The following is a 111,817-nucleotide window of genomic DNA, read 5'->3' as shown; positions in this document are numbered from 1 at the left end:
AGTGGGAGAACTTGCACAATTGGTGGCTGACTAAATACTTTTTTGCCCCACTGTATATAAAGGATGAGGCAATTGAGTGGCAATGTGGACTTAAGAGTCTACATTGGAAAGTTGAAATCCCCTGCATGTTAGCCAGCTGGAAAACCCCCATTTGGATCTTTACATGTTTAATTTTTGGGTTTAGTATAGTTCGAGTTCAGATCGTTTGTTTATGCTCGGTGAGATCAACACATGGAAAAAGGTACCACCCCACTTTTACAGTAGGATTCAGTCAGGATATTTAATGGTCAATGTGCAATGGCAGGTAACAGACTGCGTGTATGTACATGGAACATTAGAGGGAGTCATAACCCCATTAAAAGGAAGAAGGTACTGTCTTTTTTGAAAAAATAAAATATTGATATTGCCCTGTTGCAAGAAACGAATTTGGATGAGGAGCATCTGAAATTACAACAAGTGGGATTTGGTCAAGTGTTTTTTTTCTTCATCATTTGCATCCAGAAGTAGAGGTGAAGCAATTTTTGTGAAAAAGAACTTACCACTTAAGGTCTTTGCGTGAAAGATACATTTGGTCGCTTTGTTATAATTAATGGTACTTTACAAGGGCAGAACATTTCCATAATGAATATTTACTTCCCCCCCTGCCCACCCCCCTGATTTCCTCACTAAGGTATTTCTAGACTTTTCAGAATTCAACTCAGACACTGCAGTGGTTGGAGGAGATTTTAATTGTTTGTTGAACCCCCTTATTGATAGGTTTCCCAGCGGTATAACTTCACTCTCTCCTCAAGCTAAGTCACTTAAAGCTATTTGTGATGATCTGGGGTATGTGGATGTTGGAAGAACTTTTCATCCCTCCAACAGAGTTTACTTTTTTTCTGCACCTCATGGATGTCAGACTAGAATAGATTACTTTTTTTATGCCCAGGACGTCTTTGCAGTCTGTTTTATCCTCTAGGATAAGAAGCATAGTCATATCTGATCATGGGGTGGTGATCCTGCACATAAAACTCAACGGAGCATTCAATCTGTCAAGACATTGGAGGTTGAATACAACCATTCCTAAAGATCATACATTCACATCATATTTTATTACAGAGTTTAAAGCATTTTTCTCTAACTCTCAATCAACCAATAACCCCTCGCTCCTTTGGGAAACCTGTAAAGCGTATGCCAGGGGTCTGATTATGTCATACACAGCCACTAAGAGACCTGTAAAGCGTATGCCAGGGGTCTGATTATGTCATACACAGCCATTAAGAGACCTGTAAAGCATACGCCAGGGGTCTGATTATGTCATACACAGCCACTAAGAGACCTGTAAAGCGTATGCCAGGGGTCTGATTATGTCATACACAGCCACTAAGAGACCTGTAAAGCGTATGCCAGGGGTCTGATTATGTCATACACAGCCACTAAGAGACCTGTAAAGCGTACGCCAGGGGTCTGATTATGTCATACACAGCCACTAAGAGGCGGGAAAAGCAAAAGATGTTAGAGGGTGAATTAGGAACTAAAGAGAAGGACTACATTAAAACTCCCACCCCCTATTAAAGGAAATATCAGTCCTTAGATCAACGTTGGACTCTCTCCTAACACAGGACGCTGAAAAGAAAATTAGATTTGTCAGGCAAAAGCTATATGAACATGGCGATAAGTCAGGAAAGTACTTGGCGTACCGAGCTAAAAAGAGAGCTGACTCACAGTCAATTGCTACTATTACTGATTCTGATGGCAATCATTTATATGAAAATAAATTGATAAATCTCATTTAAGAAATTGTGTGCAAATCTTTATGCCTCAGAACTGCCAAATGATGCACCCAAATTAATGGAGAACTTATTTTCTAAGATTGAGCTCCCTACTATCTCCGAAGAACGGAGGTCTCTCCTTAATGCCCCTATTACCGAGGAAGAGATAATGTTCACGATTAAGAATCTGCAAAATGGTAAGGCCCCAGGACCAGACGGGTTTTGTAGTGAGTTCTATAAAGGTCCTAATCCAGGCACTTGTCATCTCCCGTCTGGATTACTGCAACTCGCTGTTGGCTGGGCTCCCTGCCTGTGCCATTAAACCCCTACAACTCATCCAGAACGCCGCAGCCCGTCTGGTGTTCAACCTTCCCAAGTTCTCTCACGTCACCCCGCTCCTCCGCTCTCTCCACTGGCTTCCAGTTGAAGCTCGCATCCGCTTCAAGACCATGGTGCTTGCCTACGGAGCTGTGAGGGGAACGGCACCGCTGTACCTCCAGGCTCTGATCAGGCCCTACACCCAAACAAGGGCACTGCGTTCATCCACCTCTGGCCTGCTCGCCTCCCTACCACTGAGGAAGTACAGTTCCCGCTCAGCCCAGTCAAAACTGTTCGCTGCTCTGGCCCCCCAATGGTGGAACAAACTCCCTCACGACGCCAGGACAGCGGAGTCAATCACCACCTTCCGGAGACACCTGAAACCCCACCTCTTCAAGGAATACCTAGGATAGGATAAAGCAATCCTTCTCACCCCCCCCTTAAATTATTTAGATGCACTATTGTAAAGTGGCTGTTCCACTGATGTCAGAAGGTGAATTCACCAATTTGTAAGTCGCTCTGGATAAGAGCGTCTGCTAAATGACTTAAATGTAAATGATAAAGAGTTCCATGGCCTGATCCTTGAGCCATTGCGTGATATGTTTAACTCCTCATTTTCAAATGACCAGCTCCCTCAAACGCAGAGAGAAGCCAACATATCACTTATTCTCAAAAAGGGAAAATGTCCAGCGTCTTGTTCCTCGTACAGACCAATTTCCCTTTTGAAAGTGGATAGAAAATTGCTTTCTAAAATTCTAGCCACAAGATTAGAGGACTCACTGCCACTAATTGTGAAAGGAGACCAAACTGGCTTCATTTAGGGCCGTAAGTCAGCAACAGTGTCAGGCGGCTTCTTAATGTAATTCAAACCTACCAGCAAAGTGCTATGGATGGTCTTGTGCTCTCCCTAGATGCTGAGAAAGCATTTGATCGTGTGGAGTGGTCTTAACTATTCTTTGCTCTAAATAAATTTGGTCTAGGGGACAACTTTATAAAATGGGTGAAAGTTTTATATGATGATCCTCAGACTGCTGTCCTTACTAATGGGCTAAGGTCAAAAAGCTTCTCTATGTACAGAGGTACCAGACACGGCTGTCCTTTGTCCCCTCTCCTATTTGCACTCGTTATGGAACCACTGGCCGAGGCCATCCAGGGTAACGCCTGCTATACAGGGGCTGCTCATTGGTGATGATCACCATAATATAAGCTTGTATGCTGATGATGTCCTGATATTCATGTCCTGATAGTCCCGAGACTTCAATTACATCTCTTACTAATATTATTGAATTATTCAGCAAATTCTCAGGCTATAAGATTCACTTAACTAAATCAGAGGCTATGTCACTTGGTAACCTTCACTCTGTACCTAATACTTCTCCCCCTTCCCTTTTAAATGGTCTCCCTCAGGTTTTACGTATCTGGGTATATTTGTAACTCCTAAATTCCAACAAATGTACAAAGCCAATTTTGTTCCCTTGTTTGATACAATAAGACAGGATCTGGAGCGCTGGAACTCTCTCCCGATTTCTTGGTTGGGTAGAATATCCCTCTTGAAAATGAACATTTTTACATTTTTACAGTATTACTCTCCAACAAGGTAATAAAGGATAAAAATGGATGGCTAAGTTCCTTTATATGGAGTAAACGTAAGCCAAGATTTAAGATGGCAATATTGCAGTTGCTAAGTTCTATGGGCGGCTTGGTGTGCTCAGTGGTGTGCCCACCTATGTTATATTTATGACTGGATCACAAATAATGACTCCTCTATTTGGTTAGACATTGAGACTTCTTTTTCAAAATACCCCTTACATGATCTTTTATTTTTCAGAAGTTTCAAGTCTGTAAAAGATCACTGCAATAATCCCATTACACTTAACACACTCAAAGTATGGAGGTCAGTTCAACGCTTCCTGGGAAGGTCCAAACTAACCTCTGCTCTTACCCCAATTCTTAACAAACCAGATTTTGGTCCGGGATTGCTGGATGCTGGCTTTAAATTTTGGCTTAATAAGGGCATACGCAGACTAAATGACTTATTTGCTGAGAAGATTTGATTGTCATTTGAGCAGATGGTTGAGAAATATTGACTCCCAAAGCAGGACTTTTTCCGCTTCCTACAAGTAAGACATTATATTCTGAAGAGCACCACCTTAATTGGTAACCCTGAAATGCTTTTTTTGACCACAAAGGAAAATGTCTGTAAGTCTGTTTTATGATGCTTTAAGGTCATTTTCTGCTGTCAACACACAGCTGGTGAAACAAGTGTGGGAGAAAGAATGGTCTGTTACTATTGACGAAGAGATGTGTGAGGACATTTAGAATATGCAAAACCAATATATGTAATCGTACTAGAACAGTCCAATTAAGAATAATACACAGATTAGTCAGACTAGTCATTCAACTGAGACTGCTCTTCTCTGTATCACGGAGGCGCTCCGCACTGCTAAAGCTAACTCTCTCTCCTCTGCTCTCATCCTTCTAGACCTATCGGCTGCCTTCGATACTGTGAACCATCAGATCCTCCTCTCCACCCTCTCCGAGTTGGGCATCTCCGGCGCGGCCCACGCTTGGATTGCGTCCTACCTGACAGGTCGCTCCTACCAGGTGGCGTGGCGAGAATCTGTCTCCTCACCACGCGCTCTCACCACTGGTGTCCCCCAGGGCTCTGTTCTAGGCCCTCTCCTATTCTCGCTATACACCAAGTCACTTGGCTCTGTCATAACCTCACATGGTCTCTCCTATCACTGCTATGCAGACGACACACAATTAATCTTCTCCTTTCCCCCTTCTGATGACCAGGCGGCGAATCGCATCTCTGCATGTCTGGCAGACATATCAGTGTGGATGACGGATCACCACCTCAAGCTGAACCTCGGCAAGACGGAGCTGCTCTTCCTCCCGGGGAAGGACTGCCCGTTCCATGATCTCGCCATCACGGTTGACAACTCCATTGTGTCCTCCTCCCAGAGCGCTAAGAACCTTGGCGTGATCCTGGACAACACCCTGTCGTTCTCAACCAACATCATGGCGGTGGCCCGTTCCTGTAGGTTCATGCTCTACAACATCCGCAGAGTACGACCCTGCCTCACACAGGAAGCGGCGCAGGTCCTAATCCAGGCACTTGTCATCTCCCGTCTGGATTACTGCAACTCGCTGTTGGCTGGGCTCCCTGCCTGTGCCATTAAACCCCTACAACTCATCCAGAACGCCGCAGCCCGTCTGGTGTTCAACCTTCCCAAGTTCTCTCACGTCACCCCGCTCCTCCGCTCTCTCCACTGGCTTCCAGTTGAAGCTCGCATCCGCTACAAGACCATGGTGCTTGCCTACGGAGCTGTGAGGGGAACGGCACCGCAGTACCTCCAGGCTCTGATCAGGCCCTACACCCAAACAAGGGCACTGCGTTCATCCACCTCTGGCCTGCTCGCCTCCCTACCACTGAGGAAGTACAGTTCCCGCTCAGCCCAGTCAAAACTGTTCGCTGCTCTGGCCCCCCAATGGTGGAACAAACTCCCTCACGACGCCAGGACAGCATAGTCAATCACCACCTTCCGGAGACACCTGAAACCCCACCTCTTCAAGGAATACCTAGGATAGGATAAGTAATCCTTCTCTCCCCCCCCTTAAATGATTTAGATGCACTATTGTAAGTGGCTGTTCCACTGGATGTCAGAAGGTGAATTCACCAATTTGTAAGTCGCTCTGGATAAGAGCGTCTGCTAAATGACTTAAATGTAAATGTAATGTATTGCATATATCCCCAAATCGCAGACATGCTTTTAGCCCATCTTCCTCTTCTCCTCAGTGTCTCTGCGCTTTTAACGGACCTCTGAGACTATCACAGTGCAGGTGCATTTATACGGAGACTTGATTACACACAGGTGGATTGTATTTATCATCATTAGTCATTTAGGTCAACATTGGATCATTCAGAGATCCTCACTGAACTTCTGGAGAGAGTTTGCTGCACTGAAAGTAAAGGGGCTGAATAATTTTGCACGCCCAATTTTTCAGTTTTTGATTTGTTAAAAAAGTTTCAAATATCCAATAAATGTCGTTCCACTTCATGATTGTGTCCCACTTGTTGTAGATTCTTCACAAAAAAATACAGTTTTATATCTTTATGTTTGAAGCCTGAAATGTGGCAAAAGGTCGCAAAGTTCAAGGGGGCCGAATACTTTCGCAAGGCACTGTATATATACACGCATGTATGTGTAAGTGAGTGCTGCTTTTTTCTGATTTGTCTCTGTTGTATCTCTTAATATGGGTGTAAATTGTGAAATTCCACTTAAAAAAATAAAAATAAAAGATGAAGTTGAAAATATAACTCTGAATTGTGTGTGGTTTGTAAACTTTCCTCATTTAGTAATACAGGAAATTACCACGACAGCTTCCTATCAAGCACTTTGAGAGCCTGTTTGTAAACAGACTGAATGGGTTTTAATGTTGTACAGCAAGCTTGGGCCCAACTAGTCAAGCAGTATGTTAAGTGGGGGAGTATCATAGATTTGAAGTACAGTTTGGCTACCTTAAATCAAATTTATCTATATAGCCATTCTTACATCAGCTGATATCTCGAAATGCTGTACAGAAACCCAGCCTAAAACCCCAAACCGCAAGCAATGCAGGTGTAGAAGCACGGTGGCTCGGAAAAACTCCCTAGAAAGGCCAAAACCTAGGAAGAAACCTAGAGAGGAACCAGGCTATGAGGGGTGGCCAGTCCTCTTCTGGCTGTGCCGGGTGGAGATTATAACAGAACATGGTCAAGATGTTCAAATGTTCATAAATGACTAGCATGGTCAGGAAGAGCACCAGTAAGCCAGTGACTCAGCCCTTGTAATATGGTTAGAGGCAGAGAATCCCAGTGGAGAGAGGGGAACCGGCCAGGCAGAGACAGCAAGGGCGGTTCAGGTTGCTCCAGAGCCTTTCCGTTCACCTTCACACTCCTGGGCCAGACTACACTCAATCATATGACCCACTGAAAAGATGAGTCTTCAGTAAAGACTTAAAGGTTGAGACCGAGTCTGCGTCTCTCACATGGGTAGGCAGACCATTACATAAAAATGGAGCTCTATAGGAGAAAGCCCTGCCTCCAGCTGTTTGCTTAGAAATTCTAGGGACAATTAGGAGGTCTGCGTCTTGTGACCGTAGCATACACGTAGGTATGTACGGCAGGACCAAATCGGAAAGATAGGTAGGAGCAAGCCCATGCAATGCTTTGTAGGTTAGCAGTAAAACCTTGAAATCAGCCCTTTCCTTAACAGGAAGCCAGTGTAGGGAGGAGTAATATGATCAAATTTTGGGTTCTAGTCAGGATTCTAGCAGCCGTATTTAGCACTAACTGAAGTGTATTTAGTGCTTTATCCAGGTAACCGGAAAGTAGAGCATTGCAGTAGTCTAACCTAGAAGTAACAAAAGCATGGATTAATTTTTCTGCATCATTTTTGGAAAGAAAGTTTCAGATTTTTGCAATGTTACGTAGATGGAAAAAAGCTGTCCTTTAAAACAGTCTTGATATCTTCGTCAAGAGAGAAATCAGGGTCCAGAGTAACGCCGAGGTCCTTCACAGTTTTATTTGAGACGACTGTACAACCATCAAGATTAATTGTCAGATTCAACAGAAGATCTCTTTGTTTCTTGGGACCTAGAACAAGCATCTCTGTTTTGTCCGAGTTTAAAAGTAGAACGTTTGCAGCCATCCACTCCCTCATGTCTGAAACACAGGCTTCTAGCGAGGGCAATTTTGGAGCTTCACCATGTTTCATTGAAATGTACAGCTGTGTGTCATCTGCATAGCAGTGAAAGTTAACATTATGTTTTCGAATGACATCCCCAAGAGGTAAAATATATAGTGAAAACAATAGTGGTCCTAAAACGGAACCTTGAGGAACACCGAAATTTACAGTTGATTTGTCAGGGGACAAACCATCCACAGAGACAAACTGATATCTTTCCGACTGATAAGATCTAAACCAGGCCAGAACTTGTCCGTGTAGAACCATTTGGGTTTCCAATCTCTCCAAAAGAATGTGGTGATCGATGGTATCAAAAGCAGCACTAAGGTCTAGGAGCACGAGGACAGATGCAGAGCCTCGGTCTGACGCCATTAAAAGGTAATTTACCACCTTCACAAGTGCAATCTCAGTGCTATGATGGGGTCTAAAACCAGACTGAAGCATTTCGTATACATTGTTTGTCTTCAGGAAGGCAGTGAGTTGCTGCGCAACAGCTTTTTCTAAAATGTTTGAGAGGAATGGAAGATTCGATATAGGCCGATAGGTTTTTATATTTTCTGGGTCAAGGTTTGGCTTTTTCAAGAGAGGCCTTATTACTGTCACTTTTAGTGAGTTTGGTACACATCCGGTGGTTAGAGAGCCATTTATTATGTTCAACATAGGAGGGCCAAGCACAGGAAGCAGCTCTGTACCTCTGTAGACAAACAATTTCGTATACATCGGAAATTAGCTAGGTTGAATTTGATTATTTGATTTACCTTTTCACCTGCTTTTTAAAAGAGAGATTGGAATCAAGTATGATGTAAAGGTACTTAAAATAAGATACTACCTGGAGCTTCTCCCCTGACACATAGACATCTGGCTCAGTAGCATCTATTGCCCTCTTTGTGAAGAACATGCAGACAGTTTTTTTCACATTGAGATGCAAACACGGGTCACTGAGCCATTTTGTAAACTGGACCAATACAGTAGTGAGTTCTTGTGCAGCTTGTTGTTTGCTCTTTGCACGCACATATATCACTGTATCATCTGCATACATTTGAACTTCAGACCCAGTACAGACAGAGGGCAGATAATGAATGTACAGGCTGAACAGGAAGGGCCCCAGTATTGACCCTTGGGGCACACCCACACCATAGCTAAGAGTGGGTGACAGCTCATTGCTCACTCTGACACACTGAGTTCTACCTTCAAGGTATTATTTCATGCATCTCAAGGCATTGGGGGAAAAGTTGAACTTGGACAATTTTGTGATGATAATCTCATGGTTAACAGTATCAAAAGTATTCCTTAGGTCCAGAAACACAGCCCCAACAACGCCCCCTTTGTCCATATTGAACTTCACATTTTCTAGAAGAAAGCAGATGGCCGTTTCTGTGGAGTGTTTCGCTCTGAAGCCAAACTGCAAGGAGTGTAATGTGAAGGGGCTGTTGTTGAGGTGGGCAATCAGAATGTGAAATGTCAGAATAATAGTAGAGAGGGAGTTATTTCAGCTTTTATTTATTTCATCACATTCCCAGTGGGTCAGAAGTTTACATATACTCAATTAGTATTTGGTAGCATTGTCTATAAATTGTTTAACTTAGGTCAAACATTTTGGGTAGCCTTCCACAAGCTTCCAACAATAAGTTGGGTGAATTTTGGCCCATTCTTTCATGACAGAGCTGGTGTAACTGAGTCAGGTTTGTAGGCCTCCTTGCTCGCACACACTTTTTTAGTTCTGCCCACAAATCTTCTATAATATTGAGGTCAGGGCTTTATGATGGCCACTCCAATACCTTGACTTTGTTGTCCTTAAGCCATTTTGCCACAACTTTGGAAGTGTGCTTGGGGTCATTGTCCATTTGGAAGACCCATTTGCGACCAAGCTTTAACTTCCTGACTGATGTCTTGAGATGTTGCTTCAAAATATCCACATAATTTTCCTGCCTCATGATGCATCTATTTTGTGAATTACACCAGTCCCTCCTGCAGCATAGCACCCCCGCAACATGATGCAGCCACCCCCGTGCTTCACGGTTGGGATGGTGTTCTTCGGCGTGCAAGCCTCCCCCTTTTTCCTGCAAACATGTTGATGGTCATTATGGCCAAACAGTTCTATTTTTGTTTCATCAGACCAGAGGACATTTCTCCAAAAAGTACGATCTTTGTCCACATGTGCAGATGCAAACCGTAGTCTGGCTTTATTATGGCGGGTTTGGAGCAGTGGCTTATTCCATGCTAAGCGGCCTTTCAGGTTATGTCGATATAGGTCTTGTTTTACTGTGGATATAGATACTTTTGTACCCGTTTCCTCCAGCATCTTCACAAGATCCTTTGCTGTTGTTCTGGGATTGATTTGCACTTTTCACACCAAAGTACGTTCATCTCTAGGATACCGCTCCTTCCTGAGCGGTATGACAGCTGCGTGGTCCCATGTTGTTTATACTTGTGTACTATTGTTTGTACAAATGAACGAGGTACCTTCCGGCGTTTGGAAATTGCTCCCAAGGATGAACCAGACTTGTGGAGGTCTACAATTTTTTTATGAGGTCTTGGCTGATTTATTTTGATTTTCCCATGATGTCAAGCAAAGAGGCACTGAGTTTGAAGGTAGGCCTTGAAATACAACCACAGGTACACCTCCAATTGCATACATACAACCTAAGTGTATGTAAACCTCCAACTTCAGCTGTATATTGGCATGTTTTCCGGCCTTCAACTTTGTCTCTGGCTGAACAACACCTGTGCCAATATATCCTCCAAACACAGGCTTCTCGGGCATTGCCACTTAATAGTACCATAGCATTGTTGAATACTAATTTCTGATGGGCTTGACGGGAATTCTAGAGCATGCATTATTTCCCTATACACCATGTCGATATTCATGTTATAAAAAATAAATTCCCTTCGACCACGCCCACAAATTGGGGAAAACAAACGTTCTTTCCCGTTCGACCCCCATTGTAAAGGCGTCAACTTCGTTGTTGATTTTTTGTTATACAGAAATAACAACAATTGCAGAATGATATACCGAAACGTCTGTACTTTTTCAATACTAGAGCATGAAAAACAGTTCAGTACTAGATTCTTTGTTACTTTCGGTACTTGTGTCTCACACCGTATACTGATTGAGAGGATGGAGTCTGTCTGGATTTTGTCTGACTCTTCTCAAGGGAGTAGTAGTAATTTGGCCAGCCTACTGGTGTAACAGTATATCTTTAGACCGTCCCCTCGGCCCATACCCGGGCGCGAACCAGGGACTCTCTGTACACATCAATAACAGTCACCCACGAAGCATCGTTAACCATCGCTCCACAAAAGCCTCGGCCCTTGCAGAGCAAGGGGAACTACTACTTCAAGATCTCAGAGCAAGTGACGTCACCGATTGAAACGCTATTTAGCGCGTACCACCGCTAACTGAGCTAGCCGTTTCACATCCGTTACACTTGCTTATAGAACGGAAAGTCAGCTGACATAGCGCAAGACACTTTTGAGAAGCAAGAGGATAGCGAGAGAATGCCAACAGCATGGCTTCTTCTTCTATTGATAACATCATACTGTACCTCCATGACCGCAGCTTGTTGACAAAACTGACATCCAGAAGCGGACTATGGGAATACTTTGCTTATAGATCAGATGATGAGTGCCAGACCACTGAAACAACTAAGCAAAAGGTGTAACAAAGCAGTGCAGTGCAAGGGAGGTTTAATTCCGAAACGATATCTTAAACTGTTTTACACATTTGCATTGTAATGTTATTCTACGAGCAACTAAATTCAAATTATTTTTGAGTGACAATTACGTTAACATATATTTAGCATTACATTAATGTCAGCATTATAATATGATTACAACCCAAAAGTAATGACATGCACTCAGAATTTAACTATGACAGCAATATATTTAGACTACTTAGTCTGAGTTTGCTAGCCAGCCAGTCAGCAGCCCTGGGCGGAGCATTGCACATTATAACCAGTAGATAGTGATAGCGCTGATGTCATCCACGATACCTATGGAAAACCCCCGATGGCGTATGAACCCGGAAGTACTTGAATTTAAATGTAAATGTAGCTGTTTTCATCCTGCCTGAGAGAGTCAACCGGGAGCCTCGTTGTAGCTTGCCGACCTTTGATTGGTCTGTGTCAGCATGTGGTCCTGTGTGATGACTAATGATGTAATAAGAATGGATCACAATTTAATAAAATATCTCGATTTGTAGCGAACTTTAAAATAATTCACGATAGGGATTGAACTTGATCATACTAAACTCTGGTGATTTTTTTTTTAAAGTATGTTTTCTAGGGCAGACCAGGGCTTTAGGCTCCACTGGGTTGCTATGCAGTAGCCAACCAGCAGAGCTCGTGACTTTATGCTCCAGACCGAACACTGGGTGCTTGATTGCACCCTGGGAGGTGAAATGTACTCTGGGAATAGTAGTATTTTGTGTAGACCATCAGGCTTGGGCAGTATGCCTTATATACTGTATACTGGGGTATTTGGGAAAAGCCACAGGATGGTTTCTCAATACCATAAATACCTTCAAAACTATTTATTTTAATTTTTCCAATACATTTTAATATTTGTAGCTACTTTAAGTAAATACTTGCAGTCAACTTTTGCAATATGTTAGGAGATAAAGCAGATTGCTTTCTTTATTTCACTTGTCACATAATTTTACATTATGAAGCTTACCTTAGTCCCCTAGAACAGTTGAGTTATTCTCGTGTTCATTGTAAAGAGCACACGAGAAAGCGAGAACTGGTGAGTCCATAGCATTCTATTGGCGAGTCTCTGTTGTGCAGCACACGTTAGGTGATGAAGTTAAACTTGTATGCAATTCACTACCAAAGGTTTGCCATGTTTTAGAATTCAAAGAACTCTGTTACCTGAGTTATATATATACAGCTGTCATTTGAGTTTTTTCCTCCTCTGTTTTTCTCTGCTCAGTGTACACATGCTGCGCTTCCTTCAGAAAAGCATGCATCACAACTTTGTTCATTTTGCACAAATTCTCTTGTTCACTTTCGCTTGTAAATGTCCACATTCACCGAAAATGACATTCGGTAGCTAATAGCTATGCTTGTATAACTTTATGAGCTGGATTTGCCTGTCTTTGCAATTAGTTTGTTTGTTTTTGCTTGTTAGTCTTTAGCTAACAGCGTCTGTGTGATTTCACTATGACGTGTGCTAATTGTGTTAACATTTTGGTAATAGAGGCCCAATGGGCTTTTTTTGTGGCATTTTTAGCACTCTTGTGTGCTATGCCGGTAATACTGTAAATCCAGGGATGAAACTCTGGATACCGACCAAGCCTATAGATAGATAGACTATTCTATTTCTATGGTGTTTAGGCTAGGACAATATTGAAGCTTTAAAAAATTAGCTTCAAAGTGTTTTAAATTGTTTTGTAAATTAGCAATACATTTTTAATAAATACAATTATTTAGCTGTAATGAATAAATAATCATAATGAATGTATTTGACCCAATATTATGGCCATAGATTAGCAGATTTACCCTTATGTGTATCCATCTATATTTTAAAACAGTTTAGATTTAATACAATTATTTTGTATGCTCTTATTTTGTATGAGTCTGAGATGTGGTTTTGCACTCGTGGAAATTGGACAAATTGAAATGTTTAGAACAGAAGAACTATAAAAAGCATGACCATGGCAGAAATTGAAAGAGAACACTTTGGAGATTATGGGAAATTATCAGACCAAAGATGAGGACACAACAGTTGTTGATTTTATGTGCATTTTACATTTACTGTACTTTTCACAGCATTTGTCAATAATGAAATCTGAAAATACTCTGGATACATTCATTACCATAATATGAATATTAATGTCACTTTTTGAGTAAGTGCAAGATAAGAAAAAACAATTACAAGGGTTTGAGTGAGAGGTCTAACTGGCGTATCCAAGTCACCACACACCTCCAAACTAACTGTCCACAGTTCCTAAGTCATTTCAATGCACTTTTATGACTCAAAGAAGAGTCTTCAGCTATAAGGTGCTTTTTTGAGCTCTCCTAGCTTTGCTTTTGAGGAATTGAAGCAAGCACGCTTGTAGTTGTTTTGTTTGTAACACAGCCCTGCACCCTCACATCACACTTACTGTTGCTTACACAATCCAGAAACGTCCCATTATAAATACCAATCCAGGTCAGGTGGGAATCATTTGAAAGCTTATTCTATTGCCAAATGGCCAACTAAGTTATAAAATAACATCTTACAGTATTAGGCTTTCAAGGCACTTCATACAAACATATTGTAATTTTGGTGTGAATAGAATGGAGTCATGAGTGCAAAAAAAATCACAATAAGACAAACAGGCTCATTCTGTTCAGGACAACACGGGGTAGCACACATGTCTGGATCGAACATTGCAATCATAAATGTTGATACTGTAAATTACATGAGTTTTCAAATATGGAAATGTGAAGTGCATATTTGGACTCACGGGTATGTGGTTTGCTTATATGACATCAAAACGGTATTTGTTATAATCCTCAAGTCCCTACAGTTTTTTTCCAATTTCAACCTCTTTTAGACAAAATAGTGAATTGTGCAAGGCTGCCAATATATTTGACCGCAACTGTACATGATTATGTTATGTTTTAGTATTTCATTGCAGGTCCAAGGACTACAACTGAAAAACAAAGTAGAGGGGAAAAAGAGGAGGAAATACCTACTAGAGCAAGTTTTGGGCAGCATGTGTTTTGTTTGTTCCTTCTCCTTACCTTGGCACCATGAAGTGGAGGCCGGAAAGTTTGGCCATGCCGGGGTGTGTGAGGAGGACGTTGTATCAGGAGAGAGCTCGCAGCACCAGGGCCCGGCCATGCAGTTAGAGCAGAGCCTCACACACTTGCAGCACCACCAATAGCATGGTCTCAGCACTCACCACTGGGAACTCAGCACGCTGGTGTGGAGGAGCACAATTAAGCATGCATTTCATTTATCCAAATATTTAAGTATAAAACACAGATAAATGTTGAAAGTGTGTGTGTGTGTATGTGCGCCTGTGTGACTGGTGGGGATTACCCTCTGGTGCAGCAAGTTGTGCAGGGAGCTAACATAGATCCTCTCAAACAACAGGCGGACCCGTGGCAGGTCACTGGACATGCCCACTGTCATCAGCTGAAGCAGGTGGGGATGTAACAGACAGTCACACTGTAGTTACTGGGTTAGGCCCTATATCCCTAGACGACAGCGTCAATACCACTGAAATGACAGGTGTGATTTAGGTAAAAGACTATCATTTGGAGGAACACTAGTGGAAACTCAACGCAGCAGTTCTTTCATTTCAGGGGTTTAAAAAAAGTTCAAACAGATTTTGTTGATGTCTTCTCACCTGGAGAACTCTAGCTCAATGAGCAGCAGATCCAGGTAGTACAGCCCTGCTCAGGCATGCATTTTAAGCCTGAGCCCTACCTAGGCCCATGACGTTCAGACACTACCCTACCCAGGCCCATGACGTTCAGACACTACCCTACCCAGGCCCATGACGTTCAGACACTACCCTACCCAGGCCCATGACGTTCCGACACTACCCTACCCAGGCCCATGACGTTCAGACACTACCCTACCCAGGCCCATGACGTTCAGACACTACCCTACCCAGGCCCATGACGTTCAGACACTACCCTACCCAGGCCCATGACGTTCAGACACTACCCTACCCAGGCCCATGACGTTCAGACACTACCCTACCCAGGCCCATGACGTTCAGACACTACCCTACCCAGGCCCATGACGTTCAGACACTACCCTACCCAGGCCCATGACGTTCAGACACTACCCTACCCAGGCCCATGACGTTCAGACACTACCCTACCCAGGCCCATGACGTTCAGACACTACCCTACCCAGGCCCATGACGTTCAGACACTACCCTACCCAGGCCCATGACGTTCAGACACTACCCTACCCAGGCCCATGACGTTCAGACACTACCCTACCCAGGCCCATTAGCTTTTGCCAAATTTAAGGCCTGGCCCTGCCCAAAACCCAAAATCAGAAATAACTTCCTCCATTGGTAAATCCATTAGCTGCTCCTTGATGTCTGTCACTCGCTCTGCGTGCCCTTTGCTCTTAGCGGCTCTGAGTCTGTGAGTCTCCATAGCAACGGCTCCGCTTGTACTTAGCTGTTTGCTACTTTTCGGCACTCTAAACTCCGACAAAACTCAAGGAACATTATTTTCTATGAAATAATCGCTCCTGTCTTATATTTAACAAGGGTGAAGCACTTCTGACACCATGTTATGATCTTAGTCAGATATGACTATACTGAGAAGCAGAACACGAACAAATGGCTCAGCTCAATTGTCAGTGATCAATTTAGTGACTGCGGAGAGGGACTGCAGCTCCTTTAAAGTGACCATGCAGCCCTTCCAGCTGTAACATCCAGCTTAGTGGACAAAATCAAGACTGTAGCTTCTTAATTGATGCGATTCCATAGGAGTTATATAAGATGTGGTTCCAGGCCCCAGTGGTGTTACTTGGTCATGGTAATGAAGGAGCCACAGGTGAAGGAGAGGAGGCGTTAATGTCCCCCTGCCCTAACAATTCAATTCAAGGGGCTTTATTGGCATGGGTAACATGTGTTAACATTGCCAAAGCAAGTAAGGTAGATAATATATAAAGTGAAATAAACAATAAAAATTAACAGTAGACATCACACATACAGAAGTTTCAAAACAATAAAGACATTACAAATGTCATATTATATATATACAGTGTTTTTGCGATGTACAAATGGTAAAGGACACAAGATAAAATAAATAAGCATAGATAAGGGTTGTATTTACAATGGTGCGTGTTCTTCACTGGTTGCCCTTTTCTCGTGGCAACAGGTCACAAATCTTGCTGCTCTGATGGCACACTGTGGAATTTCACCAAGTAGATATGGGAGTTTTTCAAAATTGGATTTGTTTTCGAATTCTTTGTGGATCTGTGTAATCTGAGGGAAATATGTCTCTCTAATATGGTCATACATTGGGCAGGAGGTTAGGAAGTGCAGCTCAGTTTCCACCTCATTTTGTGGGCAGTGAGCACATAGCCTGTCTTCTCTTGAGAGCCATGTCTGCCTACGGCGGCCTTTCTCAATAGCAAGGCTATGCTCGCTGAGTCTGTACATAGTCAAAGCTTTCCTTAATTTTGGGTCAGTCACAGTGGTCAGGTATTCTGCCACTGTGTACTCTCTGTGTAGGGCCAAATAGCATTCTAGTTTGCTCTGTTTTTTTGTTAATTCTTTCCAATGTGTCAAGTAATTAATCTTTTTGTTTTCTCATGATTTGGTTGGGTCTAATTGTGCTGCTGTCATGGGGCTCTGTAGGGTGTGTTTGTGAACAGAGCCCCAGGACCAGCTTGCTTAGGGGACTCTTCTCCAGGTTCATTTCTCTGTAGGTGATGGCTTTGTTGTGGAAGGTTTGGGAATCCTTTTAGGTGGTTATAGAATTTAACAGCTCTTTTCTGGATTTTGATAATTAGTGGGTATCGGCCTAACTCTGCTCTGCATGCATTATTTGGTGTTCTACGTTGTACACGGAGGATATTTTTGCAGAATTCTGCATGCAGTCTCAATTTGGTGTTTGTCCCATTTTGTGAAGTCTTGGTTGGTGAGCGGACCCCAGACCTCACAACCATAAAGGGCAATGGGCTCTATGACTGATTCAAGTATTTTTAGCCAAATCCTAATTGGTATGTTGAAATTTATGTTCCTTTTGATGGCATAGAATGCCCTTCTTGCCTTGTCTCTCAGATCGTTCACAGCTTTGTGGAAGTTACCTGTGGCGCTGATGTTTAGGCCAAGGTATGTATAGTTTTTTGTGTGCTCTAGGGCAACAGTGTCTAGATGGAATTTGTATTTGTGGTCCTGGTGACTGGACCTTTTTTGGCCCTAACTCACTGTCAGCAATCACAGGAAGGGCGGCCAGAAGACCCAATGCATGCCCGGCTTATCTATAGACAACTGGGTCCAGCAAGAAAACGCGGGGTCACTGAGTCTCATCCAGATACACAATACTGCCATTCCAAAATATTACCACACTATATGTCATTTAGTAGACGCGTTTATCCAAATAAACTCCAACACTATCCAATATATGACAGTCTCATGATGATGATATAGAGACAAATCCTAATATGACATGTGGGCACATGATGCAACTTTTTTTGTCTTAAATCAACATCACTGATTTAGGCAAAAGTTTGATCTTGAGCCAGAGTGAATACATGTTTGAACTATTATGTTCCTTTCCAAACTGTACCACAGGTTTGGTCATCTTTCGGTTGAGGTGCAGTTCAGAACCACTGCAACATGGGAGAAATGGGGAAAAGTTAACTGACAGACCTCAGAAAAACGAACACTAAAAAAATGGGGAGTATCAATGTAGGACCCCCCCTCTCCCAGCGTCCAGCAGGCCAGGTCTTACAGGAGAACATGGCAGTGTGCTCCTGTTTTCACAGCGACTACACAGAAAAATAGATCACTCAGAGTATGGTGCCATGCAAAACACATATAAAACGTGCTGTACTAAAACACTTATTAGCATATCATAATTTCTATTACACAACTTTGAAGTATTTACTTTACGTCTAAAAGAGGGGAGACTTGAGAGAGTATTTATGTGCAGTGTGTGAATGACTTGTCAGTCTTACTGGTTGGGGTCAGCTCCATATTGCAGTAGCAGCTCCGTAACACCTGCCCGGCCCAGGAGAGAGGCACAAGAACAGAGATGTCTTTCCCAAGTGACTGACACAGTCCACATCCACACCTATAGCACGGCATCAGAACAATTGATGAATGATAAACTTCATTAGGAAACCATTTATTCATAACTGCAAAGCTCACTGGGTAGGTACTAGTCAGTAGGGATGACAAATGCTAACTCATCATCGTCATGCATTACTTGTGTTATTGTTTTGTTTTACCTTTCTTGAGCATCTTCTCCATCTTGTGCAGATTCTTCTCTATAGTGTACTAGTGCAGCTGAGCAGGTAAACCTCCATTCTTCACAATGCCTAATCGCACTCGGCAGGGCACCGTCAAAGCAGTTATCCTGCTCCATTCAGGTCCAACTAAAGATACCACCAGGTGGGTCGCTGAGGTTAAATAAGATGTGCTGAATGTCAGTTAGCTGGCTAGCTAAAAACAGCTATTTCTTCTTCTATCCAGACAATACATTATATAAAGACCTTGTTAAAAGTACATACATTCAGAGTTTTGATAGCTTTTTTTGTTTTCAGATGTCACGACTTCCGCTGAAGTCGGTCCCTCTCCTTGTTCGGGCGGTGTTCGGCGGTCGACGTCACCGATCTTCTAGCCATCACGGATCCATTTTTCATTTTCCATTGGTTTTGTCTTCCTTCACACCTGGTTCCAATCCCATCAATTACATGTTGTGTATTTAACCCTCTGTTTCCCATCCTGTCCTTGTCGGAGATTGTTTGTTTGTATGTTCGTGTGTTATGTATTGGTGCGCGATGGTTTCTTGTACCCACTTTGATTTATTTTGTCATTTTGGTTTTGGAGTTTTGTTAAGTCTATGAAACGACTCCATTTATACCAAGTTGGAATCTCCTGCGTCTGACTTCCCGCCACCTACAAACACCTTATAACATCAGAAGAAGAAATTGTGCTCATATATTGTTCAATTTAATTCTCAAAAATAATAAACAGAGATTTTCGACTCATAAAACAACTGTCTAGCTAGTTGTCTCGACCTCTGATGCTCAGCTATGAAAGCCCAACTGACATTTACTCCTGAGGTGCTGACCTGTTGCACCCTTAAACTCTATTTAAACTCTGTCATCTTTGAACCTTTTGAACGCCTTGAAGAACGATCTGGCGTTAAAGGCCATGTACTCTTATAATCTCCACCGGGCACAGCCAGAAAAGGACTGGCGAGCTCTCAAAGCCTGGTTCTTCTTTAGGTTTCTTCCTAAATTCCTGCCTTTCTAGGGAGTTTTTCTATATCTTCAAATTGCTTGCTTGCTCTTTGGGGTTTTAGGCTGGATTTCTGTATAAGCACTTTGTGACATACAGTTGAAGTCGGAAGTTTACATACACTTAGGTTGGAGTCATTAAAACTAGTTTTTCAACAACTCCACAAATTTCTTGTTAACAAACTATAGTTTTGGCATGTTGGTTAGGACATCTACTTTGTGCATGACACAAGTCATTTTTCCAACAATTGTTTACAGACAGATTATTTCACTTATAATTCACTGTATCACAATTCCAGTGGGTCAGAAGTTTACATACACTAAGTTGACTGTGCCTTTAAGCAGCTTGGAAAATTCTAGAAAATGATGTCATGGCTTTAGAAGATTCTGATAGGCTAATTGACATCATTTGAGTCAATTGGAGATATACCTGTGGATGTATTTCAAGGCCGACCTTCAAACTCAGTGCCTCTTTGCTTGACATCATGGAAAATCAAAAATAAATCATCCAAGGCCTTAGGATCTTTTTTTAGACCTCCACAAGTCTGGTTCATCCTTGGGAGCAATTTCCAAACGCTTGAAGGTACCACCTTCATCTGTACAAACAACAGTACGCAAGTATAAACACCATGGGACCACACAGCCGTCATACCACTCAGGAAGAAGACTCGTTCTGTCTCCTAGAGATTAACGTACTTTGGTGCGAAAAGTGCAAATCAATCCCAGAACAACAGCAAAGGACCTTGTGAAGATGCTGGAGGAAACAGGTACAGGTACAAAAGAAGATTTGTGGGCAGAACTGAAAAAGCGTGTGTGAGCAGAGAGGCCTACAAACCTGACTCAGTTACACCAGCTCTGTCAGGAGGAATTGGCCACAATTCACCCAACCTATTGTAGGAAGCTCGTGGAAGACTACCAAAAATGTTTGACCGAAGTTAAACAATTTAAAGACAATGCTACCAAATACTAATTGAGTGTATGTAAACTTCTGACTCACTGGGAATGTGATGAAAGAAATACAAGCTGAAATATATTGATCTCTCTACTATTATTCTGAACTTTCACATTCTTTAAATAAAGTGGTGATCCTAACTGACCTAACATTTTTACTAGGATTAAATGTCAAGAATTGTGAATAACTGATTTTAAATGTATTTGGCTAAGGTGTATGTAAATGTCTGACTTCAACTGTATATGCTGATGTAAAAATTACTTTAAAAATACATTTGATTGATTGATATCTGAGTGATTGATTGATACTGTTCATTTACTTCTCCTTGCCTGGGTTTACATTCATTGACCACACGGGGGCGACATAATGTAATGTAGGTCGGTGGAGCTCGTTACTTGCAAGTTGCTTTTCTCATAGCTAGCTAGCTGGTGTCTAGCTCCTGTAGAAGTAAAGCATGTCTTACTGAGGAGGTAGCTAAGCGAAAAACTAGAGTTTTATAAAAGTTATATTTTCTGAGCTAGGCATTTTCACTGAGGTGTTTGTTATGGGATTTTTATGAATAATGACTAAATTATGTATACATTTAACTTAGTACTATAACTAAACAGAATACTACTATGTTTCAGTATGAATCTTATTATAATCATAATACTGAATATAATGTGTGTAGTTTTAGTCAAGAATTATAACAAGGCCTCCCGGGTGGCGCAGTGGTTAAGGTCGCTGTACTGCAGCACCAGCTGTGCCATCAGAGTCCCTGGGTTCCCGCCCAGGCTCTGTCGTAACCGTCCGCGACCGGGAGGTCCGTGGGTCGACGCACAGTCGATGAGACAAGATAGTAGCTACTATACCATGAAATTGGGGAGAAAAAAGGGCTAAAAATTCAACAAAAAAATAAATAAATTGTAACAAGGACAATTATAACAAGGACTTTCTGGTCCTTGTTAGAAACGAATGGAGACCTAGTCATACCGGCTGGAATACTGTAATCCTTACAGGACATTCAGGACATTCTGTCCCTACCCAGGGAGGGGAGAGACCTTGGGCTTGTTTAACAGATGGCAGACAATGTGGGAACTCTTTTGCTGAGAGGCGGAGAGACATTTATGACAAAATGTGAGGTATATAAGGTATATAAATCAATGTACATGATATTATGACCAGAGCTCTCGGGAAATAAACGCTAATTTTGAGACTGGTCTCTGTCCATTTTATGCAAATAAGTATCTCACAAATTCTTAGAAACGGACAGAGTGTTTTAATTGAATTGGTTAATGAACATATAGGAGTTAAATTCCTCTAACAGTGTTAGAAACTGGTTCAATGTATCAAGCAAATTATCATTACTGGCAAGTGGCATGCTAGCTTTTTCATTTGTCTGCCCGTATCCATCTCATTCAGGTCGCTGAGTAAGAAAGAGAAGGTTGCAGAGGGCTGTGTTTAGCTACGCTGCGCCGCCTGTCAAAGTGAAACTGCTCAAATCTGGGTTTCATTCCGCTGCAGACGTGTTTGACTTGCAACCTCCAACTAAGCAAAGTTAGCCAACCAGTCACAGTTGTTGTAGTTGTTGATGTATCATTATTACAGTAGTAGATTATAATGCAGTTACAGGACATGAACTGGGTGAAACGAATTACACCTAAATATCCCAAATATGTTGTTTTTGTCAATGTGTGGTGCCAACTGTTTTCCCCAATGTGTCTTACAGTGCATTAACATTTGTATCTCTCCCCTTCAAGATTGTCTATCTTGTCCTCTTCAGCTCCATTACTGTGTTTGTATTTGTAGAGGCTCCCAGAAGGAGGCGGTGGAGGTGCTGCAGTCACCTGTGAGGTGTGAGTCTGGCCAGGAGAGAGCAGCAGCAGGCAGGCTAACGGCACAGGAGCTTCTGGAGAAAGAGCAGGAGCTGGGCACCATTTTTACCTTCTGCTCAGCGCTGGACACAGCCCTGGGAGGGGGCCTGCCGGTGGCGAAGAGCACTGAGGCCTGCGAGGCGCCTGGAGTGGGAAATACCCATCTCTGGTAAGCTGTGGTACCTCTGTGTGGAAGAGTTACTCACCTGGTCTGTATAATGTAATAATAACACAGTAAAATAACTGCACCATACATTCACACCTAAACCCCTCCTTCTGTGTCCCTAAGTATCCAGTTGGCAGTAGATGTACAGATCCCTATGTGTTTTGGGGGGCTGGGAGACAAGGCTCTGTACATAGACACAGAGGGCAGCTTCTTGGTCCAGAGGGCTGTGGACCACTATGGGCTGCTAGCAGAGAATGCACGTAACTAAGTAGTAGAGGACAGAACAAAAACAATGAGACTGAACGTTTATATCATCCATCATGTAGGATGACTTATAACTGATTTCTTAAGCATCTATTTAGTGCTTATGAGTCAAATCAAATCTAATTTGATCACATCACCTTAGAGTGAAATGCTTACTTACAAGCCCTTAACCAACAATGCAGTTTTAAGAAAGACTTTCAAATGCTACACATATTCGTCACATCGGTAGTTGTCACTACATTGTCATACATACTAGGCTATGAAGAGAATGGTTTACTGATGAAACACTGTAGTATTGTTCTGTTATTTGGTAAATGCTGACATAAGGGGATCAACAGTACTGTTGCATGCATTCAATCACTGCTTGCTCGTTTCGTCACACCTTTTAATCGATACACTATGTGTGAGCCATGACAAAATGCACAACAATAGAGACGGTTTAGAAAAGTGTTCCGTCTTAGATTCAAGCTTAATTGGAGAAATGTTTTACATCACTGTCTCTGATTTATTTGTCTTAATTTTTCCTTCTCCAGAGCAGCAGGAGGCCTTGAAGGAGCTGACTGTGGAAACAATCTTTTCCACCCTCGTCCTCGTCTGTTACCATGACTACGTGGAGCTGTTGGCGGAGATGTATCTCCTGGCTGACTTCCTGGCTCAGCACCCTGAGGTACTAATCCCTACCAATACTGTCACTGATCCCAAAATATCCAACCAATCCAAAGGGGTTATTTCTACAACCTCCATTTTGGGTTGGGCGCCGTTCCATTTCAATTCCAGTCAATTTCAAGGAACGAGTCGAAATGGAATTCCTTAACTGAAATGCTCATAGAAAATTATGGCTAAATTTCTGGATTGACTCGAGCAAAATAGAGTAGTAGAAAAACTGGAACAGCAAAGACAGCATCAATAAAATACTTTGCTTGTGGCTTTTGTATATTAACTTTGGCCCCTGTATTGGTCAAATCCAGGTCCAGCTGGTGGTGATTGACAGCATTGCCTTCCTGTTTCACCATTGCTTTGATGACCTCTCCCAGAGGACCCGCCTCCGGAACAGCCTCGCCCAGCAACTCATCCAGATGGCCACCAATCGCAATGTCGCAGTATGACCTAACATTGTCCACCTTGCTGCCTCACCAGACTTTCACTAAATTCTTCTCCATCGTCTGTATTCTTAACCCGTCTTCCTTTTAGCTGGTGATAACTATTTTCTAGGCCTGGTAAAAACACAATAACAACCAAGAAGAGTCCAGTTACAACCACATCCTCCCATAATTTATAGAGCCTATCTACCTACTCCCTATTGCAAACTACCATAATGTATAGTAAATAGCCATAACTGAGCCATCCTTCCAAGCCCAACCAAAACTATGTTCACCAGACTTGCTTTGTGTCTCTCTGTCCCTACTCAGTATTTACTACCTCCCATCTCTGGTCCCAATCCAACCACGCATCTAGACTAAGCACTCTCATTCCAAGAGATAAAAAGGCTCTTATTAGTGCAATGCTGAATTAAGCAGCCAGGTAGATTGGGATCTAAATGGAATGGCCGCTCCATGCCAGGATGGCGCTGCACAGTTTTTAATCAGCAAAAGAGTTATCTTATGAGCCCTGGAGCAAATTCACTTTGTTATAGTAATTTGTTGGTTGGCGGCACTCAGGGACCCCTTGGAGGACACACAGGAAAAACAACAATGCCAGTGGACAGGACAACCTGTTCCAATGTGAGCGGGGGGACCCTAGGGGTCCATGGAGGTACTGCTAGCGGTCAGCGATGTTAGTTTAGTTTTCCTTTTCCAATTATAATGTGGGGTGGTCAAAAAAATGAAATACTGTCTACCAAATCTTTTCATAAAAGAAAATGGTCATTGCTTCTTCTTGCCATTTATCACTCACCTGATGATAAGACAAGGAATGTGATTTTTTTGGTGGGCTAAGGTAGGATGGGGGTTCCTGGGTCGCTGGTTTGCCTGGGAGGGGGTCCCTGGACAAGAAAAGGTTGAAGGTCCCTGCCGTACAGTCATACCAGTAATGATCCTCTCTGATTGTGGAGAGCTTGGCGTTCTTTTCTGCTGCTCTGCTGTAGAGAGGGAGAGTATGACTCATCCTGATGCAAGCCCACAGGACCTGTCTCTATGTTTGCTGAGTACATTCCTACTGTATGTCTACCAATACCTAAGTCCACAAAACCTATTATTGTGTTACTCGGTGCCCAAGTCCACATAATAACCTAGTCTAAATGCCATCTCCAATGTCGTCTCTCAGTCTGAAATGACAATACCACATACCGGCTGTATTGCTGATGGATGGAGCATCAACACATAGGCAGGAAATTATAAACACTACTCAATAATTTTGGGTCCCCCAGCCTCACAGCTGTAAAGGACAGCAATTGAAGTGGAAAAAAGACTAATAATGTGTTGTTAAGGAGGGATGTGTTTTATTCATTGACAAACTCTTCTTTTCTCAGAACATACCACTGCATCAATGAGACTGAAGAGGACTTTTTACCGTTACTTTTTCTATCAGGGTGAAATGATTAACACAATACATTTAGCCTGTTGTCTTGTTTTTGCCTCTGTCATGTTTCTGCAGGAGCCAGTTTCCTTTTGATGAACTTTAATTTCCTTTCCTCCTGTTTAGGTTATTCGTGCCAATCAGACTTCAAAGGTTTGAATCAGCCAATCAAAGCTTATTCCTGCCTTAGATGAAAAGGATGGCTCCCGAGTGGTGCAGCGGTCAAAGGCACTGCATCTCAGTGCTAGAGGCGTCACTACAGACTAGAGGTCGGCCAATTATGATTTTTCAATGCTGATACCGTTACCGATTATTGGAGGACCAAAAAAAAGCCGATAGCGATTAATCGGCCGATTAAATGTTTTTTATTTGTAATAATGACAATTAAAACAATACTGAATTAATTTTAACTTAATATAATACATCAATAAAATCAATTTAGCCTCAAGTAAATAATGAAACATGTTCAATTTGGTTTAAATAATGCAAAAACAAAGTGTCGGAGAAGAAAGTAAAAGTGCAATATGTGCTATGTCAGAAAGCTAACGTTTCAGTTCCTTGCTCAGAACATGAGAACATATGAAAGCTGGGGGTTCCTTTTTACATGAGTCTTCAATATTCCCAGGTAAGAAGTTTTAGGTTGTAGTTATTATAGGAATTATAGGACTATTTCCCTCTATACCATTTGTATTTCATTAACCTTTGGCTATTGGATGTTCTTATAGGCACTTTAGTATTGCCAGTGTAACAGTATAGCTTCCGTCCCTCTTCTCGCTCCTCCCTGGGCTCGACCCAGCAACACAACGACAACAGCCACCATGGAAGCAGCGTTACCCATGCAGAGCATGGGGAACAACTACTGGAAGGCTCAGAGCGAGTGATGTTTGAAATGCTATTGCGCTAACTAGCTAGCCATTTCACTTCAGTTACACCAGCCTCATCTCGGGAGTTGATAGGCTTGAAGTCATAAACAGTGCAATGCTTGACGCACAACAAAGAGCTGCTGCCAAAACGCACAAAAGTGCTGTTTGAATGAATGTTTACACTCCTGCTTCTGCCTACCACCGTTCAGTCAGATACTTAGATATTTGTATGCTTGTATGCTCAGTCAGATTATATGCAACGCAGGACATGCTAGATAATATATAGTAATATCATCAACCATGTGTAGTTAACTAGTGATTGTTTTTTATAAGATAAGTTTAATTCTAGCTAGCAACTTACCTTGGCTTACTGCATTCTCGTAACAGGCAGTCTCCTTGTGGAGTGCAACGAGAGAGAGGCAGGTCGTTATTGCGTTGGACTAGTTAACTGTAAGGTTGCAAGATTGGTTCCCCCGAGCTGACAAGGTGAAAATCTGTCGTTCTGCCCCTGAACGAGGCAGTTAACCCACCGTTCCTAGGCCATCATTGAAAATAAGAATGTGTTCTTAACTGACCTGCCTAGTTAAATAAAGGTATAAAAAATATATATATATGGCCTCCCGGGTGGTGCAGTGGTTAAGGGCGCTGTACTGCAGTGCCAGCTGTGCAATCAGAGTCTCTGGGTTCGCGCTCAGCCTCTGTCGTAACCGGCCGTGACCGGGAGGTCCATGGGGCGACGCACAATTGGCCTAGTGTCGTCCGGGTTAGGGAGGGCTTGGCCGGTAGGGATGTTCTTGTCTCATCGCGCACCAGCGACTCCTGTGGTGGGCCGGGCGCAGTGCGCGCTAACCAAGGTTGCCGTGCTGTGTTAATTAAGAAGCAGTGTGGCTTGGTTGGGTTGTGTATCGAAGGACGCATGACTTTCAACCTTCGTCTCCCCCAAGCCCGTACGGGAGTTGTAGTGATGAGACAAGATAGTAGCTACTAAAACAATTGGATACCATGAAATTGGGGAGAAAAAGTGGTAAAATTCCAAAATATATATATATAAATAAAAATCGGCAAATCGGCACCCAAAAATACAGATTTCTGATTGTTATGAAAACTTGAAATCAGCCCTAATTAATTGGCCATTACGATTAATCGGTCGACCTCTACTACACACAATTTGCCCAGCGACGCCCCCCCAGCAGGCAAATTGAATGCCCTGCACCTTATTGTGATGTTTTATTAAAAACGACCTAACTATTAACTATGATGTCATACCACCAAAACAAGCTGACATTTCAGGCGATCTTTTCAAACACTTAAATGGCATTATTATAATTTTCACAATTTTGCAGTATTATTCCAACCTCAATTGTCACGCCCTAATTTACCCTCCAGGTTTTGCCCATCTGCCCCATTATTCCCTGTGTATTTATACCTGTGTTCTTTGTTTGTCTGTTGCCAGTTCGTCCTGTATATGCCCCGTACTTCTGTTTGCTCTATAGTCCCTCTTTTCTAGTTATTCCGGTTTTGACCATTCTGCCTGTCCTGACCCTGAGCCTGCCTGCCCTGACCCTGAGCCTGCCTGTCCTGACCCTGAGCCTGCCTGCCCTGACCCTGAGCCTGCCTGTCCTGACCCTGAGCCTGCCTGCCCTGACCCTGAGCCTGCCTGCCCTGACCCTGAGCCTGCCTGCCCTGACCCTGAGCCTGCCTGCCTGCCCTGACCCTGAGCCTGACTGCCCTGACCCTGAGCCTGCCTGCCGTTCTGTCCCTTTCGGACTCTGCTCTGGATTACTGCCCTCTGCCTGCCCTTGACCTGTTGTTTACCTGCCCCGTTTTTGTAATAAACTTTTGTTACTTCGACCTGTCTGCATCTGGGTCTTATCCTGAGGTCTGATAGAAATGCACTGGGCCTTTAATGGTCTTCTGATAGACCTCCTTTTCACAATGGATTGGCAGACTAGATCAACTCGGACACCCAAACATGATCCTTGCTCTGTGCACCCACACCATCAAGTGATTTGGACTATCAGTTTTGGGCGGTTCCTCAACAACCAAATTATAATGAGATGCCTGAGTGCATCTCTCCTGCTCCGCCACAGATATTACATCCAGCACCAGTCAAGTGGTTTTGAGAGAGGCCTAGTAATGCATCTCTGTAATGAAATTATACACTTTAGAGCTGGCCTCTGTAGCAGTGGGAAGGCAGGTGAAATACGAACACCTTTGCTCACATTGACATTACTTGTTCTGATATCCAGGCTGTATCACAACCAGCCGTGATTGGGAGCCCCACAGGGCGGCGCACAATTGGCCCAATGTCGTCTGGGTAGGCCGTCATTATAAATAAGAATTTGTTCTTAACTGACTTGCCTAGTTAAATAAAGGTTAAATATTATTATTTTTTAAATGTCTTAATTTCTTATTTTTTTCACTTATGTATTATGTGTGTATTGTTATTGTATTGCTAGATATTGCTGCATTGTTGGAGCTAGATACTTAAGCATTTTGCTGCACCTGCGATAACATCTTCAAATCTGTGTACGCGACCAATAAACTTTGATTTGATTTGGACCTCATTTCACGTGGATAAATCCTCAGGATGAACGATGTTCAGCTCACAGTTATATGTCAAATACTGCATCCATGATGACATTGGAAGTAAGGTGAAATACAGAACTCTGTTGGATGGTATGCTGTTCTTGTGGCGCGTGCACAAACACACACACACACAAAATTGTCTCGTTCGTGTTTTGTGTCAAGCCAAAATTTGTCCAAGAGCTTTTTGGCAATTAATTAGAGCGTGATTGTTCTTTAGAAATATTGACAGCAGCTGCTTCCAAGACCCACACACACACACTGAGAGCCAGCTCTAGCCTTTTGGGGCCCCTCTGCAAGATTGCTTATGCATGGACCCGGCCCTGCACACATTGTGCACAAGCTCACACTGTCCACACACATGACTAGAGAGCAAATCAATGAATAATTTTCTGAACCCAATAAGTAGCCTAAGAAGTTTACCATTACTTCATGGAAACCTCTCATGACCTCCAAGTAAACTTAACCTATGGGGGTATTGATTCCTTGGGTCAATGTTACATTTGATCATTTGCAACTAGCCAAAGTAGGTAGTAGGTACAAAATCAGAACAAGCACTTCCTACAAAATAATGCTAAATGCATTGAACCTAACTCTGCTTAATGTACCCAGATATATCTTTAACCCTTTAACTGGCACACCAGGAAAATATCTATTTCATAGCAAAATATGTGTATTTAGCCTCAGTATAGACAATAATTAAATCATGTTTCTTTGATAGATAATGCATTGCAAAATGCATCGCAAATAATTAGCGTAAAGTCATTTTGTATTGGAATTTGCAAAGACTTTTTAATTGATACATGAAGTAGTATTGTTTGCTCCATTTACTTACAATGGAAGATAGGCCTAGTTAAATTAGGACTGATATCAAATATGAATAAAATACTTTACATTTGTGTCAAAATATGAATATCAGAATGCATGTAAATGAATGTGTTTATAATTTATATGCTTAGAATACCAGTAAAATGACATGTACTGAATGATATTGTGAAACATATTGAAGATAACAGACAGACAGTAAATAATTATATGGATTTGAAAGGATTTTTTAATTTGAAAAAAATAATCCTTTGACAATATTTCTCCGTTGTCCATGTTCACAAACTGAGTTAATAGCATTCCTTTAATGGGCAACTCAACTGCCTGATAGAGCATATTCCTACATTTGTAAAACAACATATTAGTAATTTAATAATTCTTAAATTATGTTTTAGAGGTCAACAACATTTTACAACATTGCAATTTCCCATTGTATACACAATTACACTGAACATAAATATAAATGCAACATGTTGGTCCCATGTTTCATGAGCTGAAATAAAATAACCTCAAAATGTTCCAAATGCACAAAAAGCTTATTTCGCTCAAATGTTTTGCCTACATTTGTTTAAACACCCTGTAAGTGAGTATTTCTCTTTTGCCAAGATAATCCATCCACCTGACAGGTGTGGCATATCAAGAAGCTGATTAAACAGCATAATCATTACACAGGTGCACCTTGTGCTGGGGACAAAAGGCCACAAAAATGGCAGTTTGTCACACAACACAATGCCACAGATGTCTCAACTTTTGAGGGAGCATGCAATTGGCATGCTGACTGCAGGAATGTCCAGCAGGGCTGTTGCCAGATAATTGAATATGAATTTCTCTACCATAAGCCGGAATCAACATAGTTTTAGAGAATTTGGCAGTACGTCCAACCTGCTTCACAACCACAGACCGCGTGTATGGTGTTGTGTGGGCAAGCGGTTTGATTATGTCAACATTGTGAACAGAGTGCACCATGGTGGCGGTGGGGTTATGGTATGTGCAGGCATAAACTACAGACAACGAACACAATTGCATTTTATTGATGGCAATTTGAATGCACAGAGACACCATGACCAGATCCTGAGGCCCATTGTTGTGCCGTTCATCCACTGCCAACACCTCATGTTTCAGCATGATAATGCACAGCCAGCCCCGTGTCGCAAGGATCTGTATACAATTTCTGAAAGCTGAAAATGTCCCAGTTCTTCCATGGCTTGCAGATTCATCAGACATGTAACCCATTGAGCATGTTTGGAATGTTCTGGATCGATGTGTACGACAGTGTGTTCCAGTTCCCGCCAATATCCAGCAACTTCGCACAGCCATTGAAGAGGAGTGGGACAACATTCCACAGGCCAAAATCAACATCCTGATCAACTCTATGCGAAGGACATGTGTCACTCTAAATGAGGCAAATGGTGGTCACACCAGATACTGAGTGGTTTTCTGATCCACGCTCCTACTTTTTTTTAAAGGTATCTATGACCAACAGACATATCTGTATTCCCAGTCATGTGAAATACATAAATCAGGGCCTAATTTATTTATTTATATTGACAGATTTTCTTATATGAACTGTAACTCAATAAAATCTTTGAAATTGTTCCATGTTGCGTTTTATATTTTTGTTCAGTATAGTAAAAAAGAAAATGTGGTAAATGAGGTTCAGTTTTGCTCTTGTTCACTTCCTGGTTTTCATCTTTGAATGCATGTTTCAATGTAAAAAAAATATGGGTGTTTCGATAATGAAAACCACATGATAATTTTACTAAATGACATTGGTTGAGATTATAAATATGCCAAACAAAATGTAATTTATTTTAAAATTGGTTGTCAAAGTTTGCTTAACCACCTCGTTGAGCTGCCTATTAAAGGGTTAAAACCACTGATGATTGCACTTGTAGCTTAACTGAACAGCTCTGCAGGTATTGAAATGGTTAATTCTCATTCTGAGTGAAATCCACTACAGTGGATATTTTTAGCATGGGTGCTTGGTGTCCTATATACACATTTAAGCCATAGAATCTCACTATTGATGCCAAGCTGTTGATGAACGCTAAGAGTGCTGTTTTATCATGGATAAAGGCCTTATCCATATATACTGAACAAAAATATGAATGCAACATGTAAAGTTTTGGTCCCATGTTTCATAAGCTGAAATAAAAGATCCCAGACATTTTCTATACGTACATAAAGCTTATTTCACTCAAATGTTTTGCCCAAATTTGTTTAAACCCCTGTTAGTGAGCATTTCTCTTTTGCCAAGATAATCCATCCACCTGACAGGTGTGGTATATCAAGAAGCTGATTAAACAGCATGATCAATACACAGGTGTACCTTGTGCTAGGGATAATAAAAGGTCACTCTAAAATGTGCAGTTTTGTCACACAACACAATGCTACAGATGTCTCAAGTTTTGAGGGAGCGTGCAATTGGCATGCTGACTGCAGGAATGTCCACCAGAGCTGTTGCCAGATAATTCTATGTTAATTTCTCTACCATAAGCTCCATCCATTGTCATTTTAGAGAATTTGGCAGTACGTCCAAACGGCCTCACAACCACAGACCACGGGTAACCACACCAGCCCAGGACCTCCATATCCGGCGTCTTCACCTAAGGGATCGTCTGAGACCAGCCATCCAGACAGCTGATGAAACTGAGGAGTATTTCTGTCTGTAATAAAGGCCTTTTGTGGGTAAAAACTCATTCTGGTTAGCTGTGCCCTTGCCCAGTCTTGTGAAATCCATAGATTATGGCCTAATTAATTTATTTGAATTGACTGATTTCTTTATATGAACTATAAGTCAGGACAGTCTTTGAAATTGTTGCATGTTGTGTTTATATTTTTGTTCAGTATAATTTTTTTGTAACCAGGGTTGAGTTTCAGATTACATGTATTCTGATAAAAAAACAAAACATGCAATCTAATTATTAAAAAAACTAACGTAAATCAGTTAAATTACCAGCAGAGATATTATAATCCGATTACAGTTTAAAAAGCTAGATACTTTTTTGGATTACATTACAATTCGATAAGAATGTTTGCGAAAGATTACATTATGAAACCTTTCTGTTTTCTCAATGACATTCAATTCCGCATTTAAAAAAGGCCTAAATGTAATGTTGTTCCACCAGAACACTATGATGACATACCAAATGTGTTTGATGGATCCTTTTTGTCAGTAATCAGATAACTTTCGGATTAACCAAACTCAGTAAAGTAATGTCAGGACTATTTTGGGCAGATAACTAGCAAATGTAACTGATTACATTCAGAAATGAAACTACCCAACCTTGATTTTTATTTGGCAAGTCAGTTAAGAACAAATCCGTATTTACAATGACGGCCTACACTGGCCCGAAAGACACTGGGCCAATTATGCGCCACCCGATTACGGTCGCTTGTGATACAGCCTGGAATCGAACCAGGGTCGGTAGTGATGCCTCTAGCACCGAGATGCAGTGCCTTAGACCCCTGCGCCACCTATCATAAGTGTTTTATATTGCTTAAATACTGTATATTTTTGGATAAGTCATTACATGTCCTATGCACTTTAAAAAAACGCTATTGCCGTTAGTTGTTACAGTTCCTCCACAGTGAAGGCAATTTGCCTAATTTTAGTGCTTCTTTCAAAGCAGTGGGTTTATTTAATCCTCCATTAGCGTTCAAAACGCACGTATCGCATGTGAGGGTGCATTGTGCGTACGCGTTCCCGAACCTAACACAAACCTGATGCTTCTCCCGCTTTCTCAAAATTCCCTCCCCTCTCTTGTCATCATCCACCCACCCTCTCCTGTGATTGAGCGAAAACCTTGTTCACGCGCGCGCGTTCCCAACCGGCGCGAGTGGGGAGCTGTCCAGCAAGCGATTTGAAGTAGTCTTCTTGCCCGGCAAGTGCGGTCTCTTGTCTGTCCAGGAATGAGAAGTGATGGCCGGCTCTGCAACTGAGGAGAAAACCTTCCGAAGGTTCTTGGAGCTCTTCCTCCGAGAGATGAGACCACCACTCCAGGAGAATGACCCTGTCCCAATGCGCCCTTTGTCTGACCTCACCTCGGAGGACGAAGTTGAAGGGGAATGCCTCGATATGTGTCTTCAGCACTTGTGCAAATAGTAAGTACGCTACCGATTTGATGTTACAAATGGTTTTGTATGCAGCTTAAACTAATGGTTTATGTTTGTCTTTGCAAGACAATTTCAGACGAGAATAGGAATAGAATAGAATAGGAATTTGGAGTCATCAAAAGTGAAAGCTAATTTTGCCGGCTAAATATATTTTACACGAATTGGCAGGACTGTTGCGCAAACACAGTTAATATAAATTATAGAATTATATAAAAATACAAGTAGCCTTCTATGTGCAGTGAGCAATTCGGAATTAGTTGCTACAGAATTGCTCTCCCGTCAGTTTTGCCGGGTATCATATGAAGCCACTCACAATGTCTTGACATCCTCATCTATCATGTTGCCGCCGACGTCATTGGGCATGTTGCAAAAAATTCTGTAACAAAGGGAAGACAAACTTCAAATACATTTCAGGATGGTTGCAAATACACTGAAATGGGGAACAGAGGGGAAATCAGGACATACTGAACAAAGTGTGCCCGTAGTGTTGTCACGTAAAATAGCCTACATCGACAAAAGCTGTATGAATTGGAAAGCACCTCTTATGAGAAAAGCCTGCCATGAAAAGCCAACTATGAGGAATGCAATCGTTTCTTCCTACAAATGAAATGACGTCGTGCGACGCAAAAAGGAAGGGAAATTCACATGAACGGACATCGGATAAATGGGATGGAGGATCATGAACGAATGGAAACAGAGAGGAACCGGAGTACAACTGAAATGAAGCGCACTTGCAGTTCGCCGGCGCAGGCTCCCTAGTACATTCAAATCAAAATGTGTTTGGGAAGGGTTGAGCATTTTCAGATATATTACGTCACACTCACATCCATAAATAGCACATGTAACCACTGAAGAGACCTAAAAGACAATGGTGAATTTCTGAAGCCTGTCGAGGATGATTGCAATTTCACACGTCAGGTGTAATTGTGAGATCACCACCACCAATAAACGACCCAAAAAGAAGCAAACACAGACAGTCTAAAATAGAGCCATTTAAGGCACCCAGGCGCACAAGTGCTTGGAAATAATTCATTCTTGACCTTGAAAATGTGAGCTTACAATTTACTATGTTTGCTACAGTGCATTCGGAAAGTATTCAGACCCCTTCCCCTTTTCCACATGTTGTTATGTTACAGACTTATTCTAAAATGGATTTAAAAAAAAATCATCCTCATCAGTCTACACATAATACCCCATAATGACAAAGCGTAAACAGGTATTTAGAATAGTTTGCAAATGTATTAAAAATAAAAAACAGAAATACCTTATTTACATAAGTGTTCAAACCCTTTGCCACGAGACTCGAAATTGAGCTTCGGTGCATCCTGTTTCCATTCTGTTTTTCATCCTTGAGATGTTTCTACAACTTGATTGGAGTCCATCTGTGGTAAATTCATTTGATTGAGCATGATTTGGAAAGGCCACACATCTGTCTATATAAAGTCCCACAGTTGACAGTGTATGTCAGAGCAAAAACCAAGCCATGAGTTTGAAGGAATTGTCTGTAGAGCTCCGAGACAGGATTGTGTTGAGGCACTCTTCCTAGAGCTGGCCGCCCAGCCAAACTGAGCAATCAGGGGAGAAGGGCCTTGGTCAGGGAGGTGACTAAGAACCCAATGGTCACTCTGACAGAGCTCCAGAGTTCCTCTGTGGAGATGGGAGAACCTTCCAGAAGGACAACCATTTCTTCAGTACTCCACAATCAGGCCTTTATGGTCGAGTGGCCAGACGGAAGCCGCTACTCTGTAAAGGCACATGACAGACCGTTTGGAGATTCTCTGGTCTGATGAAACCAAGATTGAACACTTTGGCCTAAATGCCAAGCGTCACGTCTGGAGGAAACCTGGCAACATCCCTACGGGAAAGCATGGTGGTGGCCATACTGTAAGGATGTTTTTCAGCGGCAGGGACTGGGAGACTAGTCAGGATCGAGGGAAAGATGAATGGCGCAAAGTACAGAGAGAACCTTGATGAAAACCTGCTCCAGAGCGCTTAGGACCTCAGACTGTGGCGAAGGTTCACCTTCCAACAGGACAACGACCTTAAGCACACAGCCAAGACAATGCAGGAGTGGCTTCAGGAAAAGTCTCTGAATGTGCTTTCGTGGCTCAGCCAGAGCCCAGACTTGATCCCGATCGAACATCTCAGGAGAGACCTGAAAATAGCTGTGCATCGAGGCCCCCAATCCAACCTGACAGAGCCTGAGAGGATCTGCAAAGAAGAATGGGAGAAACTCCCCAAATACATGTGTGTCAAGCTTGTAGCGTCATACCTATGAAGACTCAAGGCTGTAATCACTGCCAAAGGAGCTTCAACAAAGTACTGAGTAAAGGGTCTGAATACTTGTGTAAATGTGATATTTCTGTTATTTATTTTTTATACATTTGCAAACATTTCAAAAACCTGGTTTGGCTTTGTCATTATGAGGTATTGTGTGTAAATGGATGAAAACAATTTAATCAATTTTAGAATAAGGCTCTAATGTAACAACATGTGGAAAAAGTCAAGGGGTCTGAATACTTTCCAAATGCACTGTATGTGTTTACTCTACTGAGAGCTAGTTAATCAATACTGAACCCAATGTGTTATGTTGGGTTTTGTCATGTCCCACATAGCCTACAGGGCTTATCATACAGCAAACACTATTTTGATGTTCACCCCTGCTCCATTTCAAAGACCTAAACTTGTTGTGTCGATGTCACCAATTCCCCGTCTTTGAGAAGAGGGTTGTAGCAGTATCAGTCTGCTAGATCTGCTCTGCACAAAGAGCTTATTGTCTGTGACTTTGCGCTCAGCTCTGGATGCTGCCAGGGCCCCTACTATCAGAACAGATCCATACCTACAGTAGTGTTCATCTATTGACAGTTATCAAATGTAATTGACCCCATGGATAGTCCTAAGTCTATCTAAGAAGAAGGAAACACCCACATATTATGTATTTATTACACAATAACAATTTCCATTCGTGGATATTTGCAGTGGTTCCTGGTTCCCTCTCTAAAGTGATCACAGTTTGATTGATTATTTGTTTTCCATGGGATCATTCCTGCAGCGCTAATGATAGTATTTTTGAAGGAGAGCAATGTTGTAATTCGGCACGAAGTGAGACCCATTCTCACACTTTGTGCTGCGAGGATCAGGTCCTTCCGTTGTGTTTCAGCTGAACGTGTGATTATTTTGTCTCTGGGTTGAAGATCTAATAATATACCTGGGAGAGGTGGAGGTCTCCTTTCCTGCTCTTCCTGTGTGGAGGTCCCTGTGTGTGTGTGTGTGTGTGTGTGTGTGTGTGTGTGTGTGTGTGTGTGTGTGTGTGTGTGTGTGTGTGTGTGTGTGTGTGTGTGTGTGTGTGTGTGTGTGTGTGTGTGTGTGTGTGTGTGTGTGTGTGTGTTTTGCAGCGGTGCTGTATTGATGGGTAGGCGAGGCTCACAGTGTGGGTATATATGTATTTGAAAAGGTGGAGATGAACACAGATTGTGCAGATCTGTAACTTGTGTGTATGTGTGCAATGACGACAGTGTGAATAATGTTTTGTCACATTCCCATCCCTGCCTGAGGTATCAGAGGCACACATTTGTGTGTGTGTGTGTGTGTGTGGGGGGGGGGTTGTGACATGGTATGCCCCGCCCAGTGTTAGCTGGCTCAGTGTGTGGGTGAGACACAGCCCTCCTCTCAAATTGTCATGGCTGACGTGTAATGATACTTCTGGAGGATAAGGGAAGCACGACACAGGGATGGGGCTGTCACATTTAATGACAACTTACTTTTGAATTGAACCCAAAATAGTAGGGTATGAAAAAAAGAAAAGAGTCACGATTTAAGTGACAGGAATGCTTTGATTTTGCAACCAGGAAGCCTGTGATTATTGTCTGTTTGGATGTCTGAGAACACAAAGATAATGTACTCGTACATCCATCAAATATGACAAATGATCATTATCCAACCATCTAAAAACACAGAAGGACCATTGACCTGGTCTTCATTTGAATTCTGTAGTTCTAACACATTTGTACCATACTCTGTAATTGCCAGAATATGCTGGAAGCAGTACTGTCATGTGCAATGTGAATAGAACACAGACCTCACTCAGTTATCGCTAGCGAGTGGCCACCTCTCTCCCCATACAGCAGTACATTTCCATGAAAGTGTGTGTGGTTTGTGTGTCGGACATGGTTTAAATATTTGAGTATCTGGTATTTAAAATACTTTTTTCTGTGTATTTGAGTATTTTCAAATACACTTCAAAACAAGTACTTTTATTTGGTTTGTAAAATCCAAACAGTCTACCAAATTGTATTTTAGAGTATTATTAAAATATTTATTTCAAAAACTATTTTTAAATACCTGGTCAAATGCATGGAAGTGTATTTGAGTCAGTGTATTTGAGTATGGTCAAATACTTTCCAAGTGTATTTCCAAATACATTAAAATATCCATCTACTATGCCTTTTCAATTAAAATATATCTGAATAATTACTTTGAATGTACGTGAAAGTAATTGAGATATTTTAAATAGTATTGTGTGTGTGTGTGCGTACGTGTGTGTGTTCAGAGCAGCTGATTAATAATCCGATAACAATTCTAATACTGAAAGCAGCTCGGCATTGCAATCCCAGTCGGCTCGTGTGTGAAGCCTTCACCTGAGGCATGTGTTCGTGGCCTCCATTTCTCCTCATCGCTTCATCATCTGACAAGGCAGGTAGAAAAGCTGCTCTGTTTATCCAGCTTCAAAGTGTCGAGCTTTCCTCACACTCCTTAATGATGGCTGTTAACTAGGGAGAGAGAGAGAGAGAGGAGCATAATGGATGCAGGCATACGTGTCAGCAGGCTCACCACGTCATTATGATGAAAAATAACCATAGGAGGAGCCTATGCAATATACAGTATGCAATACATAATTCAACACATATGCTGTGATGGCTAAAGATAGACATTGCTTACTGCCTGACTTCACTCTTTGAGTGTTTTGAGAGCTAGTTCTGTTGGGAACGGCTGTAGAGGCCATCTTGAGGGTGGGTAACAATAGAGGGAGGGATGGAGGAGAACCATGACTAAGCCTCCTTCCTCCTTCACTCCTACCTACCCCCATTCCATCCAACCCCTCGTTTCCCACTGCCCCCAGTACCTCTACTGGGAGCGCCGATAATTGAGAGAGGGGAGCTCTCCTAAACCTCATTAAACTGGCATGTCTCCCACAGCTGTAAACAACCACGCGCATATCCGGATTCCTCCAAGACACACAAATGCGCGCGCGCACGCACGCACACACACACACACACACACACACACACACACACACACACACACACACACACACACACACACACACACACACACACACACACACACAGTCTGCTTCCGCACACTGCTGGAGGAACAGTGTGTGGTGTCGGAAGCGCTGCAGCTGACGGCTGCGTTAATGAGCACTGCTGTGCGACCGGATTGGACATCAGAGGAGCAGGGGACACACTCATCTCCCCACAACTTCTCATTCATAACACAACAGGAAGAGAGGGGGTCATCTGTGCCCTCACCCGAAAGTGCCTCAATCCTAATGGACTACGACAGTGTCGCAGAGTTTTACCAGATCAAGCATTGCTGTTCATTCGCATCTTAATAACTACAATGTAATTACAATGTTAGTGCAATCTTGCACTTGTTCAGGGTAAATGATATAAAATGTAACCCGGCCTACAATTTGTCCATCTCATTTTGACACAGACCCACAAAAGACAAATGAGATATGCGGTGTTCCAAATGATCAATTCCATACATTTTTCAGCTCTCACACCAAAGAGTGTTGGTTTACATGAAAACAAATAGATTTATGCACAAGAGAGCCTTTATGACATTTTCCTGTTCGTCTTTTGTGTGAAGACAAAATTCAGCTAAGAGCTTTTGGGCATTGAATTAAGAGCGTGATTGTTCTTCAGCAACATTGACAGTTGCTGCTTCCAAGACACACACACAGACACACACAGATTCATAGCTGTTTCTCAAAGAAAATCACACACACACACACACACACACACACACACACACACACACACACACACACACACACACACACACACACACACACACACACACACACACACACACACACACACACACACACACACACACAGGCCTCTGATTCAGAGAGAAAGAGGGCATCTCTCAGCCTCCCTCATTTGTCATAAATCTGGGGATGAGATACAGGATAAGATAACCTTTCCTTGTTTGAGTCTGACATTGCTATTTGTGTCTAGAAGTTAAGGTGGTGTTACGTAAATGTACCAGGGTTCTGCTGGCTAGATTTACAGTCAATGCGGTAGCATATTTACTACACCACCTGCAACTCCCAATAGACTTATTTGGCTGTAATTTGGGATTTTTGCTAATCGAGTCATTGAATTGATTTAGACCCCTAAATGACCCTCAAGTTTTACTTATAACTTACAGACTGGGCCGCTATAGAAGTCCAGATGAGTTGTTGACACTTGAGCCCAGTGAGAATTGATGGATAAGAGCGACCAAAACATTTGATCTCAACAGATCACAAATTAAAATGGTGAGATCAAGACACATTACCTCAGCAGAGGGAGGTCATCAGTACCAAAGATTTACAACCAGGGTTCATCTCCACTACACTCTTTTCCAATTAAGGTGCATTGCTTAACGGGATGCATTGCTTAATGGGATTGATACATCAAAGCAACGAAGCACTAATGGCCATGCTAGGCTATGTCGTACCTTGACCCACAGCATGAGTTTTTTTTTTATATCTTTCTTCAAAAAAGGCCCAGCAGTTCAGGCTGAATCCTTGCCATGACTTGCCCAGGACACAGGCGGTAGGAGTGAGCACGTCTCCTCAATGCCTGTTTTTATTCTCGCCAAAGGCACAATTAACTGCCTTTCACACTTGCAATCGATGCTACTCAATTTAGAATGCCCGGCTAGGCTAAACAAGGGCAACAGAGAGAGACAGAGAAAAGGGATCCGCAAGGATTCACAAGTCATTACTTCCAAATCAATGAAAGCGTCCTCTGCTTATATGTACTGCCATGAATGATCTTGTTCTGCCGAGAAACAAGTCTGGGGTCAGAGGTTTTATGTCTGCTGTGTCGTAGCTCCCAGAGAACAGTGTCCATCTGCCTAAAGATTTTTCAGATCCCTGGGGCTCTCTGACTCTGGGCCTCTCACGACACTAGTGATGTCTCTGAACTTTGCTTTAGTCTTGAGGGCCTCTTCCCAGAACCTCTAGTGGCACAACTGATTTCTGGTGATCATTCTGATGAAGCATATACCACTATACTTGTTGCCTTGTCTTTAATTTACTTTGTGTCAGACCTTTTGTTGGCCTCTTCTTTTCACTTGTACGTATATTTTGGCCTCTGCTTACTGAAGAAGCAGGGGAGCGTTAAAGACATCAGTTGCACATGCTGTTAAATTGAGCGGCAGGTTCGCTGCATCCCTCAAACATGACCCTAGATGGACAATTGTTTGGCAATTAGCCCTCACTTAGAGTAATTGCCATAGTAATCATCATCCAGCACTTAAATTCGTTTAATTAACAGGAAAATATCATTACAGACTGTTATGGTTGTTGAACATACCCAGGAACCTGCTATCATTCAGAGCAGAACTGGGTACTGTCATAGACATACAGCAGCTTAAACAGAGAGTTGGTTCTGAATTCATAGGAAAGTCAACTATTTTCCACAGAGAAAGGTGAGTTTGGGTGATGACTGTATCCGTCAGTAGGTCTATTAAAGGCACTGGTGTTTGCAGATGAGAAAAAGAGATGATGTAATCGACATCAAGGTTGGCATAAACAAGGTTTGTCTATTTAAACAACCTAAAAACACGTAGCACCTGGATGGGCCTTACGTAAGAGCCGCAGACCACAAAAAGCACTCTGCTTCAAAGTGTTGTGCAATGCACTCTGTTTTATAATAACTGGCAACTCTACAGACATACGGACACCCCTCAGGGTCCTCCCAGGTTGTCTCCCCCCCAAGCTTTTCATTTGTGCAAAAGGGGTCTGGCACCTCCTCTGCGATGACCGGTTAGCTAATTGGGATGAAAATATGATTGATTTGGTCTCCTCCTGCCCGCCACACAGCAATTACTCTGAGTGTATTTGACGCCAGTTTCCATCTATACGTCTTCCGCAGGTCAAACATGGTCCCGACGCTCAAGATTTTGCATTTCAATTAGAATGTGGAAGGTCACTCCCAGGCCCGTAGTGCAGCATACATTTGAAATATCAAATTTGATTTAAAAGCAGAAACCAGATTTTAGGGCCGAACCAGTGTTCTATCCTTTGTGATGCCTAGAGGGGGCTTGCCTTACTTTTACTAAACATGATCTTTATAAACATAAAGTCAATGCCTTTCAATACGCAGTGCATATCAAGAACAATTCATTTACTGCAGTTGATTATTGTTAGAATATTTTGTCATTTTATAGCAGACTAATCAGAACATTCACTTGAGTCCCAAATGTACTGTTTCAGGATGATCTGACCTCTTTTTGCATTGAACTAGTTTCAGAATCTAAAACAATGGATGTACCCTCATCACATTTGTGAAAGTTTAAAGGGGAAATCAGCAATAGAAACAATAACAAAACGTTCTCCCTGTCCTGTTTCGGTAAAAAGCGGAGGGATGAGGCTGGAGAAATGTAACCACTCTAAAATTCATAGACAGAGCTATGGATGCAAGGACTGACCATCCATGGTATAAACATTATAGTTGTAACCATGTTTTGAGGCCATATAGTGTTTATTTATATTTACTTAGTAACATTAGTTAACCAATCTTATATTTTTGGTTCTGATGGGGAAGGACAGTTGAACTAAGCTCTTGAGGCATTTTGTCACATATCCTTCCGGAACTTTCATCACACACACCTGTCCCCTATTCCCACTGATTAGTCTTGGTCTTGTCGATTATTGTTACAATGTCTGTTGGTGCGTGTGAGTACCTGTGTTGTGTGTTTTGGGCTTTCGTGCCCTTGTGGATTGCGTAGATGATTACTGTTCTCGTCCCGTGTGTTAGTCATTGTGTGGGTGTGTTATTTATTCTACGTACTCCTCGCTCTTTTGTTTTGAGTTTCAACCCTGTGTTTTTGTTACGTGTTTGTTTGGTCTTCGTCCCCGTGCCTTTACACGGCACGCCGTAATTTGGGCTGAATAAAAACCCATATTACACATTCCTGCGCCTGTCTCCCGAATCTCTTCATGCCAAAGTGACACATTTATAAATTATATTCTTCAAGAATCAATGGGTATATATAATTAATAAGTCCAAACAATGGATGTAGCAACTGCTGAGTTCCCCTTTAAGAGACCAATTTATATCATAATGTTGCTGTCAAAGATAAGATCATTTTGGTCTCCCACAGTAGCACAATTGTACATTCTTGATGAAAATTCACACCCAATGTGTTGACATTAACATCAGTTCTGCTGGAAACACAAGACCCGAAGGTTAAACAATGGGATGATGAAAAATTCACGCATGGTGAGCAATGTAGCAGTTGTGGCTCTTCCACCATGGCTGCTTGCAGTTCAATGTCCAAAGGAATGACATGAAACATCTGAGGCCTCATTGTGCACACAGCGATCACATTCAAACATCCCATTGGAAGCTGTGGCCAGGGTATTTCAGCACACCCGGTATTACTTGGTCTGCTGTGAAGAAGTTGGCACAGAGAAGTTCTAGAACACGCCACTGCAAATTGAAGCCGCACAGGTCCCATCGGCACCTGCCTCTCCTTAGAGCTCTCCTATCTTAGTGCTATTTAGGCCTGGCCGCTATGTCTGACACAATTACTATTATTTAAAGGGCCACTAACCAGACAGTGACAGCAAAGGCTGCTTGGCGATCCTGGATAAGCTGTCCATCAGGTTTCAGCTTATCTTTACCCCAGATGTAGGTACAGCGGTGTCCAAGCTACTCCTCTCCTGGTCTCCCTTCACCCCTTGCCCTTTCACATCCTCCTCTGGCTCCTGGTGGTTGGGCTACCCCAGGTAGAGAAATGACTTGCAGGAGCAAATCCCTTAATCAGTGTCTCTCCCTGCGATTAACAAACCCAGACAGTGCCCTGTCCTCACTGGTCACTTAACCCCTCAGCGGATCTAGGGCAGAAGCACAGCACAGTGCCTTTACCTGGCAGCAGGGACAGGGCCCTCCACCATTGGCCTCCAGCTCTGGTTTACCATGACCTCAGAGCTCTGGAAAACCCCAAGGAGCTTCTGCCCTTCAGGGAATAGCATTCATGTTCATACATGGGTATACTGAGTCTAAAGACCATGTGTCACTGAAACATTTGACTCTTCTCTGCCTGTGCTGATGGATATCTTTACTTGGGCACAGTGTTGTTGAGTTAGTTATGAGTTAATAACGCCTTGGCAGTCTGGGTTATTATATTTGCTTGAAGATTACATTTAGGTCCAGTTTGGTCTCAGTAGCAGTCTGGTAAGATATTTCTAGTGCTTGGGAACACCAAATCTCTGTTTATCCTGGCTATTCCAAATGTCAGTCTTATGAAGAGGAATGCCAAAGGCAGTAAGCGCAGTTAATCTCCGTTAAGCCCAACATTTGACGTTACCAATCTGTCATGACAAAATCATTCGTATTTCTTCCTTTCTAAACAGGTTGCACTACGTTATAAGTTTGACAAAAAAAGACTAAATGCCCTTACATTTTTAAATGTTTTTTTTCACCTTTATTATCTAGGCAGGTCAGTTAAGAACAAATTCTTATTTACAATGACGGCCTACCCCAGCCAAACCTTAACCCGGAAGATGCTGGGCCAATTGTGCGCCACCCTATGGGACTCCCGAACAACGGCCGGTTGAGATACAGCCTGGAATCAAACCAGGGTCTGTAGTGACACCTCTAGCACTGATATGCAGTGCCTTAGACTGCTGCGCCACTCGGGAGCCCGTTGATGACTTATTGCAAATCCAATCAGTTTCCCACGTTGATTCAATGTTATCACATAGATTGTTGGGGTTGAAATGATTTGGAAACAACATTGATTGAACCAGTTTTTGCCCAGTGGGAAATCACAACCGCTGAGTCACAGTGATTCACAGCCAAACCTTGCTTTTGCACTGACTTGATTGAAGAATTCAACACTGTGCCGCCGCCTTAAAGCTTATTTGATCATTGTGGGCACATTTAACACCAAATCTACATGGATGACAGCTATACATAGATAAGTTGTACGCAACAGTTTCCAAACACTTGTCATTGTGTTTCTCTCAGAGGTTGCTGTGTCTCAGTATGCAGGGCTGGGTATGTGAAGCACAAGCCTCCCTCTGTAAAATGGTCCAGTCAAGGGCATACAAAGTGGACCAAACTTGAGTGATGCACATGACCTGCTCGTCTGAGAGTTGTCTTCCTCGCCGGCTGCTCTCCACCACCGCTCCTCAGGCAGTGGAAAGAGGACTGCGTGGAGGCGGGAGATGGTTGCCCTACATTCAGAAGCAGCAAATGCTTCCTGGGAGCTGTACCTTCACGGCCATGCCTACTTTCCCTAGCCTCTCCGGGGTTTTGAAAACATTCTTTTTTTAGCGCCTCTCTGCCAGCGTCTGGCTTGGAGCTTCTAGTTCTCCTCTTCAACCTCCATCAGACTTACTAGTGGTTTCCTCATAGATGCTTGAGTGTCTCGTGTCCCCGGAGAGACCTAAAAGCAAAGGGCTGGTTGGACAGCCAGCATGTGGTTTCTTAACTCTTATTAATCTCTTACCCAAGGTTAACAAGTTCCCATGCGTCACTAATGGGCACTTACCTCAGCTCTACTGGCGTGACAGTAAAGCTAACCTGAATGGTGGATTCAGGGGGCAGGGATAATCAATGTTATTCTGGGGGCAATGATGGTAGATTTATGAATGGGATTATTTTCTATGGTCCCATTAATCAGACACATGCTGGTTGCCCAAAGCTGCTCCTGTAGAGGGGGAATGTAATGATGCCATCACCTTTGAAACAGTAGTTCTATCACAGTAGCTATTTTCCTTATTTATCGTGCTAAAATCCGAGCAATCTTTGAAATAGTAATTTAAGTGTTGAGTCCAGGTTATTTATTTTGTAAAATGTCAGCTCTGCAGGTGGCCCAATTGTGGAAGTAAAATGACCTTCAAAACGTCCTGAACTGTTCTACTGTATGTCCGCTTTCTCCTCTTGTCTTTCTCCCTGAAACAATATTATAGATACATGTGCAGATGTTTTTCCTGTCTGCTCTTGGCCAGTATATCCAGCCGCTTTGTTTATGAGCAGCCCATAGTCAAATGTTGAGTCATATGTTTGCAGCAGAAGAAGCAAATGCAAAGCAGTTGCTCGGACTGACAGACTGGAATCCCTACTTGCCCACCTAGTGCTCCGTCTATCCTGACAGAATGCAAATGATTGCCATTGAATAGAATGCAAAAAGAGGGAGTCTGCCTCCAGCAGGTAATATGCCAGTCCATGTACGAATCCAATCATGCGAAAAAGGCAACTTATTGCTCTTAAGAGAAATGCATAAAAACAAGCCATACCTGAGGCGAGATCAGGTAAGCAAGTTTCTTTAAGAAATACCAACATTGAATATCACCCGTGTCTTAATGCCGCGTTCAAAACAACTGGGAACTCGAAAAATACGAGGTCAAATCATGACGTCAGTGACTTTCAGGTCAGAAAGTCAGAGCTCTGGAAAGAGGCCCGAAAGTTGGAATTCCAAGTTGGAAGACAGTTAAAATAATTTTTTTCCCAGTCAAGAGATCTTTTTTTAAAACAATTTCCCAGTTATTTTGAACGCACTGAAGTCAGAAATGGGATATTTCTGACTTCCCAATCCCGAGATCCCAGTTGTTTTGAACGCGACATAAGCAGTCATGAATAATAAGTCAATAAATCTGTCTATACGGCTTATTAGCGCTTCCATTTTAGATGTGCTTACGTGCCCAATTAACTACAGTGCATGACTGCTTCAACAATATGTATTGTGTAGTTTCTGTGGAAAAACATTCAAGAAAACACAAATTTCAACCGACCTTACGACATGACAACAAAATGAGCGATGCAGCAGAAGACAATCCGCAGAAAGATTTGTGGAATGTGCGTCCGTTGATTCATTGATAGTCTCTTCACTGAAAGTACAGTCGGCTGCATCTAATAAAGTGAATGTGTAAAGAACACATTAAACCAGGGGAGATTTCAGATTGCTCTCAATATGAACCCCACCCACACCTCCACCAGAGCACATTGCCCAGTCTGGCCTATTGTGTTAGATGGCAGCGGTCTCTCTTATCCAGCCTCGGCCTCTAAACAGCTTTACCCTCTATCATTTGCTGTGGGGCAGATAGACATGGCTGAGGCCTTGTTTGCTATTCTGACACCACAAAACAGGATAGAGAAAGTAAGTCTGCATTATTGAGACAGCTTCCACCGAGGCTTACATATTTAATAGAGATGCTGTGCTATTAACTTACAGTGCTCCCTCTCCCCCCCCATGACAAAAAGCTCAGCCCCATCTCATTTAGTTCTCTATGCTGCATGGTTATCAGAAAGTGTGTTTTTCCTTTGGGCTCTCATTATAATTGCCTTGTTTGTTCTTAGATCCAGTTCATTGGATCTGCAGGATTGATTTAATTTGTGAACAAAGGCGATTTAGTGATAATGTTATGAAGCCTAGTTAACTGGTCTGCAACCTGATTTTAAGATGTGCATCTATGTGAGAAATCGTTTCAGGACCATGTTGGATGCACATTGTAATGGTTTTGACTTGAGGTTATTTTTTCTTAGTGGTGCCAAGTAGGTTGTGCCTACCAGAGACATTTTTGATTTCTCCATTAAGTTTGTGAGTCGGTCTCATCTATCAGTCATAGTCTAGAGACCAATACAAAGGACTCGTGAAAAAAGTAATAAACCCTTAAAAACATTAGAAATCATTTCAAAACAATGATTGTTTTGAATTGTTTGTATTAAATAAAATATAATAATCATACAAACAATTGTCACAAAATAATAATAGAAGTTACTCAGGGAAAGTCCCGTAGCTAGGACATAAAAAATGGTCCGGCTCTGTAAATGATCCAAGTGAACCCAAGTGACCTCAGTCACGCAATGTTCGCTCATAATGTGAGGCAGAAAACCGGTCTCATTATACATTCAGATCACAAATCTCCCGTTCCACACAACAAATAAAGATCAGCTGGACTCACATTACTCTTCTCCAACAATTGAACATATTAACCAACCCAAACCGGAGTAGATCACAAGAAAATACATGAAACACCGCTTAGGAAAAGTTGTTAGTCAGTCAGTCAGTCAATCAGTCAGTCATTCATTTAGTCAGTCAGTCAGTAAGTCAGTCAGTCAGTCAGTCAATCCACCAACAGATCTCTGGCGGAGAAAGGCCACGGAGAACAGCGGAGACCACTGGAGATGTGTAGTCCAACAATAAAATGAGTGGATCTGATCCTTGTTGATATTGCGACACAACTACAATGCACACTTTTAAGTTGAACAAAAACAAAACGGAGTAAAGGAGCTTCGGAACAGAAGGTTGGAAGTTCGTCTCTCACGCCACCTCACCCCCATTGCGCATCCGATGCTGGCTATTTAATGGGAAATTAAAGGGGAAGCGCAGCATCGGGAGAAGAAGCTCTTGGTCGGCCAGTCCAAGCGGTTCGTTGTGTTGTTCAGATGGTGACGAAAATAAATGTATACATAAAGAAACTACAAACAGGCCCAAGCTAACATGTGAAATAATCCCCGTTGATTTGGACAACCTCTGAAAGTAGCATGGTTAGGGTAACACAGGTGTGTGGCAAGTTGCAGTGTGGCACACAGACAGACCTGTGAGGACCCCTCCGGTCTTTTGCTGGGCTGCATACGCTGAACATGAGTTCACATTATTACCCCACCTCTGTGGTGGCCTTCACATTGTCAGCACCCAGAGAGAGAGCGAAAGAGAGGTAAACAAGCTTGCTGTGTGAGGGCTGAGTCACAATAGGCAGTGTGCTGACAGGCTGACACGCTCCAAAGCCCAGCGATTAGCTGCTTCACTTTAGTCAAGTGAGCTTCTCATCCACAGAAGCCATGAGTCACCGTTGAATAACGGGAGGCATGTCCCCCCAGGTATTGGCAGTGATTCAGTGTGACCTTCGCTGGCTTTCTCCTCAGCAGGGCCAACAGTGCCTATAGTTTTAGGGGCTAACTAACACCCTAGCCTCGTCTCTGTCCACCATCCACCCTGTCTTTCCGTATCCCCATGGTAACTATAGGCCTACGAGCATCGTTGGATCCTATTCTTATGCTTTGATAATATTAGGTCAAGTGGTAGTGTGGGGTAGGGCTGATAAGATATTATCACGATACTTTGGTGACAATGCGGTATGTATTGCGATTCTCACGATTCTATATACATTGCGATTTTTTTGCGATTCAGTGTCCCAAACATATTGCTCACCATATGTCTGCTGCAGAGGCACAAGAGAGCGAGCCATGAGAATACAAGTTTTGATCAGTCGTGGAAATAAAAGTGCTGAAAAAAATGACTGCCTATTTAAAAAGAAGATGGAAAACAAGCTATGAAGGAGTTTTGGTGCAGGTACAGCCAAACTAGCGCAAAAATAATATTTTCAAAACAATACGATATATCATCAAAAATAATATGTAACTGTATCAATTTTTCCCACATCACTAGTGTGGGGTCAGGACCCAGGAGCCTTGGCTAGTCAAGAGTCCCTGCGATTAGGCAGGCCTTGGACACGTTTTAGCTACCCCTTAGGCTATTATGAAACAACTGATCTGCCAGCTGGTGGATTACATAATACTATCTTGAGGCTCTGTGTAGAGCTGCACAGAGCTCGCTCAAATGCCTCCAAGCGAAGTACATTTAAATTCCCAATCTTGCCTAGTATGGGAATGAGTTTTGCTGGATCATTGATAGTGTAAACTATGCACTCTCGTACCAGGTCTAAAGCTACAATTTTTACTGAACAAAAATGTTGGTCTCATGTTTCATGAGCTGAAATAAAATATCCTAGAAATGTTCCATATGCACAAAAAGCGTATTTCTCTCACATTTTGTGCACCTGGTTGTTTACATCCCTGTTAGTGAGCATTTCTCCGTTGCCAAGATAATTCATCCACCTGATAAGGTGTGGCATATTAAGATGATGATTAAACAGCATGGCCATTACACAGATGCACCTTGTGCTGGGGACAATAAAAGGGCACTCTAAAATGAGCAGTTTTGTCACACAACCCAATGCCACAGAGGTCTCAAGTTTTGAGGGAGTGTGCATTTTGGCATGATGACTGCAGGAATGTCCACTGGAGCTGTTGCCAGAGAATTGAATGTTCATTTCTCTACCATAAGTCGCCTCCAACGTTGTTGTAGAAAATTTGGCAGTACGTCCAACCGGCCTCAAATCAAATCAAATTTTATTGGTCACATACACATATTTAGAAGATGTTATTGCGGGTGTAGCAAAGTGCTTGTGTTATTGGCTCCAACAGTGCAGTAGTATCTAACAAGTCACAACAATACAGACAAATCTAAAAGTAAAAGAATGGAATTAAGAAATATATAAATATTGGGACGGGCAGAGCGGCATTGACTAAGATACAGTAGAATACAGTATATACATATGAAATTAGTAAAACAGTATGTTAACATTATTAAAGTGACTAGTGTTCCATTATTAAAGTGACCAGTGATTCAATATCTATGTACATAGGGCAGCACGCTCTGACGTACAGGATTGAGTAACCGGGTGGTAACCGGCTAGTGATGGCTATTTAACAGTCTGATGGCCTTGAGAACAGAAGCTGTTTTTCAGTCTCTCGGTCCCAGCTTTGATGCACCTGTACTGACCTCGCCTTCTGGATGGTAGCGGGGTGAACAGGCCGTGGCTCTGGTGGTTGATGTCCTTGATGATCCTTTTGGCCTTCCTGTGACATCGGATGCTGTATGTGTCCTGGAGGGCAGGCAGTGTGCACCCGGTGATGTGTTGGACAGACCGCACCACCTTCTGGATAGCCCTGCAGTTGTGGGCGGTGCAGTTGCTGTACCAGGCGGGGATACAGCCAGACAGGATGCTCTCAATTGCACATCTGTAAAAGTTTGTGAGGGTCTTAGAGCTGAATTTCTTCAGCCTCCTGTGGCGCTTTTGCACCTTCTTCACCACACTGTCTGTGTGGGTGGACCATTTCTGATTGTCAGTGATGTGTATGCCGAGGAACTTGATGCTTTTCACCTTCTCCACAGTGGTCTTGTCGAAGTGGATAGGGGTGTGCTCTCCTGTCTCCTGAAGTCCACTATCAGCTCCTTTGTTTTGTTGATGTTGAGGGAGAGGTTATTTTCCTGGCACCACTCTGCTAGGGCCCTCAGCTCCTCCCTGTAGGCTGTCTCGTCATTGTTGGTAATCAGGCCTACTACTGTTGTGTCATCTGCAATCTTGGTGATTGAGTTGGAGTCATGCGTGGCCACACAGTCATAGGTGAACAGGGAGTACAGGAGGGGGCTGAGCCGCACCCTTGGGCCCTGAGCTTTATAATGAGCTTGCAGGGTACTATGGTGTTGAAGGCTGAGCTATATTCAATGAACAGCATTCTTACATAGGTATTCCTCTTGTCCAGACGGGATAAGGCAGTGTGTAGCGCAATGGCGATTGCATCGTCTATTTGGGCGGTTTGCAAATTGAAGTGGGTCTAGGGTGAAAGGTAGGGTGGGGGGTGATATGATCCTTAACTAGCCTCTCAAAGCACTTCATGATGATAGAATGAGTGCTACAGGGCGATAGTCATTTAGTTAGTCAGTTACCTTTGCTTTCTTGGAGACAGGAACAATGGTGGACATCTTGAAGCAAGTGGGGATAGCAGACTAGGATAGGGAGCTGGTCTGTGCATGCTCTGAGGACGCGGTTAGGGCAGCCATCTGGGCTGGCGGCCTTGCGAGGGTTAACACACTAAAATGTCTTACTCACGTCAGCCACGGAGAATGAGAGCCCACAGTTATTGGGAGTGGGCCACATCAGTGGCACTGTGTTATCCTCAAAGCAGGTGAAAAGTGAGTTTAGCTTGTCCGGAAGCAAGACGTCGGTGTCCACAATGTGACTGGTTTTCCCTTTGTAATCTGGGATTGTCTGTAGACCCTGCCACATACGTATCGTGTCTGAGCCATTGAATTGCGACTCCATTTTGTTTCTGAACTAACGTTTTGCCTGTTTGATTGCCTTACGGAGGGAATAACTACACTGTTTCTATTCAACCACATTCCCAGTCACCTTGACATGGTTAAATGCGGTGGTTGGCGCTTTCAGTTTTGTGTGAATGTAGCCATCGATCCACGGTTTTTGGTTTGAGTAGGATTTAATAGTCACAGTGGGAACAACATCCCCTATACACTCCCCGATGAACTCAGTCACCGTGTCCGTGTATACGCCAATGTTATTCTCAGAGGCAACCTGGAACATATCCCAGTCCACGTGATCAAAACAATCTTGAAGCATAGATTCTGATTGGTCAGATTAGCGTTAAATAGACTTAGCACAGGTACTTCCTGCTTGAGTTTCCGCCTATAGAAAGGGAGGAGCAGAATGGAGATGTGATCTGATTTGCAGAAGGGAGGGCGGGGGAGGACATTGTAGCCATCCTGGAAGGAAGAGTAACAATGGTCGAGAGTTTTTGAAGCACAAGTACCACAGGCAATGTGTTGTTAGAACTTTGGTAGTTTTCCTCAAATTTGCTTTGTTAAAATCCTCAGCTACAGTAAATGCAGAATCAGGATATGTGGTTTCCAGTTTGCACAAAGGGTGGTGTAGTTCCTTGAGGGCCATCGTGGTATCAACTTGAGGGGGAATATACACGGCTGTTACTATAAACGAGGAGAATTCTCTTGGGTGATAATACGGTCAGCATTTGATTGAGGTATTCTTGGTCGGGTGAACAAAAGGACTTGAGTTCCTGTACGTTATCACTATCAAACCATGAGTAGTTAATCATGAATCATACACCACTGCCTTTCTTCTTTCTGGAGGGTTCTTTATTCCTGTCTGCACAATGTACTGAGAATCCAGCAGGCTGTATGGACGGAAACAGTATATCCGGAGAGAGCCATGATTCTGTGAAACAGAGTATTTTACAGTCCTTGATGTCTCTCTGGAAGGAGATCCTCACGCTGAGATTGTCTACTTTATTGTTCAAGTATTGAACATTAGCGAGTAATATTCTCGGAAGCTGTGGATGGTGTGCATGCCTCCCGACTTGGACTACAATTCCACTCCGAATAACTCTTCTCTGTTGGGGACGTCTTGGAGCAGCCTCTGGAATAAGTTCAGTTGCCCTGGGGGGTACGAACAAAGAATCCAATTCAGGAAAGTTGTATGTGTGACCGACCGGCTCAATTCGGTCTTATGTAGCAAAATTTGAAATGGTGTTTTTTACTTTGGATAAAAGTAGAGACTCAGAGCTAAAAAATTGTATATTATATGCCACAGTTGAGGAACAATGGGAAAGTAATTCTGCTTTGAAAGTTGATAAACTTGCAACCTCACTTTTGATGAGGAAATGGCCCTTGAATGTTTTGGTAAACCTACTGGAGAGCTCTTCTTTGTCTACACCCATTCAGCATCGTTCCCACCCTCTTAAGCCTTAGCCCCACTCATCTCTTTAAAGATTCACATGTGAGGCTGTGTACAAAACAAGGCTGGTTGATACTGTATATCGACAGTTGTCGCAATAAATTCATGAACATTCTATTGTCATCTGACATCAAACTTGTCGTTGTCGTTATGAAAAGTATAAACACAAAAGCTACAGGCTGCATGACATCAGCAGCCTGGTGGTCCAAAATATCATAACTAGTGTATTTTAACACCAATAAATCCACCCATTTTAAAAATGAATTTAGTATATGTCAATCTAGCAAACCAGGTAACTAAATGCAACTTTATAAACAATGTTTTGGTTAGATTTTAGCTTGTTAGCTCGCTAGCTAATGTTAAATTAGCTGGCTAGCCAGTTCAAATAGTGACCATATTATATAGCTGACAACGTCTTCATTTTAGCTAACCAACCAGGTTGATTGTTACAGGAAAATAAACTCACAACAAGATCATTATTTACAAGTTAATGGCGAAAAAATGACAGAAAATAGGTTGTGAGTGTGACAAAATAAAATCAGGGCATTCTACTGAAGGATTTTAGAACTTGGACACTGTCTCGTTGACCAAACGTTTCATCCTAATTTGACTTTGGTGCAGGTCATGTTCTTCACATTACCGTCTCTGGTAAAACACATAATATATCAAATAAAATCAATGTTGATTTGTCACATGACAGGATCCAGAAGGTATAGTGACATGGTTACTTGCATAGTAGAGTATTTTGTTTAGACATATAGTGAGGGAAAAAAGTATTTGATCCCCTGCTGATTTTGTACTTTTGCCCACTGACAAAGAAATGATCAGTCTATAATTTTAATGGTAGGTTTATTTGAACAGTGAGAGACAGAATAACAATAACAAAATCCAGAAAAACACATGTCAAAAACGTTATAAATTGATTTGCATTTTAATGAGTGAAATAAGTATTTGACCCCCTCTCAATCAGAAAGATTTCTGGCTCCCAGGTGTCTTTTATACAGGTAACGAGCTGAGATTAGGAGCACACTCTTAAAGGGAGTGCTCCTAATCTCAGTTTGCTACCTGTATAAAAGACACCTGTCCACAGAAGCAATCAATCAATCAGATTCCAAGCTCTCCACCATGGACATAACCAAAGAGCTCTCCGAGGATGTCAGGGACAAGATTGTAGACCTACACAAGGCTGGAATGGGTTACAAGACCATCACCAAGCAGCTTGGTGAGAAGGTGACAACAGTTGGTGCGATTATTCGCAAGTGGAAGAAACACAAAAGAACTGTCGATCTCCCTCTGCCAGGTGCTCCAGGCAAGATCTCACCTCATGGAGTTGCAATGATCATGAGAACGGTGAGGAATCAGCCCAGAACTACACGGGAGGATCTTGTCAATGATCTCAAGGCAGCTGGGACCATAGTCACCAAGAAAACAATTGGTAACACACTACGCCGTGAAGGACTGAAATCCTGCAGAGCCCGCAAGGTTCCCCTGCTCAAGAAAGCATATACAGTGGGGCAAAAACGTATTTAGTCAGCTACCAATTGTGCAAGTTCTTCTACTTAAAAAGATGAGAGAGGACTGTAATTTTCATCATAGGTACACTTCAACTATGACAGACAAAATGAGAAGAAAAATCCAGAAAATCACATTGTAGGATTTTTATTTATTTGCAAATTATGGTGGAAAATAAGTATTTGGTCACCTACAAACAAGCAAGATTTCTGGCTCTCACAGACCTGTAACTTCTTCTTTAAGAGGCTCCTCTGTCCTCCACTCGTCACCTGTATTAGTGGCACCTGTTTGAACATGTTATCAGTATAAAAGACACCTGTCAGAATGGGGAAGCTGAAAATTATAGCAATGATAAGCGATATGACGGAGCCGAGTGACTTGGTGTATAGAGAGAAGAGGAGAGGGCCTATAACTGAGCCCTAGGGGACACCAGTAGTGAGAGCACGTGGTGCAGAAACAGATCCTCTCCACGTCACCTGGTAGGAGCGTATATCTACCCTCTCATTTGCTAGAATGGTCCCACCTGATCTCGCCTCCTTCCACTTGCCTTCCATCTTTGAGGACATGTATTTTCATTGTTAGAGTAGTCCCTTGAATATCTTGTCAATATAATAGACAATCTTTGATACGGCTGATTATGAAGTGGTCAGAAGGGAAAGAGGTGAACCAGCAGCAGGGTCTTGGGAGGACAAGTGACTTCCTAGCTCTGAGTCAATGGTCCTCCTGACGATGTTCCAGTGAACAACAATTAACCTAGCCTGCTGCCTAATGACAGTCTCTGTAGTGTAATTAAGAAAACACAAGTGGGTGCTCCAGAGAAAACAATAACTGGTGAAGGAAGGAATTAGAGGCACCCGAACCAGTCAGGGGACTGAAGCTAGTGGAATGAAATCATGTCCGTGCACGTCCTCCCTGACAGTTAAAGGGACAGCCATGGGCGTGTTTTTGTGTGTCTGCGTGGCGGGTGATGGTTCATTTGTATTTCAGCCTCAGTTACTATACACTGAGTGTACAAAACATTATGAACACCTGCTCTTTCCGTGACATAGACTGTCCAGGTGAATCCAGGTGAAGGCTAAGATCCCTTATTGATGTCACTTATTGAATCCACTTCAATCAGTGTAGGTGAAGGGGAGGAGACAGGTTAAATAATTATGTATTAGCCTTGAGACAATTGAGACATAGATTGTGTGTGTGCCATTCAGAGGGTGAATGGATAAGACAAAGATTAAAGTGCCTTTGAACAGAGTATGGTAGGTAGTAGGTGCCAGGTGCACTGGTTTGTGTCAAGAACTGCAACACTGCTGGGTTTTTCATGCTTAACAGTTTCCCGTGTGTATCAAGAAGGGAACACCTTCCAAAGTACATCCAGCCAACTTTCGACACCTTGTAGAGTCTATGCCACAACATATTATTTTTGACGATATATGATATAGTTTTGGCAATATCACAATGTTATTTTTGCTCTAGTTGGTTAACTGCACCGAAACTCCAGTATTTTTCCTTCATTTTCATGTCTGTTCAAAACTTCTTATCTCATGGCTCTCTCTCTTGTCCCCCTGCAGAAGACTTATGAGGAGCAATATGTTTGGAACATCAAATCGCAATAAAATCACAGTATTGAATTGTAATACATATAGAATTATGAGAATTGTGACACTTTCAAAGAGCGGGGCACTGATCCGGGCGTTTATAAGAAATCCCGCTATGCCCTCAGACGAACCATCAAACAGGAAAAGTGTCAATACAGGACTAAGATTGAATCCTACTACATCGGCTCTGACATTTGTCGGATGTGGCAGGGCTTGTAAACTATTACGGACTACGAAGGGAAATCCAGCCGCAAGCTGCCCAGCGACGCGAGCCTACCAGACAAGCTAAATGCCTTTTATGCTCGCTTCGAGGCAAGAAACACTGAAGCATGCATGAGAGCACCAGCTGTTACGGACGACTGTGTGATCATAGTCTCTGTAGCCAATGTGAGCAAGACCTTTCAACAGGTCAACATTCACAAAGCCGCGTGGCCAGACGGATTACCAGGACGTGTACTCAGAGCGTACACGGACCAGCTAGCAAGTGTCTTCGCTGACATTTTAAACCTCTCCCTGACCAAGTCTGTAATACATACATGTTTCAAGCAGACCACCATAGTGCCTGTGCCCAAGAAAGCAAAGGTAACCTGCCTAAATGATTACCGCCCTGTAGCACTCACGTCGGTATCCATGAAGTGCTTTGAAAGGCTGGTCATGACTCACGTCAACACCATCATCCCGGAAATCCTAAACCTACTCCAATTCGCATACCGCCCCAACAGATCCACAGATGACGCAATCTCAGTCGCACTCCACACTGCCCTTTCCCACCTCGAGAAAAGGTAACACCTTTGTGAGAATGTTGTTCATTGACTATAGCTCAGCATTCTCAGCAAGCTAAGGACCCTGGGACTAAACACCTCCCTCTGCAACTGGATCCTGGACTTCCTGATGGCCCGCACCCAGGTGGTAAGGATAGGCAACAACACATCTGCCATGCTGATTCTCAACTCTGGGGCCCCTCAAGGGTGCATGCTTAGTCACCTCCTGTACTCCCTGTTCACACACGACTGAGTGGCCAAGTACAACTCCAACACCATCATTAAGTTTGCTGATGACACAACAGTGGTAGGCCTGTTCACCGATAACAATGAGACAGCCTATAGGGAGGAGGTCAGAAACTTGGCAGTGTGGTGCCAAGACAACAACCTCTCCCTCAATGTGAGCGAGACAAAGGAGCTGATCGTGGACTACAGGGAAAAGGAGGGCCAAACAGGCCCCCATTAACATCGACGGGGCTGTAGTGCAGCGAGTCAAGAGTTTCAAGTTCCTTGGTGTCCACATCACCATCAAACTATCACGGTCCTAACACACCAAGTCAGTCGTGAAGAGGGCACGACAACACTTTTTCCCCCTCAGGAGACTGAAAAGATTTGGCATGGGTCCCCAGATCCTCATAAAGTTCTACAGCTGCACCATTGAGAGCTTCCTGACTGGTTGCATCACCGCCTGGTATGGCAACTGCTCTGCATCTGACCATAAGGCTACAGAGAGTAGTGCGTACGGCGCAGTACATCGCTGGGGCCAAGCTTCCTGCTGTCCAGGACCTCTATACTAGGCGGTGTCAGAGGAAGGCCCAAAAACTTTTCAAAGACTCCAGTCACCCAAGTCATAGACTGTTCTCTCTGCTACCGCACGGCAAGCGGTACCGGAGCACCAAGTCTAGGTCCAAAAGGCTCCTTAACAGCTTCTACCCCCAAGAAATTGAACCCCTCCTTTGTTTTTACACTGCTGCTACTCGCTATTTATTATCTATGCATAGTCACTTTACCCCTACCTACATGTACAAATTACCTCGACTGACCTTATACATTTTTTTACTTTAGTTTATTTAGTAAAAATTTTCGTAACTATTTCTTGAACTGCATTGTTGGTTAAGGGCTTGTAAGTAAGCATTTCACGGTAAGGCTGTTGTATTGTATTCGGTGCATGTGATAAACACATTTTGATTCAATTTGGAATTGTCACGCCCTAACCTGAGATATCTCTGTTTTCTTTATATTTTGGTTAGGTCAGGGTGTGACTAGGGTGGGTATGCTAGTTTTTGTATTGTCTAGGGCTTTTGTTTGTCTAGTGTTTTTGTAAGTCTAGGTGAATTTGTATGTCTATGGTGGCCTGATATGGTTCCCAATCAGAGGCAGCTGTTTATCGTTGTCTCTGATTGGGGATCATATTTAGGTAGCCATTTCCTTTTTGTGTTTGTGGGATCTTGTCTACACTAAGTTGTCTTTGTGCACTCCAGTAGCGTCACGTTTCGCTTGTTCTTTATTGTTTTTGTTCTGCGTTCATTTAATAAATAGAGAATGTATGGATACCACGCTGCACCTTGGTCTCCATCATATGACGAACGTGACAGGAATATTGAAAACCCAATGATCACTTTGCTAAAAATATTTTCAGAATACAAAAAAAATGTCAGGATATAACATTAATGTGAGAAAAAAATGGCAATAGGAAAAATAAACAAATAACTCATGATCTACAGCAATCCTTTAAGTGGACCACAACATGTTTTAAAAACTTAGGATGCTTGATACGTGACAACAAGCAACAAATATATAAAGTTAACTTTATTCCATTACTCAACAATATGAAAGCAGATCTAATTAAATGGAATAATCTTTCTACACATTTTACAGGTACTGTAGAATAAACCTCTTTAGAATGGCTTGGCTACCAACGTTTTTGTATTTATTTTCGGTAATACCAATTACCCCACTAAAGACGTTCTTTAAAAAAGTATACTCGGTTATAACAGACAAATAAAATTCATAGAATAAAAAGGAACATTTAACATCTTTAGTCAGAGGATGGTTTTAACCTTCCAGACTTGGAATTGTATCAACTCGCTACCCAAGGCTTTTACTTGCGACATATAGTTAAATGCACTAAAGAAGAACCATGGGTACATATTGAAGATGTTTATGCGCATCCCAAGAATATTTTTTACGTGTCTGTTGTTACATTAACAACTTCATAGTTAAGAACACTATAACAATTCGGAAGAAAATTAAACGTATTCTACAAGAATCAACGTCCTAAAAACACAACCTTATGGAACAATCATTGGATAGCTTTTCAGAATTCACAGATAAATTGGTCCACAATGAAAAACTGAAGCCATAGAAACTGTAAATGTTCGTTGTAACAAGAAATACATTTATATCCATGACAGAATTCAAAAGTCATTTTGGACTGACCATTGTAGATAGTTTCAAAAACATGCAACTTCAAAGATACATATCACAAAAATGTCTATTTGAAATCTTTTGGACATCAGAGCAACCTTGAGGGAATATGATTTGAGTCAGAAAGGATGTTCATATGATAAGGAAGATACTGCATGAAAACACCTTGCAGAGAGCATATCCAACTGACAATTAGCTATTGGAACCAAGGCTTAAAAATAACTGATGTTTGGCACAAGATGGAGGGAAAGTAAAACTATCAAAATTACAGTTCACGAAAGTATCTGCTTAATCCATTATAAACTAATGTAAATTGTTTAAGAGACAGAATTCACCAATTCTACAGTACAACGGCAGTCATGTCTTAAGTGTAAAACTAACAATGACTCAATATTCCATGCTTTCTGGGAATGCTATAAAGTCCAAAAGTTGTGGGCGAAGCTGACAGAAGTATTACAATGTAAACACACTTTTAATCAGTCAGTCTGCATATTTCAAGACATGGTATATGGGGGTGTAGTGAGATCACGCATCACGCATCTTGATAAAATGTATACCAAAAATGTGAAAATCAATCACTTCGCCATCATTAACACAATGGAAAAATCAAATGATTTATTAGTGAAATATTGAAAGGGCGTCGCCTACGGAGAGAAACTGTGATTGTGATGTTTCAGGCCATGTGGTGGAGAGTGATGCGGGTTTCGGAGATGGGGGTGTGTGCTAGTGAGTCTGGGCAGGTGTGATGTAGTTTATGTTTGTATGATGTTGTCGATTGTATGTGTATGTTTTGTATTGTTTATAAAAGATAAAATACAGTCTTACAAAAAAACTAAAATCATTGTGAGAATCGCAATACATATCGTATTGCCGCCTAAGTATAGTGAAAATATCATATTGTGAGGTCTGTGGCAATTCCCAGCCCTAGTTGTTTGTGCCTGTTTGTGTGGTGGAGTGTTTATGAGTGTGCATCATGTCTGTGGCCCGTGACAGCTGGTTGACAATTTAACCCTTTGAGAAATTCCACAATGCCTAACATCTGATAAGGCAGACTGTCAGTGGGAGAAAAGTACACACTATTATGCTCTACAATCTACATCAATGTGACATAGCTCATGAAGAGTAGATTTATTACTCTTTTCATCCAACAAATGTGTCATCTGTGTCATTATGAAACAAAGGCTATCGGAGTCAACCTTCAAAATGGCTTTTCTCAAAACGACTCAATGCACACATACTAGGGTTGGGCAGGTATACGATAATAACGCAGGAATGATTCCTATATTTTTTAGGGATGTTTTGTTGAAAAAATGATTTTATTTATTAGGTGAATGTCTAGGGTTGTGCTAGTGGGACTTCTAAGGAGAATTCTGGATTACACAGAAGTACAAAAATAAATGCATACCAGATCTACAACCAAGATACAACCTACATTGACTCTGTGTCTCTATCATGTTCACTTCCCAGCGCACTTCCGTTACGTAACTTCTGTCTGTGAGGAGGCAGGCAGGGGCATAATCTCCATGTCACTGTTTTAGAAATTGATTACTTCCCAGGACAGCAAAAGTCCGAATTTGCCATTGGAATGGAAAGCTGTTTGGAAAGCGGGCTCTCATTGGCGATACAGTGGTGGAAAACAGTGCGCACCATAATCCCAGAGATTTAACATTTAATCCCAGGCCGCGACACAGAGGAAGCTATTGCCCCATTGTGTGGCTGATTTGTTTCCTTGAAACCCGGCAGGCTACTCAGCACCTGAGCACTGTCTAAAGAGTCACCTCTGTCATTATGCTTTAGTGACCCATAATCACATTTTCCAATACATTTCCACATGCACACGACTACCATGTCAATTGTCCATGTTAATAGATCATTCTTTGCATGGCATTATCTGTAGCACTAGAAATATGATTCACTCCTTAACTATGTGTAGATATTGCCTCTCCAGAGAGTTCTTTGATAGACATATTAAAATGATAGAAATGGACTGATAGTTTGGTATCATTCCATTCTATTGTAATAGTCCTCCATCTATGGCATTGCTCTCAATGCTCAGAGCTGCTTCACATGGGATTTTCCAGAGCCACTTGGCTCAGTGTTCCCCGCTGTGCAAACACACTCTGGAGAGGCTTTTAGTGGCGAATAGAGCAGAGGGAAATGAGTCTAACCCACACTAACAACACAAACAACCCCATGAAGAGCCACTGAACAATGGCTTATGCAGGTGAGAGGAAAAACCTCCCTGCTTTCACATGCTGTTGTTGCTGGGCAATGTCCATTAGGGATCAAAATGACCCAAAATGGCTCTGAATAGATTTGATTGTTTAGTGTTTGTGTTGTGCGGTTCCAGCTGGTTTCTCCGATTCAAGCCCCTGTTAACATCCGACAGCACAGGGCACACTCTTATCAGGCTTATAGCCCTGCAGCTCTTCATACATTGTTATTATATATGAAGGTAAAATGTCATGCCTGGAGTCAAAGATAAAGCAACAATCTTTCCAAAGGCCTCAAGGATCTTCATTTTCATTCTGAGAACATTCCCTAGCTGTCTTTCATCATCAACCTCCATTCTTCATCACTACACGCCATCGACTGACAAGATTATCTGCCCATCCAGGTGAAATGGGGAATTGTGTGTGTCAGATCAGCAGTGATGGACTTTTCCAATGTGTACTTCATACAAAAGAGCAGATCGACTGATTGAATTAATGTGATCTGTTGAAAAGTCTGACCTCTTGTTTACGCTGAAAATATCCTAAAATTAAAGAATCCTTTTGTCTCCGAGCGTCAACTCTTGTCAATTTCAGTTCAAAATGACAAATCTGAGTTACCATGACAACCTTATATTTGACCTGTGATGGCTAGTTCTTCAGAAAGAACAAGGGCTTTGGCATAACAATAAAGCAAACCCTGGATCAATGCATGACTCACGTACCAAGTACTGCATAAGAGTACTTGGTAAATGTATTCCTCTCCAAAACACCTCATAGCATTCAAGCAATTTCTCTCCATTTTATCAGTACAGCCTGTCAACGCTCCCTGCAATATTGTGCCCAAATATAGCAGTCGATGAAAGTAATTGATGAAGGACTGAAACAATTAACAGTGGGTGCAGTTGTAAAACAATTAAATTAACCCTGACCCTGTCACTATGCATTTTTAAACAAAATAATTAGGGCATTTCTTCCTAGTGCAGTTTTTCTTCCAGAAAGCCAGGCATCCTATTTGACTATAGAATGAAAGGTGGACTGAAACTATCAGCTTCCCCGACCCTGGCATACAGCGTCACTAAATTAAATCAAATTCTTAAAATGTTATTGGTGACATACACATATTTAGCAGATGCTATTGCAGGTGTACCGAAATGCTTGTGTTCCAGCGTCACTAGGTACTAGCCCAGAGTTTTTGTGACCTTACAAATATTGCTTTCTCTCTTTCATATGACAGTATGTAAACATTTGTTTTAGTCTTTGTGTGAGTTTGACAGGAAATTGATAGAGACAGCTACTGTATTTCAGGCTTTTATAGCTGCAGGAGAAATATCCTAAAAAAAAGTTAGCGAGCTTGGAATGTCTCTCAAGATCTCAAGATTATGTAACGGCTTCTCCCAAACCAAAGTTGATCGCAGATTCTAACTTGAACGAAGACGCAAATATCCAATTAGGGCACTATCTTAGACCAACTGTGTGTGAAGAGAGATTTGAGATGAATAAACGAGAACAGGCTACATGGTACTGGAATGGTTTTAGGCTGATTTTCTTCATGTTGTGTCAACATTATTGTGTATAAATAATATGATTTAGATTCATATCATGTTCATTCATGAATCATGACTGACATGATAAACAAGTAAAGTTGAGTGAACTTGCTTTGAGGTGTAGTCAATACAGAATCAATACATTCAACCCCAGTTCATCTGTTCTCCATACTATAATCTCTGTTCAGAGTATGTCAAAATCAGGCCCACTCTATATGGTATGTCACTGCTGTATAAGATGTAGCTCTGATTGGGACGCATGGGGATTTTCGACCAGCCTCTTTCCTGAAGTGCCGAAATACCGGGATGTAGAGCTCCTCATCCTTCAATGTCACAACAGCCCAAATAACTGTCCTCTTTGGCCCAGCTAAATCACCCTCTCGTAAATAGAGCCAGTCTCACTGCTCGGTTAATCTCAGATCTGACACGTCTCACCTTGTTTACACCTTCACTACCCTAGAAAAACTACTCAACACATATAATGTGAAGTATTTAATTAATCGGGGTGTTTATTTGCTTTAATCACTGAACACAACAGGCGCTTATTAGAGTCAGGCTTCTATTTGAGCCAGGTATCTATTTCCTTAATGCACACAGCTTTTGCTCATTTGCATAGTTAATTGTTTCATTCCAGCATTCACTTCCAGCATTTTAATCAATTTCTTAATTTCCTTCACTAATGTGTTATCGTTTACACACTGTGTCACGTTTCTTTTCTCACAGTGTGCCTGTATAAAGAAATTCCAAAAACCATTCATTGACAGAATAATTATTCTCCTCGTTGACTGCATTTTTGGGAGTTCCTACTTTCGCCACTCGAGGGCGATCAGACAATTTCTAGGGGTCTGTACTCCCGAAGTTGTTGACTGCTTTAGCTAGCCATTCTCAGCTCTTAGCAGCCAATGGCAAGCAGTTTCTTACTGCCAATAAAAACGGATGATTGCCATCATTTTTTATGTAACAAATCAAACATTAAACCTCGTACACTATTCATGGTAACCTCATAAACAATTAATTTAGACCCACAGTTTATTTGAAATAACCGTTTCTTTGCTGAAATGTGTGTTGTTGCCCGGCTATTAAAAGGTACAGGCGGCTATTTGAGACTCTGCTTTTAATTGAAGTTTTACGGGATTCACACTTGGCTACAAAGCTAACCTTACATCTTTGTTTGCCCATAATGACATGTCGGTGTGTCCTCTTCCTGGCTTTAATTTCAGCCTAAATGCTCCTTTTACTAATTGGAACCAGAGTTTGGTAACAAATTTGCTGTGGGCTCAAGCAAATACTTTCGAAGCGAGTGAGATTTGTCCCATTAGTTACCATTGTTTTTGTCACACTTGAACCAGACATGCATCCCCACCACAACACCAATGCAAAATCGATGTGTTCTTGTACGGCTCATGGTTCTTTGTTGGCTGATCTTCTGAAGTGCAGTGTAGGAATAAGCACCCTGTCCTGGTTTGCACCCATAACCTTGGCTAATACTCAACTCAACCTTTCACCCGTAGTGGGCAACGTTTACCCTTGATTGTCTTACTGCCACAGGGTATCAATGTATTGTTCCAAAGATAATAGCAATGTGACTTGTCCTATATAGTTGTAGGATCTTAATTTGAGCCGGTTTGCCACAGCAGGAAAATAATCCTGCAACAACAGGAAATGTGAATTATTATGTGGATTATAATTAATGGACATTTTTCATAAGTGAAAATAAAGTCTGACATTTCAAAGTGGAAATTACAAACTTCAGAAGGCTTTTTAAATCTCAAATACACTACACGTTTTACATTTCCTGAATTGAGAGGGTGATCAAATTAAGATCCTACATCTGTAACCCTTGATGAAGGAACATTTCCATTTCTAATCCATGAGTATCTTGAGCAAAGATAATTGCTCTGGTATCTGAACAGAGTATTACATTCAGTATTACGGCCCCTCGTGATCTGCTCCCAAGCTTTCGGCAAAGCTAGCTCTGGGCCTGTGATGGCTCTATCATACAATCTACTGCTTAATGAACAAGACGACCTTGGCTTTAAACTTGCTACTATTCAAGTGGCCCTTAAAAATGATGAAATTTCCAGGTCATATATTGACAAGATGTTCATAAAGATGTTGAAGACGGGGATTAAATAGGCTTAAAAATAGATATCTATTTATATCTATTTTTCTCAGAGACATTTTCCTTTTCCACGATCAATCTAATTCACACTGTATGCTGTTTCCCTGCATTCCAGGAACAAACATCAACTCCCTAGATTAGAATATCAATGCTGATCTTATGGCTGGTGACGTGTTTCCAGTGTTCTGACCTTTTGATAAGAAAGAACGAGGGGAATAAAAGGACAGCTGTAGAGAAAGAGAGAATGGCTTGCCATTACGAGTAAAAATAGCCATTTGCCCTCAAGAGTTGCTAGTTGTGGCATTTGTACATTTCTATATGATATAAGAGTGAACCTCCTGTATTCGGAAGCGTTTGCAGATAATGCCGTCACTACCGCCACAGCTGAAACCCCTCAATATGTGTATCCACACGGGTGGTCACAGGACCAAATACGGTATATAAGATAACAAATTGAGTTAAGCCAGCCCATATCACCAACATTCAGCTCACATTTCTTTCCCAAGCCACAATGCCAGGCAATGAGCTTACTTGTCCTTGTTTTATTACCAAAGACTGTGTTAGACAAGATGCCCAAACAAACCCCTGCAAAGTGATCAGCACTTTCTCTTTGGTCTGGCTTTGGTTTGACTACGTTGTAGGGGAGAGTGGGTTAAGTTGAGCCATTTTTTACATTCTCCATCACTCTGTCAAGAAAAGAGGAGTATTCTTTCTAACAAAGATATCTACATATGTTTCAGGATGTTGTGTATCCATGGAAATAATCAGAATTTATCTAATCATTTGACAACATAGCTTATGGGCTCCAGGACAGGGTAAATTATGCTGCCTACACATTTCTGTTCTGAATGAAATATTACCACTTCCTTTAAAAACAATGTCTATCTTTATTTCCCTAACACAATTCAACATAATCACATTTTAAGCATATTTTAACACAAGCTTAACACCTAACAAACACTTTGTACCTTGTTTACAATTTTCATATAGGCCAGGCCGAGTTGTTGCCTTGCATTACACCTGGGAAGAAAACACTTCAATTTGCACAACTTGTCATTGACTAATACAACTGATACAATCTTAAAATTATATCATTTGGTTTAGATACATCACGAAACACAATACATTCCTTTCAATGATGAAAATCCATTTTTTGGACCGAACTTGCTAACTACTTTTTCCATGTGGTTTCTTCCTTCACAGACTCCATAACATTATGACATATTCCTAAATATTTGGTCAAATTATACATTTTGTGTCTGGTTCCCTAGAAACAACTTGCTCCACTCTCCCCTATTGATGAATGCTACATTTGAAATATTCTCCACTAGTGGGGAATGAAATCCTTACATTCAGTGAATTATAACAATGCTCTTTGAATAAGAGCTCACGTAAATCTCTGAAACCATCAACAGTAAAGAGATTTAGGGAATGGCAGGGAGTGATGCTGAAATCATTCACCCCAAATGTTTTAGAGGACCAACATCACTGAGAGACTGAGAGTCCATCCTCAGCCAGACTATTAGAGCTGTCTATTCCAAGTGCCAGGAACACGATGACTTCCATTTCGGTTGTGCCTGAGTCAAAGCACAGCTCAGTGTCAGGATTTGGCCAGGGTTGTTCCAGTTGTTGGTCACTAGATGCCCCCATTGTGCTTTTTGTCCTTATGTTTTTCCCTTGTTCCCCATTATTATTTGCACCTGTGTCTCGTTTCCCCTGAGTGTATTTAAACCCTTAGTTTCCCTCTGTTCTGTGCTCTGTGTTTGTATGTTAGCACCCTGCCCTAGTGTTCTGTGTGCTCTTGTCGATTCCGGGTGACGTTCTTGTGGTATTCTGTTTTTTGTTTTTGTTTATTTTTGGTGAGTTTCTTTTGAGTTCTTTTGTGTTTTTCCTACCACCTTTTGGATTTGCCATTTTTGTATTTTAGGATTTTTTCTTTATTAAATACACCGTCTTAAGTACTGCTGTGTCTGCCTCATCTTCTGGGTTCTGCTGTCTATTCGTGGCTCAGTTGGTTAAGTGACTGTTTCTCACTCCGGAGACCCAGGTTCGAAACCGGGTCCTGACACTCAGTCTAGTTTTCATTTACTTTCAACACATAGTCAGTTGCCAGAGCCTTGCTAGAGTCCCCCAGCCATGTCACAGGTTCGTGCTACACTGTAAAGTAGCCAATAAGAAGCTCACCTCACAACCGGATCTGTTCAAACAAAGCTACTGTCACCGATTAATAGTCTGACATACTGCGTAGCTATAGATATCGAATACCAATAGCGCCCAGGAGGAATTGTAGCACAGTCCGGTTAATGTGGATCATAGCAGTTTGATTCTCCACAGGAATGTCCTCTTTGAGGCTGAGGCCACAGTCATGCGACGATGGAGGTGCTTTCGTTCCGCCAACTTCAACAGAAAACCCTGGGGGCACCTCCTTGATACGAGGCATCTATAACAATGTCTACTCAATGTGCTTGCCAGCTCCTTCCACATGGATGGATTCCTGAATTACTTAATTACTTGACACTGAGCTCAGAGCTCGATGGCATTTTTAGTCTGATGAAACCACAACACACATACAGTCCATAAAACGAACCAAATCTAACCATGTCTACATTTAGTGGTTCCCCGTGACGTTAACAGAAAGTGTTATGGCCCAAAGTTGACTACTTGTTGTCCACTTCTCCTATGTTGCCCCAATACAAGAAGTCAAGGAATACAAGAAGTCTGATCGATCTACTCCCACCCACCTTGTCCCCAGCCGAGTCATAGCTGTTTCTCAAAGAAAATCTCACACACACACACACACACACACACACACACACACACACACACACACACACACACACACACACACACACACACACACACACACACACACACACCCTGCTGTAGATTAACCTGCTCAGCTAAGGGAACACAGAGCCCCCCAAACCCTGTGACTCAGGTGGTGGATTCATATATAAAAGAGAGCAAAGAGAAAAACTCAGGTTAGCAAGAAAGAGAGAGAGAACGCACTGATGCGAGAGAGGGATAAAGGGAGAGAGAACGCACTGACGCAAGAGAGGGATAAGGAGAGAGAGAACGCGCTGACGCCAGAGAGGGATAAGGAGAGAGAGAACGCACTGACGCCAGAGAGGGATAAAGAGAGAGTGAGTGATGGAGAGAGTGTGTATGTGAAGGAGAGGTGGGCGTTGTGACGTTAGCTGTGGTCTGCACTGTGAACAGCATCACAGCCACGCACCAGTGACGTCCAGTGGACACGACTGTGTCATTCACAGTTCTGGCAAGCAAGAGGGGAGGAGGACAGCCCTAAGTCAAGACAGCCCAGTACATTTATCCCTACAAGTTCTGTATGTATGGGAATTTGTATTGTCATAAGATGAGTCAAGGTTTGGATGAAGCTCTCTATACAGGTATGTCATAGAAGTAACACTCTATGTAAGGACAAACTTTCAGGCTGCAGTGTGTGGGTGTGTAGAGATCTTGCCAAGTCTCTGTCAAGGACAGTTGAAAGTTAATGTAGGAACAGGAGCCCCCTGAGAGACGGTTGTGACGCACTGTTGCAGGGATGGGTCTGAGCTTAGGCACTGCCTTCTCACACACTGTTGCAGGGATGGGTCTGAGCTTAGGCACTGCCTTCTCACACACTGTTGCAGGGATGGGTCTGAGCTTAGGCACTGCCTTCTCACACACTGTTGCAGGGATGGGTCTGAGCTCAGGCACTGTCCTCTCACACACTGTTGCAGGGATGGGTCTGAGCTCAGGCACTGTCCTCTCACACACTGTTGCCTGTGACACTGTTGTTGGGATCACTCTGCACTGATACACAATGCCTCAAAATCAGTACCAATGCAACTGACACATACCCAATCGCACAGCTGCTCTCTCTTCAATACACACTCAACTCTCTGACATGCAGCTATGCCTATGACTTCAAGAGATCCTCATAGCATTAACCTTGACAATGTAACCTGCTACAGGGTTCACTGGGATCCTAGTTATGTGATGTTCATTTTCCAATGAGAGATGTCTCTGGGAGGCTAAAACCCTAAACAATGGAGCTGCCAGCAGTCTTCTCCATTAGTTTGAGAAATACGCTGCAGAGAGAACTACTCGTTTATCAATCCGAGGGTATGCTCTCTCTCTCTTTATCTCTCTCCCACTGTCTCTCCCGCTTCCTGTCTCTCTTGTTCTGTCTCTTCCTCCGTCTATGCAGTAGTGAAACCGGGCTTAGCCTCCTCTCTCTCAGTGTGACGTCAAAGCGAGGCTTCCTGACCCAGATCTCTCACTTCCACAGACAGCAGCTGCAGTAAGCTGCAGTAAAGCCCTCAGCGTTATGCTCTGTCTCTCCCAGCCTCACTGCTACACTATGCATGTCAATATAGGCATACACCATGCAAACGCTAACATCACCCATGATGATAACCAAAGGGTGAAAAACTGCTCGCTATAGGCTAGCTGGCAGGGGGAGGGGAAGAGAAAATACACAATACATGTGTGTGTGTGTGTGTATTGTCTGTAATGTCTGTAATCCAGGGCTCATCTGTAAAAGAGACCTTGGTCTAAGTTTGACTCCCTGATAAAATAAAGGTTAAATTGTCTCAAGGCTTAAAAATCATTTAAAAAAAACCTGTCTCATCCCCTTCATCTACACTGATTGAAGTAGATTTAACAAGTGACATCAATAATGGATCATAGCTTTCACCTTGTCAGTCTATTTAATGGAAATGTTTTGTACACTCAGTGTATATGGAATATACTGTATATATAGAAATAACCCAGTAAAGGAGTCAGCCAATAGATGAAAAATACTGCAAGCTGTGAAGCTCGAACGCGTTGTATCTGTTGTTGTCACTATAAAAGCAATGTGCGTTGTTAGGTTTGTGAAATAGAATTCACAAAGATAGCTGTGTGAAAAAAGCTTTTCTCTCCTCCTAATCTCAATTCCTCACACTGATCTGACTTCACTGTGTCGCACAAGTAGATGAGGGACCTTATTGGCTACCGACGGATGTGCTGGAGTCCCTCAGCCAATGAGGGCCCCACACCTCGGCACCCACCCATCTTGGGCAAGCAGTGACGGAGTATGTGAGCTAGTGAGCGTGAAAAGAGAACAGAGAGAAAAAGAGCGGAAGAGAGAGAATTTCTATGAATGGAAATGTGGAGGAGGAACAGCACAGAGTGCAGCCCAGCCATTCGCATGGCAGATGGAGACCGATGAGACTGTTAGCATCTCTCTCTCACTCTCTCTCTCAATCCCATATAAGGAGACCATGTCTTACCTTTGTCACATATTTTTTTCACATGAATAAAAAAACACACATGCATGCATGCCCACGCACACCACAAACCACAGACCCACCCCCCAACCCCATATTATCATCCTACACACACATGCACATACAATACCCTCATACCCACCCACGCACACACCCTCAGGGCATTTACACACTCACTCCCTGTCCTCTCCACATCCCCTCCTCTCTACTGATTCAATAAAGAAGTTATCAATTAGTAGAGACCCAATGGTCCAGGCACATTTCAGTCTGTCCCGTGATTGCATTTTAGTCAGATTAGAAATTGAGCATGAAGAGAACTGCAGTGGGCACTGTTACTTATTGTGTATAGTGTACCCTCATTAACAACCTATGAACTGTTGAAATGGAGTCGGTTAATAGGGGCATAACATTCAAATAGAATAGTCTTTTTTATAAGCAAGTGGGTCCAACTGGAAAGAGGGTAGTTTAGGAGTTAGATAGTTGCTGAATAAAATGCTACATTTACATTTGATGCTTTTATCCAGAGCGACTTACAGGAGTTCATTGCAGTGCGCGTGTGTCTGTCAGAAAAGTTATTTTGTCCAGCTCGCTACACGTTCACACCACCAACTTTAAACCCCAGAGAATATCCTGCTTACTGCTCTCTAGTAACACAGGAGTTACGTAAGCACTGATAGTAGCGTTGTACTGAGTAAACTCTTCTTAATAGGCTGTGCCATCTGCTTTCCACCAAACTAGGCTACTTCGCTCAGACCATGAGCGTCTATTACACAAGACATCTGCAACGAGGACAAATCTTTATTTACAATACAGCCAGAATTCAGTCAAACAATCTGTGCCTGAGTTAATTTAATTGGCTGTAGTATCTGGAGTCCAAATAATCACATGTTAGGCTTGAGATCAACTTTAACTCATTTTGAACGTCTCTATCTAACTTAGATTCGTATGCAGTTTCAAAATAACCTGTGACCTTGCTATCAAATGTATTTACTGTAGCTGCACTTTCAAAATAACCTGTGACCTTGCTATCAAATGTATTTAATGTAGCTGCACTTTCAAAATAACCTGTGACCTTGCTATCAAATGTATTTAATGTAGCTGCACTTTCAAAATGACCTGTGACCTTGCTATCAAATGTATTTAATGTAGCTGCACTTTCAAAATAACCTGTGACCTTGCTATCAAATGTATTTAATGTAGCTGCACTTTCAAAATGACCTGTGACCTTGCTATCAAATGTATTTAATGTAGCTGCACTTTCAAAATAACCTGTGACCTTGCTATCAAATGTATTTAATGTAGCTGCACTTTCAAAATAACCTGTGACCTTGCTATCAAATGTATTTAATGTAGCTTACTTTCAAAATAACCTGTGACCTTGCTATCAAATGTATTTAATGTAGTTGCACTTTCAAAATAACCTGTGACCTTGCTATCAAATGTATTTAATGTAGCTTACTTTCAAAATAACCTGTGACCTTGCTATCAAATGTATTTAATGTAGCTTACTTTCAAAATAACCTGTGACCTTGCTATCAAATGTATTTAATGTAGCTGCACTTTCAAAATAACCTGTGACCTTGCTATCAAATGTATTTAATGTAGCTGCACTTTCAAAATAACCTGTGACCTTGCTATCAAATGTATTTAATGTAGCTGCACTTTCAAAATAACCTGTGACCTTGCTATCAAATGCATTTAATGTAGCTGCACTTTCAAAATGACCTACATTTCAGAGGAATGCTGCAAAATGTTTAACTTTCTATTCTCTGCCGAAAGATAAGATTACTTGTATCATCAACTTCCTGATGATGATTGTTACAATTGACCAAATACATTAAACAGGTATTGTAACTAGATTGGTTATCGCTGGTTACCCGCAATAAGATGGAATGGTGACCGTGGTTGGCAATTTAGCCTGTTATCTGAGATAATTTATCTTCTCATGTTAATTTGAGTGTTCTTCTTATAGAGTAACTAGGCCGAGTTACCTTGGTTACCTCAATATACCTAGGTGCCTATCATGAGTATTCACCCACTTAGATATCTTCAAATTGTATTGTGTTACAAAGTGGGATTAAAATGGATTGAATTGTATTTAATTTCCTTTCGTCAACAATCTACACAAAATACACTGTAATTTCCAAGTGTATGAACAATTCTAGCATTTTATTTTAATTAATGAAAAACACTAATATAGCTTGATTAAATAAGAATTCACTCCCCTGAGTCAATACATGTTAGAAACACCTTTGGCAGCGATTGGAGCTGTGAATCTTTTTGGGTAAGTCTCTCTAAGAGATTTGCACACCTGGATTGTGCAATATTTACCCATTATTCTTTAAAAAATGTTCAAGCGCTATCAAGTTGGTTGTTGATCATTGCTAGACATTCATTTTCATGTCTTACCATAGATTTTCAAGTGGATTTAATCAAAACTGTAACTAGGCCAGTCAAGAACATTCACTGTTTTCTTGGTAAAGCAATGTAGATTTGCCCTTGGGTTTTTAGGTTATTGTCCTGTTGAAAGGTGAATTTGTCTCTCAGTGTCTGGTGGAAAGCAGACTAAATCAGGGTTTCCACTACAATTTGCATGTGTTTAACTTTTCTGTTTATTTTTATCCCCAAAAACTCTGCAGTCCGACTCCTTGCTGATGGCAAGCATACCTATAACATGAGGCAGCCATCACCATGCTTGAAAATATGGAAAGTGGTACTTGGGGATGTGTTGGTTTGATTTGCCCCAAACCTAATGCTTTGTATTCAGGACATTTTTTCAGTATTACTTGTAGGTGCAGGGTGGATATTATATAATATGTTTATTCTGTACAGGCTTCCTTCTTTTCACGCTATAATTTAGGATAGTTTTGTGTAGTAACTACAATGTTGTTGAGCCAACCTCAGTTTTCTCCTATCACAGCCATTAAACTCATTAACTGTTTTAAAATCACCATTGGCCTCATGGTGAAATCCTTGAGCGGTTTCCTTTTTCTCGGGCAACTCAGTTAGGAAGGACGCCTGTATCTCTGTAGTGACTCAACATCCAAAGCTTAATTAATAGTGTCACTGTGCTTGAAGGTATATTCAGTGTGTGCTTTAAAAAATAGAATTTTTTTAATTAAGCACCAATTGGTGCCCTTCTTTGCAAGGCATTGTAAAGCTCCCTGCTCTTTGTAGTAAAATTTGTGCTTGAAATTCACTACTTGACTGAGGGATCTTACAGATAACTGTATATACTGTATGGTGTGCAGACATGGGGTAGTCATTCAAAAATCATGTTTACCGCTATCATTGCACACAGAGTAAGTCCATGCAACTTATTATGTGATTTGTTAAGCACATTTTTACTCCTTAACTTATTTAGGTTGCCATAACAAAGGAGGTGAATACTTTAATAACCAAGACATTTTAGTTATTTATCTTTTATTAATTTGTACATTCACTTTGACATTATGGAGTATTTTTTGTAGATCAGTGACAGAAAAAAATCACAATTAAATAAATTTCCATCCCACTTTGCAACACAACAAAATGTGAAAAATCCAAGAGGGGTGAATACTTATGATACCCACTATAGAGGTGACCCGGATTACCTTAATGTAGAGCAGCAGCCTGCCATTGTGGACTGTCCTTGTTTGAGAATGTTCCACTTTCCCCTCGCTCGCTGCTTGCATCTCCACTTCCTTAGACAAAGGAAGGGCTTATCCCTCCCTCCTTTCTCTCCTCCTCTATCCCTTCACCCTGTGTTGTCTCTGGGGCTATAGTGGCTGTGTAAGGTCACCCCCTGCTGCATACGCACACACGCACAAACACACACACACACACAATACCTGTAGCCTTCTGAGGTAGACTGTGGGCATGCCGCCTGCCCAATGAACCCCTGCACCTGCTGTCACTGACAAGGCAGTGCAGATGTGATGGGGACTCCATCATCAGCTGTCAAGACACTGGGTGCCTCAGATTACCATGGGTACAGGAGCTCAGTGCCACAATAGCGTATAACCTGCCCAGATGAAGGCAGCACCTGGACCAAGATCATGTGACCCAAACCCTCTCTTCCCCCTCCAGGCTCCCAGGGTGCACCTGAACACATAGTTCCGCTACACCTCGTCAGCGCTGAGTAGTTCTATTTGCAGGCGGGGCAAGTATTTGCATCAGTGCACTGGAATGTTTAAGCTTAGGATGAGTAGGAATCAGGGCTAGGGGTCAGATTCAATCCGATCCCGTTTTAAAGGAAATGTTAACCTCTATGCACGTTTTAAAGGCAATGTATTGGCATCAGTGCACTGGAATGTTTCAGCTTAGGCTAAGTAGGAATCAGGGCTAGGGGCCAGATTCATTCCTATCGCGTTTTAAAGGCAATGTTAAATGCTATGTACGTTTTAAAGGCAATGTTTGCGGAGACCACATTCACAGTAAATGATGCATATGTTGTCACAATCTGAAAATGACCTTTAAATGTAAATCTTGCTAAATACTGAATCTAGGCCTAGGCCTATTTGAAGGGAGCACATTGATGTACAGTACATAACCTAGAGAGTACCCAGATGTAGACATTTGAATGGTTCACTCATGACTTTCCTCTAATTGCGGCCATTGCATGGTTTTGAAGGACAATTTAAAAAGGAACTGGTCACCATAACCACAGTTCCGCGGAGAGGTCTGATAGCTCAATAGTAGCTACTGACAGACGCAGAATCACTCAATGAATTTCCCCTCCAACAGGGACATGGATTGAGTTTAGACAAACAGATCTATACTGGCACATCTCTGGAGAGGGAGAGTATTTGTCTCTTCTCATCTGACTTGTCGTTTTTCTTTTCTATTGGAACAACATAAAGAGGACATATCTCTCAGTCTAGTTTGCTTAAGGAGCTTCTAAATGGATGTGTTCTTTTGTCTTTTGCTGTTTTCTCATCAGTCCAGTAAGGATTTCATGATTGCATGCTTATATACTGTCCTTAAAAATCATTGTACTTTTAGCAGTGATAGTATAACGACACTTAAAAAAAGGATTTTTCCACTGGGTCTCTGAGCCAAGTTGCTCTGGGGACGAGCCCCAATGTGACTTCTGCAGTATAGAAATCACAATGGGGCTAGTTCAAGGGCCTCATTAATATTTTGATTGCAATACAAGATTTCGCTGAAATAGTTTGGCATTGCCTTTGAATAAATCCAGGTGCTTCACCCTTGTTAGCGCGCCAAGAAAGGGCTACTGTACGGAACTGTATCTCCCATGGCAGCTACAGTAGATAGAATTTTAACAACAACACAAAAGCTTGGCCAGGCTCATGTGCGAGCACTAGATTTCGTAATATGACAGCGCCCAGCGCTCGGTAGAGTGCCTATAGAGCTCGCCAGCTTGTAATCCTCAAAAATGGAAATGAGTTACCTCTAGTTTGTTCAGCCATTCCTATTGGGAAAGAATAAGGTTTTGGGATAAATGCCGGAAAGACATTCTGAGGTTAACACAGGCTAAGGAGATCTAATACATCTTGTTCTGTAAAATAATTTCAGACAGTTAATATGATGGCTGCTGTCTTACGGGCTCCTGACCAATTCTGCTATTTTGTGTTGTTTTTTTTACGCTGATCAATTTCTATGACCGAAAACAGCCTCTGGACATCAGAACAGCGATCACTTACCTCGATTTGGATGAAGATTTCTACATCAACGAGTCAGCAGCTGTGGATGTACTGCTCATTTCGAACCAGGCCCTAATCCCCAGGACTATAAAGAGGAAAAGACGGCGCAAGTGAGACAAACGAGCCGGTTACCTGAATGTGCAATCACCCGAGAACGAACTGGATGAGCTCTGTTTGAAACTATCAACAGGACCTGAAGAACTGTAATATCCTATGTTTCTCTGAGTCGTGGTTGAACAATGAAATGGATACTATACATCACTGGTTTTTCTATGCATTGTCAGGACTAAACAGCAGCCTCGGGTAAGGTTAAGGGGGTAGGTGTGTGTCTCTTTGTTAATGACATCTCTGTTGTTAAGGAAGTATCAAGGTTTTGCTCACCTGAGTTAGAATACCTCATGATAAACTGCAGACCATACTATCTACCAAGAGAGTTTTCATCTATATTTTTCACAGCTGTCTATTTATCAATACAAACCGATGCTGGCACTAAAACCACAGGCAACGAGCTGCATAGGGCCATAAGCAAACAAGAAAATGCACATACAGAGGCGGAACTTTTACACACACAAAAATGCATTCAAAGCTCTCCCTCGCCCTCCATTTGGCAAATCTGGCCATAACTCCATTCTCCTGATTCCTACTTACAAGCAAAAACTCAAACAGGAAGTACCAGCGGACTGTTCTGGACTGTTCCGCTAGCACAGACTGGAATATGTTCCGGTATTAATCTGATAACATTGAGGAGTTTACTGCATCAGTCAACCGCTTCATTAATAAATGCATCAACAACGATGTCCCTGCAGTGACGCTACGCACATAACCCAACAAGAAGCGATGGATTACAGGCAAAATAAAATTCACACTGAGCTAAAAGATAGAGGCCGCGGGAGCTTAGAAGAAATCCTGCTACGGCCTCTGACGAGCCATCAAACAGTCAAAACATCAATACAGAACTAAGATCAAATCCTACTACGCCAGGTCTGAAGCTTGTCGGATGTGGCAGGGCTCGCAAACTATCACAGATTATAAAGAGAAACCCAGCCACGAGCTGCCCAGTGACGTGACATTTCCAGTTGGGCTAAATTCCTTATATGCTCGCTTTGAGGCAAGCAACACTGAACCATGTATGAGAGCACCAGGAGTTCCGGATGACTATGTGATCTTGCTCTCCGTAGCCAATGTGAGTAAGACCTTTAAACAGGTTAACATTCACAAGGAGACAAATTACCAGGATGCGTACTCAAAGCATGTGCTGACCAGCTGGCAAGTGTCTTCACTGACATTTTCAACTTCTCCCTGACCTACATGTTTCAAGCAGACCACCATAGTCCGTGTGCCCAGGTGTGCTCAAGAACGCCAAGGTAACCTGTCTAAATGACTATCGCCTCGTAGCACTCACATCTGTAGCCATGAAATGCTTTAAAAGGCTGGTCATGGCTCACATCAACACCATTATCCCACACACTCTGTACCCACTCTAATTCGCATACCGCCTCCAACAGATCCACAGATGACGCAATCTCTATTGCACTCCACACTGCCCTATCCCACCTGGACAAGAGGAACACCTACGTTAGAATGCTGGTCTTTGACTATAGCTCAGCGTTCAACACCATAGTACCATGGCAGAGTTAGTGCCTGCAAAAAGACGCCATTACTATTGCCATTATACTTCCGGCGCCGACAGAGATGGCCGCCTCACTTCGCGTTCCTAGGAAACTATGCAGTTTTTTTTTTTTATGTGTTATTTCTTACATTAGTACCCCAGGTCATCTTAGGTTTCATTACATACAGTCGAGAAGAACTACTGAAGATAAGAGCAGCGTCAACTCACCATCAGTACGACCAAGAATATGACTTTCGCAAAGCGGATCCTGTGTTCTGCCTTTCACCCAGGACAACGGAATGGATCCCAGCCGGCGACCCAAAAAAAGACGCTATCGGAGTCGGTGCAGCCAGCTGGTTTCTCCACGCATCGCGCCGACAGAAACAAACATCTTTCTGGTAAGAAGAGGGGTGGGGGCGTATGCCTTATGGCTAACGAGACGTGGTGTGATCACAAAAAACATACAGGAACTCAAATCCTTCTGTTCACCTGATTTAGAATTCCTCACAATCAAATGTCGACCGCATTATCTACCAAGGGAATTCTCTTTGATTATAATCACAGCTGTATACATTCCCCCCCAAGCAGACACATCGATGGCTCTGAACGAACTTTATTTGACTCTTTGCAAACTGGAATCCATACATCCTGAGGCTGCATTCATTGTAGCTGGAGATTTTAACAAGGCTAATCTGAAAACAAGACTCCCTAAATTGTATCAGCATATCGATTGCGCAACCAGGGCTGGCAAAACCTTGGATCATTGCTATTCTAACTTCCGCGACGCATATAAGGCCCTGCCCCGCCCTCCTTTCGGAAAAGCTGACCACGACTCCATTTTGTTGATCCCTGCCTACAGACAGAAACTAAAACAAGAAGCTCCCACACTGAGGTCTGTCCAATGCTGGTCCGACCAATCTGATTCCACACTCCAAGACTGCTTCCATCACGTGGACTGGGATATGTTTCGTATTGCGTCAGACAACAACATTGACGAATACGCTGATTTGGTGTGCGAGTTCATTAGAACGTGCATTGAAGATGTCGTTCCCATAGCAATGATTAAAACATTCCCAAACCAGAAACCGTGGATTGATGACAGCATTCGCGTGAAACTGAAAGCGCGAACCACTGCTTTTAATCAGGGCAAGGTGACCGGAAACATGACCGAATACAAACAGTGTAGCTATTCCCTCCGCAAGGCAATCAAACAAGCTAAGCGTCAGTATAGAGACAAAGTAGAATCTCAATTCAACGGCTCAGACACAAGAGGTATGTGGCAGGGTCTACAGTCAATCACGGATTACAAAAAGAAAACCAGCCCCGTCACGGACCAGGATGTCTTGCTCCCAGGCAGACTAAATAACTTTTTTGCCCGTTTTGAGGACAATACAGTGCCACTGACACGGCCTGCAACGAAAACATGCGGACTCTCCTTCACTGCAGCCGAGGTGAGTCAAACATTTAACCCTCGCAAGGCTGCAGGCCCAGACGGCATCCCCAGCCGCACCCTCAGAGCATGCGCAGACCAGCTGGCTGGCGTGTTTACGGACATATTCAATCAATCCCTATCCCAGTCTGCTGTTCCCACATGCTTCAAGAGGGCCACCATTGTTCCTGTTCCCAAGAAAGCTAAGGTAACTGAGCTAAACGACTACCGCCCCGTAGCACTCACTTCCGTCATCATGAAGTTCTTTGAGAGACAAGTCAAGGACCACATCACCTCCACCCTACCTGACACCCTAGACCGACTCCAATTTGCTTACCGCCCAAATAGGTCCACAGACGATGCAATCTCAACCACACTGCACACTGCCCTAACCCATCTGGATAAGAGGAATACCTATGTGAGAATGCTGTTCATCGACTACAGCTCGGCATTTAACACCATAGTACCCTCCAAGCTCGTCATCAAGCTCGAGACCCTGGGTCTCGACCCCGCCCTGTGCAACTGGGTACTGGACTTCCTGACGGGCCACCCCCAGGTGGTGAGCGTAGGCAACAACATCTCCACCCCGCTGTTCCTCAACACTGGGGCACCACAAGGGTGCGTTCTGAGCCCTCTCCTGTACTTCCTGTTCACCCACGACTGCGTGGCCACACACGCCTCCAACTCAATCATCCAGTTTGCGGACGACACAACAGTGGTACCTCACACTCAACGTCAACAAAACTAAGGAGATGATTGTGGACTTCAGGAAACAGCAGAGGGAACACCCCACTATCCACATCGATAGAACAGTAGTGGAGAGGGTAGTAAGTTTTAAGTTCCTCGGCATACACATCACAGACAAACTGAATTGGTCCACCCACACAGACAGCATCGTGAAGAAGGCGCAGCAGCGCCTCATCAACCTCAGGAGACTGAAGAAATTTGGCTTGTCACCAAAAGCATTCACAAACTTCTACAGATGCACAATCGAGAGCATCCTGGCGGGCAGTATCACCGCCTGGTACGGCAACTGCTCCGCCCACAACCGTAAGGCTCTCCAGAGGGTAGTGAGGTCTGCGCAACGCATCACTGGGGGCAAACTACCTGCCCTCCAGGACACCTACACCACCTGATGTTACAGGAAGGCCATAAAGATCATCAAGGACAACAACCACCCGAGCCACTGCCTGTTCACCCCGCTATCATCCAGAAGGCGAGGTCAGTACAGGTGCATCAAAGCTGGGACCGAGAGACTGAAAAACAGCTTCTATCTCAAAGCCATCAGACTGTTAAACAGCCACCACTAACATTGAGTGGCTGCTGCCAACACACTGACTCAACTCCAGCAACTTTAATAATGGGAATTGATGGGAAATTATGTAAAATATATCACTAGCCACTTTAAACAATGCTACCTAATATAATGTTTACATACCCTACATTATTCATCTGATATGTATACGTATATACTGTACTCTATATCATCTACTGCATCTTTATGTAATACATGTATCACTAGCCACTTTAAATATGCCACTTTGTTTACATACTCATCTCATATGTATATACTGTACTCAATACCATCTACTGTGTCTTGCCTATGCTGCTCTGTACCATCACTCATTCATATATCTTTATGTACATATTCTTTATCCCCTTACACTTGTGTGTATAAGACAGTAGTTTTGGATTTGTTAGTTATATTACTTGTTGGTTATTACTGCATTGTCGGAACTAGGAGCACAAGCATTTTGCTACACTCGCATTAACATCTGCTAACCATGTGTATGTGACAAATAAAATTTGATTTGATTTATTATTCACATTACGGTGCCTGGGAACAAGGGCGTGTCCATTTACTGTGAATGTTTTCCTACTTCCGGCAGCGTTCCTCAGAACTTGCATGCCAATTGATCTAGCGGCGCCATCTCTAACTAGATGCTAGATAGCTAGCTATCCGGTGCCGAGAACCTAAAATGTAAGGAGGAAAACAACTGTGTTCGATGAGGAAGTAGGTCAAGTGGGCAGGGCATCATAGGTGAATACGCAACTAAAAGATCCTAAATAGAGTGGTGGCAGAACAATGCTCAGGATCCCCCGCCAGTGTAAGGAAACTCCTCCATTGGATCCCAAAGGTTGGTCGTGTCACTCATCCCGTTGGGGAGTTGCAGCAATGAGACAAGATCGTAATCACAAAATTGGGGAGAAAAAGGGGGTAAAAAATGACAAACCAGGAGCGATTGGAACGTAGAAAATTAACAGATCTGTCTCATGCCAAAGGACAGACAGACAGACTTCTACTCTGGGATTGGTTAAAGCTGCTCGATTGAGGGAATTACTTCAGTGGAATGAATTGATGGTAGGCCTAATGTTTGAAGTGAGAGCTGGTCATTGAGGACTGTAAGTCTATAGGCTGGTCTCTTTGGAGTATGATAACTCAAGTAAGGTTGATGGGGATGTTACAGCTACAACCTAGCATACACTCTCTCTCTCCATCATTCTCTCTCAATCTCTACGCTATATGATTGTTAGATCTGGTTGCTACAGTATAATCGTCCTATACCTCCTTCCATCTATTCCTCCTAGGCTTTTATCTTACTTCCTCCCTGGTGTTGAATGGTGTTTTAACCCCTCTCATTTTCTTTTTTCTCTCTCTCTACTACAGTAACTGCCCCTTCTCCCTGGCGGCTGCCCTGGCGCGGGCTACGGCAGACAGTGTTCTGCAGAGTGACCTCTCCATCTACCACATCCAGAAGACCGTTGAGGATGGAGTAGACCCTTTCCCCCGTGAGTCCCCTGTCAGCCTGCGCATGACATGCAAAATCAGGTCATGTACTGACCTAGCTAGGCTACTGAAAGGACATAGGTATTTCTTATTCAATATATTGGCTTAAAGCCTTAATAATTTCAGGTGTTGTTTTATTATAAAACATTATATTATATTATTTATAAAACAACACCGTGGACAAAGAGAAAATCACCAACTTTAACAAACACATTGTATTTGTGGCACAGTTGCTACAATCTCCTAGCGAATAATTAGCATTAAAACAGTTGCGCTTCCTGGCTCACTTGTTTTATACCACAGCTTGATGTCAACCGCTGTCACTTAGAATTCCCTTTACTTTGTTAGTTACAAAACAAAGCACTCCGTGAAGCGAGCGAGAGCAGAGGTCTTTTAGAATAGAAGGGAACAGCAATGAATAACCCTGCGACAGTCCTCTAAGATCTCTGTGTTCTTATCAGAGAGAGAGAGAGGGAGGAGGAGAGAGTGAGGCAAAAAGAGAACGCAGGGGAAAGATAATTTTGGCTCTGGTGATTTGCGTGACGGGGTTGCTGTCTTGGGACGGAGGGTGGGTTGGTGAATGTCAGGTGGGCGGTAAGAGTGGGTAAGAACAGAGGATAGCAGACAGCCTGGCCATCTAGGCCCAGGGCAGAGGAGACACACGAACACACCCACACACCCACACACACAGAGCTCCCACTGCTCACTGACAGGGCTCTGAGATGGAATGGGAGGTTAAATTTAACTACAGAGCCTGGGGAGTTAGGGAGAGGAGGAGGAGGAGAGGAATGGAGAGGAATAGAGAGAAGGGGAAGAAAGGAGAGTGAGGAGGATTGGAGAGTGGAAAGACCAAGTCCTTAGTTCCACTAGGTGGAGCAGAGAATTCATTCAAAATGACCTCGTCCAGACATTCATTACAGAAGCTATGGAGTCTTTAAAAGATACTGCGAGATTTTGGTTGTTTTTCTACTTGCGCTGAGTCAAATGAACTCATAGAGACTATCAACTTCCTCATTCTGTCCCACTGTTGCATCTGGCCACTGTGTTGACTTGAGAGGTTGCGCGCAGCCTATCATCCGTGTGCCCACAGCGGATGAATGAAATGCGTACATCTGAGAAAATAGTAAAGTAAAAATGAATTTAAAACAACTATAATCTAAATGTTATCGTTTCAAACGAACTTGTAAAAAATACATAGAGGACCAAGTGCTAACCACCAAGCTTTGTAATAGTTAGGTCTATTTCCCTGTTTTTGAGAGGAGAATGCAGAGACATAAAAATGGTATCCATGAGTTCTCTAGGTAAGTAGAAAAACGACCTAACTCTTGGAATCTCACAGTATTTATAGGATTATAGGTATCTATAATAAAACATAGGACTCTATAGTAAGCATCAGAGCTTCTTAAGACGAGTTCCAACCGCTAATATTCTGTATATTACGAATGAACAATTGGTGAGCCCTTTGCAACAAACAGTAGGCCCACAAGTGTTCTTACGAATGTCAGTCACCCAGTTAATCCCCCCTAACAACAACCAAGGTAACTAGGAAACAGAGTACTTAGAGAAATGTATCTATATTTCAGGTTCATCAATATAAAAACAAACACTTTAACATTGTCTCCTGAGTCCCTCTCTGTTGCTCGACCCGCTGTGACAGAGAAGAAAAAGGCTAAGGGCTTGATTCAATCCGTAGTCCTGAAGAGCTGCGTTACAACACGATATAAGTTTAAAGGCAATGTTCCCACATTAACGGACACTCCATTCACGGTAAACGCTGCATATGTCGGCTCATTTGGAAATTGCCTTTAAATTTCGATACGGATTGAATCGAGCCCTAAATGAGTTAACTTCCTCGAAATTCCGTCAGTGAGCTCACACCGATGCTGTTTAAAACCCAAAAGCCATTTCTATTCACCTATGAACACATTTTGAAACATACAGAAATAACAAACATCCAAATTGAAGCTTAAATGATTAATGCTTTCTGTTCTAATGGGAGTACTGTAGGTACACAGACTATGATAACCAACTAAAACATGTTTATGTCACTTATGACAGGAGAGATTATACAGTTGCATTTAAACAATTCAATGTCAATAAATATGCAATATGCAATGCAATATCAATGCAAAATGTCAATATCAATGCAAGCATATTTATTGCAACCAAAAATGTATCATCAGAAATGTTGACAGTAATCCAATAAACCCTGTTGTTGACTTAAATGAGTGCCTTTGGGTTCAAGTGTGACAGAGCTCTAGTATGGATTACAGGTGTCCCAGACTACCAGGTTAATTGGGACTGATTGCAAACAAATGTGTGTGTGTGTGATTACGTGTGTATGGTTTCATGTGAGTCTACATGTGTGTATTTTAATGTGAACAAACGTGAATATACATCTGGAGGCTGTCAATGATGTGCATTCTTTTCACATGTGCACTTATGCATGGATACATGCGTGTATAATGTATATGTGTGCTAGCCTGAGATCTAATCACATGCCATTTATGTGCGTGCATGTGCGGTTTGTGTGTGTTCTCTTTTAGAGATTGAGTCGGTGGCCTTTGCCCGGCTCATCTTCAATAAGTTGTGTGAAACATGCTGCCTGTGGCTGAAAGACTTCCCTTACCGCCGCCGCCCTCAGCCCTACTACGAGACCTCCATCCACGCCATCAAAAACATGCGCCGCAAGATGGAGGACAAGCACATCGTCATTCCCGACTTCAACACCCTCTTCAACATACAGGTAAGCATGAACAGAGTAATCATTAACCACAGGTCTAGGATCAGTTCAACATACAGGTAAGCATGAACAGAGTAATCCTTAACCACAGGTCTAGGATCAGTTCAATATACAGGTACGGGTGACTCCAGCATGTCGCTAGGTTGATGAAGAGAGCAGCCTTCGACCACAGACCTAGGATCAGATTACCCTCCAGTTCTTACTGTAACAATTAAAGGGATATGGACTCTTTACATTCAATTACAATTGATTGGCGTTTCTGGTAAAGCATAAGAGGAAAGGGTGGGAAAAGAGGGCTTGAACACTACTGTAGCCCTGCCCTATGGCTTCTCCCTAGTGGGCTAGGCTTGGGTGATATACCTTATACCGGGGTATTTAGACATAAGGACGCTATGATTTTCAATATCATTACAAAAAATATATATAGATAGAAGAAATGTGGGCTGGGCGCCCCCCGTCTCTAGTGGGCTGCGGGGGGTGCGTGCTACGCCACTGCTTATAAGTTCATTTTTTTAGAGAAAAAGCGCCCCTGGTGTTTTACATTCGGCGCCCCCCTGGTGTTTTACATTCGGCGCCCCCCTGGTGTTTTACATTCGGCGCCCCCTGGTGTTTTACATTCGGCGCCCCCCTAGTGTTTTACATTCGGCGCCCCCCTGGTGTTTTACATTCGGCGCCCCCCTGGTGTTTTACATTCGGCGCCCTCCTAGTGTTTTACATTCGGTGCCCCCCCTTGTGTTTTACATTCGGCGCCCCCCTGGTGTTTTACATTCGGCGCCCCCCTAGTGTTTTACATTCGGCGCCCCCCTGGTGTTTTACATTCGGCGCCCCCCTGGTGTTTTACATTCGGCGCCCTCCTAGTATTTTACATTCAGTGCCCCCCCTTGTGTTTTACATTCGGTGCCCCCTTAGTGTTTTACATTCGGCGCCCCCCTGGTGTTTTACATTCGGGCCCCCCTGGTGTTTTACATTCGGCGCCCCCCTGGTGTTTTACATTCGGAGCCCCCCTAGTGTTTTACATTCCGCGCCCCCCTGGTGTTTTACATTCGGCGCCCCCCTGGTGTTTTACATTCGGCGCCCCCTGGTGTTTTACATTCGGCGCCCCTGGTGTTTTGTTTTACATTCGGCGCCCCTGGTGTTTTACAATCGGCGCCCCTGGTGTTTTACATCGGCGCCCCTGGTGTTTTACATTCGGCGCCCCTGGTGTTTTACATTCGGTGCCCCTGGTGTTTTACATTCGGCGCCCCCTGGTGTTTTACATTCGGCGCCCCCTGGTGTTTTACATTCGGCGCCCCCCTGGTGTTTTACATTCGGCGCCCCCTGGTGTTTTACATTCGGCGCCCCCTGGTGTTTTACATTCGGCGCCCCCCTGGTGTTTTACATTCGGCGCCCCCTGGTGTTTTACATTTGGCGCCCCCTGGTGTTTTACATTCGGCACCCCCTGGTGTTTTACATTCGGCACCCCCCTGGTGTTTTACATTCGGCGCCCCCTGGTGTTTTACATTCGGTAATACCAGATATCCCAGTGTGGTACAGAAACGGTATGAAATATGGATACTGCTCAACCCTATAGTGGCCTTTAAAGTGCTTGCTCTAAAAGGGCTCTCTAGAAACCCCAAGACACATGGCGGATGGCATCCTGATGACCACAAAATCAATACCTTGTTCTTGGCCACACTCAAAATATATCCTCCTATTAAAGACTCCAGGATGTCTGTCATTGTTTGAATGTTTCTTAGCAACATTTGGCCTAACACTTGATGCAAGAACAGTAAAACACAGTATCACCACGTGATACATCACATTTCAATTCAGGAAATAAACTGAAATTCCAATTCTAAATTGAGGAGTTTCAGTTTACATCCTTAATTGCCTGAATTGAAATGGAATTGACCCCAACCCTGTAGAGGCACTCTTCAAAATCGCTGCCGACTGGCTAAAAAGAGCATTTTATTATTCTGTGTATATCAGCTAATGAAGAGACCCCCCCCACTGAGTAGGCTAACCCAGCTGGGAAGCTATCAACTCACTTCACTATGGGGGGAGATCAATAAAACTCCCCTATACGAGTTATTCCTATTACAACCCCAATAAGAACAGTAAATGATAGCACAGTAGGTAGCCGCTGGTGAATGAAATGCTTCTAATAGCATTATTGGCTACAGCACTCTAACGTGCTCCCTCGGGCATGAAGGAAATGATTTCAATGAAGCTGAACAACCCACCCTCACACACACACATAAACACACACACACACACATAAACACACACACACACAGAGAGAGAGGCAAACAGACAGATAGAACTGGAGCTTGAAACATTTTGCTGCACCTGCGATAACTGCAAAATATGTATACGCGACCAATCAAATGTGATTTGATTTGACAGAGACACACCAGCCAGATAATAGCATGTTATCTGAGCCACACTGAGTCAATCAGTCATTGAAGTCCTATCCTTATTAGTTTTCCAGTCATCCCCAACGATTATGGCCCCTCCCCTTATGTCCACTCTGAGCCAACTGGCCAGTGAGACATCCCCGGGACAGACAGGCAGATGGACAACAGCAAGGATCCTGAGATAATTATTCAGTTGGATCAAATGTTTATCTCAATCTATTAGCTAAGCATGCTAGTGGCAGGTCAGCCTCCCCAGTTAATTAAAACAAATAGATGGAGACGCAAGCAGGTTATATTTCGATTTGCATATTCGTGAGTTGTGTGCTTGCCATTAGAAAACACACAACGTCACGAGAGTGACACGCAACGAACTATGCTGTAGAAGCAATTGTAATTTAGAAAACATTACTATGATGAGTTCAATTTCTTTATGGAAGCTTGTTGTAAAAATGATTGAGACAGATGAATGCTTTGCATTGCTTCATACTCTTGATGAGAGTCTATACATGAATTAATATCATGTTAGAACAGGTGATGACTCCAATGAAGTGCAGAAATAAGAGTGCTTCCTGAAAGTATTGAAGCTCTAAGACATTGCAGGCTCATCCTCTTGTCATACTGTTTTGACCTTTGACCTGTGTGTGTGTTTTCAGGACCAGGAGGAGCAGGCCTTCTTCGCCGTGTTCGATGGCCATGGGGGCGTGGACGCTGCCATCTACGCCGCCAACCACCTCCACGTCAATATGGTGCACCAGGAGTGCTTCAGCCAAGATCCAGGGGAGGCCCTGTGTCGCGCCTTCAGAGTCACCGATGAACGCTTCATCCGTAAAGCTAAGATGGAGGTAAGGGCTCAAATTGGTATAGTGGTGGACATTTTCATTCAAATCAAATGGGGTGTGGTCAAAAACTGATTGAAATCAAATGGAAAGACCCAGTAGACATGTTACCGGACATTCATATATGTTTATGTCTAAATGTGTGTGTGTGCTTCCACCCGTATGTATGTATATGTGTGTGTGTCTGTGTGTGCGTGTCTGTGTGTTACAGAACCTGCGCTGCGGCACCACGGGGGTGGTGACCTTTCTAAGGGGACGGACCCTGTATGTGGCCTGGCTAGGGGACTCTCAGGTCATGCTGGTTAAGAAAGGCCAGGCCGTGGAACTGATGAAACCTCACAAGCCTGACAGAGAGGTCACATGCACGCACACACACACACACACACACAAAACACACTCACTTAATCACTGTTCACTTCACACACACAGTGGTTAACATCACTTTAGCAGAGATGTCTGTCTCATATACAACCACATATCATTGTACATAATACTATCTTTCTTTCTCCCTCTGCAGGATGAGAAGCAGCGTATTGAGGCTCTGGGAGGCTGTGTCATCTGGTTCGGCACGTGGAGGGTTAATGGCAGCCTGTCCGTATCCAGAGCCATAGGTGCAAACAAACACTCTATGCCTTGTGTTTATACAATTACCGTATGAAGTACAAGAGGTCGGAGTGTGTCGTGCAGAGAGTGTGTGTGTGTCGAGCAGAGAGTGTGTGTGTGTCGTGCAGAGAGTGTGTGTGTGTCGAGCAGAGAGTGTGTGTGTGTCGTGCAGAGAGTGCGTGTGTGTCGAGCAGAGAGTGTGTGTGTGTCGAGCAGAGAGTGTGTGTGTGTCGAGCAGAGAGTGCGTGTGTGTCGAGCAGAGAGTGTGTGTGTGTCGTGCAGAGAGTGTGTGTGTGTGTGTGTCGAGCAGAGAGTGCGTGTGTGTCGAGCAGAGAGTGTGTGTGTGTCGAGCAGAGAGTGTGTGTGTGTCGTGCAGAGAGTGTATGTGTGTCGAGCAGAGAGTGTGTGTGTGTCGAGCAGAGAGTGTGTGTGTGTCGAGCAGAGAGTGTGTGTGTGTCGTGCAGAGAGTGTGTGTGTGTCGAGCAGAGAGTGTGTGTGTGTCGAGCAGAGAGTGTGTGTGTGTCGTGCAGAGAGTGTGTGTGTGTCGAGCAGAGAGTGTGTGTGTGTCGTGCAGAGAGTGCGTGTGTGTCGAGCAGAGAGTGTGTGTGTGTCATGCAGAGAGTGCGTGTGTGTCGTGCAGAGAGTGCGTGTGTGTCGAGCAGAGAGTGTGTGTGTGTCATGCAGAGAGTGCGTGTGTGTCGTGCAGAGAGTGCGTGTGTGTCGAGCAGAGAGTGCGTGTGTGTCGAGCAGAGAGTGCATGTGTGTCGAGCAGAGAGTGTGTGTGTGTCGTGCAGAGAGTGTGTGTGTGTCGAGCAGAGAGTGTGTGTGTGTCGAGCAGAGAGTGTGTGTGTGTCGTGCAGAGAGTGCGTGTGTGTGCAACTCACCACTCAGCAGGAGGCCCATAATCAGTCTAAACTATTTTGGTGATTGAGTGCCACAGCCAAGCATCAGCTGCCACTGTGCTGAGTGGGAGACAAATAGCAACCCAGAGGTGGGGGTTGAGGGTTTCCTGTAACATTATGCATACACAAGTGTATGTAACTTTAGGTTAGGTGACCAGTCTGATTTCCCAGCAGGTATTTAAAATCCTAATGGGATTAGATGGAATAATCTCACAGCTCCAATAATACATCATCACAATCACAACAATACTGTTGTTCTCTTGAAAACAAATGGCCTTTACATTGGAATCCACTGTAAAGACTTCCTTAGAATCCAACTGTACTCATTTACATACACAATAGGGTTGGGGTCAATTTGAATTGAAGTCTATTCAGGAAATGATTCGATTTTATTTCCCCCCAAAAATGGAAATAACTGACCTCAATTCTAATTGACACCCAACCTTGATGCACAAGGCAACTTGAGGCTAGCTTCTAGTCTTATTTCCTGATAGTTATTTTAGTGGTGGCTAGTGAGAAAGCCCTACTGTGACCTGCTGTTCCCTAATCCTAAAGCTCCACTAATCTGATATCAAAACAACCGCTTCCTCGACAGCAAATGGCTGCTACATAACAACTGTTTAATACCTGCTGCATGAAAGAGAGGAGAGAAGACAGATATTGCAACACTGATATTCATACGTATATATAAATACATTAGTCACAAAGGACCGAAAATTACGCTTTTCTTATGCACGCCTTTCCTATGCACTTCTCAGCACTTTCAAACGTACTTTATGAAGGTGCGTAACGGGCTTTGCAGGTGTTGTTCCCTTGCGCGCGCTGAATAAATGTAATTCAACCGCGGAACTTTTCTCGTGGAGTTTTCATTCAATAGGGTTTTCGGTACATTTATCTGAAGCCATCCCTTTAAATACGGTGTACCTTTTATTTTGTCGACAGACTAGAATACATCAAGAGAACGGGTTAAGGAAGTAAGGATCAATAAAATAAATCCATCTAAATATATGCATATTCGTCTCCGTTTTAGCACCAACTGGTGTTTAAAATTACTCAATCAACTGTTACTAATGATCCTCAGCAACAACCACATGGCCGTGACGGCGTTTACAGAGGAAGCAAATTAAGGTAAATGAAACAATGTAATTAAATGGAATGATAAGGGAACTAACAGTAAATGACCAGTTGAATGTGTTGTTTTTAGACCTACTGACGGTAGATACTGATAGTGACTAATGTTTAACATGATAGAAATAGGAAACAGAGAAAGTCGGGGTAGCCTATAATTAAGCCATTCAAGAGTTCCTATCCCTGCAAGTTAAAAGGCTGTACAATTAAAATTCGACATAATGGCACAGTATTTCATAAACTTTACTGTGGGAATGTTGATATGCTTCAGTTTGCTGCCATATGACTGGTTTCACATTTGTCTCAAGGTGAAATAAAACAAGTGTCATTTATATTTACAATTCCCTTCTCCAAACGGATTACTCATTTACCTAGCACTTATCAAGTTGTAAATTACAGTGCATGGAGAATTATGTTATTTCTATCATAAAAAATGAAGTGGATGCATTTTCCACTTGGAAACTGCAGATTCACTCAACCTTATTCGTGGTTTCCTCTCGCATAAAGGTGGTGGAATTATGAAGGAATTAAGTCAAGGTCAGAATCAGGCGTATCTGTATACACACCTCGGCCACACGTTAATTTCTTAGATTTCCACCCCGAACGAATAGCAGGTGAATAGCATGAATACGCAAAGAGAGAAAAGTGCATAAAAAGGTTATAACATTCCGTTTAGGCGCTCTTAACTCTGTTTGGAGTACTGAACAACACGTTTAGGCGCTCTTAACTCGGTTTGGAGTACTGAACAACACGTTTAGGCGCTCTTAACTCGGTTTGGAGTACTGAACAACACGTTTAGGCGCTCTTAACTCGGTTTGGAGTACTGAACAACACGTTTAGGCGCTCTTAACTCGGTTTGGAGTACTGAACAACAGGTTTAGGCGCTCTTAACTCGGTTTGGAGTACTGAACAACACGTTTAGGCGCTCTTAACTCGGTTTGGAGTACTGAACAACACGTTTAGGCGCTCTTAACTCGGTTTGGAGTACTGAACAACACGTTTAGGCGCTCTTAACTCGGTTTGGAGTACTGAACAACATGTTTAGGCGCTCTTAACTCGGTTTGGAGTACTGAACAACACGTTTAGGCGCTCTTAACTCGGTTTGGAGTACTGAACAAGATGGCAAGCAGAAGATGTATCATTTATTATTACATTTTAAATGAACATTTATTCTTTGTTTTTCTCAACCATGATTTCAAAACAGATGCATAGCCTTGTGGACTTGACAGATAAAGCTGCACTGAATATCACATGAAGTTGTAGTCAGCTCTTTGAGGGTTTAACAGGTTCATGTTTTTATAAAAAGTGCTTCAATGAGAAACATTTGACAATATATAGAATACATGATTTGTTTTCTTTGTTTCTTATCTCTCTTTGTCTTGGTGATTGACAGGTGACAATGAGCACAAGCCCTACATCTCTGGCGTTGCTGACCAACACATCGTCCCATTGGATGGCACGGAGGACTACCTGATCCTGGCCTGCGACGGCTTCTACGACACAGTCAGCCCCGAAGAGGCGGTGCGTGTGGTCAGCGACCACCTGACGGAGAACAGCGGCGACAGCACCATGGTGGCCCACAAGCTGGTGGCCTCGGCCCGTGACGCCGGCTCCAGTGACAACATCTCAGTCATTGTGGTCTTCCTCAGGGACCTCCGTGCGCCCCCGCCGGGAGAGGACGAAGACGGGGAGGAGGGAAAGGATGAGGAAGTGGCGGAGGTGGAGGAGGAAGGTCAAGGGGAGATGGGCTGCCAGGACGGGAGCACCACGGACGTTGGGGGGAAGGGTCATTGTTTCCTGCAGCAGTGCTCGGCTCCAGCCGACCTGGGCTATGAAGACCGCACAGACTCGTTGACAGACAGAACCAGCCTTGGACTGCTGGGGCCCATGCTGGGAGAGGATGGTCGGATCAGGCTCCCCACTGCCTGCTCACACCCTACCCCCTCCTTAGCCCTCACCCAGAATCTCATGCCTACCGAGGGCCATGGGGCGGCCTGGTTGCCCTGCCTAGAGGAGGGGCTCCAGGGCTCCAGGCACAAGCCCCAGCCTAAACCCTGTGTCCCCGCCTGCCAGGAACCCAGCTCAGACGGACAATGGCCCCTGGCGGCCTCCCTGTTTGGCCACGCGGGGAGGCGTACCCGGAGGATGGAGTGTGTGAGCCCCAGGTGGGGGTGGGTGTCCAGGCGTTGGGGCCGTGCCCCCAGGGAGCTCCCTGGCCTGCTGCACTCCACCTGTAGTGTGCCCTACCCCCAGCGCTGCCCCGAGAGGAGGCCCGGGGTGGCCCTTCCCCACCTGCCCCACGGCAGCAGAATCTGATGATGTGACCTAATCTTCACTAGCTCCTCGATCTCCTGCCCCTTCCTCTATCTGACTACAGTCATTATTTAATTCATCCATCCATCATGAGTTTCTCATCCAGGACACTGGCTCCACACCCATACCCTCACAGCCCCATCCAGGAGGCAATCTACCTACCCCTCCCCATACCCTCACAGCCCCATCCAGGAGGCAATCTACCTACCCCTCCCCATACCCTCACAGCCCCATCCAGGAGGCAATCTACCTACCCCTCCCCATACCCTCACAGCCCCATTCAGAAGGCAATCTACCTACCTACCCCTCCCCATACCCTCACAGCCCCATTCAGAAGGCAATCTACCTACCCCTCCCCATACCCTCACAGCCCCATTCAGAAGGCAATCTACCTACCTACCCCTCCCCATACCCTCACAGCCCCATTCAGAAGGCAATCTACCTACCCCTCCCCATACCCTCACAGTCCCATTCAGAAGGCAATCTACCTACCTACCCCTCCCCATACCCTCACAGCCCCATTCAGAAGGCAATCTACCTACCTACCTACCCCTCCCCATACCCTCACAGCCCCATTCAGAAGGCAATCTACCTACCTACCCCTCCCCATACCCTCACAGTCCCATTCAGAAGGCAATCTACCTACCTACCCCTCCCCATACCCTCACAGCCCCATTCAGAAGGCAATCTACCTACCTACCCCTCCCCATACCCTCACAGCCCCATTCAGGAGGCAATCCACCTACCTACCCCTCCCCATACCCTCACAGTCCCATTCAGAAGGCAATCTACCTACCTACCCCTCCCCATACCCTCACAGCCCCATTCAGGAGGCAATCTACCTACCTACCCCTCCCCATACGCACACAGCCCCATTCAGGAGGCAATCTACCTACCTACCCCTCCCCATACGCACACAGCCCCATTCAGGAGGCAATCTACCTACCTACCTACCCCTCCCCATACCCTCACAGCCCCATTCAGGAGGCAATCTACCTACCTACCCCTCCCCATACCCTCACAGCCCCATTCAGGAGGCAATTTACCTACCTACCCCTCCCCATACCCTCACAGCCCCATTCAGGAGGCAATCTACCTACCTACCCCTCCCCATACCCTCACAGCCCCATTCAGGAGGCAATCTACCTACCTACCCCTCCCCATACCCTCACAGCCCCATTCAGGAGGCAATCTACCTACCTACCCCTCCCCATACCCTCACAGCCCCATTCAGAAGGCAATCTACCTACCTACCCCTCCCCATACCCTCACAGCCCCATTCAGAAGGCAATCTACCTACCTACCCCTCCCCATACCCTCACAGCCCCATTCAGGAGGCAATCTACCTACCTACCTACCCCCCCATACCCTCACAGCCCCATTCAGAAGGCAATCTACCTACCTACCCCTCCCCATACCCTCACAGCCCCATTCAGGAGGCAATCTACCTACCTACCTACCCCTCCCCATACCCTCACAGCCCCATTCAGGAGGCAATCTACCTACCTACCCCTCCCCATACCCTCACAGCCCCATTCAGGAGGCAATCTACCTACCTACCCCTCCCCATACCCTCACAGCCCCATTCAGGAGGCAATCTACCTACCTACCCCTCCCCATACCCTCACAGCCCCATTCAGGAGGCAATCTACCTACCTACCCCTCCCCATACCCTCACAGCCCCATTCAGGAGGCAATCTACCTACCTACCCCTCCCCATACCCTCACAGCCCCATTCAGAAGGCAATCTACCTACCTACCCCTCCCCATACCCTCACAGCCCCATTCAGGAGGCAATCTACCTACCTACCCCTCCCCATACCCTCACAGCCCCATTCAGGAGGCAATCTACCTACCTACCCCTCCCCATACCCTCACAGCCCCATCCAGGAGGCAATCTACCTACCCCTCCCCATACCCTCACAGCCCCATTCAGGAGGCAATCTACCTACCTACCCCTCCCCATACCCTCACAGCCCCATCCAGGAGGCAATCTACCTACCCCTCCCCATACCCTCACAGCCCCATCCAGGAGGCAATCTACCTACCCCTCCCCATACCCTCACAGCCCCATTCAGGAGGCAATCTACCTACCTACCCCTCCCCATACCCTCACAGCCCCATCCAGGAGGCAATCTACCTACCCCTCCCCATACCCTCACAGCCCCATTCAGGAGGCATTCTACCTACCTACCCCTCCCCATACCCTCACAGCCCCATTCAGGAGGCAATCTACCTACCTACCCCTCCCCATACCCTCACAGCCCCATCCAGGAGGCAATCTACCTACCCCTCCCCATACCCTCACAGCCCCATTCAGGAGGCAATCTACCTACCTACCCCTCCCCATACGCACACAGCCCCATTCAGGAGGCAATCTACCTACCTACCCCTCCCCATACGCACACAGCCCCATTCAGAAGGCAATCTACCCACCTACCCCTCCCCATACGCACACAGCCCCATTCAGGAGGCAATCTACCTACCTACCCCTCCCCATACGCACACAGCCCCATTCAGGAGGCAATCTACCTACCCCTCCCCATACCCTCACAGCCCCATCCAGGAGGCAATCTACCTACCTACCCCTCCCCATACGCACACAGCCCCATTCAGGAGGCAATCTACCTACCCCTCCCCATACCCTCACAGCCCCATCCAGGAGGCAATCTACCTACCTACCCCTCCCCATACGCACACAGCCCCATTCAGGAGGCAATCTACCTACCCCTCCCCATACCCTCACAGCCCCATCCAGGAGGCAATCTACCTACCCCTCCCCATACCCACACAGCCCCATTCAGGAGGCAATCTACCTACCTACCTACCCCTCCCCATACGCACACAGCCCCATTCAGGAGGCAATCTACCTACCTACCCCTCCCCATACCCTCACAGCCCCATTCAGGAGGCAATCTACCTACCCCTCCCCATACCCTCACAGCCCCATTCAGGAGGCAATCTACCTACCTACCCCTCCCCATACCCTCACAGCCCCATTCAGGAGGCAGTAACAATTCCTGCTCCTGGCCCGTATTGCAAACAAACACACACTGTACTGTACTTTCCGATTCATAATGGAAAACACATTATCCGCCCACTCTATCTTCATAGATGGGAGTACTTAATACAGGATTATAAGTAGTGGTCACTTACCTGAATAAATCCAACATATATAGACTGATATGTATCCCAGATGGGAGTACAATAGAGGATAATGGCATGTAGAAGGGATATTATTAAGAAATTATATTCTATTTATAATTTTGGGGATGACGTCATCCAAGAGCAGACAGTCAGTCCTTGCCATGCCATGCCTGTCAAATTGAGGTAACGTTTACATAAAACTAAACATGAGATGTGTTCTCATTGACAAGAAATCATTCCCAACAGACTGGGTGTGAATAAGTTGCCAGACTTACTTGGCCAAGATAGTTCAGACGACTCAGCAGAACATGTGCCTTCCCTAAACAAGAAAAGGTTTATGGGAATTTTGAGCCTTAGTCAACAAAACCCTTTCTAAGGTTCCCATTACAATATGGACCCATGTGTTTCATATCGCTTACAGGGGCTACTTAACCAACGACTATCCTGCTTTTTAAGTTCACTAACAACATTAGAGCATAAGAATGATAAATGTCAAAGACTTCATCTCTGGTTTGACAAATATAGTAAATGAATCTTAATCTCACCATCGTTTCAAATGTGAATGTTTATTTTATATTGAAACTCCATAGAAGATGCTATATACTGTCGCAATGACTAGGTTCTGTAAAATGTGCCTCCATTCTCCTGGCCCAGGCAACCGTTGTTTAATATATATCAAAGACAGTTCAGTCTTGCAGTTGGAAAAACTCCCAATCTTTTCACTTTTAAGAAAACAGGAATTGTTTGTGCCATTCCTGACATTTTTAACTCTTACTAACACATTGTGCCATTTCCATACCCCCCCCCCCCTTTCCTCCCCATTCCCACTGAGTTCCCAGGAGCAGGAGACAAAGACACAGGGTATGAGTGGCCAAATCCCCTCACTGACCCACAGTCACACAGAGAAATGACCCCAGCCAGTCAGTCAGTTCCCAGTCACTGTCATTGCCTACTGCTACCCTGAAACACCTAGCCGTTGGTCGCCTGGTGGCCTCCCCACTGAAGAACATGGTGGTCATTTACAGAAGGCCATTTGGACAGTGTCATCGTGAAAAATCCCCAGAAAGTAGAATGTATTCCAGTTGTCGAATGTACATGGAGCTCTCCCGGGACCTTCATAGATGGGCCAGTAGGACTGAGACAGTAATGGGGTTTTTGGACTGTGGATGTAAGACAACCGTGTCTGGATGCATTACACCTGGAGGACACACTATTCTGGAGGCGTTTGTTAATCATGAGATACTTTATCAGCTATCCACCGTATCCTCGCAAATCTGAGTATTCTATCCTGGTGTTCCACTCTGAGAGAGCAGGATGTGGATAAGCACACTGACTCTCAGGCAGAAAGATGGCCATGCTTCTGTATCTTTCCCTTTGCGTAAGCAACACCTGCATTTTGACTCTTGGAACAGTGGACCACACAAATTGACATTTTCTGACCAATTATGAAAGACAACCAGAAAGTCGAATATATAAGGGTAGTTATCAAATGCCCCGAGTCCCCCCAACTTCCTCCCCAGTCCCACCACCACCCACATCAACTGCTTTTTCAAAGCTTTCTGCTTCTTTTTGAGAGCAAAAAAAACGCACATCTTTCCCATCTTAAATGTTCCTCGGACGGGGCACCAATTGCTTATTGGAATTTATCGTAATTTCACATATTATGTACGTGTAGGTATGAATGTGTGAAGGCGTACGTGTGGGTGTGTGTATATGTGTTGAGGGTATTCATGTGGTCTGTCTTATAAGTCTACTATTTAAAATCACCACTGTAAAGTCAGCAGGATAGTGGAACAATATTCTGTGTTGATATCAAGCTTCACAGCCCCCAGCACTCTACTGTACTTTTCATGTGACACCTTTGGAAGTAGAGTTGTGTACTTTAGCAGTGCTTGAGTGACAAGGGAACATGGGAATTCAAATGCTGGCCCACATTTCCACTGAAATGTCAAAATGGTCCCCCACCTCGCAGTCCTCTAACTCTGCAGTCATTCATAAGACGCTGAACCTTCAAGCCATAAACAGAAAAGTGTATGCTATAATTCCCCAGCTAAACCTGCTTGCTCACATATCCCATAGTTCCTCTCTCTCTCATCCACCTCTGCGGTATGACCCTTCCCTTTTACCCCCCATGCCAGGATGACCCTTCCCTTCTACCCCCCCCATGCCAGTATGACCCTTCCCTTTTAACCCCCCCATGCCAGTATGACCCTTCCCTTTTACCCCCCATGCCAATATGACCCTTCCCTTCTACCCCCATGCCAGTATGACCCTTCCCTTTTACCCCCATGCCAGTATGACCCTTCCCTTTTACCCCCCATGCCAATATGACCCTTCCCTTTTAACCCCCCATGCCAGTATGACCCTTCCCTTTTAACCCCCCATGCCAGTATGACCCTTCCCTTTTACCCCCATGCCAGTATGACCCTTCCCTTTTACCCCCCATGCCAATATGACCCTTCCCTTTTAACCCCCCCATGCCAGTATGACCCTTCCCTTTTAACCCCCATGCCAATATGACCCTTCCCTTTTACCCCCATGCCAGTATGACCCTTCCCTTTTAACCCCCCCATGCCAGTATGACCCTTCCCTTCTACCCCCATGCCAGTATGACCCTTCCCTTTTAACCCCCCCATGCCAGTATGACCCTTCCCTTTTAACCCCCCATGCCAGTATGACCCTTCCCTTTTACCCCCATGCCAGTATGACCCTTCCCTTTTACCCCCCATGCCAGTATGACCCTTCCCTTTTAACCCCCCATGCCAGTATGACCCTTCCCTTTTAACCCCCCCATGCCAGTATGACCCTTCCCTTCTACCCCCCATGCCAGTATGACCCTTCCCTTCTACCCCCATGCCAGTATGACCCTTCCCTTTTACCCCCCATGCCAGTATGACCCTTCCCTTTTAACCCCCCATGCCAGTATGACCCTTCCCTTTTACCCCCATGCCAGTATGACCCTTCCCTTTTAACCCCCATGCCAGTATGACCCTTCCCTTTTAACCCCCCATGCCAGTATGACCCTTCCCTTTTACCCCCATGACAGTATGACCCTTCCCTTTACCCCCCCCCATGCCAGGATGACCCTTACCTTAAAACCCCCATGCCAGTATGACCCTCACCTTAAAACCCCCATGCCAGTATGACCCTTCCCTTTTACCCCCCCATGCCAGGATGACCCTTACCTTAAAACCCCCATGCCAGTATGACCCTCACCTTAAAACCCCCATGCCAGTATGACCCTTCCCATGCTGATAGAAACAGACCACGCTGTTCAGGTCTGTTCCCCTCTCTCCCCTTCCTTTTCCTATGCCACTCCATTGCTCTCCATGACTCTGCACTGTGTGTCCATGTACACAAAATGCTTTGTTCCTGTAAGCAATAATGAATCTTTACGAGTCGCGCATGGAAAGGCTTTTGTTCAGAGGGTTTGTCTTCACTGAGCAAGGCGGAGGGAGCTAGAGCCAGATCAAACTAACAATAGCCACCCTCCTAAACTCTTACCAGTGCTCACATTCGCATTGATGGGCACACACCACTTTACTTCTGCTCGATGGTAGAATGGGACACAACCTATGATGTACCCCTTAGAAAGTTGTCGGTGTATATAAAATACTACCACGTTTGGCGGCCATATTGAATTAGTCTCAAAGAGAAACACTAGTAGGCTTTCTAAGCTTGGCCAGCCCCCTGTGACAGGGTGGTTCAAACTCTGTATGCCAGGCTTCCCTGAAGACAAACCCATGACCAGCTCTTCCCCAACCTGCAGGTTAGGTAAACCAGTAAAAAGTTTCAGTATCACTATCTTCTGTGTTGTTCTCGTAGTATACAAATGTGTATCTTAACGGTGACTATTATCATGTATAAAGATTAGACCAAGTATTTTGTCTAAAGGGTTTTATTTGACCTCTTCTGCAACCGGATGGATTTTAATTAGACCTTCTGAATTTTCCCAAACATTTTTGGGGATGTTACTCTCACCATTGGTGTGTGTGTGTAGGCACACAGGTGTGTGTGCTGTGGCTCCAGTTGCTCCACCTAGAGATCCAGGGGACTTAATTAGTGTCTTCAGCCTCCACCTGTCAAGCTGTGGCAATAGAACAGCCATATTTAATTAACTACCCAAGATGCTTTTGAATCAAGCCCTCCAACTGTCCTGTGGTGATATGCACTTATGCCCATGTATGTACATGATGGCCAGTATTTATAGGGAAAACTCCACCCAAAATCTATCTTTTGGTATTTGTTTCATTAGTCCATTATTGATATATTCCCACAATATTTTGCATGTCAGTAATCAAGTTTTCAAGATATGTAACTTTCAAAATAGAGAAATCTGGCCCATATGATGCATTTCTCAATTGCTGACATGCAACAAATACTAAAAGATAGTTTGTGGGTGTAATTTTTCATTAAAGGAATGCCAACACCCTGTAAAGTGCATCAAGCATTCTTCAGATAGAGAATACAGATGGCAAGCTACAGCGTTTTAATCAAATATACTAGAAAAGGAAGAGGGCATTCCCTTGTTAACATCCAAGCAGAGAAACGGAAACATTGCTATGTTTCTATTTCACCGTCCAGGTGGAATGAATGGTGTGCAGTCAGATGTCCATTTATCTGTTCTCTGGCATCATAAAACATTAATCATCATTACTTATTAATGTATACCTTTTTAAAAAGCATTATAGGTCAAGAACACTTCACAAATCCCACCTGAATTTCGGAAACAGCGTTTCAGACTTAATAGGTTAAAAGTTTGTGCTCCACATGGCACATATGGTATGTGCAGAAGCTGCTTATACCTTGACCAATCCGGTCCCACACGTATCTCCGAGTGCACATGTTCATTTTGTCTCCACCAGATGCGTTCATGCAGGTTAAAATACCAAAACCAACTGTGAACCAACTATATGAATGTGAGGACAGGTCAAAAACACATGAACCAATCATGGACATTTAACTAGTTTGCTGTTGCTGGCTCACGTGTCCAGGGGATGAACATTGGGGTTGTTATTTTACCTGAAATTCATATGGTCCTTTTTTCGCTGGATCTTTGTAGAATTTTGACCCATTTTGAGTCGTACAAAATCGTGTGTTCTCTACTCAATTAATACCCAGATAAAAGGCTAAACCTAGTTCGTTTTCTTTGAATAATCTTTCAATCACCCATGTGGGTTAGTATGCATGTAAAAACCGATGACACGCGCAAGCAGTTTGGATGAAATGATTGAATAACATGTGCACATTTATTTTGCAATGCTCGCGTCTGTGGTCTATATTTTTACATCATGTAGCAGCACCACAGCTGAGTTTTTGTACATGATTGACTGAAGGCACTTTTTGTTGTTGCTGCAGGCCACGTCATGTCAGGCAAAAACTGGATTCTGAAGTATTCAAATTTAGACCAATGTGCAGGTTCTTGTATGTATGTGAAGGTTTAAGACACACTCAAGTAATGAGTAATGTTGTTCATCAGCTTGAGGACACTCACACACTAAATTACTATGCGGTTTACTAGCTGACATAACAGATGAGTGTGCGTTAATATCCACCAGGGTTCACAGAGAATTGTGTGTTCCAAATGTAATTAAGAGGCAACCCCACAGGAAAAGCCATGGCTTTAATCGAGGAGTCACATTACTGATCAATTAAAGGACATTTCGGGCATCAGAGACCAAATAGCCCCATTTTCTCATTTAGGCGAGTGCTTACGAATAAGGGTGGGAGATGTACAGTGTTGCGAGAGGGTCATTAACCGAAGGCTGTAATAGGGACCACTTCAATGGAGTCTGGCGTGACAGTCAGAGCTGCTCGGTTTGGCAGTCGTCAACAGACTCCTGTCGCTATAAAAAGAATAATCAGCTTCAACACTTAATCTGGATTTATTCAATCCGTCGTTGTAGTTGGGTGAAAGCAATGGGTGATGAAATTCGGGGGGGGGGGGGGATTACAAGGAAGACATTTTGAGTGGAGCAGCTTCCTGAACATAACCTCAACAGGTTAAAAACTGTCATAACATGATGGTAAGAGACCTCACAGTGTACAATATGACCGGTCCATTATGTGGCCTTAACTGTGACAAAGATTGAAGAAGACTTCACACTAACCAAACTATACACTGGTTTAATCGGCCGAGAAAGCTGTTAAAATCTATCAGCAGTTCGAAACAACTTATTCATGAGGAATCGAGAATCAATTAAAACTAATGTGAGCTTTTAACCAAGAAAAAGTGTGGAGGTGGAGCATTAGTGATGGAACTTAATGCCATGACATATCAAATGAATCATAAAGCTTAAAGTAGTGTCTTCACACGTTACATCTCAGTTGGTAATGTGAATAAATATACTTGAGTCATGCCAATTCCTATGGGGCTTTCTGGGCTGCAGACTAATGTGCAACATGTCCTCCTCTCCAACCCTCCTAAATGAAGCCCTGCTTCCTGGCATGGTGGCCCTCTGAATGAGGGGAGAGTTGGTGGGGACCGGATGCAAGCAGGACATGGCCAGTGCCAACGTTCACTCACCCAAGTAATCTCTGCTGAGCTCTTCCCGCGCCAACCTGGCAGACTGAGCCCCCACCCCCCACCGCCCTCCAGACGTGTTTATTTGTATAGTGCTTTTCAGTACAAGTAACAAAGTGTTTCACATCATAGAATAATAAAATAAAAGTATTAACAAAGAAACAAAAACAAGATAGTTAATTAAAATCATACATTGAAATATACATTAAAAGGTATGGTATTTAGTGTTGGTATTTTATTAGGATCCCCATTAGCTGTTGCAAAAGCAGCAGCTACTCTTCCTGGGGTCCACACAAAACATGATATAATACAGAACATTAATATACAAGAACAGCTCAAGGACAGAACTACATAAGCAGACATATCAATACATACACACAACATATAAAGGTCAATAAGGGAGAGATATTGTACTATGTGGTGTTGCTTTATCTGTTTTTTTAAACCAGGTTTTCTGTTCATTTTAGCAATATGAGATGGGAGTGCCATGCAATACTGGCTCTATATACAGTTGAAGTAGGAAGTTTACACTTAGGTTGGAGTCATTAAAACTCATTTTTCAACCACTCCACAAATCTCTTGTTAAAAAACTATAGTTTTGGCAAGTCGGTTAGGACATCTATTTTGTGCATTTTTCTAACAATTTTTTTACAGACAGTTTATTTCACGTATAATTCACTGTATCACAACTCCAGTGGGTCAGAAGTGTACATACACTAAGTTGACTGTGCCTTTAAACAGCTTGGAAAATTCTTATAAATTCTTATAAAAAATAAATGTCTTAAGAAGCTTCTGATAGGTTAATTGACATCATTTGAGTCAATTGAAGGTGTACCTGTGGATGTATTTCAAGGACTACCTTCAAACTCAGTGCCTCTTTGCTTGACATCATGGGAAAATCAAAAGAAATCACCCAAGACCTCCATTTTTTTTGTAGACCTCCACAAGTCTGGTTCATCCTTGGGAGCAATTTCCAAACGTCTGAAGGTACCATGTTCATCTGTACAAACAATAGTATGCAAGTATAAACACCATGGGACCACGCATCCGTCATACCGCTCAGGAAAGAGACACGTTCTGTCTCCGAGAGATTAATGTACTTTGGTGCAAAAAGTGCAAATCAATCCCAGAACAACAGCAAAGGACCTTGTGAAGATGCTGGAGGAAACAGTTACAAAAGTATCTATATCCACAGTAAAACTAATCCTATATCGACATAACGTGAAAAGCCGCTGAGCAAGGAAGAAGCCACTGCTCCAAAACCTCCATAAAAAAGCCAGACTACGGTTTGCAACTGCACATGGGGACAAAGATCATACTTTTTGGAGAAATGTCCTCTGCTCTGATGAAACAAAAATAAAACTGTTTGGCCATAATGACCATCGTTATGTTTGGAGGAGAAAGGGGGAGGCTTACAAGCTGAAGAATACCATCCCAACCGTGAAGCACGGGGGTGGCAGCATCATGTTGTGGGGGTGCTTTGCTGCAGGAGGGACTGGTGCACTTCACAAAATAGATGGCATGATGAGGCAGGAAAATTATTTTGATATATTGAAGCAACATCTCAAGACGTCAGTCAGGAAGTTAAAGCTTGGTCGCAAATGGGTCTTCCAAATGGACAAGCATACTTCCAAAGTTGTGGCAAAATGACTTAAGGACAACAAAATCAAGGTATTGGAATGGCCATCACAAAGCCCTGACCTCAACCCTATAGAAAATTTGTGGGCAGAACTGAAAAAGCGTGCGAGAGCAAGGAGGCCTACAAACCTGACTCAGTTACACCAGTTGTGTCAGGAGGAATGGGCCAAAATTCACCCAACTTATTGTGGGAAGCTTGTGGAAGGGTACCCAAAACATTTGACACAAGTTAAACAATTTAAAGCCAATGCTACATAATACTAATTGAGGGTATGTAAACTTCTAACCCACTGGGAATGTGATGAAATAAATAAAAAGCTGAAATAAATCACTCTACTATTATTCTGACATTTCACATTCCTAAAATAAAGTGGTTATCCTAAATGACCCAAGACAGGGAATGTTTCTAGGATTAAATGTCAGGAATTGTGAAAAACTGAGTTTAAATGTATTTGGCTAAGGTGCATTTAAACTTCCGACATCAACTGTAATACTGTACGCTTTCTTGAATTTGTTCTGGATTTGGAGACTGTGAAAAGACCCCTGGTGGCATGTCTGCTTGGGTAAGTGTGCGTGCCAGAGTTGTGTGTAAGATGACTGCAAACAATTTCATTTTCAACACAATGTTTCTTATAAAAAGAAAAGTGATGCAGTGGAAGACATGCATGGTATTTATATTAGCCCTCTGATTACAATGAAGAGCAAGACATGCCGCTCTGTTCTGGGGCAGCTGCAGCTTAACTAGGTCTTTCCTTGCAGCACTTGACCACAACTGGACAATAATCAGGATAAGAGAAAACTAGAGCCTCCAGGACTTGCTTTTTGTAGTGTGGTGTCAAAAAAGCAGAGAATCTCTTTATTACGGATAAACCTCTCCCCATCTTTACAACCATTGAATCTATATGTTTTGGCCATGGCAGTTTACAATCTAAGGTAACAAGTATTTAGTCTCCTCAACTTGTTCAACAGCCACACCATTCATTACCAGATTTAGCTGAGGTCTAGAGCTAAGGGAATGATTTGTACCGAATACAATGCTCTTATACTGAACCGAAATATAAACACAACATGCAACAATTTCAATTTCAAAGATTTTACTGAGTCACAGTTCATATAAGGCAGCGGTTCCCAAACGTTTTATAGTCCCGTACCCCTTCAAACATTCAACCTCCAGCCTCGTACACTCTCTAGCACCAGGGTCAGCGCACTCTCAAATTTCATTTGTAAGCCTGCCACACACACAAACACTATATGATACATTTATTAAACATAAGAATGAGTGTGAGTTTGTGTCACAACCTGGCTCGTGGGAAGTGACAAAGAGCTCTCATAGGACCAGGCACAACTAATAATATAGTAATCAATAATTTTGCTCTTTATTTAGCGATCTTATTTGTGAATAAACAATTGTGAATAACTCACCACAGGTTAATGAGAAGCGTGTGCTTGAAAGGATACTAATAACTCCGCAATGTTGAGTTGTATTTGAGAGAGTCTCAGTCTTAAATAATTTTCCACACACAGTCTGTGCCTGTATTTAGTTTTCATGCTAGTGAGGGCCGGTAATCCACTCTCACATAGGTACGTGATTGCAAAGGACATCAGTGTCTTAACAGCGCGATTTGCCAAGGCAAGAATCTCTGAGCGCAGCCCTATCCAGAAATCTGACAGTGGCTTCTGATTAAATTCAATTTTCACAGAACCGCTTGTTGCAATTTCGATGAGGCTCTCTTGTTTAGATATCGGTAAGTGGACTAGAGGCAAGGCATGAAAGGGATAACAAATCCAGTTGTTTGTGTTGTCCGTTTCAGTAAAGTACCTGCGTAATTGCGCACTCAGCTAACTCAGGTGCTTCGCTATATCACATTTGACATTGTCCGTAAGCTTGAGTTCATTTGCACACAAAAAATCATACAATGATGGAAAGACCTGTGTGTTGTCCTTGTTAATGCAGACAGAAAAGAGAAAAGAGCTCCAACTTCTTAATCATAGCCTTAATTTTGTCCCGCACATTGAATATAGTTGCGGAGAGTCCCTGTAATCCTAGATTCAGATCATTCAGGCGAGAAAAAACATCACCCAGGTAGGCCAGTTGTGTGAGAAACTCATCATCATGCAAGCGGTCAGACAAGTAAAGATTATGGTCAGCGAAGAAAACTTTAAGCCTGTTTCTCAATTAAAACATGTGTCAATACTTTGCCCCTTGATAACCAGTGCACTTCTGTATGTTGTAAAAGCGTTACATGGTCGCTGCCCATATCATTGCATAATGCAGAAAATACACTAGAGTTTAGGGTCTTGCTTTAACGAAGTGAACCATTTTCACTATAGTGTCCAAAATGTCTTTGAAGCTGTCAGGCATTCTCTTGGCAGCAAGAGCCTCTTGGTGGATGCTGCAGTGTATCCATGTGGCGTCGGGAGCAACTGCTTCCACGCGCGTTACCACTCCACTATGTCTCCTTGTCATGACTTTTGCGCCATCAGTAGAGATAGCAACACTGACCATCTTGACCACCAAAGACCATTTGATGTCACAAAGCTGTCCAGTACTTTAAAAATATCCTTGAATGTTGTCCTTGTTTCCAGTGGTTTGCAGAAGAGGATGTCTTCCTTAATTGACCTCCCCCCATAAACGTAACGGATATATACCAGGAGCTGTGCCAGGCCCGCCACGTCTGTTGACTCATCTAGCTGTCATGACGTGGCCCTCTTTGGGTATAGCGAGTACCATCACCCTCTCTCTCACCACCTCTCTCTCCCTCCTTCACCCAGGTTCTGTTATCTCAGGTCATAAATTCCTGGAGGAGACTCTCCTCATGGCCATGCAGTATAGAGAGAGAGAGAGTTTCATAGTAGAACAAAGGAACTTCTTCTACATCACAGAACTTGAGAACCGAACAATATCCATGTTTTGGAGAATGTGTAAACGGTCAGTGGAGTAGCCAGCTATGACCCGGTCCGTTTTGTTTCATGTTGTGACCTCATGAAAGACAATACAGCTACATTACCATGACTCTGTTTATACAGGAGCCTCCATTATGAGGTTTGCGTCTAATTATTGTATAAAATGAATGAGTAAAGATGAAACTATGAGAAATTATGTAAGGTGATGTTGAACAGTTAATGTGAGAGAATTTTATTCCCTTCAAAGTTTAACTAAGTCATTGGCCCGCCCCCGTGAGCACAGACATGATCTGGCTCATGGGACAGCCCTTTTCTACTGTTACGAATAAAAGCCCCACCTGAAGAAACCCACTTCAGACCATGCGTACCTCAGTCACCGAGAGGGCAAAGGTTTGATTTGATAAAATAACAGTCTTCAATTTAATGATGCCAAAGACATGACACAGCTGTAACGCATATAATTCACTGGCTTGTACGCGAAGCAGTAATTGTTTCAAAACATCTCCTGCCATGTCACTGAGGCGTTGTGAAACAGTGTTTGATGAAGGCATTGTCTGTATAGTTTTAAAAAAACGTTTTCCAGAGCATTGTCCCAGCCATATCCACGGCAGCAGGAAGAATTAAGTCCTCCACAATAGTATAGGACTTGCCTGTCCTTGCCACTCGGTAGCTCACCATATAATACGTCTCTAGCCCCTTCTTATTAATGGTATCTGTTGATTTTATACGTCTTACTACTTGAAAGTTGTTTTTATTCCCACTCAAAAAACTCCTGTGGCTTATTTTTTTAAATTGTCATGTTTACTTTCTAAATGTCTGCGCAAGCTTGAAGGTTTCCCACGAGAGAGTAACGGTTAATGTGATTGGATTTTAATTATTTGACTAGGCTACCTGTATTTGACTTTGTGTTGTTATTTCGCTAAACACTAGATGGTTTAATTTTATTTTTGGCAGTGAAACAAGGCTACTCAGATGATAAAAAACCTCACCCAAATATATAGCCTCGGTGGAAAATATAAATGTACTGTTTGAAAATGTGAAAGTTGCTGACATGTATATGGCAGGTCATTGGTAAAAATAGAAAAAAAGAGTAGAGGGCCTAAAGAGCTGCTCTGTGGTACACCACACCCTGCATGTTTGACAGAGAGGCTTCCAATAAAGAAAACCCTGAGTTCTATTAGATAGATAGCTCAGAATCAACAATATGGCAGAGGTTGAAAAGCAATCAAACCTCACTTTTCAGGTTATATCAATAATATCAAAGGTTGCACTGAAATCTAACAGTACAGCTCCCACAATCTTCTTATTATCATTCAACTAATCAGTCATTTGTGTCAGTGCGGTACTGGACCTTTCTGGTCAGGTTGTCCATTCTTTTATTAGTTGACTTCACAAGTATTTGGACACAACACTTGAAGCTATTTTCATGTTGTTGTAACAACTGCTTGTTGAACTATTTTTGTTTTAGTTTAAAAGACCCTTCACCTGTGATAGAGAGACACCACTGTCCTCAATGGTACTCCCACCAGCTTTGGTCTTTGTCATGGTAGCAACGTGGGTTACACTGTTACTCCTGGCAGTTCAGGTCACAGGGAAGATGGAAACAGCAACAAACAGCAGAGATCTAGCAGTCACAAGCCCGGGACAATCCACTGTCCCAGCCACAATGACTAATCCCGTCGCGGGCTGCGTTCAAGCCCTCAAGGAAACCCCACTAGCTTGATAGGCAGCTAACAGTGGCATCCAGTGGCCAAGCAGCTCATCAAACCCCTTGGTCAGCAGGATCCCTGGACCGATAGCAGCGGTCTCAGAAACTGATGCCAACTGCAACGCGGGATCCAAACTCAAAAGGTAGCGAGCTAGTAAGAGCTGTAGCGTTTTGAACTAACTGAATCGACTGATTTCTGACTGAGACAGGTAGGTATAGAAAGAGTTACAGTGATCCAGGCATGAAGACGTAAAAGCATGGATATGTTTCTCCAGATCAGTGACTGAGATAAGACTTGACTTTAGCATTATTTCTTAGATTATAAAAGCAGGGCTGAACAACCTTTTTTTACATGCAGCTCAAGATTTAGGTCAGAGTCAAAGCCGACAGCAAGGTTTCTGCCTGTAGGCTTTACATTTGTGGACAAATGACCAAGTTTATCTATCATCTGAGTTTAAGGTGGTGGTCAAATACAACAACCTCAGATTTTTTATCATTAAGGTAGAGAAAATTGTCAGACATCCAACATTTGATGTCAGCAAGACACATTTGGAGAGAACTGTTCAGAATAAGGGGTCAATGAAAGAAAGCCATGTATTGTAAATACACCCATATTAGTCTCCTTTTCAGCACCAATTGGTAGATTGATTGGTACTCAGATCTTTACCTTATTTAGGGTTAGGAAAGTATTTATGAATAATACAAATAAAACAGGTTTGGATAAAGATCGGTGAATCAAAAATACAGTGGTTTGATTCATCCAGAAAGTTACCATATCCATTGGTTCAATCCATGAAATATTGGAAGGCGAGAAAAGTGTACAATATGGGTTGAACACTAGTCCTATGAACCTACACAAATAACGAACAAAGTCAGCTATCCCCACATGCTTCAAGGTGACCATTGTTCCTGTACCCAAGAAGGCAAAGGTAACTGAACTAAACGACTATCACCGCCCGGGCAACAAAGGAGTGGCTTTGTAAGAAGCATTTCAAGGTCCTGGAGTGGCCTAGCCAGTCTCCAGATCTCAACCCCATGGAAAATCTTTGGAGGGAGTTGAAAGTCAGTGTTGCCCAGCAACAGCCCCAAAACATCACTGCTCTAGAGAAGATCTGCATGGAAGAATGGGCCCAAATACCAGCAACAGTGTGTGAAAACCTTGTGAAGACTTACAGAAAACATTTGACCTCTGTCATTGCCAACAAAGGGTATATAACAAAGTATTGAGATAAACTTTTGTTATTGACCAAATACTTATTTTCCACCATAATTAGCAAATAAATTCATAAAAAATCCTACAATGTGATTTTCTGGATTTGTTTTCTAATTTTGTCTGTCATAGTTGAAGTGTACCTATGATGAAAATTACAGGCCTCTCATCTTTTTAAGTGGGAGAACTTGCACAATTGGTGGCTGACTAAATACTTTATTGCCCCACTGTATATACTGTATTTTATACCATCTATTGCATCTTGCCAATGCCGCTCTGTCATTGCTCTCTGGAGCAGGTTTTCATCAAGGATTTCTCTGTACTTTGCTCCGTTCATCTTTCCCTCGATCCTGACTCGTCTCCCAGTCCCTGCCGCTGAAAAACATCCCCACAGCATGATGCTGCTACCACACTTCACCGTAGGGATGGTGCAAGGTTTCCTTCAGATGTGACTCTTGGCACGGTGGTGAGTTTGATTTCATCAGACCAGATGCTCTTGTTTCTCATGGTCTGAGAGTCCTTTAGGTGTATTTTACTGAGGAGTGGCTTCTGTCTTGCCACTACCATAAAGGTCTGATTGGTGGAGTTCTGCAGAGATGGTTGTCCTTCTGGAAGGTTCTCCCATCTCCTCAGAGGAACTCTGGAGCTCTGTCAGAGTGCCCATCGGGTTCTTGGTCACCTCCCTGACCAAGACCCTTCTCCCCCGATTGCTCAGTTTAGACTGGTTGCCACCTCTAGGAAGTCTCTGTGGTTCAACACTTCTTCCATTTAAGAATGATGGAGGCCAGTGTGTTCTTGGGGACCTTCAATGCTGCAGACATTTTTTGGTTACCTTCCCCAGATCTGTGCCTCGCTATAATCTTGTCTCGGAGCTCTACGGACAATTCATTTGACCTCATAGCTTGGATTTCGTTCTGACATGCACTGTCAACTGTGGTATTTGTATATAGACAGCGGTGTGCCTTTCCAAATGATGTCCAATCAATTGAATTTACCACAGGTGGACTCAAATCAAATTGTAGAAAGAGCTCACGGATGATTAATGGAAACAGGACGCACCTGAGTTCAATTTCGAGTCTCATAGCTAAGGGTTTGAATGCTTATGTAACCAAGGAATGTTTTTCATTTTGAATAAATTTGCTAAAATTTCAAAAACCTGTTTGTTTTTGCTTTGTCATTATGGGGTATTGTGTGTAGATTGATAATTATTTTAATCAATTTTAGAATAAGGCTGTAACTTAACAAAATGTGGGAAAAGGAAGGGGTATGAATACTTTCCGAATGCGCTGTATATGAAGTAGTTCTAAAATTCCAGAAGCAAAAATTAATGGTGAAAAAAACAATTGGAAC

At 43.2% G+C, this 111,817-nt stretch overlaps 1 protein-coding gene and 1 pseudogene across 1 annotated transcript; both read left to right on the top strand.

Annotated features, from left to right (window-relative positions):
* Positions 1–18,807: 18,807 nt before the first annotated feature.
* LOC135547870 (DNA repair protein RAD51 homolog 3-like) lies at positions 18,808–25,751 on the top strand (annotated as a pseudogene).
* A 7,849-nt stretch (positions 25,752–33,600) lies between these two features.
* Positions 33,601–93,349, top strand: LOC135548664 (protein phosphatase 1E-like). The gene is made up of 7 exons (XM_064978494.1): positions 33,601–33,862; positions 82,297–82,418; positions 84,963–85,162; positions 88,209–88,397; positions 88,603–88,746; positions 88,909–89,002; positions 92,418–93,349. Exons 1-7 carry the CDS (start codon positions 33,681–33,683, stop codon positions 93,338–93,340), a joined length of 1,854 nt encoding a protein of 617 aa, XP_064834566.1. The 5' UTR covers positions 33,601–33,680; the 3' UTR covers positions 93,341–93,349.
* The last annotated feature ends 18,468 nt before the right edge of the window (positions 93,350–111,817 follow it).

This window comes from Oncorhynchus masou, chromosome 11 (genome assembly GCF_036934945.1).
Source record: "Oncorhynchus masou masou isolate Uvic2021 chromosome 11, UVic_Omas_1.1, whole genome shotgun sequence".
Classification (NCBI taxonomy): domain Eukaryota; kingdom Metazoa; phylum Chordata; class Actinopteri; order Salmoniformes; family Salmonidae; genus Oncorhynchus; species Oncorhynchus masou.
The sequence above is the reverse complement of the archived record's forward strand: the minus strand, read 5'-3'. Positions and strand labels throughout refer to the sequence as shown.

Coding starts and splice junctions, on each gene's coding strand:
- LOC135548664 (XM_064978494.1), top strand. CDS start 33,681: ATGGCCGGCTCTGCAACTGAGGAGAAAACCTTCCGAAGGTTCTTGGAG. Junction 33,863..82,296: donor CTTCAGCACTTGTGCAAATA/GTAAGTACGCTA, acceptor TCTCTACTACAG/TAACTGCCCCTTCTCCCTGG. Junction 89,003..92,417: donor GTCCGTATCCAGAGCCATAG/GTGCAAACAAAC, acceptor GGTGATTGACAG/GTGACAATGAGCACAAGCCC.